The sequence below is a fragment of the Ursus arctos genome, unplaced genomic scaffold, assembly GCF_023065955.2.
Source record: "Ursus arctos isolate Adak ecotype North America unplaced genomic scaffold, UrsArc2.0 scaffold_16, whole genome shotgun sequence".
NCBI classification, from domain to species: domain Eukaryota; kingdom Metazoa; phylum Chordata; class Mammalia; order Carnivora; family Ursidae; genus Ursus; species Ursus arctos.
The window spans coordinates 59,118,594-59,239,358 of record NW_026622830.1 but is presented as its reverse complement, the minus strand read 5'-3'; the positions used below and the strand labels follow the sequence as shown (position 1 = coordinate 59,239,358).

At 46.2% G+C, this 120,765-nt stretch overlaps 2 protein-coding genes across 2 annotated transcripts; one reads left to right on the top strand and one right to left on the bottom strand.

Annotated features, from left to right (window-relative positions):
- Nucleotides 1–23,675: 23,675 nt before the first annotated feature.
- Nucleotides 23,676–96,470, bottom strand: LOC125282073 (focal adhesion kinase 1-like). Its single transcript, XM_057313018.1, has 5 exons — nt 80,936–96,470; nt 75,139–75,255; nt 71,691–71,788; nt 36,109–36,335; nt 23,676–26,063 (listed from the first exon to the last, which is right to left on the bottom strand). Exons 4-5 carry the CDS (start codon nt 36,301–36,303, stop codon nt 25,893–25,895), a joined length of 366 nt encoding a protein of 121 aa, XP_057169001.1. The 5' UTR covers nt 36,304–36,335; nt 71,691–71,788; nt 75,139–75,255; nt 80,936–96,470; the 3' UTR covers nt 23,676–25,892.
- Nucleotides 96,471–109,777: 13,307 nt separating this feature from the next.
- On the top strand, nt 109,778–111,792 carry LOC130543898 (ral guanine nucleotide dissociation stimulator-like). The gene is made up of 5 exons (XM_057313004.1): nt 109,778–109,851; nt 110,310–110,664; nt 110,997–111,029; nt 111,404–111,525; nt 111,718–111,792. The coding sequence occupies exons 2-5, from the start codon at nt 110,545–110,547 to the stop codon at nt 111,752–111,754; spliced, it is 312 nt and encodes a 103-aa protein (XP_057168987.1). The 5' UTR covers nt 109,778–109,851; nt 110,310–110,544; the 3' UTR covers nt 111,755–111,792.
- The last annotated feature ends 8,973 nt before the right edge of the window (nt 111,793–120,765 follow it).

Sequence of the window (120,765 nt, the reverse complement as noted above, 5' to 3'; positions counted from 1 at the left end):
GGGTGGCACAGCGGTTAGGCGTCTGCCTTCAGCTCAGGGCGTGATCCCAGCATTATGGGATCGAGCCCCGCATCGGGCTCCTCCATTGTGAGCCTGCTTCTTCCTCTCCCACTCCCCCTGCTTGTGTTCCCTCTCTCGCTGGCTGTCTCTATCTGTGTTAAATAAATATATAAAACTAAAACTAAAAAAAAAAAAAAAAGAAAAGAAAAAGCATCCAGAACACAGGTGTGGTAACGGGGCCCCACTGAGGACTTCCAGGAGGGAAGCGGCCACCAGAGCTGGTTTGCAGCAGCCCTGAGCACTGAGCACAGAGGCCAAAGCCCACTGACAGCAGGGCTGACCCAGCCAGGCCGCCCCAGGGCAGCGATGGGTGGGAGGAACACGTAAAGGACGGGCTGGAGAGGCATTTTACAACTAGAACTGAGGGGCATGAAGAAAGAGGGTTACAGAGTGGCTCTGAGGTCTCTGTTGCTGACAACGTCTGAAAGCACCTCCTAAGCTGGAGTGATGCGCTCATCATGGGACGGGGGCGTGGGAAAAACCCACAGCACTGTGTACTTTCGGGGTATTATAAATACAGAGACACCAAACAAAAACAAAGGAGAAAAACGAAAACATTTCGCATAAGCACATTTTCATGACGCCACTATATGTTTGACGGTACTATTATTCGGTCATTCTGACAGTCTGTCATTTCAGATAATTGGTTTACCAAAGTGAATTCAAAGCTTCAAATTGGAAGCAATAAAAATCAGTTAACAGCATTTCAGAGCAATTAACAACCGCTCCTGGGCTTATGAAGAAGGATAGAAAACACCAGTTGCATTGCTTTTCCACAAAGCAGTCTGATGACAATTTAAAATGGAAAAATCTACTATTAAGTAATATGACTACTTTTCATTCAGTAACATTTTTAAAGCCAATAATAAAAATAAACTATCAAAGTGCTGGATACTTACCTTCTTCATAATTCACAGAAACTGTTACAGAAGATTGATTATCATCTTACTGTTCACTTTGTAAAGCCATCAGTAAGTGGAGGCTTTGACGTTCTAATTATTATGTTGAAAAACAGAAACATGTTTTACAGAATTAATGAATTTGAAATAAACTTACCATGTCTTTTTATTCATTGTAAGCTCCATTATCATGCGCCTACGAATAATCAAAACAGCTTTACAGGCATCAGCTTGTTCTCTTAAGAGCATGGGAACTTCAGGACATGGTTCCAACAAAAAGACGTTTGCTGCATTGGTCAAAAATACCTTGAAATCAACAAATTTTACAGTAAACATATAAATGTAACTAAACACATAAATCTGAACAAATTTTTCTTAAAGATAATGATATTAATTTCCCTCTACTAAACAATCACCTTGGAGTCATTTCAACTAAGGCAAGTGGTACCAACACATACTCAAGATTCTTTAAAATGCTTCTCTTAGAATCACCTGACACACTTGAAAGACCTTTCCTAGAAAAAAATTATTAATACAAATTAATAGTGCAACTATAGAAAATTTATGAATCAGAAAACTTTCTGAAGACTTCTTTTTACATTACCTCAAAAGAAAAGGGGAAAACAGTAAGATAGGATCACTGCTTCTGGGTGAGAAATTTTGGGGTCGGGGATGGGGAGAGGAAGAGGAGCAGTGGTCAGACAGTGGCTGGGAAAAACCATCTGATTGCTGTGGAATCTCCCAGCACATGAACTTTGCAGGTAGGAAGCACGGCCAGCACCACCCAACACGGGCGCAGATCTCTAGTAGCTGTAGGGAGGCAGGAAACCGGCACGGCCACATGGTCAACAGTACAGAGCTTCCAGGTGCATATACCTTGACTAGGAGAACGATATTAGGCAGTAGGATATAAAACCTATGTGAATTCTTGAGATAAAAACAGATTTAAAAAAACTTAGATGACCAGCCAACAGCTCTACACTCTACCTCAGACCTTTGGGGTACAAGTTCACTGTCCATTCCTGTCAGGGATGTTTCAGTAGAAAATGGTGAGACGCACAGATGTGGCCTGTTACGTAGTCGTTAGTGACTGCTTAGGGGCACTACAGTAAAGTTACCACTGTGTTACTACTGACACAGACGACACCAGTGACCCTTCAGTTTAGGAGACTGAGTTGTCAGTCTGGTGATGAAGGTGGATGGGTACCATCTACCTAGATCCTATGCCTTCTTAAGTCTCCCTTGTGTTCAGCAGTACAAATTCAAAGGATCTGGGAACAAACAGAATTCTCTGGCTCACCTGGGAATGAAATCTATCAACACAACATCTTAAAATAGATGCACAAACGGACTGAAGAAATTAAAATAAACATGCTCAAAAGTCAAGTGGGTGAATTTAAATATTGACAGCCTCTAAGATTATCTTGTGCAAGATTAAAAAGGTGTCAGGGCCTACTTTTCTAGAAAGAATTACTAAATAAGCACTGTAATAATTGGTAACAGATGATAACAGCAATTGTGAAGACTTTCCTAGCTTTCAAGTGGGAAAAAGGAAAACAAAGAACTTTTTGACTAACCAACTCTAGCAGTGGTAGTATAATTTTAGTGGCCATTTTATTTTTTTACTACCCTGACTGAGATCAAGACCTGAGCTGAGAGATCAAGAGTCGGAGGCTTAACCGACTGAGCCACCCAGCTGCCCCTCGCGGCCATGTTTTTGGAAGACGTATGGCATAGACGATCTGCTGCAAGACAGATCTTTCACTCAAGGTATTTGGTTTCTTGATGTGAATTGGAAACTTTGCATACTCCCAAGTAAAAGTGAGGAGTCTTCATATATTATATTCTCCGCTCATTTTCTTTTTTAAAAAAGATCAAAATGCCAACTCCATGAATCTTTCTTACTACCATGTCAGTACTGGTTAAGGTAAAAATTAAAAAAAAATTAATACGTCCAAATTGTACCTCTCAACAGCAACTGGAGAAGAGTACTAGCTTATTCAACCTGTACTTGGCCACTTTTTCCTAATGAACCAAGGAAAGGACCAAAGATACTGGATACAAAGAGAACAAACACAGCTATTAGAATCCAAACTAAACATTTTTGAACACTGTTGTGCTACAATCAAGTGGAAAGTATTTTTTCTTGGTTTGGCCAAGTCGATGTAACTCATCCTTTCAGAAAGCAAATTAATACTCTCCTGAACCTAGGGAGATACTGGCAGTGGGATGGCTGAGGACGGCATATGGCAATCCACTTGGAGGACAAGGAATACCAAGGGACACAGGCTAGGGACTCCGGCATGCACTTCTCTGGTGAGGGCACAGATTTTCCTAACAACTGGCACCAGAGTTCTCTGAAGCTACTCAAGTAAAATCATCTTCATTTTGTTTCAAGTTGATTTCCAATTATTTGCTGATTTTCACTGAAAAATGAGAAGATTCAATAGTTACAGAGTATTAAACTGCTAATGAACCTGAAAGCAAAAAGGATACCATGACAAGGAATCCTACTGAGAGATGGATGACAAAAGCATGTCATTGAAAATTGGGCAACAGGCAAGCTATGCCTATGCTACCTCAGGTGGATATGGGGTAGAGGGTGGGCGCCAGGGAGCAGGGGAAAAAGAGGCATTCTGTGTTTTCACTTAGAGACCTAACAACCTTCCACGTAGATGGGGGCCAAGAGGTAATCAATCTCCCAATCCCCATTTTTGAGGTAAAATCCTGAGGTCTGGGAAGATTAAGTGATCAGCCAAAGTTGTTCTTTCCAATGTTCCCAAATGGCACTGGTTCTATTTAAATATTCATACAGATAAAGATTTAAAAAGTAGAGCATTTATCATCAAACAGGCAATTTTTAAGAAGAATATTCTTTATGGGATTATAGAATCACCATGCTTGTCTTGCAAATTAGAGTCCAGATGACGGACTAACTCCCCATATGTGTTCAGGACATGCTTTTTAAGATTTGGATCTCAGTCATTTCACATTCACTGCGTAATAATCCCTCTCAAAAACCTGCAACCGGCTCATAGGTCTCCTTCGACTAGAAAAGAATCTTTACAAACTGAAGATGAGCGGTCAGGAAGAAAACTCAGAATGAGAACTTAAGGGCTGTTTACTGACAGGTAGATACAAATATCCCCGTACTTTAATGATGCTATCACAATAAACAAAATGTTCAATGGACTCCAAGCGGAGGTCTTTATGTTTCCGGCCAGCCACGTACCTGCAGCATAGCCTGGGCCCCGGCTTTCCCGTTCTTATTTTCTTCTTGCGTCACACATCCTCTGCTCACTGCACTCGTGAAGGAGTATGTTCGTCCCCAACTGGAAGATCGCTTATGACGAGAACCGTCAGATGAGGTCTTTAGAAGATAAAAACCAGTTCACGGAGGGGGAAGAAGTACATGTTCACATATTTAATTCCTTACACTTACTAAAATTCATGAGAATAGAGGTTTTAGAAGGGCAAGTCTTTTTTCCATTTTGTTCACCACCTCCAGCACCTCAAACAGTGCCTAGTGTTTAGTATGTGCTGAAGAAATAAACAGAGGTCCAGTGACTGAATGAGTCTCTAAAACAGACCTTTAAAATGTGTGATAAATTCCATTTGCTTATCTATTCGTTTTGACCTCATGACCAGTTATTAAAATGATTTCACCAATATTAAAAAATCAAAAATTATGGAATTAATACAGATATTTAAAAGTGATATGCCTTTGATTACAAATAGTCTTAAATGTTTGTTGTTAATTGCTACAACACCCACTTTTAGAAATAATTTCTCAGGGGCGCCTGGGTAGCACAGTGCTTAAGCGTCTGCCTTCGGCTCAGGGCGTGATCCCGGTGTTCCGGGATCGAGTCCCACATCGGGCTCCTTCGCTGGGAGCCTGCTTCTTCCTCTCCCACTCCCCTGCTATGTTCCCTCTCTCGCTGGCTGTCTCTCTGTCACATAAATAAATAAAAATCTTAAAAAAAATAATTTCTCAGACTAGTTTCAAAACAGCATGCCAGAAATAGAAATATGACAGATATTTTGTTTCAGGAAGAGATCCCACTGTGTCGTTTTAGGTTTATCCAGCCTCTAGCTTTACCTAACCAGGACGAAAAGTTCCATTCCAGCAGCACTCACTCTAAGGACAGCACCCAGCCCTGAAGTGAGGCTTCTTAAGAGAGGAGATAGCACTCATTATTGGGTTAGTCCTTTCGGCTGCTCTGGGCAGGCCACTGCACAAGACAAGACTGCCAAAACATTCTAAATTTAGTTTCTCAAATGCTATTTGTTTAAACATGTCAATACCAATACGGCAGTGACATTTTTAGTCTCATACGCAGACGTGTGAACATACGATGGTTCATAAAACAACTCTGCCGCCACAGTGAATGACGAAGCTGCCATGCACAGCCGGACCTAGCCTGAGGGGAAGGAGGTGACCAATGATCCTGAAGACAGCCCAGAAGCAGCCTCACTGAAGCAGGTCCTCACGGAACCCAGCAACTGGATAGCAGCAACTACGATAAAAGAGCCCCGCTGGCCTGTGCCCCACTGACTGGCACCCTCGCCCGATCGGGTAGACTTTGCTAAAATACGGGTACTCCCAACTGAAACAAGCGACAACGTATTACCTCTTTGCTGTCAGTCTCTGAAAATCCTAATTTTTCAGCATCTTGTAGGGCAGCTTCTTTTTTATCTGGTTCTTCCATGAACACAGGTTTGTCCTGGAGGATCCACTTTCTGTACACTGGAACTACCTTCCTTGTTACAGCGATGTCACAGGAAGGCAACAAAAACGCCTAAAATAAAAAGAGAAGACTCTCTTTAACTCCACACCTGCTCAGATCACTGTAACAGACACATAACAGACATTTCTAATCACCACCACCAAGTTCAGACTTTCCTCTGAAACATACGGAGACAGATATTTTTGTGCACACCAAACTTGCTGAAGAAAAAAGGCATTTTCAATTGGGCCAGAAAATGTCATGCAATTTACAAATAACTTCTGTATTCTGAATATTTTTTTCACAAAAATAGCCAACATGCATGCCTACACAGATACTTTAAGTGGCTACATAAACCATAACAGTTATACAACCCAATGAATTAGAAATTGAGTATAAGACAACAGACAGACTACTGCAGCCAGCTGCAGCCAACTGTCACATCTCCGCTAACTCCATGTGCAGGGATGTCATGCTGATGACGGAAGGATTATTTACACCACAGAAGTTGGCTAATAACTGGAGCCGTTCTTTTTTCTTCCCCTTTGTCTTTCTCTTCCTTCCTTCTTTTTCGCCCCTCCCTTTCACCTTACCATCCCTTTCTGGGAGCCCACATTCACCAGCATACCAATGAGTCAAGACTGTACTCAGGTGTCTGTACTCACTGGTATGCTAGTGAATGCCGCTCGCAGAAAACACATGAAAGAGAGCCTCTGGCCAGCTGTAGCACTGTGCACATTGATGTGAACTTTCTTTTTTCCGATTTCTCACATTTATTTGAGGGAGAGAGAGAGAGAGCATGTGCCCAGCAGGGGAAGGGCAGAGGATGAGGGAGAGAGCAAGCAGACTCCAGCACTGAGCACAGAGCCTGACACGGGGCTCAATACCATGATGCTGAGATCACTGCCTGAGCCAAAACCAAGAGTCAGACTTTAGCCGACTGAGCCACACAGCACCCCATGAACTTTTGAACATTACAGACTCTCTTTACACATATGCATGTAAGACTTCTGATTTAATGTAAGATTCCAAACATATAAACAAAACGGTAAAGGAGAAATGTATTTGCCTTTTGAGTATTAGCTCTAAGGAATATTTCTGACTGAGGGGTAAACACAAAGGAGAGGAACTCAATACTACAGAAGTGTTTTCATTCCATAGATGAAAAATTAAGCTGAGGCTCAGAACACATGAGATATTTTCCCAAGGTTACAAAGTAAGTTAGCGATGATTCTAGGTCTTGAAATCTCAAGATTCAGAGATTTCATACTGTCCTTAATGTTTATGCTACAGGATCCAATGACAGGCAGACTTTAGTGTAACAAGGATTCATGCAATATATACATTTCCATCGATGTCACATCAAATTGCAGAATAGAGGAGTCTGTGTTATAACAAGAAGGTAACATATCAATGTAACAAATATTCTGACATGTATCTCAAGAAAGATCAATAAAGACAAAGAAGAGTATGACAAACTACAATGGTGTCCCACTCTAATGTTGTTCCAAATTGTATTACAAATATTTTCACACATATAATAAAGTAGAAATACTTTAAAGTGAATACCATGTACTGCCGCCTAGATTCTACCATTAGCATTTGCTAGATTTGCTTACCACATACCTATCAACCCACCCCTATTTATCCTTCTTTCAACCCATTTTATTTTTGATGCATTGCAAAGAAATCTGCAAACATCAGTACATTTCACCCCTAAACATTTCAACATGCATATCACTTCCTTAGAGTTCAAAATTTCTTTATGGTACTTTACATAAAATTTATAAATCAGGAAATGCACAAATGTTAAGTGGACCATGTGATGAGTTTGGACAAATGTAGACAATGAGGTAATCCAAATCCAAAATCAAAGGTATATCATGTTATCCTCCTCCTAAGAAGCAAAGAGAAATGTTCTCTGTAGGAAAATAAGGTCACAGTAAAACCCAAATGATTTGTACAAACTGTCTGGTTAATATGATATGTAGCATATTCATTAAAAATCAGAAATATGAGAAAAGAAGTCAACATTAACAACACCACAATAAAAACCAGACAATACTTTAAAGACATAGGAGATCAGGATAAAGAAAGTTTCAAAAAGAAATGGAAATGGAATTGAAAAATAAAATAACCAAAATGAAAAACTCAGTGGGTATGGATTGACAACAGAATGGACATGGCTGAAAACAGGATGAAAAAACCAAAGGAAACACCCAGAGTGAAGCACGGTGAGACGAAAGGACGGCCTACTCAGAAAGGAAGGCAAGAGAGAGAACACAATGAAGAGCTGCTCCTATACTTGGCTGCAGAGGCACAAGGAAAGAAGATTAGCAAAAGAGGGCAGAAATGATATTTGAGGAGAGAATGCCCGAGAATTTTGCCAAAATTGGTAAAAGATGTCAATCCACACACTCAAGAATCACAAACAAGCAGGGTAAATACAGAGTACCTTACAGTAAAAGTGCTGAAAACCAAGAACAATCAGAAAATCTTACAAGCTTCCAGAGGAAAAAAGAGACATTTCCTCCAAAGGAGCAACCACGTGACCTCACATGACTTCTCAAAGACAATGCAACAAATATTCAATGCGCAAAGAGAGAACAGATGCCTGGGTAGAATTCAATATCCAGAAAAACTGCACTTCCAAACCAAAAGCAAAATAGAGAAATTTTCAGATACAGAAATGAGAAAAACTTTTACCAGGAGATCTGACCTAAGGGAAATACTAAAAGTTATTCTTTAGGCAGAAGGAAAATAATTCTGGATCAGAGATTTAGGAAGAGATAAAAGTGCAATAAACAGGTAATTATTTGGATAACTCTAATTGGATAAAATATATATATGAATATATATATATATAAGAATAAAACTGGGTAAAATAATAAATATGAAAGAGATAATATATGTGTACACATATAAATAATATATTCATAATATGGAATTCAAATACAGATGGTCCTCAACTTAGGACAGTTCAACTCAGAAGTTTTCAACGTTATGACAGTGCGAAAGTCACGCATAGTCAGTAGAAACTGTACTTTGAATTTTGATCTTTTCCTGGGCTAGGGATATGTAGTATGACACTCTCTTGTGGCGCTGGGCGGTGGCAGTGGCTACAGCTCTCAGTCAGCCCTGGGATCGCAAGGATAAACACCTGATACACTTACTACCGTTTTGTACCCATATAACCATTCTCTTTTTCACTTCTAGTATGGTATCCAATAAATTCCATGAGATATTTAACACTTTATTATAAGCAAGGCTTTGTGTTAGATGAGTTAGTTTACGTCCATCAGCTCCTCTGTAAGCCTTCCTGTCTGTCTGCCAGGCTGCTCTCTGTTTATATCCTGCCTTACCCATCTCCTCTCTGCCAGGCTCTTATTTGCTTCTCTAGCTAGCCAGGCCAGCAGTCAAATAGACACACGTAGGAATACCTGGAATGATACTCTACAAACATCAACAGTGGTTGCTTAATGGCAGTATTTTGAGTGATTGGCTTGGGACTCTATTTGTCTAATGAACATTCACTTTTTAAAACATAAAGTTATTTTTTAAAACAAAACCAACACCAACAAAACAACACAATCGACAAATAACCTTTAGAGCAGTGCTTTGAACTTTTCAGACCCATAACCTAAGTAAGACATTTTACGGAAACATATATGCATTTGGATAATAAATGTTGTTTTAGAAGGTTTACAAAGAAATACTAATCCTTAGAATATGCAGTGTACTCTGAAATGTTTCAGTCCATCCTATTCTATTCTATTCCATTATTTTAAAACAATACTGGCCTTTTTTTTAAAGATTGTATTTATTCATCTGGGAGAGAGAGACAGAGCACAAGCAGGGGGAGAGAGAGAGGGAGAAGCAGACTCCTCGCTGAGCTGGGAGCCCAGTGTGGGGCTTGATCCCAGGACCTGGAGATCATGACCTGAGCCGAAGGCAGACGCTTAACCATCTGAGCCACCCAAGCGCCCCAAAAGACTGGCTTTTGATACGTTGACTTCATGACCTACAAATGGTCACAACAGGTAAGAAAAACACTGGTAAGAAGACAAGTTTCCAGCGGAGTGACCCCGAGACCAGAACTGCCCCACCTGAAGCTTCTACCACTCACTGCTAGCCTGCCTGCTGGGGGCAGCAGTAAACTGAGGCTGCCCTGAGCACCACTGAACCTCGTCTCCCCTCACTTACCATCTGTTTCCACTGCCTGCAACCTACCGAACCATCCAGGCCAAGGACACTTGCACAGTTAGCCCCTGCCACGAGCCTCTCTGCGCTCGGGGCCCCTTGTCAGCATTTATTTCGACACCACACCCATGGACATCTGACCTTCTTCCATCATGCACTGTTCTCTGGTGCATACACACACATCTTACCTCCCTCACTGAGAACATGAGCTTGCTGAATGCACATTTTAAACCTTAATGGCCTTTAGGCCTAAATATTAAATAGTCTCTGAACACTTTAAAATTGAAAACGAAATCACTAGGAAACAAGTCACATTTTGCCATCCTGAAAAGAACAATAAAGAGAAAGACAATTATCATATGGTTTCACTCATTTATGGAACATAAGAAGCAGGAAGATCGGTAGGAGAAGAAAGGGAAGAAGAAAGGGGGGGTAAACAGAAGGCGATATGAACCACAAGAGACTATGGACTCTGGGAAACAAACGGAGGGCTTCAGAGGGGAGGGGGGTGGGGGAATGGGATAGACTGGTGATGGGTATTAAGGAGGGCACGTATTGCATGGTGCACTGGGTGTTATACGCAAGTAATGAGTCATGGAACTTTACATCAAAAACTAGGGATGTACTGTATGGTGACTAACATAATAGAATAAAAAAATATTATTAATTAAAAAAAAAAAGAACAGACAAAAAAATCCCGCCCCCCCCCAAAAAAGAACAATACATCATTGACCACAAGAGGGCAATAGAATGCAAATGTTAAAACCCATGCCCCTTCAAGAATCTCTACTTCGTATTTTCACATGCACAACCCTTACAGTTTAAATTTCACATATATGCTTTCAAATTAGATTTGATGAAGAATAATGAGAAGGTGTAAATAAAATGTTTTTTGCCTTCACGGCACAAAGATGTCTCAGAAGTTCGGTCATGAATACAAATGGCTAACAGACACATGAAAAAATGTTCAAAATCATTAGCCATCAGGGAAATTCAAATCAAAACCACACTGAGATACCACCTTACGCCAGTTGGAATGGCAAAAATAGACAAGGCAAGAAACAACAATTGTTGGAGAGGATGTGGAGAAAGGGGATCCCTCCTACATTGTTGGTGGGAATGCAAGTTGGTACAGCCACTCTGGAAAACAGTGTGGAGGTCCCTTAAAAAGTTAAAAATTGAGCTACCCTATGATCCAGCCATTGCACTACTGGGTATTTACCCCAAAGATACAGACGTAGTGAAGAGAAGGGCCATATGCACCCCAATGTTCATAGCAGCAATGTCCACAATAGCTAAATCGTGGAAGGAGCCGAGATGCCCTTCAACAGATGACTGGATTAAGAAGTTGTGGTCCATATATACAATGGAATATTACTCAGCTATCAGAAAGAACGAGTTCTCAACATTTGCTACAACATGGACAGCACTGGAGGAGATAATGCTAAGTGAAATAAGTCCAGCAGAGAAAGACAACTATCATATGATTTCTCTCATCTATGGAACATAAGAACTAGGATGATCGGTAGGGGAAGAAAGGGATAAAGAAAGGGGGGGTAATCAGAAGGGGGAATGAAACATGAGAGACTATGGACTATGAGAAACAAACTGAGGACTTCAGAGGGGAGGGGGGTGGGGGAATGGGATAGACCGGTGATGGGTAGTAAGGAGGGCACGTATTGCATGGTGCACTGGGTGTTATACACAACTAATGAATCATCGAGCCTTACATCGGAAACCGGGGATGTACTGTATGGTGACTAACATAATATAATAAAAAATCATTAAAAAAAAAAAAAAAAAAAAAAAGAAGTTCGGTCATGAGAAGTCTGCAGTTACCTACTTGGCCCAAGCTACTTCAGAACTGAATTTAGATTGGAGTGAGGACTAAATGGAATGCAGAATTTAGAGCACCCTCTTGCCAGCGGTGCAATGTCAATAATGGATGCAGACAAAACTTTCCATATAATAAATTAACAGTTTACCCAATAAAGGTAAAACCACATCAGTTTAGCATTATCTCACGTGCAAAATTTACAAGCTTTGTCAACCATATCTAGTCTTACAGTAAGCACTGGCGTCCAAGAGCTTAAAACATTGCTACAGATCAGGGCCTGCAAAGTATGGCCTGTCATCCAAATCCAGCCTGCCAAGTGACTTTCCTAAATAAAGTTCCCCGGGAACGCAGCCACGCTTCTTCGTTATGTGCTGTCCATGTCTCCTTTCTCACTACAAAGACAGAGCTAAATAGCTGTAACAGAGTCCGTGTGATCAACAAAGCCTGAAATACTATGATCTAGTCCTTTACTCTATAAAGAATATGACCTCTATCCTCAATTATATGACCGTAATCACTTGAACTCAAATTAAATGGTTAGAAGTACCTTCCGTGGGTACAACAGGAACGCAACAGGGCAACGTTAACGGACAGACTCGGGTAGATTTTTAAGTCCTGGACTATTATGATAAAACAATGTTTTGTCAGCATGACATATACAGTATAGGCTAGAAAGGGATGACACAGCAGGTGCGGGGCTCCAGGGAGCATGCTGCTAACCACGGCCAAAGGAAAAGGAGGGAGCAGGAGTGCGAAAGCCCCCTGCATGGCTTGTCCAGGGATGGCTCACTGGAGGAGCTGGAGACGAGAAGCACGGGAGGGCTGAAATTAATACGCACACAAGGACACGAGCCCCGTTAAACAAGTGGTCAAGTCATGAGGAGAAGCTGATGTTAGGGAAGAAAATAAGCTCAGCTCTGGCCTCGTCATCATCAAGACACCACTAGAAAGTCAGACAAGGTCACCAGGGGGCATTTTAAAAGGCAAGTGTGCAAACAAGAAGCAAGGTCCAGACAAAAAGCTTGAGTGAGAGTCTCACGCCACATGGCTGCTGGCTCCGAGCCCGAAGGAAGCAAGTGTGGACTTACAACGAAGAGGCTCAAGCCCAGAACTTGGTCAATTCTTGGAATCTGGGGTCAAAGAAAACAGAGGCCAGGAAATGAGACAGAGAAGACACAGTCAGGGAGTGAGAATATTACACTAATATTTTCTTAAGTCCAACCTTTTTATTCACTAAAATACAAAATACGTGAACACCTCCAGATTGCTGTGGATTACACTGGGACTTTCATTGTTGGTTGATTTTTCCTTAATGACAGTCTCAGAAGTGAAAGGGTTCATCGCTATCTAGAAGTCTTGCCCCTCCTCGGAAAGCTCTTCATACTGCGCATGCACCGGTCACGTGTGTGCACAGGGCTCCTCCCCTTCTCCCCACGGACCACAGGTCTCTGCCATTCAGGGGCCTCACCTTCTGTGCGTGTGCCCAGACTCAACAGCTAGTCCCCATCACATGCACACACCCACAAAAGAGCCAGGCTCTGTCTCCCAGGGCACCGGTACCAAGATGCAGGTGGCCAGTGGCTCCAGCCCACACCACAGGTCGGCTGTCTTCTCCGCTGCACCGCGGGTTCTGTTTCCTCTGTCAGAGCTTCTCCACAGCAGCACAACTAACATTTGAGGCCTGATGTTCCCTGTCGTGGGCGAGTGCAGGCCCTGTCCTATGCCTGTAGGATAATCACTGGCTACTACCCACTAGAGGCCAGCAGCATTGCCCTCTCTCCAGTTGTGACGACCAAAAATGTCTCCGGACAATGCCCCTGGGGGGGCAGAGCCAGCCCCGGTTGTAGCTCAGGGCTGCTAATCGTTGCCCGGCCTCTGGTCTCTCTCTGCCATCTTCTTCCGCACTTGCACCTGCTTTCTTGTTTGTACTTCCCCTCCCTTTTCACTCACCACAGTGGCCACCACCAGGGCGCTGTACCAGCGTCATCCCTTGCTTTCCCCTTATTCCCCTCCCCACCCAACTTTTTCCTCTTACGTCATAAAAACCTCAATCACACGTTCATGCCATGTGTGTTTGCAGGGAAAGTACAACCATCTGCAGAGCCTCCACAGAGCTCCCTCTGGCCCTTGGGACAACACCAGCCTGGGGCTCCTCTTTGCCATGTTCATTGGTTGATGAGTATTCAGCAAGAGCTTTCTTCCCACCTACCTCTGGGTTTCAAGTTTCTTACCAACACGTGAGGATATTTTTGGAATGATTTGCTCAGATATAGAATTTCCCCTCCACATGTAGGAATTTTACAAAAACAAAATCTTAAAGAATCATACACAAAATCACAACACTCCGCATGAGAAATTAAAAGCAGGATTAGAGGGATCATTATTCAGTCCAGTAATGTAGCCCAACTCATCAGTAGTATTTCTTGCAGGACTATGCGCAAAAGAACAAGAACAAGTCTCTTCAATTTCATGAACTTATCACACACACACACACACACACACACACACACACACACACACACACACCTGCGTTAGCAGACGTCAACTATCCGGGAGCTGAAGAAGCCACACCAATTCAAAGTCCCATCAGCCTGGGGTGTTCTGGATCCTCTCCACCCCCACCTCCACCTGGCATTTCTCTTTCACCGTGGTCACTGATATTTACGGCAGTAAGTGTAGAGAGGACTGGGAACACCCTCATTTGATGACTGGCCATTTTGGAAATCTCCTTTTGTGAAACACCTGTTTTTTCTAAAGAGTTGTCATTCCCCCTCCCCAACCCCCATCTGACCTGTAGGCATGCCTTACATATTCAGGGCACGAGGCCATTGTTAGACTCCTATCTTCTGCCACTCCAAGACCTGTCTTTCACTCTCTTGGTGGTATCTTGCAAAACTTATTTTAAAAATCTTTTTATTTTAATGTTATCTTTTGAGGAAGAAAGTTCATAATTTTTATGCAGCCCTATTTATTCGTTTCCTTTTTAGGAAATTCTTTTAATGTTTTGTTTATAAAATATCTGCCTACCCAAACGTTATAAGAAGATCTATTTTTTCTAAAGTTTTATTACTGACGTTTAAAAAAATGTAATAGGGGCGCCTGGGTGGCACAGCGGTTAAGCGTCTGCCTTCGGCTCAGGGCGTGATCCCAGTGTTATGGGATCGAGCCCCACATCAGGCTCCTCCACTATGAGCCTGCTTCTTCCTCTCCCACTCCCCCTGCTTGTGTTCCCTCTCTCGCTGGCTGTCTCTATCTCTGTTGAATAAATAAATAAAAAAATCTTAAAAAAAAAAAATGTAATAGTCTCACAAGGAAAACATGCAAACAAAGTAGTAAATACAATTCTTTTGGTTCAGTTAAGGGTGGAAAAAATGCAAGGTACACACAAGTTCTGCTAAGAGTCTTAAGTGTCCATCTTCATTAAAATACACAACTGCCGAACAATGAGTTTCCCTTCTACATCTACTCAGAGCGAGGTCAACAATTTACTGCAGATATTCTGCATGGGGCGGTCATTTGTGGAAGCACACCAGAGTTCATTTTGAACCGAGGACTTACCAGGCACTTCACATGCACTCTCTCCTAAGCCACGCAGCTGTCAGAGAACAGAGTGCAGTGAGCCACGCTTGGCAGGCCAGGAATCGGTGCTCTGCAAGCAGCAGCGGTCGGTCCCGAGCCACGCCTGGCAGGCCAGGAGACGGTGCTCTGCAAGCAGCAGCAGTTGGTCCCGAGCCACGCCTGGCAGGCCAGGAGACGGTGCTCTGCAAGCAGCAGCGGTCGGTCCCGAGCCACGCTTGGCAGGCCAGGAGACGGTGCTCTGCAAGCAGTAGCGGTCGGTCCTGAGGCTGCACGCTCAGGGTCAGACAGGACACAGGAGGCTTTCACTAGGAATGTCATCTCATTTAATGATAAGGAAACAGACTCTGGATCAAACACTGGGCAGCCTGGCTGCACATCCCTGCTGTGACCAGCCAGCACCCTGACGATGCTGACGATGGCCTCAACGGACACATCATGACTACTCAGGGCCTGACAGTGATGGTTATGAGGACGTGACCCACAGCCTCCTTGTAGTCAGCCATGGGCCTGACAGAAGCAGGAAGGATGTGGGCTCTGCACCGGGACCGCCTGGGCTGGGACTCTGGCTCCGTGGCCCATCCACGGTCTGCCATCGCCTCTCTGCACCTTGGTGTCTTGGCAAGGTTGTCGGGAGCGCAGAACACCGAGCACACGCACCGGCACACAATAATCGCGGGCTCCACGGATTACTTATCACCCTAGTCATTACTCCACAAATACTGACTCCAGCACCAACCCCATCCTAGGTACAGCTCCCGGGGTTGGGAAGACACCAGTAAACAGAGCAGGCAAAGTGCCGGCTCTCTAAAAGTTTATATACAATTTGTGGTGAAAGTCAGACAGCAAATACACAAACAGCCGTGGGGTGGCAGTAAGCGTGACAAAGACAAATAAGCGAGTTAAGGGTGAATAACAAGTGATGAAGCATTATTCCACACAGGGTAGCTGGCAGAGGACACTCTGATTCAGTGACATCTGAATGAAGATCTGAGGGGAGGAAAGGAGTCGTTCAGTCATGTGCAGGGACAAGAGTTCTGACCTGTTGGAAGAGAATGGGTGACAGCCCTGAGGCTAGAGGATGTGTGGGAAGGCAAAGGCAGCTCGAGCCCAGAGCGCAAGCACTGAGTAGGAGGGCTGCAGGGAGAGGTAGGATCGGGAAGTGGCAGATCACAGAGGGCCCTGCACGTCCTGACTACGGAGCTCGGAGCACTGGGAGCACAGCAGGGTCGTCACAGGATGTACGTTTCTCAGACCAGGCAGGTGACAGTGTGTAGGACAGACAACAGGGCCCAGAGGAAGAAGCAGGAGGCCCGGAGGCGAGCACAGTACCCTGGCTGAGAAGTAATGAACCAGGTTAGTATCTCACCCTGTTTTCACTGATGGGAAAGACGCTTCAGGGCTTTAGGTAAGTGGCCCAAGGTCCCACAGGTAGGAAGAGGCAGACAGGGATTCCTCTGCAGCGAGTACATGCACAAATGCCGCGGAGCAGAATGAAACTAAGAGAAGGCCCCTGTGGCTCAAAAACAGAGGAAGAGAACTGACCTTACGCTTGTGCTGGCAGGCCAGCTCTTCAGATCGTGGGAAGGATTCTGGTCCCTGCTTCAATCGGTACAGTCTGGCTTGTCTGTCCCCCCACAGCCCTGCTGAACTGCCCAAGGTTGCCTGATCTAATCGCATTCCATCACCCTGGTTCAGTCCTTAAACCACAGCACCCAACCCCCACAGCCTACTCGCCCACGAGTGCTGACATCCCCACTCCCCTCTCGTCCATGAAACTTACCATTCTCCTTACCCTTCCGTTACTATTCTAAGAGCCTGGCTGCATCCTGAGACACATTTCCACTATTCTGCTGTCTGCCATTCCATGGATTTCTGCATAGCAGCTAAATATAACAGGCCCCAAATACATCGTCCTTTTGCTTCTTCTAAGAAATAACTTCCTATTAAGGCCACTGACACTAACCTCCTCAGTCTTACCACCAACAATGAGCACCAAGATATCCATAAGCTAATCAACTAATGGCGAGGTGGAGTAGGAAGTGTTTGGACAAAGAATCTGTTAACCTTGATACTGAGAAGGGTCAGCTAGCCAGTCTGTGTGTAGTGAAATAAACAAACCACCATTTCCAGAAACAACACAGATATTGTTGTTTCTTGATGGGTCCTGCAAATAATGTGGTATTGGACAACTCTTTCTTACAACAGACTTCCATTTAAAAATCCTCAAAGAAGGATAGAGATAGAAATTCATCATTAGGCAAAAATTACAGCAGTAATAGCTGTAAGAATCATCAATAGTACTGAGATTAATGGGTGAAAATCAATGAGAAACAGAATACCTGCATAGTCTCAATATATCCCCCAGCACGTACTTCTAATTACAAAAGAGAAAACAGTAACTTCACGGTGGAGAAACCTGGCCAGCACCTTAAACCAAGTGATCCAAGTGCAAATCACCTGTAAAAAGGAGTCGCCTCATCATCACAGACTTCCCGATAAGCTGTGCTGTGACGGCTTCAACAGCCTGGCTGTCGTACTCTTGCCAACAACACGCAACGTCAATATAACCATGAAAAAAACCCCAGACCAACCCCAATTGGCAGACACGGTACAAATAACCAGTCACGATTCTTCAGAAGTGTCAAGTTCATGAAGGACATAGACAGACTGAGAAACTGTCCCAGATTAGAGAAGACTTAAGGAGACCGTGAACAGCCACATGGTATCCTAGACCAGGAAAGGGATGGTAAGTGGGACACCTGTGGAAATCTGAGTAACATCTGTAGATCAGTTAATAGCACTGTATCCATGTTAAGTTCCTGGTTTCAATTACGTACTATGTTTATGAAAGTTTCAACATTTTAGGGGAGCGAGGTGAAGAGTATGCAAGGCTTCTGTCAACTATTCTTCCAACTTTTGATACATATTGAGAATCAAAAGAAATTCGCAGACTGATTGTTCCATAACCGTGGTAACAACACCCATAACACCCACCAGAACCGCTCTCCAACCAGCCTCTCTGGAGCCAATCTGTGGCCGCAGACCCACCGGACACGGACGGACACTGACCTATCTCCCTGGTGCTCGTATCTGGTGCAGAAGCATCCAGTACATGTTTAACACCAGCAAACTGAAAGTCCATCCTCGTTTTAAAGGTATCACTTCCAAACCCGTCAGAGCGCTCCTCTCTTTGTTGTCTTTCTGCTTTAAATCTCAGCAATGCAGGATTACAATGAAAGACTTACTTTTAAATGAAGGCATGAGCAGAGGCAGTGTCATTTCAAGGTAACACAGGAAACCATGAAGCATAAATGAAAGCTTCCTAAACTATCATTATTCATTTTCACTTGTCATCTTTGAAAAATGGCACCTTTCCTCTATAAAAGACTTTTTCTCCTGCCGAGGTCTGAAACCAGTGGTGTCCTTGCAGAGCGAGGGGCTGCTACACGGCAGGGACAGAGCAGCGCTAAGCAGGACCGTGTCTTGGTAACAATGAGGAGGGTACTCTGCACTTGCTCGGCAAAGCCCCACAACACTTTCTCAAAGGCCACACGAGCCATGTCTCAGACCTGGCCCTCGAAGCCCTGGATTCGACATCAAAAGGACTGGACCATTTCCCCCAAAGCTCAGACAGTCTATTTATACCTGACTAAGCCAAACAGACCACTCTACACAGGTGACTCCAGATACCCAAATTTAATTACCAAAATTTGGTTCATTAGAAAGATCTAAGTGCTAAACTTCGAAGTTGAAATCTGTCTGGTGGAAATCTCTCAAAACTGCAGGACACTGTTTGCTGCAGTATCGATTAGGACGGTATTGTGACGTCCTGGGGTGTCTCCCTTATGGAGACTTGGGGGGCAAGCTGCTCCTCCCAGAGAGGCTCTGGATGACTTCCCTCTGGTCCTTTACTTACATGAGCCACATTGTCTTACTTAACTGATGTGTTCCCAACAATATTCTTTTAGGGTTTTTTTCTTCACTTTATAAAAGCTTATCATGCTGTATGTCATCTTCTGGGACTTACTTTTTTTTAAATTAAGGTAAAATTCACATAACAAAAAATTAGCCTTTTTATAAAGTGTACAGTTCAGTGGTACTTAGTGTACTCACAACACTTTCCTGGAAGACTCAATTCTGCCACGAAGTTACGTAGCTAAGATTCGTCCATACTGCTGCACATCCCTACTGTTCGTCCATTTTCACTTGCATGACGTTCTTGCAACTCTAGCCCGGAACAGACACCTAAGAGTCTCTCAAGGACAAAATCTGCAGTGGAAGTGCATAGAGTGGGCAACGCCCGATTTTCAAGCTGTTCACCAGATGGCTGTACCCATTTACCTTCTCACCAGCAGTGCAGGCAAGAGCCTGCTGGAGCCACCGCCTCTCCACTGTCAACAACTTACTTTTGGCCACGCGGAGAGTGGCAGACGGATCGTGCGGCCCAGATGCCCATCTCCCTAATGGGCGAATGAAGCCGACAGTGGCTGCCTATGATTACTGGCCAGACTTGTGTTCTCTTTATGATGATACCGTCGTGTTTCTGGCCCATTTAGTGAATTGTCTGCAATTTTCATATCAACCGGAAGAACTCTTGACACCGTCTTTTGTTCATTACATATGTGGCAAATATCACCTCTCACTTGCAACTTGCTTTTTGCACTTTTAAAAATATACCTTTTGATATACAGAAGTTCTTTATCTTAATAAAGTCAAATCTGCTTTCTTTCCATTGATAGTGAACACTTTGGGGGTATTAAATCTTCCTACTGCAGGACCAGAGACACAGTCAACTCTACTTTCCATTAACCTTTTTTCTCACTTGATCCATCTCACATGGGTGTCTGTGTATTATTTGAGGTAGGATCTAACTTTGTTGTTCTTCCCACAAGGAGAGCCGTTCATCAAATCAGCCCTTTCGTTTCCCCAGTGGCGAGTCATGATGCCTCTGTGAGGTCACACTGCCTGCCTCAGTTACAACCCACTGTGTTCTGCAAGCTAGCTCACAGAGGTGTTTGAAGAGCTGAGGACTCAGGAGAGCACGCTTCTATCTCAGGATTACTGGACCATATCAACAGAGCCTATAGCAGAGAGTCCAAAAAAAAAAAAAAAAAAAAAAAATCTATGTTCAAAAACCTCCCGAGAATGGAGATTGACATCCAATTATTCTGGTGAGTCCTTTGACTAAGACCTTACTTCTCAAAACTAAAGCCAGGCGTGCGGCTGCCCTCACAAAGCCACCCATGAACTGAGAAGACGCCTGCTAGCGAGGAGAAAACACTATCAATCGTTCATTTCTTGTCCGTACCTGTTTTACACAGGAGTAGACAAGAAACAGCTGAGTACATGGACTCCACTCTCTACCCTCCACCAGTGGAAGCTGTAGGATGTCAAAGAAGCTGTTAATAAACCTCTCAGAACAGCAGGTTTCTCACAAGTAAAGTGGAAAAAGGTGAGTACCCACCCACTTGATAAAACTATCATAATAAGAATTAATTTTGGTCAAGTAAGCCAAGTGCTTCGCACAACGCCCTCCACATAGTAAGCAACATGTATTAGTGTGAAAACACTGCAACGGACACACACTAGTAAAGAATACACGTTACTATTCCACCATACTGTGTTTCCTCTTACTTGACACTCTCATCACCACTAATTCACTTCTCACTTAAAAAGTTTTTACTGGGTGCCTACTACTTACCAGGCACAACTAGCTAGAAATGAGGCACAGATCAGACAGTAAGACCAAGGCCCTGTGGGAGAAAAGTCATCCAGTGGATCGGCAGTGGGCCCTACAGACAGAACGGTTGGAGAAGACCACAGGAAGAGGGGAGAGCAGAGCACTCGCCCTAAATGATGGGAGGTCCAAGCCATGCTGGAAACAGCAGGGGAGCACATTCACCAGAGTCCCAGCAGGTACAAAGACTCCAAGGAGCAATACACACTTGGCTTGTTCAAGAACCAGTAAGAGAGCCATGTGGCTAGGGTGGAGCAGGTGGAAAGTTCTCCAAGACAAAAGTCTGTCCCATTCACCAGGCAAGAAAGCTGGCGGCAGAGAAGATCCTGACCCAGTACTTTTGAAAAGGGAACACTGAAATGTCAGAGTGCAAGCCGCCGGAGTGCAGGAAGGGGAGTGAGAGCAAAAGGAGATGGGGTTGAGAGATGATCAAGACTCTCGAGTTGGCTCCACGGATGATGAGGAACTACTGGAAGCCTCTGCAGAAATGATTTACATATTTCCCTGGATGTGTATACTTTTAAAGACTTTTCAGCAAGTCCTATGAGCTCTACCTTAAAAAATCCTTGTATAACTGCTTTTCACTCCTTCTATTACTGCTTCCGCAAGCTACCAGCTTTTAGGATTTTTGTCTGGTTAGGCAAAAACTGGTTTATTGGTTTCCTGTAGGTCTATTGAATGAAAGTGTGATTTCGATGCCAAACGCAGGTCTACAGAGAAAAGAACGAGGAAAAAAGGTCACTGGAGCAGCCCCCAAATTTAAATGCTAAGCAGAAGACAGTGAATGGTCAGTAAAGTAGGAGGGTTGGGCACACAAGAGGTAAAGCACAGAACACTGTTAGGTAAGAAATGACTGACAGCATCAGCTCCTACAGGAAGGTGGACTGGAGGGCGAAGGGGAGGAGCCCATGGGAGGAATAGAACAAGGCAGCAAGCCAGACCCTCAGCAAACTGGGAGTTTTACTTGGAACCATGAACTATTTAGGAATGTGTTTTCAAACTGATTAACACATTGCCATGTGCAGGCCTCTGTATTTCCATGTTAAAAAGGATAGTGAAAATCATAATTTAAAAATTGTTTACTATTGTTTGTTTTCTTTTTAATTATTAGGAGAGCTAAGTTTTAATCTTTTATTACTATTTTTGCTTTATGTATTTTGAGAAATGTCTTTAGAAACTTACAAGTTTAATAGTTCCATCTATTTCTACTCTTCATAAATTCTTGTGAAATGAGCCTTTTATTACTATGTGGTTGTTCTCCATATCCCTAAGAATGTTTTTCTGTCTTGAAACTTTTAAAACAGGATATTAATAAAGCAATACCAATCCCCTCATCCCCCTGGTGAGTAGGTAGGAAAATTCTTCTATTCATCCATCCATCCTTCTCCTATCTATCCATCCACCCATCTCTCCATCCATCCATCCATCCATCCATCCATCCATCCTTCTCTGTATCTATCCATCCACCCAACTTTCTATCCATCCATCTACCCAACACCCATCCATCCATCTCTCCAAACACCCATCCATCTATCTTTCTATCCATCCATCCTTCTATCCATCTATCTATCCATCCATCCCCTTCTCTAACTACCCATCCACCCACTACCCATCCATCTTTCTATCCATCTACCCATCCACCCACCATCCACCCACCCATCCATCCATCTTTCCATCCATCCATCCATCCATCCATCCATCCATCCATCCATCCTTCTATCCATGCATCCACCCACCCACCCATCCATCCATCCACCTGCCCACCATCCATCTATCTAAATAAAATTAAACAGAATAGAATGCCTCTGGATGAAAACCTTAGAATTCAGTGTTCTAGTGAGGCTGGGTATGGTTTTGTGAAGTACATATGTAGACCTATATGTACATAGTTCTGAGACACGCACATGTGTATGTGTACCGCATCTTAAGGTAAAATATTTCTTCCTGTAAGTCACATAAAAATGTCTTCAACATCACTGTTTTAGATACCTGTCATAAAGAGCAGATAGCTGGACTCTATTTTTTAATCACACACTAACAATCTCTGACCAGTTACTGTTAGTCTGCTTGAGCTTATTTCCAAAGTCTAGTCTGTGACTCCTCTTTGTCCTGCTTTCCAGTCCCTTCCTTCTCTCCTTGCTGTGGGTCCCTAACACCTACTCACCCACATATTATTTAGCTTATAAAATCTACTTCTAATGTTTCATGGCTGTCTTAATATACAATCTTTTTATTTTTTATTTTTTTAATACATAATTTTAAAACGTGGTTGAGAGCTACAATTCTGACTACCTCTCTTCTGACATGCATCCACTATTTGGGTTCTACTTTTTTAATATAAAAAAATCAGTTCTTATCATTATTTGTTTTTAGAGCCAATGCTTACTTTGAACCACCCAATTTTTTCCCTAGTACTCCTTCCTGTATCTGAAAACCACTTCGGAAATCACTTTTCTTTCTCCTGAAATATGTTTGTAGGGTGGCAAACTCTCTGAGGAAAGTACCTCTGTCACCCTGCTCTTGAATGGCAACTGAATCTGACGAACAAATACAGGTTGCCAGTTACTTTTTCTCACCACTTGGAGAGAAATGTGGAGAATTGTGAATTTTTCCCTGGTTGCTTTTCGCATCATCTCTTTTTCTTTTGTACACTATTTGACTATAATCCACCAAAGTGTAGATTTATTTCATTAACCCTGTTTGGGATCTTACGTTAGTCCTATACCTGAGGACTTCTGGTATTTGCCACTTCTAGAAAATTCTCAGCTATTGCCATTATCTCTTTGGAGTATTTCTTTTTCCTCATTCTTTCTATTCTCTTTGAGAGCCCTGCCCAGAAATGGGTTGACATTCTCATTCTTCATGCTACATAACGTGTTTTCATACCTACCACATGTTTATCTCTCTGGGCTATCTTTTGGGAAAATTTTCTCAGATCCACACTTCTGTTTACTAATTTTTCAGCTATATCTAATTTGCTGTTTTATCCATCCAGTGGTTTCTAGAACTTGTGTTTGGCCTTTTTTCAAATCTACTTGGTTCTTTTTAGAATAGTCTTCTGTTTCTTACTGACACTTTACGTTCCGCCTCCTTTGGCATGCACGGACAGGCAGTATAAAGCCTAACCCTCCCAGAAGCACCTACAGGGCCCACCTGTGCCTCCAGCCTCTTGTCCACACACCTTCACTGGTGCAGACAGTGCACTGTCAGACCACTTCTTGGAGCTAAAACCGCAGCAGTCCTCCTGAGATGGGCACGTTCATTGAAAAAGCCTGCACTGTGAAGTCAGCTACATTCAAGTCAAAGCTGTATCCCGAGCTCTGTCCGTAATTGGAACTTAAATCAAGTTTGTTGCTTGTTTCCTCCGTCTTCACCTTATAAGACTGGGGAGAGCTATGTGACATACATATTTTACAGGCTGCAAATGTACAAAGAGTGCACAGCTGGCCTGGCGCCTGGCTCCAGCCACGCCTCGGTGATGATACAGCAGTGGCGGCATCTTCACCACCTCCGTCAGCGTCAGGTTCAGCACTGCGTGTGGCAAAGTTCTACCTCGCCCAGTCTATGCTTGCCTTACTTTTGAGGGTTCAGGCTCCATGAAAACGAGTAGTGCCCACTCACCTTTACTTGATATCAAGCAAAATAAATTGGCTTAAAAGAACAGAAACAGAGCTTGTATATGCAGCGGTCTACACTCCGCATCTTACTGAGCACTAGGGCTACCGTCATAATGCAGTGTGCCTCTGACTTGTCCATATAAATTAAGAAGGTAATAGAATTGTATGGAATAAAAAAACCTGCAGGTATTTTTAACTAACTTCTAGGTATTCCTGGCTTTTAAACACTTATTTGATTGACTGGCAAAAGAGCTGGAGGTCAAATCTCTGCTAGCCATTGATGTAACCCAACCAAACTATATTATCACGGAATATCCTGTTAGCTTGTCAGTTCCAGCTGTTTGATAAAGCTGAAAATACAAGCATATTTCTCTGGTAAACTGTAACTAGGACAAGATCGCATTTGACTAGAGATTTATTAACCTTCACATGTTTGTTTTTCTTTTCAAATGTGTCTTCTAATCGATTTGGGTGCTGAACTGAAAGTGACCAACACTGAGTACCGTCCCCAATCCACAACCACCTTTGTCTCTGTGACTGTGTCTACAAAAACGAGGGTGCCTGCGCACGGGGCTCACCTCCTCTCACACTCTAGTGTGTTACACATATGGTTTCCGGCTAACGTGTTGCTCTGCTTAACAGTGGAAAAAATTATTATTTTTTGGAGAGAACCAGAGAAAGGACAATTGTAGAGAATCCTTTTAATTCACTTTCAGTCACAGCAGTCTCACTAAGGTCAGGACGAGTCACTACCTCATTTAATTCTAGCACGTGAACGTCAAGTACACACCCAGTCCTCTCAGGCGAGCCGGAGCGTACCGGGCTCGCGAGCCGTGCTGCCCGTTCATGAGATAATTAGATGTGGTCTCCTCAGGGCTCAGGAAGTCCTGCTGCACAAAAGAATGTTAACAGGACAGAAAGGAAAAGAATGAGGAATTGAGCTCTTCGAGCCGAGGCTGAAACAAAGGAGTCCTGACAAGAGAAGTGTGACTAGCCAAAGGCCATCACCACAGAACCCCTGAGAAGCTCAGGCAGTCCAGAGTCGGTGGTGCCACAAAGACAGACGGAACAGAAGTCTAGAAGAGATCACTGGTTAATCATTACCAGCCAATTGTATTTACACAGGAGTCGTAATTACGATCAGTAAGAAAATTAAGCAAAGACGTTCATCCTCTTGTGTGTGATTTAATATGCAAACAAATCAAGTGTGAGTCACGCCAAAGTAGGTATGTAATCTTACTTCCACTCCTCTGGTGGGTGTGCAAGTTCATACTTCTCCCTCACATTGGAGACACCCATATCCAAATGGAGCCAGTGAACCTCCTCTGACCGCAGGTGACTGAGGCGAAATCCATAGCAGGACACATGCTTTACTTTGTGACTGTCCACTATCTTCTGAATGATCCCCTAAAACATACCCCCCACAAAAATGACTGTTATAAACAAACAGAAAAAAAACAACTGTATGCTAAAAATTAATGCAATGTGCATTTCTTTTAGTTAGTTAGCAGAAATCTTTGGTAAAAAGAGTATCAAGTTAAATAAATTACTTCATTTTGCTCAGGAATCTTTTTTCTCAAATAGTATTTTTATGAACAAGGAAAAGTTCTGAATAAAACACAAGAGGCTCTTCCCTTTTCATTAGTGATAACCGAGGCACGGAAACGTAACATGCATTTCTGCAGCTCTACCTCTGCGGCACCCCCAAAACCTGACCAAGCATTCCGGCCACCCCTGGAGGTCACGTGCTGAGAACTAGACCTAAGGAGGGGGTCCCACTTTCTGAACCCAGGACAGCATACTGGTTTAGACCAGGCTACAACTTCATATCATTTCTTTAGAAACACAGTTAGAAACATACAATGAAGGCCACGCTTCTGATAGTATCGATGATGTAGGAGAAGTTACTGGAAGCTAGGCCTACCCAATCTACTATGAGCTCTCTGTCGCTTACAATGCAGCAATCTAAAATAGTCCCCAAACCTAATGCTCCTGACACACGTGCCCATGAGTTCAGAGTTGAAGGCGGCAGGGAAGGCTGCCTCGCAAAGATGAAGCTTACCCTGGGACGAGGGCAAGGAAGCCGTAACCCCGAGTCTTGACCTGTGCTCTCACGGTTGTGGAGGTCTCGTGCGTACAGGGATGTAAATGGGCAGCACATATGGAAGACTCACAGGGGAATACAGCAGAGACCATCCGCTCCCTTACGTGAAGGTGTGCTCATGATAACCACTGCACTCTTCTCAACACTTCAGGCCATTCATAATTTTTAATGAGGCTGCTATTAACATGCAAATGACTGCTAAAGAAAATCACTGTTTTTTTAAATTAGCAATTGACTGAAAGCATCATATTACTTGTAATATAAGGCACATCTTAAAAAGTTCCTACGTATACTAAATATGTCTATATTAGGGCATGATGCTGTTGATAATAAGAATGTTCCTATCCCTACTCATGAGAAAAGATAAGTAACGTGTCCTATATATACAAAACCTGTCAAGGACCCAGTGTGTCCACACTAAAGGCATCATCACCTGCCCATGCTCAGCCTCCCCTTCAGACTACTGGATCCCAGGAGAAGGTTGTGTACCAAGCACGGGAGAGTGACATCATCGGGGAGAAAGCACGGACAAAGGACAGGCTGGAGGCGTCAAAGGCAGATGAGCCCTCTGTGGGACAGGAAGGATGTGTGCAGCCTACAGATGTCTGGGTAAAACTGAAGTAAGCATAAATGTCCTTCCTGGCTTTTGATTCAAGGCCCAGAATCTCTGTCAGGCCACCACGAAAGACGCTGCAGGTTGTGTCTACCCAAGGGCACCCAGCCACGGGGCAGCGGGAGCAGAAACCCAGCCCGCCCCCTAGTCTTCACCTCTTGTGCTCTGGGGCAGGGGATCTGCCTAGGGGGAAGAGACAGCCATTTCGAGTAATTCTTTCAGCGGCAACTTCTACAGCTTCTCCTTGCCAACAACACAAATCCCTGAGCTGCACAGGACAGGCACTGGCACCGCTTTCGAATTCCCACGAAAGCGCTTTGTCTTCCTGTCCCAGCTCTGCCAATTCACTATCAAGAGCACACCGACACCGGTGGCCCTCACTAAAGCTCGGGTTTTAGCACATCTCTTTACTCCACAGCAGCTCCCTGCTAGCACAGACTCCAGAGCTGCCTCTCTGCTGTTAGGGCCGAAGTTGATGTTCACATCTGTCCCCAACCCTCTGTCTCAGCAGGTCTATCCTTCGGGGACAAACGGTTTCTTACTGTTGATGTACCATCCACAGTCTGAGAGAAATCCTACCCTTTCTGGATGCCCTCCCTGATGACCCCTAGCAAAGGTTATCTTCATGACCTCTCAAGGAATGGGCACACAGATGCCTACCTGCAGAGAGGCAAGTGTACGGACGCTTAGTCCAGAGCTGTGGAGCCCAGGGGAAAGGCATACTCCCAATCTGGAGTTTTATGGGATAGATACAGTTTTAGTCCATTCACTTGATCACGCGACCTGAAGACACCCAGTGTGACCTCAGGTTGGGTTCTGTTGAACAAAGAGTTCCCATCCTGCAGGACCTCCTCATTAAACAAGGTAGCAACTTTCACTTTCCACTAAAAAATTAAAAGCAATAAACACACAGACATTTCCCTTTATTTCATGTTTTGCTTTTTCTTTATGCTTCCATACTGTGTTCTGTCCTGTTTCTCTAGAACTCCTGAATATCTCACTGCTGACTCAGTTTGAATGGTGGCCAAGATTATGAATACACAAGGACTTCTATATTTGAAGCTCAGTACATACACTCAGTAACTTAAATAATTTTGAGAACCAAATATTTGGTTCTGCATAACTGAAACATAACTTTGAGGACTAGGTATTTAGTAAGGAATGCATACTCAAAAAAACAAAAAACAAAAAAAACCCAAACCCAACACTACTACCATATGGAAAAGTATGCATGTATTATTTCTGGAAGACGTACATTCAGAAAAAGATCTCTAGGGAGATAACAGGACAAGGCTTTATAATTTGCCACTAATGGCAGCTGAATTACATTTAAATTTCTCATCCTGGTTTGATGTCCCAGGACAATCCGACCCTACAGTATATAAACCTACACTTTGCTACTCTGAACTATCCCTTTACTCATCTGTATCATATCCCAGAATTTGGAAATATATAATTTTCCTGATTTTCACATGAGATATTCGCAGGAAAAGAATTCTTCTTGAGGATGAAAAGACACTAGCCAGTGTGTACACGAGGCTCCCATCTCATCAGGAACAGAGCACGTAGCCTCAGAGCCATTCTACTACGGGGGGACAGTTATTGTCTTGTCAGCTTCCTTGCTCCGGGGGAGAAAGGGAAGTGGAGGTGCACGCAATTCTGCTATGAACGAGCTTCTAGCTGGCATCGTACACATGCAGCAGCACTGCTTAGAAACAGACGCACTGGGTCAAAAGCTACTTTAAAATGTGACGTTTTGGAAGTATGGCCACCAGGGAAACTATACCAATTATACTTGGCACACAATGTTAGAGACTGTCCTTCACCTCATGCCAATGCTGGGTAAAATTAATCTTAAAGTGTTTATCGATGTGATGGACCATAGAAGGGGGGGCATTTCATTATTATAATTTACATTTCCCTCATTATATACTAGTGAGATGACACTGTACTTTCATTTCTAAAAGTTCTTTTTATGATTCTGCTTGGTTCCACTTGGTCACTTATCTTTCAGACTATGCTCTAGAAAGAAATAATGACCTTTCCACCGGTAGAAAGAAATCCTGCAAACCATTCCTTCATGTTCATCCACTCTTGAATGTTTACTCACTCTTTTGGTCATTTGCATCTAGCCTACATCTGGTGGTAAGACAGCACCCTTAGCCTCCAAAGCCTTAATCTAGAAGGAGAGAGGTGAGCATGAACAGTCTGTGGGGAAGGTGGCAACAAGATAACAAGAGATACTTGCTGTGTCTAGCTGTCTTCTCACAGTGATTTGCAAGATGTCTTTATTATGAGAGAGATCTAAAACCACACACTGTGTTGTGAACAGTGCTCGTGTCTCTACTTCCCCCCAGGAGTTACAAGTGCACTCATCACTACTGATCTGTTTGTTACAACATCCAGCCGTTATTTTTCTGCGTCTCTCTTTCAGATGCTCCTCACAGTAAGGAAACCGACAGCTGTTACTGTCCTCGGCTCCTCCTGTGCAGGTCTTTCTGTACCACAAAGAAGGCGTGGAGATCCACACCCTGCTCTCCAACATGAGCGCAGCCCTTCTGTCGGCTCAGCACTCACGCAGAAGTCGGCCCCAACTCGGCCAAGACAAAGCACGCCTGTGTCTATCTGCTCCCTACTGCTGCTGTAACCAATAACCACACACGGAGGGGCTTAAAAGAACACAAACGTATACTTCTCCGTTCTGGAAGATCCCAAATCTGAAATGGGTCTCACTGGGCTAAAATCCAGGTGTTGGAAGGGATGTGCTGCTTTCTGGAAGATCTCGGCTGGCCTTCTCCAGCTGCTAGAGGCCCCTCTGTGCATCTGCACTGCAGCCAACCCTTCATCCGCAGTCCCCTCCCTCGGACCACAGCCAGAAAAGGTCTGCGGCTCCTCATCTCCCCCATCTCACGGTCCTCTTCATCTCGGTAACATCTTCAAAGTCCCTTCTGCCATGGAAGGTCACATATACACAGGTTCTAGATTAGGATGTGGACGTCTTTAAGGGCCATTCTTCTCCCTACCACAATCGCCACCTCTAAGCATCTAGTGATAAGAGAATTCTTTCTCATGCTCTTACTGTCCCATATTCTTCTTAACACTGCTTTTGAGTCTGTTTTTTTCCTTAAGGATTTTCTTTCTAGTTTCTTCCTGGACGATACTCTCCCTCCATTAAAGGAATAATTTAACTAAAATCTCTGTAGTCCTTTCCTGCACCAAAGTTATCTGAAAAACCATAATCAGTGTTTGAGCTTTTAAATGCGCATTCACCCGATCCTCTATCAGACAGAAGAAGTTTACGTTTGAGACACACATAAGGCATCTGTGACACCACCTAGCAGTGAACACTGGAGACCACGGGACTACCACACACGGAGTTCCCCAGGCAGCCGTCTGGGCTGAACTCAGGGAAAACTGCCTGCTGGCTGCCTTCCCCTACAGCCACTAGCCATTCTTAGCACAGCACTGTTCACAGAGCTCCTAACTCCCACAAACTCAGAGAATCCCACACTGTTCACGTGTCTGCCCACTCTGGTCAGCAAGCCGATTTTAAATTGATCAGAATGCTTCTCTCTACTGTTATTCTTCCTACTACCAGCTTGGTTACAATAGTTAGTCCTAATCCAACCAACTCCATTCACCTTTTAGCAAACTACAGGACTGAATTTCTTGTGTTCACTTCCTCTTGCAGGTTCAGGTAATTACATCACCTTCCTCTAGAGGCTCACGATGAGCACTGAAACCTCGCAGTGTACTACGTAGTCAGGAAAGGGCACTGGGCCTGTTAATAAACTTGAAGATAACTTTGAAGGTGACAAGAATATTGTCCAACAACTCAACTGCAACTTAATCTTTAGCAGCATTATATGGTATTTGCCCAGATTTGGTGTCTGGGTAGAAAATGGATTATTCTAGACCCTGTGATTTAAGGAAAATAGTAACGAGGTAGGAATGAAGGTCTAACAGAAGTTATCAGTAAGGACAGGTATGGTTTTCAATAGGTGTAATCTCTGATTATCAATTCAATTTCTTTTACGGTCATCAGTCTACTACTTTCTACTTCTGCAACCAATGTTCCTAATTTACATTTCTGTCAGAAGTACTCCATTTCATCTAGGATTCGTGTAGTTACTCCAATGGGGCTCTGTCAAGCACCGGTCTGTGTGCCTGCTAGGCCCTGCTGAAGATGCCGGGGACAATACCAGGAGGCAGAAAGGCCCCTGCTGTCACAGAGCTTACGGTCTAGGGAAGAAAGCAGAGAATAAAAGAGCAAACCGATCAAGAAACAAGACAATCTCAGCAAGGACCAATCATCATCAAAATGGGGTGACGGGCAATAGAAAAGGTGGCAGAGAGGGAGCTCTCCGGGGCTGGGAGGCCGAGGGAACGAGGGCAGTCACTGGAAATAAGAACAGGCCACAAAGAGCCAGATCCTGTAGGTCCTCGTAGGCTGCTGAAGGAATCTGGCTTTCCTCTGAGAGAAATGGGGAGTTGCTGGAGGTTTTGAGCAAATGACTGATTACAAGACTGGCTTGTTAGAGAAACAGCGCAGGAAGCTGAAAGTCAAAGGGAGCGAGCTGGAGGAGAGAAGGTCATGGGGCGCGACAGGGAGAGGAGAGTCAGGGGCTTCTGAAGGACCTGAACGTTCACCCTACATGAGACAGGAAGCCACAGGAAGGTTCTGAGTTGAGGAGTGACACGCTCTGGCTTTTGTTTTCATAGGGTCACCTGGCTGCTGGGCTGTGAACAGACTCAGGGGTTCCAGGGGGACAGCGGGATGTCAGGAGACCATGTGGCTCAAAGAAGGTGTCGCAGTAGGGGTCAGATGAAGTGGGTGGATTCTAGGTGCATCTGGGGACCGTGTGGCAGGACCGGCTAACGTACTGGGTGTAGGGCGTAAGCAAAGGAGGAGCAACAGATGATTCTAAGTGTCTGAAAGAAGGGAAGCCCTCAGACTGACACACAGTCCTTTCAGAGTCAGAAGCGTAGAGACGGAGGAGAGGGGCAGATGCAGCTGGGCAGCACACAGGTCCCAAGTTCAGAGGGAGACCAGTCAGAATGAGGGCAGGTGTGGAAAAGGCAGAGCTGGATTAAATGGTGGTCACAGCTTGAAGAGACCAAGAAGATGGAGGAGAGGTGCACGGGGGCTGCACGGAGACCACAGCACGGTGGTGACCTGTGGCCGCCTGCATCCCTACAGCACTTCTTTCTGGGTTCACGGATCTGTTCTATTATGTCTCCTGTTTTCTTAAAGACAGCCTGTGGGATTAACGTTCTACACCCTTATTTCTCTAAAGACACCTTCATTCCCAGTCTTCATGATTGGTAGTCTGTCTGGAAGACTTCTGCGGTACAACTCACTTTCCTGAGCCCTGAGAAGATGCTGTTCCAGTGTTGTCCTGCATCCAGCATTGCTGATGAAAAGTTTGATGTAAATGTCATTCTGTTTCCCAAGTAGGGGATTCCTCTGGTAGAATCTGGAATTTTCTATACACCCTTATTATTCTGAAGTACCACTACAATGTTTCTAGATGACCATTCTTATTCAATATAGTCCGGCATGAGTTAACCCCAATCTGAGCTCTGGAGCTGCCTGGGCCTTGCTACTGACCCGGGGCCAACGCTATGGCCGAGGTAGATGATGTCTGCCTCCGTGGGCTGCTGCTTATTTAGGGGCAGGATGCGCCAGTCTGCCAGCACTTGGCAGGAATCATGACCGGCGTTATGACTCGCACCTGATTTTGGTCGCATCTGGGCAGCCACACCAGCCAGGTTGAGGCAGATGACGTAGACAGAACGTGCTTACGTGCCCATCTCACAGAACCCCCCCCCCCCGAAGAAGGTGCTGGGCCTCCTCCTACACAGGTGGCCACGTGGGCCAGGGATGGCCTCCGAGTGTCCGAGGCCATGAGGCCTGCACCTGAGACACTGCTTTGTACGCTTTGCCTATAAATGGTGGAGTCCTAGGAATCCTTTCAACAACCATTTAAATTAATTAAAATAAAGTAGCACATATCTGTAAAAGGAGTAAAATTACTAACTGCAGCATGAGAAATAAAACCTCTATAATGAATTACAACAATAATCCAGATATTTTCTCAATGCCTCCAAAGGTGCTGGTTCTTGAGTAAAGCAAATTACTTTCTACTGAGCACAACTGTCTAGCAGAAATGAAAATGCAAGCTGTACATGTTCCTTTAAAATTTCTAAAAATAAATAAATAAATAGAAATGGGTGAATTCCATTTTAATAACATATTTCATTTAACCTACTATATGTCAAGAACATGATCTTTTCAACAGGCAATCAAAACAGGTTATTAATAAGATATTTTACCTTCTTTTTTCACACTAAGTCTTCAAAACCTTGTATTTTTACACTTACAAGACATCGGCTGAGACTGGCTACGCCCGAGTGTCCACCTGCTGCACACGGCGCCCGGAGCAGGCAGTGCAGCAGGGTGGGGTCTGAATCGAATTATTCAGCTCCTTTGGGTTGTTTTCTAATATTCGGTTACTTTGGATAACAGTAAGCGATCTCTTTTCAGAAACTGGGCGGCCTGGCTTCCTCTTTGCTACCATTATTAAATGGTCTGTTGCTTTCTACCAAGTGCCTATGCTTCCACTCTGAACTCAGCCCCGCACCCCATTTCTGCCGGAGGTCACTGGGCCTCAAACGCTGCCACGTTCCTTCCACTGTACCCCTAACGATATATGCCGGTTCCTTTATCTGTAGTGTTCCTTGTGTGGTGCTTCTTGGGGAGAAAGACTGCATGGACATGTGCTTCAGTACTATTCTGTTCAGTTGTGCAAATCCATTACTTTAGAATTAAACTACTTCATTTTCAAATGTTATAGCATTAAATGAATGTGAGTGATGAATAACGCCCACCTTCCATCACAGGAAAAGCTGTGGTGAACCAATGCCAACTCAGAGTTCTTTGCCTCAAGGTGAAAATCATCAACTGATGGGAGCTATTTAATTTCAAACATTTATCAATTACTATGAAGTAAAACCACCTGGTTCTCAGGCACATGGATTTGCTCATATTGATCTTCATAAAAGTCCGACGAATATGTTCTCATAACTTAAGAATGTGAATCTGGTTTAAGTTCTTCTTCACAATATAAATGTTTTCATCTGGTAAGTTTGTAACATTGGCTAAAGGCTTGACATGTGCCCAGGGATCATTGGTTTTCTCCTTGATATGGATCCTCTTGTGTATAGTAAATTTGATACCAAAACACCTTTGTCGTGGAGCCTTTCCACGGTGCATTTTCAGTTATAATCAATCTTGAATGTTTGCTAAATGTCTTGTCAAATTCACATCTCTGAAAGGGCTCCCCTCCTGTACAAATACTTGGAAGTTTATTAAGGCTGATGCAGTGCTTTAAGAGACTTCCTCATTCACTGTAACTGAAATTCACAAAGACTAGAACATATACTAAGAGCCTTCCCATAAGCTCTACGTTTGCAAGGTTTCTCTCCAATATGAATCTTCCAATTAACATTAAGGTAGAACACTGGCTGCTGGCCTTTCTACCAAGTGACTCTGTTTATAAAATTAAATATAAAATAAAACTATGGGAAAGCTAGAAAAAGCCATCAAGCTTCATAAAAAGTTGAAGCTTTTTAAAACAAGAGACTACTATATTTCAATTATACCGCAAGTAGATGTTAGTACATATTTAAACCATGAATGAATTATTCACCTTTGAATAATTAATCCATCTGAACAGTGAGTACTGCAATATTATAGAGGTAATGGAAATTACATAGAACTTCAATGTAATACTGTGCCCTTCAATCTAAATTCTGTCAATCCCTTTAATTTGCTTAAAAGTACTTAAGGCATATAAGTTTAAGAGCAGCAGATTAATTAGCTTCATTAGTATAAAAAGAAAGGGGGGAAAAAGATGTATCTGTTCATCCTGGCATTGGACACTGTCCTCCTTAGAGATGAACACGGAGTAGGCAGAGGGAAGGAAGGAGCAGTTTCTCTGTAACACCTGGCCAAAGTAAACACCTGCTGAAAACTGGCGTCCTGAACTCAGTTGTCTGAAACCACACCGCTACCCTCTCACCCCCCACTCTCAGCAATCTTGGCCCACGAAGCGCCTCTCACCTCTCTTGGCCACGATGCTCACTGGCCGCCCACAGGCTACCACCCACACTCAACATTACTCACACAGGCAACCTCGCCACCAGGATTGCCTTGGGAAGCACACTCTGCACTGCACTGCAACTAAGGCCATGGGTGTCTCCTCCCCACCACAGTAGACAGTAAGCTGTATAAGCAGGGACCCTTTATATCCCCAGAACCTTGACAAATGCCTGGTGTGTGGAACCAATCAGTTTTTGAAGAACCTATCCTATCTGGAGTCATGCAGATACCTTCAAAATTCACTTTATAGAAAATAATTTATTTCCTAAGTATTAGAGGTTGTTTTAATTGCTTTGTTCTCTTATGTCCTAAAAAGTTTAAAAAAAAAAAAAAGGAGAGAAAAACATCAATAACATTATATGAATAACATGATTCAGTTATTATTTTCCTAAGATATTTTACAATTAAAATTCTGTCAGTCACATATTAAGTGAATAAATAATATAAAGAAAAAGTTAACATCACTGTAATATGGGAATAAAAATTTTTATCTTTTTTGGTGTGTGCCATTAACCTAGGCCCATGTAACTTTAATGTCCATGAAGGGTCTCTCCCAGGAAAATGCACTTACCCTGACATCGGTAGCATCTCCATGCCTGATCATACTGGCCCAAGTAGCTGGCTCACTGCTGTTTTCAAAATAATGAAAGACCTTCAACACTCGCTCCATTGCCCCAGGGGAACATTCCACTCCGGTACCCAGGTGAGTTTTGGTACTCGAATTTGGTGTGTGATTCAAGTTTGGGTCAAGGTAAGCAGCTGCCATTATTTTGCTAGATGCTATGTATCTGTCATACTCTAGAAGGGGGAAAAAAAGCTGTCAGTGTACCATATTTGAAATCTATAAAAATGTGGTTAAAATCTATTAAAACATGATATACTGATCCTTATATTAACAACACTGCTCTATGTTCTTCCCCTATGGTCATGTCATATGCAGAAGGTGAGCATCGGGAGAGCAGAGACCTGACTGACCAAGATAATCGCTGTACTCTCCTGCACCCGGAGCACTACCGAATTCACAATAGCATAACAAATATTTGTTAAATTTTCTTAACAAATTAAAAGACCAGGAGTCCTATTTTAGCTCTGTCAAACATTCACCATGTTATCTATGAACAATGTCACCTCACCGTCCACCCTTTTAAAATCATAGCCTTTAAATCTGTGGGAAAACCTCACAGGAAAGCCAAATATGTTAATTTTGCTGACTACTTCTGAAAACCTATACATGAGATGCAAGTTCTTTCTTCATACAATAAAAATGCAATGAGTGGTCATGACACATACTAGGCACTGGTGACAAAAACCCCAGAGTTAAAACCAAGTCCTCCCACTTATCCAGTCCCTCAGCAGGAGAGTCAGACAAGTCACAACTGAAAATAAAACGAAACCAGAAAGCACAAACCAACCACTGTCTGGTCTGTCGGTGTGATAGGAAGACTTCCATTTGAATGTGGGGCAATAGCTTGGCCAACATGAACACTCCCACTGAGAAAAGTCAGGTTAAAAACCAGACCAACGGGGCGCCTGGGTGGCACAGCGGCTAAGCGTCTGCCTTCGGCTCAGGGCGTGATCCCGGCGTTGTGGGATCGAGCCTGACATCAGGCTCTTCTGCTATGAGCCTGCTTCTTCCTCTCCCACTCCCCCTGCTTGTGTTCCCTCTCTCGCTGGCTGTCTCTGTCTCTGTCGAATAAATATATAATATCTTTAAAAAAAAAAACCAGACCAACGTTTGGAGTCCAAGATATTGTGAGGCAACCAGGACAGCAGGGGACATAGGTGGAGACATGAAGAGACACTGAACAACAGCTGCCTCTTCCCAAAGGGCATTTGCCAATTCTGGGCCTTCAAGAGCCTGAAGATCCAAGAAAAAGCCACCAATGAGAGAGAAACCAGCTGAGCTTTTGGCAGTGAGAGACCAAGTTATGAGCATGGGGACCCTAGGACTCTGGTGAGCAGGACAGGGTGGAGAACTGAGCCACACACTCCGCTAGTTGTCCCTTTAAGATAGTTACCAATCCTGAAACCAAGCCCAAAGGGAGCCATTAGAAGCTCAGTGAAGCTGAAGACAGGCAGAAGAGACTAGGAGTCCACCTGGGCCCAGCAGACAAAACGGGAACAGCATGACAGACAAACTCAACCTAACCAACAGAAAGCACTACACCCACGCGCAATTCACCTCTGCAAGAGAAGTACCCACTAACTACGCACAGGAGGCAGTCACTAAAACTGACCACGTGGCGGGTGAAAGAGCAAGATTCAATAAATATCAAAGGACTAAAATTATTAAAAGTATATTCTGTCTCTAGCATTAAAGCTGGACAACAACAAAATAATTAAAAAATCACCAACTGTCTGGAAAAAAATCACCGTTTGGAAATTAAGCAACATATTTCAAGTAACCCATTAGCCAAAAAGAAACTCAAAGTATTCTCAATTCAACAATACAATTAAAAAGAAAGATCAATACTACATGCAGACAGAGCTGTCATTAGAATAAAATCTACGCTTTTATTATTTTTTTTAAAGACTTCATTTTTAAGTCATCTCTACACCCAGCCTGGGGCTTGAACTTACAACCCTGAGATCAAGTGTTGCACGTTCCACCTACTGAGTCAGCCTGGCGTCCCTAAGATCAATACTCTTAAATGCATGTATTAGAAATGAAGATTGGAAATTAATCATCTAAATATCCATATTTCACAGTACAATTTGGAAGTTGAACAAAATCAAGGTTTGGTTTTTTTTTTTTTTAACAAGAATAATGCAACTGATAAACCTCTAGCAAGACTAATCAAGGGAAAAAAAGATAAGGCGAAAACTAATGACAGCAAGAATGAAGCAGAACAGATAACAGAATGTTAATAATAGGAAGTAATGATAGAATATCAGATATTATTAAGAATATCATGAACTATGTCAATGAACATAAAAGTTGAGATGCATACACAATTCTTTTTTAAAAGATTTTATTTATTTATTTAACAGAGAAAGAGAGAGCACAAAAGCTGGCGGAGGGGCAGAGGGAGAGGGAGAAGGAGGAGGAGGCTCCCCAGTGAGCAGGAAGCCTAGCTTGGGGCTTGATCTCAGGACCCTGGGATCAGGACCAAAGCCGAAGGCGGACACCTAACCGACGGAGCCACCCAGGTACCCTGAGATGGGGCATACACAATTCTTTACAAAGTACAACTTAAGCCCAAGCCATTAGAAACTGCTGCTGTACGAAACCAAAACCATAAATATAAAGCCTATTTAAATAGACCTATTCCGTTAAAAATGGTCAATCTGCAATTAAAATTCTTCCCACAAAGGAATATCTGAATTCTTCCAATAATTTAAGGAAGGATAATATTAATCTTACAGAAATTCTTCCACTGAACAAATAGGGAACATTTCCCAACTTATCTTATGAAACCAGCAAAACACTGACACAAAACCAGTCAAGGACAATATGAGAAAGGGTACGGATCAATCTTCCTTACAAACACAGGTGCAATAATCTTTAAAAAAAAAAAAAAAGATCAGCAAATGTCATCACGCAATATTTCATAATGTATCATGACCAAGAGGGACCCGTCAGAGGAAGGCAAGGGTGGATAAACACTCAGACAGAGGTCTCTGTTTGCGGCAGTCTTCGTCTCACTGTCAGAGCACGGGAGCCACCAAGACACCCTACAGCAGGTGAAAGGATAAAAAACACTGTGGTCTATCCAGGCAATGGAATATTTAGTGCTAAAAAGCAATGAGCTACCAAACCATGAAAAGACTTGGAGGAAACTTCAATGCGTATTACTAAGTGAGAGAAGCCGATCACACTATATGATTCCAAATATATGACATTCTAGGAATGGCAAACCCACAGAGACAGTAAAAATTTCAATGGATGCAGAGTTTGGGGGGGGCAAGGATGAAAAAGTGGAGCAAAAAGGACTTTTCAGGCAGCAAAAAGATTATGTAGGACAGTATAATGAGGATACATGTCATTATATATCTGTGCAAACCCGCAGAACGTACACCACAAGAGTGACCCCGACAGTAAACCGTGGACTTCGGCGATAACTGATGTGTCCATGTAGGTTCACCAGTTATAACAGATGTACCACTCTGCTGGGGGATGCTGATAATGGGGAAGTGTAGCAAAAAGCCTCGCTTGGGACTTCTCATTCCATAGTTGAGATCTGCTCAGGCATCAGAGCTCTGACACTCAGCACACTGCCCCAGGCAGCACTGCGGGGAGGGTGGGGGAGGGGGGTGCAGGGCAGGGCTTCCTAAAACGGAATGCTAGTCTCGCTGCTGACTATCGGAGCCTGGGCTCTCCCTTGAACACAGGAGATAGACACCTTTTCTGCTCTTGAAAGAAGTAGGGCAGTCCCAAGTCAGGGTATGAGGAAACAAGGTGCTGACAAACCTTGGAGTTCAAGCTGAGCCTCACCCCACAGTCTGATATAAATACTCCATAAAATAGCACAGATGCAAGAGAGGAAGCAAAATACTCCCAGAGTTCCCTAGATGATATTCACTATAACACCCCAAGATCCCACCAAGACAGCAAACTGATTCTCCTTGAAATATGCCAGCCCTTTAATAAAACTTGAGATGTCTGCCAGAACATGAGAGAAGGAGCAAAGAATGCAAACTGATACAGCTCAATTTTAAAAACTTCAGACATAAACAAGTTTGGAGAGTTTTTAAGAAGTTGGTGATGACCCTAGTTACAGTAAATCCTTAAACAAGCTAGACTGCTGTAAAAACCTTCCTCTCCCAAATGTTGTTCTTTCACACAAGATTCGGGTTTCTCTTCTCATCAAGAGTCTAATCTGAATACACTAAATTTCCTATATTGATTTTACTTAACAAAGAGCTAGCGTTACTTAAATATTTAATGTTATATCAATACGTGACGGCCTGTATTTTCCAAAAGTCGCTGTGAAAGTGCCTCCTGCTCCAGTGTGACTCTGCCTCTCTCTTCCACAGGTGGAGGCCACGTTCCTTCCCCTCACATCTGGGGGGGCTCCTGACGCACCTAAGAAACATCCCGCGCCAGGTATTAAGAGGCAAACTAGGTTCCCTTGGTTCTCTTGGGCTGCTCGCTCATGAAACCCAAACACATGCTACCCAGAAGCGCAAGAAGCCCGAGAACTGAGCTCCAAGAACCAAAGCCTGAGCTGAGCTGCCCGCTGACAGGCAGCATCGAGTTCCGAGGCCCGTGGCAGAGCCAGCCTCCGAGTGGGCCCTCTGGCTGCCCGCCGTGCCTCCTGAGCTCCCGCCACATGGAAACAGCTGTCCCTGTGGAGCCCTGTCCAGACAACAGATTGGAACAAAATAATTCTTGTCATTTTAAGCCACTAAGTGTTGGGATGACTTGTTATCAGCAAAGATAACTAATATCGCATGGATCCCAACTAAAGGAAGCATGGGTGGTTCTCGCTTTGCACAGGAGCGTGGGGCCTACGATGACTTGACAAAAGTGGTTTGAACAGCACTTGCCTTCTTCTTCCCCTCGCTCTATGACTAAAGACACGGAGTAAGTATCTTTCCAATGCCTTGGCAAACTGTCATGCTCCTTTCTAAGTTTTGGGTCAGCCTCCATCATCGTAGCCTCGTACATTCAGTGTCGTAAGCCACCTCCGAAACCGCCTCTGCTACGAACTTTCTTGCCACGTCTCCTCCTCCGGAACATCCTCTTTTTTGTCACAACTCTCTTCCTCACTTGTCAATAAGTTCACCTTTATTTGCAAAGCTCCTCTGACCACACAACTAGAAAGTCTGGCTCCACAGCAAAGTCAACATTCCTACAGTCAGCTATGTGCTTCTGTGACCGTCTCAGTCAGAACGCTGCATGGTGATCCGCACGGCGCAGGAAGCTTCTGCCGCACCGCACACCACACACTTACACTCTCCGTTACTTCCCGCCGCACTGCTGGGATTTCTGCGTCCGCATCACCTCCAGCTGTAGCACGCAGAGCCTGTCCAAACTCCACACACCGGCTTTAAGAGCTGAAATAACTGCTGGGTCCACTGGCCAGAGTAACGCAACTAAGTCCGCTGGTTCCTGGGGCGGCTTCATGCAAGCCGAGGGCTCGGCTGCTCCCGCTCCACGGTCACCAGCTTCACAGGACCTCGGCCCGTTCGATTTCACTTCCAGTGTTACCATTTCCTGCTTCAACACTGCAACTCATCTTTGTTGTCCAATTCCCTCCTGTGATGATCCATTTTTGTAAAATGTCACAGGGGTTTATCCCTGGCAAACAAGAAGGCACCACGACTACACATTTGCTGTCTGTGTATAAACTGAGTAACAGACACAGGGTGGCCAGTCAGCAGCAGACTGGGAAAGAGCTACCGTGACCGGCCGCTGGTCACACTTCACATCTGTTGCTTCTGTAGTGATCTGCAGACCAAGTCTGTACTTGATGCAATTGCCCACAGGTGATAACCTGTGTTAACTAAAACGGAACCATTCTGTTGAGGACGGGCATTATTTAAGCCACAGAAATTGATATTCGTACATACTGGAACCATGCAAAGCATGGACTGCCGGCATAACAATTCAACGAATATCTTCATTACACAGACTGTTTTTTGGATTTCGGATAATATGGCAACTATGTAAATCATTTACTTTACTTGAGATATCACTATAAAAATTTTAATGCTATATATCTGATGAAAATATTCAACATTAGTCTTTAATATCAACTATAAATTAATTTCTAAGACTGCTAACACCGAGACCTTGGAAGTAATTGGTGAATAATTTTTGGAGACTTAAAAAAATTCCTAAGGAAATGAGGAATGGCAAAATATAAAGAATACAACTGTGCTGAGTTACATACAGTCTTACTTAATTCAGCCAATTTAAACATATGTTATTTGTAAAACCCACATTAACAAAGTGTTGTTAAGATGAACATGTTTTAAATCTAAAGTTAATGTGACAAGTGTAGTTAAGTCATAGCAGTTAAGTCATCATAACCTACTTGTGTTTGTTTATGTATTTATGTTTTAAAGATTTTATTTATTTACGAATGTAGACTATGGGAGATTACTGACTCAATGAAATGATCCAATGTCAGAATCATCGGCATCCCCGAGGGGGTGGAGAAAAACAGAGGTCTAGAAGAGATATTTGAACAAATTGTAGCTGAAAACTCCCCTAATCTAGCAAGGGAAACAAACATTCGTGTCCAAGAGGCAGAGAGGACCCCTCTCAAGCTCAACCACGACAAACCTATGCCACGTCACGTCATAGTGCATTTCACAAATATTAGATCAAAGGATACAGTATTGAAAGCGTCCAGGACAAAGAAATTTCTCACGTACCAAGGCAAAGGCATCAGAATTACATCAGACCTGTCTACACAGACCTGGAATGAGAAAAAGGGTTGGGGGGGCATTTTTAAAGCTCTTTCAGAGAAAAACATGCAGCCAAGAATCCTTTATCCAGCAAGGCTGTCATTCAGAATTGATGGAGAAATAAAGACATTTCAGAATCGCCAGTCATTAACCAATTTCGTAACCACAAAACCAGCCCTACAGGAGATATTAAGGGGGGTTCTATAAAGGTAAAAAGGCCCCAAGAGTGATACAGAACAGAAAGTCACAGCCAATACAAACAAAGACTTTACTGGCAACATGGCATCATTAAAATCATATCGCTCAGTTCTTAGTGCCAATGTAAATGGTTTAAACACTCCCATAAAACACCACAGGGTTGCAGATTGGATAAAAAGAAATGACCCATCCATTTGCTGTCTACAAGAGACTCATTTCAAACCCAAAGATGCATTCAGACTGAGAGTAAGGGGATGGAGTTCACGCAAATGGACCTCAAAAGAAAGCTGGGGTAGCAATTCTCATATCAGATAGATTGGATTTTAAACGAGAGACTATAGTTAGAGATGCAGAAGGGCACTATATTATTCTTAAAGGAAGTATTCAACAAGTGGATATGACAATTATAAATATATATGACCCCAACAGGGGAGCAGCAACATACACAAGCCAACTCTTAACCACAATAAAGAGACATATAGATAAAAATACATTAATAGTAGGGGACCTCAACACTCCACTATCAGAAATAGACAGAACACCCTGGCAAAAACTAAGCAAAGAATCAAAGGCTTTGAATGCCATACTCGACGAGTTGGACCTCATAGATAGATATAGAACACTACACCCCAGAACCAAAGAATACTCATTCTATTCTAATGCCCATGGAACATTCTCAAGAATACACCATGTTCTGGGACACAAAACAGGTCTCAACCGATACCAAAAGATTGAAATTATCCCCTGCATATTCTCAGACCACAACGCTCTGAAATTGGAACTCAACCAGAGGAAAAATTTGGAAGAAACTCAAACACTTGGAGACTAAGAACCGTCCTGCTCAAGAATGACTCGATAAACCAGGAAATCAAAAATCAACTTAAACAATTTATGGAGACGAACGAGAATGAAAACACAACGGTCCAAAACCTATGGGATACTGCAAAGGCAGTCCTAAGGGGAAAATACATAGCCATCCAAGCCTCACTCAAAAGAATAGAAAAATCTAAAATGCAGCTTTTATATTCTCACCTCAAGAAGCTGGAACAGCAACAGAGGGACAGGCCTAATCCACTCACGAGGAAGCAGTTGACCAAAATTAGAGCAGAAATCAATGAATCAGAAACCAGAAGTACAGGAGAGCAGATCAACAGGACTAGAAGCTGGTTCTTTGACAGAATCAATAAAATTGACAGACCACTGGCAAGACTTATCCAAAAGAAAAGAGAAAGAACCCAAATTATTAAAATTATGAATGAAAAAAGGAGAGGTCACGACCAACACCATTGAAATTGGAAGGATTATTAGAAATTTTTATCAACAGCTATATGCCAATAAACTAAGTAATCTGGAAGAGATGGAATCCTTCCTGGAAACCTATTAACTACCAAGATTGAAACAGGAAGAAACTGATTTCTTAAACAGGCCAATTAATTATGAAGAAATTGAGTCAGTGATAAACAACCTTCCAAATAACAAAACTCCAAGCCCGGATGGTTTTCCTGGGGAATTCTACCAACCATTCAAAGAAGAAATAATACCTATTCTCCTAAAGCTATTTCAAAAAATAGAAACAGAAGGAAAGCTACCAAACTCATTCTATGAGGCCAATATTACCTTGATCCCCAAACCAGGCAAAGACCCCCTCAAAACGGAGAATGACAGACCGATTTCCCTAATGAATATGGACGCCAAAATCCTCAACAAGATACTTACTAATAGAATCCAACAGTACATTAAAAGGATTCTCCATCATGATCAAGTGGGATTCATACCTGGGATGCAAGCGTGGTTCAATATTCGCAAATCAATCAGCGTGATACATCATATCAACAAGAAAAGACTCAGGAACCATATGATCCTCTCAATTGATGCCGAAAAAGCATTTGACAAAATACAGCATCCTTTCCTGATTAAAACCCTTCCGAGTGTAGGAATAGAGGGTACATTTCTCAATCTCATAAAAGCCATCTATGAAAAGCCTACAGCAAATATCATTCTCAATAGGGAAGAGCTGGAAGCCTTTCCCTTAAGATCAGGAACACGACAAAGATGCCCACTCTCGCCACTATTATTCAACACAGTACTAGAAGTCCTTGCAACAGCAATCAGACAACAAAAAGGGATCAAAGGTATCCAAATCGGCAAAGAAGAAGTCAAAATGTCTCTCTTCGCAGATGACATGATACTCTATATGGAAAACCCACAAGAAGCCACTCCCAAACTATTAGAAGTTATAGAGCATTTCAGTAACGTGGCGGGATACAAAATCAATGCTCAGAAATCAGTTGCATTTCTATACACGAATAACGAGACCGAAGAAAGAGAAATGAGGGAATCCATCCCATTTACAATAGCACCAAAAACCATACGTTACCTTCGAATTAACTTAACCAGAGACGTAAAGGGCCTATATTCTAGAAACTATAAATTACTCTTGAAAGACATTGAGGAAGACAGAAAAAGATGGAAAAATATTCCATGCTCATGGATCGGAAGAATTAACATAGTTAAAATGTCCATGCTACCCAGAACAATCTACACTTTCACTGCTCTCCCGATCAAAATACCGAGGACATTTTTCAAAGAACTGGAACAAATAGTCCTTAAATTTGTATAGAAACAGAAAAGGCCCCGAATCTCCAAGGAACTGTTGAAAAGGAAAAACAAAGCTGGGGGCATCACAATGCTGGATTTCGAGCTGTACTACAAAGTTGTGATCACAAAGACAGCATGGTACTGGCACAAAAACAGACACATAGACCAATGGAACAGAACAGAGAACCCAGAAATGGACCCTCGGCTCTTTGGGCAACTAATCTTTGATAAAGCAAGAAAAAACATCCGGTGGGAAAAAGACAGTCTCTTCAATAAATGGTGCTGGGAAAATTGGACAGCTACATGCAAAAGAATGAAACTTGACCACTCTCTCACACCATACACAAAAATAAACTCCAAATGGATGAAAGACCTCGATGTGAGACAGGAATCCATCAAAATTCTAGAGGGGAACACAGGCAGCAACCTCTACGACATCGGCCAAAGCAACCTTTTTCATGACACATCCCCAAAGGCAAGAGAAACAAAAGATAAAATGAATTTATGGGACTTCATCAAGATTAAAAGTTTCTGCACATCCAAGGAAACAGTCAGAAAAACTAAGAGGCAGCCCACGGAACGGGAGAATACATTTGCAAATGACACTACAGATAAAGGACTGGTATCCAAGATCTACAAAGAACTTCTCAAACTCAATACACGAGAAACAAATAAACAAATCATAAAATGGGCAGAAGATATGAACAGACACTTTTCCAATGAAGACATACAAACGGCTAACAGACACATGAAAAAATGTTCAAAATCATTAGCCATCAGGGAAATTCAAATCAAAACCACACTGAGATACCACCTTATGCCAGTTAGAATGGCAAAAATAGACAAGGCAAGAAACAACAATTGTTGGAGAGGATGTGGAGAAAGGGGATCCCTCCTACATTGTTGGTGGGAATGCAAGTTGGTACAGCCACTCTGGAAAACAGTGTGGAGGTCCCTTAAAAAGGTAAAAATTGAGCTACCCTATGATCCAGCCATTGCACTACTGGGTATTTACCCCAAAGATACAGACGTAGTGAAGAGAAGGGCCATATGCACCCCAATGTTCATAGCAGCAATGTCCACAATAGCTAAATCGTGGAAGGAGCCGAGATGCCCTTCAACAGATGACTGGATTAAGAAGTTGTGGTCCATATATACAATGGAATATTACTCAGCTATCAGAAAGAACGAGTTCTCAACATTTGTTACAACATGGACGGCACTGGAGGAGATAATGCTAAGTGAAATAAGTCAAGCAGAGAAAGACAACTATCATATGATTTCTCTCATCTATGGAACATAAGAACTAGGATGATCAGTAGGGGAAGAAAGGGATAAAGAAAGGGGGGGTAATCAGGAGGGGGAATGAAACATGAGAGACTATGGACTATGAGAAACAAACTGAGGACTTCAGAGGGGAGGGAGGTGGGGGAATGGGATAGACCGGTGATGGGTAGTAAGGAGGGCACGTATTGCATGGTGTACTGGGTGTTATACACAACTAATGAATCATTGAGCCTTACATCGGAAACCGGGGATGTACTGTATGGTGACTAACATAATAAAAAATCATTAAAAAAAAAAAAGCTTCTGCACAGCCAAGGAAACAGTCAAAAAAACTAAGAGGCAGCCCACAGAATGGGAGAATATATTTACAAATGACACTACAGATAAAGGACTGGTATCCAAGATCTACAAAGAACTTCTCAAACTCAATACACGAGAAACAAATAAACAAATCAAAAAATGGGCAGAAGATATGAATAGACACATTTCCAATGAAGACATACAAATGGCTAACAGACACATGAAAAAATGTTCAAAATCATTAGCCATCAGGGAAATTCAAATCAAAACCACACTGAGATACCACCTTACGCCAGTTAGAATGGCAAAAATAGACAAGGCAAGAGACAACAATTGCTGGAGAGGATGTGGAGAAAGGGGATCCCTCCTACATTGTTGGTGGGAATGCAAGTTGGTACAGCCACTCTGGAAAACAGTGTGGAGGTCCCTTAAAAAGGTAAAAATTGAGCTACCCTATGATCCAGCCATTGCACTACTGGGTGTTTACCCCAAAGATACAGACGTAGTGAAGAGAAGGGCCATATGCACCCCAATGTTCATAGCAGCTTTGTCCACAATAGCTAAATCGTGGAAGGAGCCTAGATGCCCTTCAACAGAGGACTGGATTAAGAAGTTGTGGTCCATATATACAATGGAATATTACTCAGCTATCAGAAAGAACGAATTCTCAACATTTGCTGCAACATGGACGGCACTGGAAGAGATAATGCTAACTGAAATAAGTCAAGCAGCGAAAGACAACTATCATATGATTTCTCTCATCTATGGAACATAAGAACTAGGATGATCAGTAGGGGAAGAAAGGGATAAAGAAAGGGGGGGTAATCAGAAGGGGGAATGAAACATGAGAGACTATGGACTATGAGAAACAAACTGAGGGCCTCAGAGGGGAGGGGGGTGGGGGAATGGGATAGACCGGTGATGGGTAGTAAGGAGGGCACGTATTGCATGGTGCACTGGGTGTTATACGCAACTAATGAATCATTGAGCCTTACATCAGAAACCGGGGATGTACTGTATGGTGACTAACATAATATAATAAAAAATCATTAAAAAAAAATAAAGATTTTATTGATTTGACAGAAAGAAAGAGAGAGCACAGCAGGGGGAGGAGGAGGGGGTAGGGGCACAGGGGACAGACAGAAGCAGACCCTGATGTGAGGCTCTATCCCAAAACCCGGAGACCATGACCTGAGCCGAAGGCAGACCAACTGAGCCACCCAGGTGCCCCCACTTGTATATATTTAAACTCAGAAACAGAGAGGTGGCCACTGGCCAACACTGTCATCTATAAAAGGAGGAAAACTTAGAAACAATCAGAAATAACCTTTTCCATGGATCCAATTAGCTAAACACCTAAAACAAATATGAAAGAGATTCTATCTTGGGATCCAGATGGAAAACTGATCTTTTCCTTTCTGAATATTATAGTAACTTTCTACATTGGACATTTCTAACATTGCTAAGCCCTTCTCATTTTTTGTACTTGACAAAAACCAAAACTATACAACTGCTTTGTCAATTTAGAATATTAAAAATAATTAAGGCATACCCTGTGCTGGATTTCCTAATTTTTTTAAAAGATGTATTCATTTATTTGAGAGAGGGAGGGAAGGGGAGGGAGGGAAACATGTGAGCAGGGCGGGGAGAGGGCAGAGGGAGAGAGAGGATCTCACACAGACTCCCTGCTGAGCGCAGAGCCCAACATGAGGAGGGATGCAGGACTCATTACCGGGCTCAATCCCATGACCCATGAGACCATGAACTTAGCGGAAACCAAGGGCTGGACATTCAACCATCTGAGCCACCCAGGTGCCCCTGGATTTCTAAACTTCTGATTGCTATGTTACGGAAGCCACCTCTGTGTGCTCGGTGGCTGCACTGATGGCTCTAACAGGCATATGTCCTCCCATTTAAAGCCTGAAGCCTGTACTAACACCTGTGAAGGTAAAAGGAGAATCCTGGAGGCCCTACACACAACAAGCAGGTCTTATGTTTCTACTATTTCCAGTATCATGAAACAGTTGTCCAGTTCGATTTAATGAAGCCAGAAGGACTTCAATCAGATAACCCAACTGACCCTACCAAAACTCACAGATACTAGACATCTTTATCTTATGTTGGTTCAGTCTACTAACCTGTTCAGTGACCGTTCCAGTCCTCTCTGCCCTCCTACTATCTTTCCCTTTCCCTGTCTTTCCAAAACAAGCACATTAGCGGACAATCTGTCCAACTGTCTATTTGATTCTCTATCCCTACAACTTTCTAACAAGGACCTTAGAACTGAAGCTAGGAACACAAATGGTACTGTACTTCACCCCAAATCTAAGAATCACATTTCCTTTCACCTCCGATACCAGAATATTATTAACCCCAAGACACCTAAACTAGGCTCCAGGCGCCACTAACTAACCAACAATACTGGTATTTCCCTGAGCCCCAACGGAGCTCAGGGACTCTGAGGAATCGGGAGAACACGTGACCCCGAGGATCAACAGTCTGGGCCAGCAGCCTTCCTCAGAGAACTACACCGACACTAGTATGGCTCTATTTAAATTCTCTCAGGGTATCTGTATGCCCCACCGAGACCAATTTAATTACAGACTGACTGTTAAAAGCCAGGTATCACATGCAATAGATGTATATCCTCTCAAAACATAACCACCCAACTATTCTTTGTGGAATCAGGTGATCGCCCCCAGTGTACCTGATCAAATGAACTCTGCAGTTCCTTGTATTTAGTAACGGTCGGAGGGTCTGAAAACCTGTAGTTCCCCGGTCTGTAGGAGGGTCTCTACGCCGGCTAGGAGCTCCCAGCCGAGAGCACGGGACCATGTTACCGGTAGCTACGGCCCACGGAACACGACACCAGCCCAAGCTCTAAGGGCTCACCTCACCAGCAAAAGTTCATCGGCTCACAGGCTTAGATGTTATAGTCATTCTCGACCATTCACTGGATAGCCAAGGCGGAACTCTACAACAGGTATACTGGGTCAATAATTTAGAAAAGGGGAAATAACTGACGGATTCGAGGGGAAAAGAAAGTCCACTCTGTTATCCAAGACGGACCAACCTGATCCAAGAGACTTTTTCTCTCAGGCCTTAAGCGAACTAGAAAACCAGCCATAATGAAGGTTCCCCCAGTTTCTCGTGACTGTTGTGTTAGCATCTTCTTCTGTGTTAGGTAGTTAGATATTTAAACATTGTAACAAAGCTACTGTGCTGAGCTAAGATCCAATTAACGCTACAGTAACAAAAGGAACCGAAATGGATAAAAAGGTGGTCTGGAGAAACCATGATGAGGAAAATGGCCCAGAAGTGGCCTAACTAAAGAAGAAGGGCCTCCAAGAGGCCACTAGCCGAAGTCACCCAATAGAGGAACATGTCACGCACACTGCACTGTTCCTAGGAGCACCCGCAGGGAACTGAGGCTGCCTCCCAGACGCCATCCATGTGCTCCAAGCAAACTTCGATAAACTGCAGCCAATCAGCCAGAGGTCAGATCAAGACACAAATGTAAAGGTGCTGCTTAATAATTTCCATCTTCTCTATTCTAACAGAACAATAACATTTAGTGATATGAATGCTGAAACAAACTGGCCTATCCATACAACAGAGCAGAAGAGCATTCAGCCATAACAAGGACAAAGTCCTGGTACCACTACACCATGGATAAACCTTGACGTCATTGGGATAAGTCAAAGAAGCCAGACAAAAGGCCGTAGGTTGCAGGATCCATGTATATGACAATCCCAGAAGAGGCAAATCCAAGGGGACAGAAAGCAGGTACGAGCTTGCCAGAGGCTGGAGGGAGGGAGATGGGGAGTGCCTGGCTATGGGTATTGGGTCTCTTTTTGGGGTGACGGAGCCGGACAGCAGCGATGGTCGCACAACCCTGTGTGTACACTTAAAACCACATGGAGAATTTCATGTCACATGTGAAATTCTGTTATGTGAAATTTATCTCCATTTTTAAAATTTATTTTTTTAAGTATAGTTTTTCTATGGCTCCAAACTCTTAAACACCAACAATGCTAATAAGCGTGGCAAAGATGTGGAGCAAATACAGCTTTTCTATGCTGGTAGCTGGGCTATAATCTGATACAGGCCTGTCGGAAATGATCTCTGCTACAGCTGGAGAGCACCGGGACACACACTACAAGCAGCCACTTCACTCTTAGGTACATGCCGAAGAGAGACCCAGGTGCAGGGCCACCAGAAGACGCATGCAGGGGGCGCCTGGGTAGCGCAGCAGTTAAGCATCTGCCTTCGGCTCAGGGCATGATCCCAGCGTTCTGGGTTCGAGCCCCACATCGGGCTCCTTCGCTAAGAGCCTGCTTCTTCCTCTCCCACTCCCCCTGCTTGTGTTCCCTCTCTCGTTGTCTCTCTCTGTCAAAAATAAATAAAATCTTTAAAAAAAAAAAAAAAGACACATGCAGTATTCATAGCGGCGCCATTCACATAGCTCAAAACTGGAAACAACCCAACCATCCATCAATAATAAAACAAACTGTGGTATATTCTTAAATGGAATACTATACAGCAATGAAAAATGAGGAAGTGCTACATGCAACAACTTGGATGAATTTCACGGACATTATGATAAATAGGCAAAACAGAGTCATGGTGACAGAAATCAAAATGTTGGTCACCTTCCCAGGGATATTGATTGAAAGGAACCATGAGGGAGGCTGCTGGGGCTGGTGACGTTGTAAACACTGATATGGAAGGTAGTAGTTAAACCTACACCAGGATACACAAGACGTATGCATTTTACAGTACACACACACACACACACACACACACACATTTATTTACAAAATGAGAACAAAAATTTTTCCCAGAAGACAAATGACCAAAAGCAACATGCCATGCCAAATGCACTGGCTAAAATCAACTGCCTGAGCCACAATTATCAACCTAGCAAAGAAACGATTCACGTGGGCACATTTCATAAACGGCAACTGTTCTTGATTTTTACGTTTCTGCCTAGGCCTCTCTTCTAATTGTACATGAACATGTTATTGTGCAAAACAGGTAAAATGAATGATGCTTGCAAATACCAAATTACCATTCATTTACCATCTTCTATGAAAGGAGTTCTTTACACACATACTGACATACATATGACAGAGATCTTTGAGAATCTGTTGAAAAATATGAACATTTTCAAGAGAAAATGCATATACATTAAAACACACAAAATTTTGTATATGATTGAAAAGTTCATGGATCCCCTAAAACTCAAACTTGGACCCCAGCTCTAAGACCAACAGTCCAATCAACGGAGGCAAATGTCTGCCACAGCGAACACTCATTACAAACAAAATTACTACTTCCTGGGTGACTCTACATGCAAGGAGGACATAGGTCATCTCGGTTAATTTCATTTCCACCTCAACTGCTAGAGGTGGGTGGTGCTTGCCTGGTTACAGCGACATAAAAGTCTAAGATGAAAGACACTGCATGTTCCAAGGACATAAGTCTCCTCCATGGCCAGGTGGTGACAGTGTGACACTGGGGCTCTGAAGTCCTTTCAGTTAAGGTACACCATACATCTAAACACTAGGGAGCCCTTTCACCCCCACCTAACAATGTTCTCTGCCCCTGAAACCCTCGACCTGGGGGAAGCAGCCCACTTTCATCAGTATGCACACATGCGCGTGCACACACACAACTACTGTAGTCCCCACACTAGGAGTAAAAGAGTGTACCCTGATGGGTGCGGCACATCTTGTCACACCTATGGCAGGAAAGGCCAGAGAAATCTGGCACATCCTGGAACGGGGCTTCCTACTGCAGCTTCCCCGGGACTGACTGGCAATGGGAAGAAGAAGGCAGGAAGACATCTTTTTCCTTATCACTCAATCAATGGTAGCTAACGTGATGAAAAGAAATAGAGGAAGTATGGCCAGATGGAACGGGTGGACGGCCGGTGGGAGGCTGGATTGGTGTGTCTGTGTCACACGACAGGACCCCCAGGTTTCCTGGAAATCACAGCAGTAAGGGCTGTCCCCTTAAAGCCAGGCTGAGGAGGTCCATGCCTGGTTCCTAATTACTTCTACTGAGCACATCAATCAATGATACACATTCTCGAGTACATCTTTGTTACTAATTGCAAATCTCCCAGAGGAAAGAAACACAGCTAAAGTATTTTTCTATAATATTACTTGATAATTGAATTATATGTTTAAAAATGTAAAATAAAACAGAGTTATTGCAGGCATTCAAAATCCATGCAGAAAACGTACATAACTAATTCCTCCAGCACTGCAACATTTCTGAGCTTGTATCTATCATTGTGCATACTGCATCCAAACACTTTCCTTACAAAGAAACTATCTCAATACGAGGCCTTCCAAGAGCAGAAAAATCATGCTTGTAGCCGGGGGCAGGGTGCTCCTCCGGAACCTCTTCTCTACAGGCGTGAGCACTTGGCCTACACCGGCTTCAAGCACCCACGTTCTCCTCGCCATGTTCCACAGCCGTACTCCAGAGCAGTCTTCCCTAACAGGGCTCTCATGCTTCCCCCATTTCCTTGCTACCTCCTGTTCTTAGTAATGCTTCAAGCTTGGCTCCTGGATCCCCTGTGATGAGCCCTGCTAGGCAATGCGCCCTGTACTGGATCCCTGAGCCCTGGGAGGGTTACAGATGCTGAAGCGTCATGTCTGTTCCCCTGAAAGCACTTTCCAACTTGAAAGAGGTGTGACAACAGCGCCTAGCCCTCTGTGATGTTTAGAGACAGACAGGGAAAGCTCCTTGTTACCAGAGGAAACGAAGAAGCTGCACCCAGTGGGCTAAGAGGTAAACCGAGAGGCTGAGAGACCAAGTCAAGGAAGGAGGTGCCAAACGCACGACCTGGTCAAAGGAAGAACCTCTCTCTGCACCCCAGTGCAGTGATGGGGGGAGGAAATGCCTGCTGAGAGGGAGTTCCACAGAGCTTATAAAGAAAGGAGGTGCAGGCAGGACACGCAAGGAACTCATGGCATTTTGCTGAAAAGGGGAATGCAGACATGGGGACCCACCTGCAGAGAAGGCAGGGACTTCTGCTGGCCCTGTGCGTGGCACATGAAAGCCACACAACAGATATACCAACTGGAAACAGGTCAGGTCAGGTTTTGCAGATGTTCACTGAATACATGACTAAAATCTCACTGTACTCGAACACAGTATATACTCAGCCTCTACTAAATAAGAAAAAACCTGGGGCGCCTGGCTGGCTCAATCTGTAGAGCATGAGACTCGATCTCAGGGTTGTGAGTTCAAGGCCCACATCGGGGGTAGCGTTTACTTAAAAAAAAAAAAAAAAAAGGCAAAATTGAGTCTAGTATTATAAGGTAAAAAACAAAAAGCCTTTTACTGAATATTGCCAATGTGCTAGCCAGCTAAGCAGTTTTTTATATACATTACTCACTTAATGTAATCCCGATACAAATCCTAACAAGTACACATTAACCCTCCCAACACAGGAGAGAAAAATGAAGACATAAAAGTGAGGGAGGAGCAGGGTCTGGATGGACCACCCTCCTCAATAAGCAGCTAGAAAACTGCACAGAACATGGGAAGCAGCTGCTTTTACCCCGACACACGCAGCACCTCACATGACCTCTGAAGGAGGGGACAGATGGAGTGAGACCTGGCTCTCTGCCAGGGGGCAGTTTCTGGACAGCAGCGCAGGGAGGGTAACCCAAACAGAGCCTGATGAGCTCAAGAAGAACAGAGAGGCAGGACAACTAGAATTTGCCAGAACTCGTGCGGAGAAAAAGTTCCAAATTCTCCATGGAACTCCCCTTGAACATTTGGGTATTTGAATTCATTCGTTCATTAAAATAGTCCTGTCCAGTGGTTCACAAAGAAAAAATTAATGTTTTTAATGGGCTTGGATCATCATCTTAACATTTCAGTCTCTTAAAACTAACTCCAGAACTTAGTGTGAAAAATTAAGTTAGGAGGGGCTACGGTATCACAGTGCTGAGACAGAGGTCTGGGCTGGCTTCAAATCCAGCTCCACGAACATGCGGTTAACATGCCAACAGGACATTTAACCTAGTTGTGAACACCAGTGTGCTGACAGCAGGACAGCAGTGACTTCACAGGACTATCACACGGATTGAATATAAAAACATATACAAAGACAATGTGATCTAGAATGTGCTACATACACAACGAGGAAGCCAATGCCAATGATTCATTTGGTCATGAACACTTGTCCACCAGGCAGCAGGAACTGATGTGCTCAGTCTGAGGGTCTGATCCGCAATCCCACCCCACACGGCAGCTCCCAGGAGTAGCCTCATCTGGGGGCGCAGACAGTGAGCGGCTGCACGACTTGCCCCAGACCCTGCGACTCCCTGTGCTGGCTCACAGTCTGTCTTTCCTTCCGCACTAGACACCCGCCAATCCGAGGACGGTCCACGGACTAGCAGCACAGGCATCCTATCATCAAGAGGCTGTAAGAGCCCTACCACAAACCTACTTAAGAAGAGTCTGTGCTTTAGAGACGCCTGGGGGGGGGGGGGGGGCTCAGTTGGTGAAACATCTGCCTTTGGCTCAGGTCATGGTCCCGGGGTCCTGGGATCGAGCCTGGAGTCAGGTGCCCTGCTCGGCGGGCTGCTTCTGCCTCTCCCCTCTACTCGTGCTCTCGCTTGTGCACTTACTCTCTCCAATAAATAAAATCTTAAAAAAAAAAAAAAAAAAGAATCTGTACTTCAACACTACCATGAGATCCCTATGCAAGTTTTGTCTGGGAGCCACAACATTAGGTACCTGTATCAAAACAAAGAAACGTTCTAATTTTCTTTACTGTATTTATTTACTTCCCACCTACTCATTCATCCCCTCGCCCCAACCAAAACGTATTATAGTAGACTATAAGGTGCTTTCCTGGGCATCAGGGTATCAGGACAGACTGATACTAGGAAAGAGACAGACTGGTCATCAGGACAGAGCAGGACACAGGAAATAGCCCCTGCCCCTATGGCCCTTATAAGAAAGACCAGCACAGACAAGTACATGAAGAACATGGTGTTAGGGGTGATGCCGGGAAAACAGGTACCGCCCAGACATGGGGCATGGTCGAGTTCCTAGAATATGAGTTCCAAGCCGGGATCTTGAGAATGGGTACGTCTAAAGTTACACCCAACAGAAGACATGGCTGCAGGTGTACGTTAGTGATCCAGGGAGTCAGTGCAAAGGTCAACACGGCTTTAATTCAAACAGCAGAGAAGCTAGACAAGGCCCAGCTCCAGAGGCAGGTGGGGAGCCTGAACGGTCTTAGGATATGCACCTGGGCAGCAATTAAGCCCATACAGACCAATCTGAAAGCTTCTATTATAATCCTGACAGCACTAACTATGGCCCAAGAAGTGGAAAGATTTGAGAGCTATAAAAAAATCAAGAGGACAGGGAGTGACTAGATTGCCCACATACAATTAAAGGAAAGTCAGCAACCATTTTTCTTGCTCAGGTAACTGAGTGGAAAAGTGATACCATTCCATGGAGATATAGAACACAAGAGGGGCAGAAACTGTCAGAGGAATGAGGATGAGCAAGAAACAGAAGAGTTACTTCGGTTTGGTATTTGTTACTGGGAACAATACAGCCCCACATGCCTGAACTCATGCGAATGGAGATGCTTCCTGCCTGGAGTCAAGGAGTGGGGAGCAGGGAGCTGGACTTCTGGAAGCTTACTCTGGGAAAGGGAATAAGGCTTGGTGGACCCCATCTGCTCTCAGGCTGGGGGGTGAAGGGGGAGGCATCTGATATTCTGACTGGGGCTCTTTGAAGTCTTTCAAAAAAACCCTATAATTTCACAGCTATAACAGAGTCTTTGTACTCCTAAGAAAGAGACGTAAATTTACCTTTGGGAAAATATTTCCATAGGTTCTTTCTTTGGCGAGCATTTTGCAAAAGCAAAACAGCATAATGACAAAGACTCCCAATGTGGAGTTAAACTGCTGTGCCTAATAAAAGAGCAATTTCCCTACTATACAAACACTGACCTGGACCTCATCATGGTAAAAGCTGCTCCTGAGACAGGAAGGTTTGCATCTAGACTCAGGGCTTCCAGAGGTTTCTGTAGGTAATTGTTGATGCAACATTACCATGCCAGGACTGTTCTAAGAACTTAAAAATGAAATAATTTAATCCTCATAATAACCTTATTTTGGGGGGCGCCTGGGTGGCTCAGTAAGTTAAGTGTCTGCCTTCGGCTCAGGTCATGATCCAGGGTTCTGGGATCAAGTCCCACATCGGCAAGGAGCCTGCTTCTCCCTCTGCCTGTCCCTCCCCCTGCTTGTGTTCTCTCTCTGACAAAATAAATAAATAAAATCTTAAAAACAAAACAAAGCAAAAGACCTTCTTTTTCCCCCACTTTCCACATGTGGGAACAGAGAGAAGTGACCCGCCCAAGGCCACATGCCTCCTACATGAGCCTCACAGCCAGGCAGTCTACCTCAAGACTGGGCTCTTGCTTGCCAAGCCCTGCTGCTGCTGGATTCCCATCCTCTCTTGAAAACACTGTCACTGGCGGGTCTCACTCCTGCGTGGCAACACACAGTGGAGTGGCAACAGGTATTCGCCCATCATGTTGTTACCACACACCCCTGTCCTGGGCCAAGGGTCAGCTGGATATGGTATTGCTACTGCCCGCTTTTCCATGGCCACAATGCTTCATGTAGTCATCCAGCCATGCCTGTCCCCCAGGGGCAAATGAATGTGCCACACCACCCTTAGATTAGTTAAGTTGAAAATACTTACTTTACCAAATACTAGGCTAGGCACTGGAACAGATGTGTGGATATATATATATGACCCTACCCTGCAGAGCTCTCAGCCTAGTCAAGGGAGATACACACATGTGGCTAATTACAACTATAATAAATACTACTAAAAAATGGCAAGAGTAGGAAGAGTTGTAAAGGAAGAGACCTCACCCCTTCCACAGTTAGAACGTCATAGCTGCACAGGTGCCGCAAGGCCGCAAGGAGGCTGTCTTGCCACGGGAAGGGCGGAGGAGGAGAGGCCCAAGGGGTAGCCACGGGGCTTCAGTATCCAGGAACCTGCAATCTGGAAACCCTTACCCTTTGCTTCCAGAAAATGTCCTTGTATCAGATCTTTGATGATTTAATCCTTTTGTCTCTTTCTACAACTCTTATTATTTGGATGTTGGACCTTCTCAACTCATCATCCTACTTGCTTTCTTTTCTCCCTCATTTTTCTTTCCTACACATGTTCTGAGAGATATCTTCCACATTATTTCCCACTGCTCTTACTGAGTTTATGTCTACTTTGGTGCTTTCAATTTTCCTCTTCTTTGAATGCACTTTTTGAAAGAATTCTAGGGGTGCCTGGGTGACGCAGCTGGTTAAAGCATCTGACTCTTGGTTTTGGCTCAGGTCGTGATCTCAGGGCTGTCGGAGCGAGCCCTGCGTCAGGCTCTGCGCCCAGCAGCAGAGTCTGCTTGGGACTCTCTCCACCTCTCCCTTTGCCAACCCCCCAAAAATAAATAAATAAATCTTAAAAAGAAATAAAAGGATTCTGTTGGTCTTTCATGGATGCAGTTCTACTGACATTTAAATTTTTTATCTTCTTTTAGCTTCTTTCTGCTTGTGGTTTCCTCTTTGTTACTCAAAACTGTTTTCTCTCTCTGTTTTGGCCTCACATTTTGAAAGCAAAGGCTGTCTTTATTTTTTTTATCGAAATATAATTGGCATACAACATATTAGTATTAGGTGTACATGTAATGATTCGACATTTGTATACAATATGAAATGATCACCATAACAAGTCTAGTTACCACTTGTCACCATAAAAAGTCACCCAAAAAAAGAACTTTTTTCTTGTGATGAGAGTTTTTAAGATTTAGTCTCTCGGCATCTTTCAGGTATACACTACAATATTATCAACTACAGGGAGCATGCTGTACGTTATAGCCCCACAACTTATTGATAACTGGAATTCTGTACCTCTTGACCCCCTCACCCATTTCGCCCACCCCTCCAAGCCCCCCTTGAGCAACCACCGTTCTTTTCTCTGTATCTAGTTTTATTTGTTCGTTTGTTTTGGGTTTTTTGGTTCCACTCGTTACTGAGATCACAAGGTATTTGTCTTTCTCTGAAAGATTAGTCTTATTTCATGTAGCATAATGTCCTCACAATCCATCCCATGTTCTTGCAAATGGCAAGATTTCATTTTAATGGCGGAATAATATTCCACGGTATGTATTTATATGTGTGTGTACGAACGCACACACAATCTTCTCCACCTATTCACTCATTAATGGTCACTTGGGTTGCTTCCATGTCTTGGCTATTGGAAATAATCCTGTAGTACACATATATCTGTTCAAATTAGTATTTTCACTTTCTTTGGATAAATACCTCATAGTGAAACAGCTGGATCATATGGTTAATTCTACTTTTAATTTCTTGAGGAACTTCCATACTGTCTCCACAGTGGCTGCACCAGTTTGTATTCCCACCAGCAGTGCATGAGGGCTCCTTTCTCTCCACATCCTCAGCAACACTTGTTATTCTCGTCTTCGTGATCACAGCCATTCTGACAGGTGTGAGGTGATACCTCACGGTCGTTTTGATTCGCATTTCCCTGACGATGAATGATGCTGGGCATATTTTCACGTATCTGTTGGCCATCCGGATGTCCTCTTTGGAGAAATGTCTACTCAGATCCTCTGCCCATTTTTTTCAACACTTTTTTTTTTGGTATCGAGTTGTATGAGTTGCTTATATATTTTAAATATTAGTCCTTTATTAGATATATGATTTACAAATATTTTCTCCCATTCTTCAGGCTGCCCTTTTCTTGCCCTTTGGTTGATGGTTTCCTTTGCTGCACAGAAATTTTTAGTTTGGTGTTGTCCCACTTGTTTCTTCTTGCTGTGCTGCAGAGGCTGTCTTTAAACACCTGCTTGTCGAGGAGCCCTGTACATGCGGGTGACCTGATGATCTCTGCACTGAGCAGAGAATCAGCTGCTTGGCTAGAGACCCCAGAACGTTAGTCTGCCTTTTCTCTTGGACCAGTCTCCTTATAAAAGAACGTTTCCATCTCCTGCTAGGATCAGGTAAAGACTCCTCACAGGATTCTGGGAGCCAAAGAGAAAGAAAGCGTGGCTAACTTCACTTAATCCCCAATTTTGAGTGCAAGAATGCAATTTCCAGGGGCGCCTGCGTGGCACAGAGGTAAGTTAAGCGTCTGCCTTCGGCTCAGGGCGTGATCCCGGCATTATGGGATCGAGCCCCACATCAGGCTCCTCTGCTATGAGCCTGCTTCTTCCTCTCCCGCTCCCCCTGCTTGTGTTCCCTCTCTTGCTGGCTGTCTCTATCTCTGTCAAATAAATAAATAAAATCTTAAAAAAAAAAAGAATGCAATTTCCACAGTAAAACTGTTAACAACCTACGATGGGGAAAATAATGTACTACAATAGCATTTCAACTATTATGGCTTTGACGACTTTCAGTGGTTAGGCAGGCACATCCCTTGGATTATCAAGACTATTAAAGCATCTCTGCCTTGAGCCATCCATTTACTTTCTATGGGCAAGACACCCTAGAGATTATAGGACACCTAAAACTTCACCTAAATCACACAAGTAAACCTTTAAAAGAATGAGCCCAATCTAGTCCCTGAGCCTATAACTGAAGAAGGCTGTGAATTCTACCAAAGAGACAAGTCTCAGTGACGGTTCCAGAGGCCGTGACGTCCGAGCAAGATCCCGACTGAGAAGCAGTGCGTGTTACTAATGTTAAAGACTATACCTGCCTCCCCCGCTCCCAACAAGTGACTCTTAAATTATTAGAGGCTCCTTGTCTGCAGAGCACAAGCAGTAACACCCACCATCCTAGAGGAGATAATGAAGGTAGAGTGCTTATTACCAAGATATATTAGAGACAATGTCAGCAACCAATCCGTGGCAGCAGTGCTTAGGAGGGATAACCTGAATTCTCTAGGCCGATGAAAGGGAAATGCTAAGATTGTTTTCAAAATGGAAAGCCTAAAAGGCCCCCCCCATTTAATTAATACTTCAAAAGTCCCATCATAGCCCTAAAAAGCATCTTTCCTGCTACACTTCAAAGCTTTATGAATTCTTGTCAAAAAAAGAAAACAACAGACTATCATTCCCACTATAATACTATCTGGTATGTTTGAAATCTGTAATTAAACCCAATGACCAAATGAAGCACAAGTGTTCCAAGAATTTTCCGCTAAACCTTGCCCTATAAAAAGATAATATGCATTTTTCTAAACTGAAAATATACCAGCAGTACACCATTCCATCATGATCTTACATAAAAGTTAAAACAAACAGAATACCCGACAGTCTGATATTATCTTCTCAATGATTCTGTCAACTTTACAACAGGTAAGATTTTCACAGTAGAAAAGTAAAGTTAGTATATGATATTCTGGCAGTATTTTGTTTCTCTTAAAAAAATTTAAAACGGTTAACAAAACAGACCTTGGGGGAAATACAACATACGGCCTCATCCTGCTTAACAAGGTCCTAAGTTTTTTCCTTGGTTTTTGTTTGTTTGCTTTTAATATAAGACAGACTATGTATATCTTTCAATACAACATTTTTCTGGCCAACATAAATATAAGGAAAGTTTATATTCACGTCCCCTAAACTCATTACATAACATTAAACAAGACTGTGTGAAAAAGTCTCAAGCTGCAACCCAAATAAAATCTGCAGGTCACTGAAACCACCTACAGTCTGAAAAGCAAGGTGTCCGAAAATCAGGGGAACCCTCCCTGTGGAAGTGACTGCTGCAGAGCTCTTTCTTCCGTCAACATCCTGACACCTCTCACAGCACCGCACAGAGACATTACAGTATAAGCGATGGGGGTGTAAACACAGCTCCGGTCTGAAATGTTTCCACCTGCAGCATCAGCCACTGACGGAAGCTCATCAGATGTTCCCAGCAGCACAGCCACACAGAAGGAAGCACTGGGCCTCTCTGGCACCCGCTCCAGTCCGACTCTGCAGGAGCCGCCCTTCATCCCCTGAATCTCTGCCCAGCAGCTCTCGGACCCCTTCCTCAACATTCAAGCCTCAATTCTTCTCCTTGCTCCCTGGTTCTAGGAAACGGTTTCCTTTTCTGTTATAAGTTTTGGTCTGCATTTTTTTCTAACAAATTCCTTTAACGCTGTACCACTTTATTACACGTGTAATATTAGGGTATTTTTAAGCATTTAAAATCTCGTATCTCAGATTTTATATATACTCTTTTCCCTGGGCTTTAGGAACCTGGCTTAAGATACCGTGTTGATGCGTCTGATCTTCCCTTTCCAAACTGAGCACAATGCCAGACCTCCAGAGCTGCATCGCTGCGTGGGGGCTGCACACACGGTCCAATTCTGCTAGTCCGGACTGGAGCCTAACGTGTGAGATGCACAAATCCCGAGCTCAGAGCTCCACGGCTTCCTACATGAGCACACACATACATGCGTGTGTGCATCCCCATCCCTGGAATACAACTACACAAGACAACACATTCCTGTTGCTGCTTTACAGCCCTTTGTGACTAGTACCTCGCCACCAAATGGGACTAAGACTCCCAGTACTGCCACGAGAGATTAGTGTCCCTAACTTTACATACACTGGTCATGCAAACGGAAACGTAAGGGGACACCTCCCAGCTTGTTCTATGAGAATGGCGGTACTTGAAATGAGAGCACCACAAAAAGGTCACAAGAAAAAAAATGACAGATTGATACCCCCACGCAAATAGATACAGATTTCCTAAACAAAATATTGCCTATTGATCTAACAATATATAAAAGGATAATACAACATGATCAAGTGGGATTTACCTCAGAAATGCAAGGCTGATTCAACAATCGAAACGTAATTCACCCATTATTTTATAAAACAGAAAATTTCTACAAGCAATTCAATACACACCGAAAAAGCACTTGACAAAATGCAACACCCTCTCACGATTTAAAAACAAAAACAAAAACACAACACCTCTCAGAAAACCAGGAGTTAAAAGGAAAATTTTTACATTCAGCGGAGGACCTCTACCAAAACAAAGACAAAACGAGGACTAAACCCTACTCGACACTGAGAACTTGCTCCCTGAGGCCAGCACATGACAAGAACACTGTAATGAAGGTGCTGGTCAAGGCGAGAGGGCAAGACAGAGAAATAAAAGACATAAAGATTGGACAGAAAAGGTTATTTTCAGATTACACGAGCATAGATTTCTTTGGATTTTCTACTTGCTCCAGTAAACCACCAGAACCAATAAGTGAATTTATATTAAGGCCACGAGATAAACGAACAAGATGAACCACTGCCACACATAAGCCAAGCGCTGCCCCTTACAACAGCGTTGGAACAGCACGAAGCCCTCCAAACTGAGACGTACCGCACACAACTGAGGGAGCTCACAGACCTCGCTACCTGGACAGGTTGACCAGAAGTCACACTATTGTTCACAGGCCAGTTCGCCCAAATCGATGCACAGATGTGACAGGGCCCCAGGTGAAACAGAAGGGAACCCGAAGCCTGTCAGCTGCGGAAGCTGCTGTCACTGGCAAAGCACCGCCCCCTGACCAACGACTCTGCCGCAGACTGTGCGCAGAGGGCGACACGGACACACACTCCGGAGCGTCAGAGCACAGGAAAGAAGCCAACGGCACGCTGGTCTTCACGCTCAAAGGAAAAACTTACCACCACTGCTTGGTTTTCAACATCAAACTCCTATAAAACATTTAGAATAGGACTCATTTTCTACAACTTTTCAGGAAGAAAGGTACAGAAATGCAGACGTGTATCATCTGAAGAAGGTAAAGAAGATAATGTAGACGGGCATATAAACCTCCGCTCTGGGAGCTACAGTCAATCACACGACCATTTATACAAATATTACTCAAAGGCAAAACAAAACCACTCAGTGATAATTGTTTCAAAATGGATTTTTCTCTTTAACTGAAAACAGATAAAGTTATGAAATACAGAAAACTGTTAAATTTACAATAAATTCCTAATAGTTTGAACAATTACAGATGAATTTGAAAGGAAAGATTTGTGAAAACTGCTTTAAAAACTCAGTGTCACTAACCATTCAGGCACTACAAAGTAGTTTTTTAATTTTCACAAAAACCTCCATGACCCTTCTCATCTGCCTCTAGTGATCTGAACCTCTGTCTCTGCAAGCAGACAAGGTGACTAAATCCATCAATCTACTCATCGGCTCACTACAGGAGTCTAGCAGTGTGAGGCCCTGGGGGTGCAGCATTAATCTGGAATGAGCAGTTCCTTGCCTGGTGGGGGGCGGTGCATTTCACTGCAGGACAGCAAACAGTGCAAACAAGTAGACCCCAGAGTGTGCCGGCTGGTGAGAAGGGCGAGCAGGAGCGGGCGCCGGGACAGATGGGGACAGTGGTGCCGGGAGGAGGGTGACCGGGGGGACGACACACTCTACGGGTTCATATAATTACTGCTCAACCAGGAGACTGGGGGCGGGGGCCATGACAGACGGACGGAAGCCTGCGATAAAGCATCAGCTGGTGCACACATTTCCTGGCGCGCGCTACGTGAAACGAAAGGTCCTACGTGAAACGAAAAGCTCTAAAACTGCACATGAAAAGAACACGGGGAAACCAGCAGCTTCTTCTCCAAACACAATGAGGAAAGTGAAACAATCTGAGAGACAAATTATAATACCCACCATATTATTTCTGAGCATAAGGAAGTTGATGTTAATAATATCCAAACTAGGGCTGAAAGGGGGCTCACTGTACTCTCTCGGTTAAGACCTCAGAAGCAAAGGTGAGCCCTTCACGGAGAACACGCTGGCCAGGCTGTGCTCCCGTCTCTGTCCAAGCACTGCCCTACTGCGGTGCTCCACCCTGCACCATGTGTTCAGTCCCCTAGCCCAGCCCACCTCTTTGCAGCACCAGAAAGGCCTACTTAACACGAGCTCCCCTCTTCTGCACACCTACCACATGCTGGGGGCACAAGCACATTTCACTGACGCTTACCAACAATTCGGATTGACAAGGAAAGGAGCACACACTAGGAATCTAAGCTAGAATGGCTTGGTGGTTTCCAGGGTGTCCCCAGGTACAGGGGAAAGGCACTGGTGACCAGGCAGCGGGGGACAGAGGTAGACAAGGTGTGCAAAGCCAAATGGTGGGTGAGCCTCCCAGGAAAAGAGAGAACAGTGTCAAGTGGGTGGACAGGGATAAGACAAAAAGGCTGGAACCACACCTGGGGAGCACAGATCTTTAGGGGCAGGGTAAAGGCTTACAAGAGCCCCGCCCTCACCCCTTAGAGACAGTGGGCGGAGGAGCAAGCCTTCCCTACTCACCTCTCTCCACGAACCTTAACGCAGCCTCCAACTATAATCAGCAGGAAAGCCCATGTTTGCCTAAACACTCCACACACAAGTTCATTTCCCAGTGCCTTTGCCCCCAGAATTCCTACAGTATGGAAGACTCTCCCCACCGTCTCCACCGGCATGAAACAGCACCTCCTTTAGAAAAATGCCCCAGATTTCAACAATTCGGGATTTTTTTCACTCAACAATCACTGAGTGCTGATAACATGTCAGATCACATGGATTCAAAAAGCAGTAACGCTAGAACTTGGCCCACGAGAACTGACAACCAAGGAAGTGAGACAAGCAAATAAAGAAAGTTGAATGAGTTACCAGCTAAGCCTGTGTGTGCAGAGCTGATGCACAAAGATGCCAAAGCCCAGCCCTGTGGTCCAAATGAGAGAGAGGGAGACAGGCAGACACACACACACAGAGCCATGCCCTAGGGCAGAACCCTCAAAGTTTCCCCTTTAAAAAGAATGAATGTTCCAAGCAGAAAAGGAGAAACAAAAGCATAACGGGGGGGGGGGGGGTGTGTGGCATGAAGAGGCACCAGCCCGCAGTGCTGAGGCTGGAGCCCATCAGAGCCGAGCTGAGGGCGAGGCCCGTGCAGAGGAGGCAGTGTCTCACAACATCGCTGGCATCAGGGCAAGCGGGGGACAGACTGGAGCTCAGCATTCATTCTCACTGAGGGGCTACTGTGTGCCAGGCACCACGAGCTGTTCCCTCATGCTGGGCACTCCTAAAACTTCATCACTCTTCTGAAAAGCATTTAACACCTTTTACTGTAAACGTATAGATGTCCAGATTATTTACATAAATACAATTATAAAATAAATTCACAAGCTCACATATAAATGTATTTTTAATCTGTCTTCCCCACAAGTCAACTAGCAACTTAAGCTGTCAGACCCGATGGCCACGATCCCAGAGGAGTGGCAGAGGCCCACGGAGATTAATTCCCAGGGAAGCGATCAGGCCCTGGGAGCCCAACCGAGGCCCATCTGTTGAGAGAGCTAGAATGCGGTGTGTGCTGCTATAGGAAGAGACTCAACCACCAATCTACAACTCGCACCCCTGCACGATGAGGCTGGGCCGCCTCAGTGACGGGATATCCATAAAGATTTTTCCATGAACAAATACATGGAATCAACAGTTTAAGATGATCTCTTGGATTTAAGTGTCTTGATATATCCTATGCGCAGGTTTTAAGAAAATATTAAAATTTATGACGGGGGACCCTGGCTGGCTCAGTCAGTAGAGTGTACAACTCTTGACCTTGGGGTTGTAAGTTTGAGCCCCACACTGGGTATACAGATTACTTAAAAAATAAAATCTTTCAAAAAATAAAAAATTTATGACAGATGTTTAACGATCTGAATGTCACATTTTCCATGGAAATCTATTTAAAGGTCTTAAAGGAAGAGTCAGTAACTAAGTTAACATGTACCACCTAGCGAGACGCCACAATACAGGCTTTGTAGGTTAACAAAAAGTAACCGATCTCGTCCCGCTCTGCTTTTTCTCACTATCTCCACCCAGAATGCCCTTCCCCAACTACCGCCAGCCCCACTCACCATGCCCGGACCTGCTCCCTCAGGAGGACACCGTCCCCCTCCCTCTGAGCTCCCCATCACTGTCTTCCCCATCACAATGCTCTACCCGGTCTCGCCTGCTCCTGCAGGATCTGCCCTACGCACCTCAACCCTGCTACCATGGGAGAGTAACCTGTCCAGCATGCAAGAAAACAGATGTCCCTGGGGGTGAAGACAGAAGGAATACACATGAGCAGATGGCAAATTTTATTAAGAGGCCCTACTGTCAGGGAGAGTGAGAACTCTAAAGAATATCAAGCAAACAGAAAAAAAAAAAAAAAAAGTGGCAACTGTTAAGCTCAAGAAAACAGGAAAACAAAAAGTGGAACTAAAAGGGAATGTAATCATGCTACATTCACCAGCTCAAGAGTGAGCAACATTAACAAAGTCAAAACAATTCGCCAAATTATGGCTCTAAACAAAAATTGTGTTACAACTATGTGGGGGAAGATGGGAGTTCAAAATGTAACTTTGTCTAAAAGTGACACGTCGATGGCCCTGCCTCTACATAGATATTGCTGGGAACCGTGGACAGAAATGCTACAAGAAACAGATAAGCAGGATTCCAGGCAGCTCTGGGAGGCGGATGGTGGAGGCAGGACAGGAGCCCGCTGGGTTCTGCATGAACCATTCAACACTGTTTTACTTTTGAACACATGCACGTACCACCCTCTGATAGAAGTGAAATTTCTAAGTAAGAAAAAGAAAGAATCCTTAACAGAAGCACTTCCAGCAGGATATAAGCGTTTTCCTACAACTTTTCAACCACGCTACCCCCTTTCCCCCTTCAACAGTGTCTCTCCACCCTCAGGACGCAGGGCAGCTGAGGACAGCGTGCATGGCCTGAGACCTGGCGTCAGCCTGCCGGCTCCGTACTCTTGAGAAAGCTACTGTAAGCTCTGAACCTGACCTTTCCCCGCCCGTGACATGAAGACACCACCACGGACCTCAGGGACCCGGCTGCGTTGCTCTGCACCCAGACGGTGAGTAAGTGTGAGGATGACCGTACACCCTGGACCAAAGTCACCCAGATGCAATCTGTCTCACTACCCTCTCCCCCTTCACACCACCGTCCAGGCGGGCTTTCATTCTGACCACGCCCCCACACTGCGCCGAGCACTTGCCAGAGTGTCCTCCAAGTCGCCAAACCCGAAGGCCAAACCTCAGTCCTCATCATGACCTTTCCTGACACTTCAGAGAGTTGATCACATCCTCCTCCTGGACACTTCTTCCCTTCTTCCCATGGTGCCAGTGCTTGTGGTCTTCTTCACACCTGCTCTGTGCCAAACACTGCTCATGTTCGTCCTTGAGCACTCGATGGCAGAGTGACCCGAGGCTCAGGCTTGCTTGTCTTCTCTGTGCTCACTCCCTCGGTGACCACAGACCGTCACTGCGTTTTCATGGCCACTTCCAGCTCAGACTTCTCTTCCAAGCTCCAAATGCCTATTTACAACTGCCTACATGACATCTCTACTTGGATCCCTAACAGAATCACAAACTTAAAATGCCTACAGTGAGCTCCCCATCTGACCCTCTAAACCAAGTTCCACCCACAGCCTTCCCCCCATCTAGTTGCCCAGGCCAAGAGCCTTCTAGTCAACTCAACTCCTCCCTTTGTCCTCACACCCCTTATCCAATCTGTCAGCAAATCCTACTGCTTCTACCTTTGAAATACATCCAAGGCCCAACTGCTTCTCACCACCTCCAGTTTTCCTGCTCCAATCCCAGCCTCCGCTGCTGCTCACCTGGTTCCCTGAGCAGCGTGCCGACAATCTCCTGGTTGTCCTCTACTCTCCCCCACCCTCCAACCCCCACCACCAGTGTCTATTCCCAACACACTAGCCTTTCAAACCTCAGCCGAATCTCAGGGCTCAACACTGAGGGAGGGACAGCTGCCCTCCGGAGCCGACAGCCAGCACCGCCTTACCCTAGCGACTCTTTGTTTGGACAAACAGCCCCAGAACCTCACAGTTCAATCTATGTCGATTGTTCTCAGCTGCCCTGACGCTAAATAAGCTATCTTTATTCACCAAATGGGGGGTTTCAGATGGGTCTCCGGGCAACCTTCCTTTCTGTCTACTGCCTCCGCACACCCCATTAACCCTGAAAATAATCTCCATACATATTTCAGCAATTCAACTCCTCCAAAACTTTGCTTTGCTTTCCTAGAATTCTGATTGTAAAACACCTCCATCCCAAGTTCTGCCTTAAGAATGCAACACCCCAAAACAAATCAAGAACCAAGAACCTGATCCATCCTGCAGGGGCTCAAGTGGACCAGGGCACTCAGGTACATCAAGGAACCCAGATCTCAGAGGAACACCATTAAGTCGATGCTGTACAAAGCCAGGCTTACTCGTGTGGCCTCACCAGTTGTCCAGAATTGGGGGAAACAATTATAGAAACACTGGTTATAAGGTATTTTTCCTGGGTTTACATATTTTCAAACGGGGGGGGAGGGGAGGGGAGGGCCAAACTAGAAGCAGATTATATCCCGGTGCTCAAAGTTCCAGTGAGCCAAGAACGGGCTCTCAGTTCCCTGTCAGGCCTTCGTTCCGCTGCACATCACATTAAGAAGAAAAATGTTGTGTAACTTCTGCTAAATATGAAACTGTCTTGGGCTCTACCATGACGAACGATTTTTAATAGCTAATGCTGATGAAAAGTTATACTTGATATTCTCCCTCTTGTTTGGATCCACTAAGAAAAGAGAACTTATTTTGTGGCAAGCATTAAACACTACTTCATCCAGCCTTTAGTGAAAACTACCCATGGGTCAAGCAGAAAACATGCAGAAATGAAATAACAAAATCTTTGCCCTTAAAGATGCAGAAACAGACTTGTACCCAATAAATATAGCCCACTGTTACAGGAAGAAACATCGAAATGTGCAGGGAGGGTGGGGAGGAGACAAGGGATGTAAACAGCTGGGCATGGCCTTCTCCAAAAGACAGCAGAGTCACACCTGGCACAGCACACAGAACAGGTGCCTCTCATAGCCAAGAAAGGGTAGAAGGAATCAGAGAAAAGGAGCAAGACTTCCAGGCCTTACTTGGAAACTGAAACTTCGTGACACAATTTTCCTTCCCTTCCCTAATACCTAATCCTGGCAGAAACAAAAGTGGGTTTGGGGGAGAAAGGAGAACAAAGGAGGAAAGTGAACTGACCCCTAGAAGGAAATGGAAAAACAATCCAGGGTCCTGCCCCTTGGACATCTAAGACAAACACACTTGCCAAAGTCAAATTCAACGTAATTATAATGATTCTGAATTCTGAATCCATGAAGTCTAAGTTTATGGGGCTTTTACACCAAAGCAATGTATTGCTAAAATCTTACCAATGCTAATACCACAAGACAGATTGATGAATCTTCTATCAACGATCTGTCCTCGATTTACCACTAGGCCTACCAGAAAAAACAGTCTTTGGAAATAAGACAAACTGGAATAGAATCTCAATTCTATAACCTCCCAACTGTGGAGTGCAGCACAAGTGCCAAGGTTACAAATTAACAAATCACAAATAACCCAATCTCTGGGGCTTAGTTTTCCTCTCATTAAAGTGGGGGAACTGCCACCGAATAGCAATTGCTAACATTTGTGAATGCTGAGCACATTTCACATTTCTTATGGCATCTTCACCACAACCCTGGGAGAGCGGTCCCATCACCAGCACCCTTTGTCAGAGCAAAGAGCTAGGTTTAAGTAGTCAGTGAAGAGGGGCGCCTGGGTGGCACAGCAGTTAAGCGTCTGCCTTCGGCTCAGGGCGTGATCCCGGCGTTATGGGATGGAGCCCCACGTCAGGCTCCTCCGCTATCAGCCTGCTTCTTCCTCTCCCAGTCCCCCTGCTTGTGTTCCCTCTCTCCCTGGCTGTCTCTATCTCTGTCAAATAAATAAATAAGATCTTAAAAAAAAAAAAAAAGTAGTCAGTGAAGAGTTCGCATGGAGAGAAAGCTAGGTTTCGGTAGTTAGAGAAGAGTTAGTAAGTAAGCAGCCAAGCCAACATCTGAATCCAGAGCCCATAAGAATAAAACACGAGTAAAAAGCACAGGCTCCAAAGCCAGACTGAGTCTGAATCCCAGCTTTGCTTTTTACTAACTTAGTAACCTTTAACCTCTGTTTCATTTATGCAAATGTGAAACGGGCAAAGTGTAGCCTCATTCAGGGGATTACTGCCAGAGACTCCCTGAGGAGCTGGATGGCCCAGTGCTGACCCTGTTGGGGCACTCTTCTAGGGCACATGCTGCTACTGTCACAACTATCAGGGACAGGACTGTCATCCTGCCTGCTTCTCTCCACACATAAAAGGCACTAAACAACTAATATTTCTTCCCTCACCTACTCTGCAAAATCAACTAGCTTTTATTTGTTTCTAGTATACGTCAAGGAAACCTTAAGACAGATGAAAGAAAAATCAAAACCAAAGGAAAAACCAAAACACAAATGTAGCAAGAGAATTATACTCACAGTTCTGAAGGCCACGATAACTCTGTGAAGAAATCAAACGTGGGTTTAAAGGAAATGCTCCCGGTTTCTCTTTCCTCTTTCCATAGTCCTCAGAGAACCTGACAAGGAGAGACAACATGCGCATTAAAACCCCCTTCCTTTCACTTCTTGAAGCTCTACTGAACTCACCCCTCAGCCAGTTCCATCACCTCCCACGCAAGCCTACTGGGCAACGCCTGGGATGAGGGGTGAGAAGAGGGCACCACGTCCCTGTCTTCAAACCTATTTCTACTTAAGAAACACACAGGAAGGAGCGCCTGGGTGGCTCAGTCGTTAAGCGTGTGCCTTCGGCTCAGGGCGTGATCCCAGAGTCCTGGGATCGAGCCCCACATCAGGCTCCTACGCTGGGAGCCTGCTTCTTCCTCTCCCACTCCCCTGCCTGTGTCTCCTCTCTCACTGGTATCTCTCTCTGTCAAATAAATAAATAAAATCTTAAAAAAAAAGAAAAGAAAAGAAATACATGTGAAGCAACTGGAAACTATTCAAACATATCAAAAATCATAAATTAACAGGGTGTGGTTGGCTAATAAGTGCACGATACAATGACAGAGTATAGACATCTGTTCCACTGCCTTCCATCAAAACTATACTAAAGAGATATTTTTTTAAAATGCTCTAAACAGGGGCGCCTGGGTGGCACAGCGGTTAATCGTCTGCCTTCGGCTCAGGGCGTGATCCCGGCGTTACGGGATCGAGTCCCACATCAGGCTCTTCCGCTATGAGCCTGCTTCTTCCTCTCCCACTCCCCCTGCTTGTGTTCCCTCTCTCGCTGGCTGTCTCTCTCTGTCGAATAAATAAATAAAAATCTTTAAAAAAAATAAATAAATAAAATAAAATAAAAATAAAAATAAAATGATCTAAACAGGGGCGCCTGGGTGGCTCAGTCTGTTAAGCATCTGCCTTCAGCTCAGGTCATGATCCCAGGGTCCAGGGATGGAGCCCCAGGTCAGGCTCCCTGCTCAACAGGGCGTCTGCTTCTCCCTCTCCCTCTGCCCCTCCCCGTTTGTGCTCTCTGCTCTCTCTCCTGTGCATATACTCACTCCCTCAAATAAGTAAATAAAATCTTTTTAAAAAATGTTTGAAACAGCACAGGGAGAACTGAAAGGAGAAAAAAGCCAAGATTTTTGAAGTACTGAGGAAATCTTCTAACATGGAAGATTGAGACCCAAACAAAAAAGTAAAAAGAAGAAACCTGGAGGAGACAGAAACTATAAAAGACTGAAGTAGAGTAAATGAGGCAGCAGGCCCAAGAAAGCCAGGTCCCAATTCAGCACTGGAACACACGGGAACCACTTCCACTTGCACAGCAGTGTCCTAGAAGACCAGAAGTGGCAGCAGCAGTGTAGACAGAACGGGGGTAAAGAAGGCATAGCCCCAAATACAGAGGAGCCGGGGAAGGCCATGGAAGCTGAAACCAGAACCTCAACGCCAGGCACAACGTGATGCCCCCTCACTCTGAAAGAAGATGGGAGGGGGCATTCCCCGGAAAAGTAGAGGCGTCTATGGACTGAAGTCACCCTGCCCAGCTGCACTGAACAGAGCTGGACTTAATGACCGTATATACAGTGAACAGTGAATTCTCCAGCTCTCCTACAACAGACCACACACGCACACCGCTGCCTTCCAGATTCTGAAGTCAGAATTGTGCCGGAAAGAGACTGGAGAATATTTCTGGGGAATCTGATCAGCTCCAAAAGACAGATCTAAAGATACTAACCCTGGGGACCCCCAACACATGGCCCACCCAGAATACCCTGATGTAAAAGTCAAAGGGCCCCACCACGTCAGACAGGAGAAGGAAGGAAACAACCTAAAAGAAACAGAGACTACACAAACTATCAATAATATAGAGGTAAGACAACACTGCAATCAATAAAGAAAAACAGGATGTTCTTCTAGAAAAATAGAAAAAGAGCTCTTGGAAATCTAAAGAACCTTTCTGAAATCAGAAATAATAAACTAAAGAAAAGGTTAAGTCAAACTGAAGTCATCTCCCTGAACAGAGAATAAAAAGACCCCCCCCCCAAAAAAAAGGCAGAAAAGGAGGAGCAAAGGAAGGAAGAAGAAGAAGAAGAAAAAGGTATTAAGATAATTACAACCTTTGCCCAGGACAGCCAAGTTCCGGATAACAAGACTTCCAGAAAAACAAAATAAGGAAAAGCAAGAGAGAAAACCTCAGCACAGTAATGCCAAAGAGTATTCCCAGAACTGAAAACTCCAGTTGCCAGAATGAAGGGACCCGCTGAATATGCAGCACCGTGGATGAAAACCGACCACACAAGGTACACCATCACGACATTTCAAAAGACTTGGACAAATTGTAAAACTCCTACAAGCTTCTAAAGATGGGAGGGGGGAAAAGTTACATATGAAGGAAAAATGAGAATAGCTTCCTAATTCTAAAACAGTAACATGAAAACAAGAAGGCAATGGAGCAATCTTTGAATTTATGAACAAAAATGAATTCCAATACAGAACTCTATACCCAGCGAAACCATCAATCAAGTTTCAATCATGCATGGTCCCAAAAGGTTTGCCTCCTAAGCATCCTATGTCAGAAAGCCCCTGGAGAAAGTCTTCCACCAAAACACGAGCATCAACAAAAAAATGAGCAAGGCATGAGCTTCCATTAGAAGGGATAAGGGAATCCCCAGGACGACGATGAAGGGAGATTCCAGAATGGTGGCTGTGCACCAGGAGAGAGGGAAACAAGTCCAAGCCGGAGCAGTGTTGCTCAAGAGGAGGGAATGCTGAAGGCTGTCTTCAACTTGTCCAAAAACACTGTACTATCTTTTTAAAGTAATTAACGCCACCAAAAGGAAGAAGTGAGTGAAGAAAGACAAAGACAAGAGTTGCCACAAACATAAAATCCAACTCTGGACAAAAGCCAAACGATGAGAACAAAGGAACATCCAGGGACAACACAATAAAAGACCGAAGGAGCAAGCAGCTCAGAAAAGAACAGAACAGAGATCTCCAGGAAACTGTCTGCCAGAAATCAAATGTGAAGAAGAGATGAGTCTGTATGACCATGAAGAAAAATTACTAAGAGGCTACTGGAAGGTATGGGGAAAATAGGTCTGGGGTAGGGGGTAAATTACAATAGGTATAAAAAGGGTTAAGAATGTGGGGGACTGATGGGGCACCTGGGTGGCACAGTGGTTAAGTGTCTGCCTTCAACTCAGGGCGTGATCCCGGCGTTATGGGATCGAGCCCCACATCAGGCTCCTCCGCTGGGAGCCTGCTTCTTCCTCTCCCACTCCCCCTGCTTGTGTTCCCTCTCTCGCTGGCTGTCTCTATCTCTGTCGGATAAATAAATAAAATCTTTAAAAAAAAAAAAAAGTGGGGGACTGAAGAAAGATAAGTACCCGTCATAATGCCCTGGGCGCACCTCTATCACAGGACTTACCCACTGTACCATCATCACTGACTGACTTCTCCGTCTCCCTCCCTCGGCTGCAAAGACCTTTTGGAGAGGATCATTTCTCATCCAGTTATCACCCTGCAGAGTCCAGTACAACACCTGCTACAAGAGTATACACAAAAGCAAAGGGTTTTTGTATTTTTTTGCATTTATTCGGGTACTGAGTATCTACTACACATACCTGCTATCCTTCCGGAGAACTAGAATTCAAAGACATATGGACCTTGCTTGCCTTTAAAGAGTTTCAACTTTTTTTCACACCTGAGAAAACAAATATTTCTCCTATATCCTCACTCTCCCCAAAAGATGAAAAGTTCACCAGGGGCTTACAGAACTTTAATAGTCCGGCTATCACTAATGGATATGGAACCCAAGACCTGATGACACTTGCTTGACATTGTACGCATTGTGTAATATGAAAAGGGTGCCGGCTTGGGTATCAGGACACCTGGTTTCTAGTACTTTAGAATTACTCCTTTTGAAGAAGAGGAAATCCCAACTCCTTGATATGACCTTTCGGTCCCTGAATGATCAAGCGCAGTCTGACTGTCATGCTATCTCCCGTGAATCCTACAAAGCAGCAACATTAAGCCATTTTCGGTGTACAGAACAACCTGTGCCCTCCTCGACACCTCCTCCACCTGGACCTTCTTCCCCGGGATGACCTGGACGCATGTGCGGTGGGAGCCTTGCCCTTCCCCCAGGTGAGACACCTCTCTCCTGTCCCCCTCAGCACGCCTTCACATGACACCAGTATCTGTGGAGTGGCTGACAAATGCCATGCACGGCCCCAGGCCCCAGGACACAAGGCAATAGACGAGAGAGACGCAGGACTCTGCGGTGGTGGAGCTTCCTGTGCAACAAACTAGAGCGGATGTTAAATCTGGCCTGTCAGTGTCTTCCTCCACCCAAACAGCAAGATTCTGGGGACAACGACAGCCTAAGTTCCGCAGCCTCAGCACCGCCATCCCAGACAAATATTTAAAGCACTATTAAATAAAACCAAAGTGAAGGTCAAAAAGCCCCAGTGCCTGCAGCAGGTGAGTACCATTTGCTCTTTAAAAGCCCTCTTTTTCTACTGTCGTTGTTTGTTTGTTTGTTTATTGCCTCTTGTCTGTTAGGAGTATAAACCTGAAAATGTCATTCAGGGAAATCTCGCGAGTCCGCTGGAACTGGCTTTATTCTCCTTACTAACCGCAAACACAAGACAGCCCAGTTACTCCCCACGTCTGGTTTCTGTTCGCCACTCTATAACCAACAGCGCGCACTGGACCGAACACCTAAAACACACGATCAGAACACATGCACTTGATGCGTGAATGACCTAATGATGAATAAATGAGCGTATACACTGGCTTTGAGGGCCTTATAATTGCTCCTCACTCTAGTTTCTATTTTAAGGAGAATTCAAGCAGATAGCAACACCGCATTTATCAACACTGGACCTGCTGGATGTCTGCCATTTGAACAGCGGGCAGCTTAGGGCCACGTCCAGCATGGAACTACTAAAATACAAGCATAACAATTTGAACTAGTTCAACTAGGGCAGAAAACTAGGTATTTCCCCAATCCTATAATTAAAATGCTTAAATTCTTTTGCTCTAGACAAAGAAAAATTAAACTTGGTTCATTATACAATGAAATAAATTGCCAGCTCCTTGAAGGTATTTGTAAGATGGACACTCTCTACGTTTCTGGCATAAGTGGGGACATTTATACGTACACGGGGTCCTCAGGCTACTCTGAACTCTCTTCCCCCTAACATGCAAATGAGAATTTCCCACCAGTCACAACACACTCTGAATCTATGCTTCCTGAACAGGTAACATACTCCACACGATCACTTTGCTTCTAATCGTCTCGTTTCAGTGCACAGTCCAACCTGGACAGTCCCTGACACCCGCCTCTCACTCACCCGGACAACAGTGACAACCTGCCATCTGCGGAGGGTGTGGTGTCATAGCAGTCTCTCCCAAGTGCTTTACAAGCACCAGCTCTGGAATCCTCACAGCCCTAACTGATTACTACTCTTGTTCCATTTTGCATGTGAGAAAACAAAGTCCAAAAAAACTTAAGACATTTTCCAAGGTCACACAGCAGACAAGGGAGAGAGAGATCAGGCATTCAAACACCAGCTTACCTTAGAATCATGATGCTATTCTGGCTTCCCAAGTTACCCAGATATTATTACTGTTAAAACAACGGACATGATTTGGGCTTTCCAAAGCAAACATGACAGAAAGATTCTTTCTGAAGCTGAGTAACAGTCAACATGACACACTGCCATATTAGAAGATCTCTGGCTTGAATTAACCATGCAGGCTGAGCCCCTGGCAGGAAATGGTCCGCTTGATGCTAACTGCCAAATAAAGCCCAAAACCACTGTTTCTCAATGCACAACATTCTAACCATTTAAATTATCTGTGAAGGTCTCTAATGTCCAAAATATATAACCACTTCACACAGGTGTCCCTTCCTCTAAGCTCAGTGCACCAAAGGTTTCTGCACTCAGGCAAGCCGTAGTAACCTGTACTCTGAAGAACACAGGTCAGAAGAAACTTTCTGAAAAACCAAAAATGTATAAAGAATGCAAACATGATTATTAAAGTTATCTGGGCAAACAAAAGCTTCTTTACGCTTCAAAATAATTTTCTAGTCAAACACATTCTAATACTAGACAGTGGAGCAGCTCATAGGTCATAGGTCACTGCATCCCATTCATCTGTGTGCCAGCGCATGGTACAGGGTCTGCGGTCCAACCGGTAGTAAGCTACTGATGATGTGAATACATTAGGGAAATGAAGAGGCAATATTACTAATTGCTGAAAAACCGGTATTAGGAACAACAACAACAACAATAAATCGCCCGTTCTACATGCAGAGTACACGGTGAATACCAACTGCTTGCACTTCTTAGATACGCTGGTCAAACTCATCAGGGAATAAGATTAGCTTTTAAATCCCCACAACAGAAATAACTACATCACTGGGAACTGTATTTGCTGAACCTCAGGCTGATTCTTCTCTAACTAGCCATGTACTAAGAACTATGTTCTGTCACATTTGTCAAAGAGTTATGATAATCTCCACTTAACAGATAAGAAAACAGATTTAGAGCTTAAGGAACCTGGTCAACATGCAGGGAATAAGAATCGAATCTGAGGTTCAAAGCAAGACCTATCCAACACCCATCCTCTTAACCACCATTCTGTTCTACACTGTAAATAATATCCATAGAAAATTCCACTGCGCAAAGGCTCATTAAAAATACGAAAGAAACACTATTCTACTCAAATTAATTAATAGGCACAGTTAACATATTCAAGACAAGACAACGCTTCAATTGTACACAAATGAACGAATGGGCTACTAAGGTATACCTAAGGGTCATTCTGTCTACCTGAGAGAGGCACCAAAGGAAGGACCCATGAACCAAATGCGTGCAGTACTTAGCAGGAAATCTCCTGCAAGGCCTGGGAGTGGTAAGTGATCAAGAGACACAGTCGTGCGGGCATCACTGGCCTCGGTGGAACTGGAGATCACTACCTGGACAAATGGAAGCAGTTTGCAAAGCGAAGGGTCCCAGATCTAGGTAAGGAAGACGAAGCACATTCCCTCCTGCCTCTCCTAGAAAGAGCAACTAGGAAGGCTGGAAAGAGTAACTGCAGAAGCTCTCTGACCACTCTGAAAAGTAAACTGGAGCAGGGGGATTAGGAAGCAAGACTGGATTTAAACCACGACCAAAATCAGCAGATTTCAATACAATGGAAAGTCTCCTTGCATGATATCCTAAATGGGGAGGGCACACCCCAAACTTATTCAGCATAGGAAGAACCAGAAAAGCGTCAATTCCCGTGGGAGGAGAAAATCAACACAAGCCAATATCAAGAAGGGAACAAATATGACAATCAGCCCAGAGGGACTTTAAAACAACTACTGTACAAATAATTCCACAAACAAGCATATACACAACATACTCGATATCGCAAATTCTTCTTTTCCTTTTCTCTCTTAAACCCACTGGCTCTGGCCCCCACCACTCCACGAACTTCTCCCTCTAAGACTACCAACGACCTCTGCACTGCTCAATCCAATCATTAGAGCCCAGGGCTCGTCCTTTCGACAACTGACAAGAGCTGATCTCCCACTCATGTTCTCGTGATTTTCTTCTTACCCCACCGATGGCTCCCTCCTTCCAGAGTCGCCCAGGGCTCTGTCCTTTCTCCTCTCAGCTATGCTTACCTCCCAGGCAAGCTCATTCAAATGCTGCTTCTATGCTAACAAAGCTAAAACTTGTCCCTCCGGCTCAGCCCGACTGCCTGGCCTTGCGCTGGACTGACCGCTGTTCACTCTGCACCGCAGCCCCACCGCGGCCTGCTCCTGCGCATCACCGAGACGGCAGAGCTACTTCTCCCAAAACCCCTTCCTGCTACAGCTCAGGGCGGCGGGCAGTGAACGCTAATAAGAGGCAACGTGGGCAAAATGAAGAGAAACATCATTCTCTTCAACTCTGCCAGCCCTCCCAGAGGTAGGGATGGATTCTAATTCCCCGTACGACTAATTGTCGAGAATGGCCCGGGTTTTCCTGACCAAACCCTGGCAGGTGTACTCTCTGCCGGGCCTGCTTGTAGGCTCCTTGGGGAAGTGGAGCATCACCGAAGAGAACTCAGTGAAACGTCCGACACCTCCAAGCCCAGGTGCTGACTGGCCCGCCCCCTCCACAAACCTTCCTACACACAGCCTTCTCCGTTCACGACAACGTCCGCCTTCCAGCTGCTGAGGCGAGAAACAACGGACGTCATCCCTGCCGCCTGTCTTCCTCCCACATTCCCCATCCGGTCTTGTCAGCAAGTAATGTTGGTTCTTCCCACAAAAGAGGCCCAGACGCTGTCCCCTCGCCATCATGCTCACCAACACCATCGTGACCAGAGCCACCATCCCTCACCGAAATGACTACAGCACTCCGGAACAGGCCTCCCCGCTCCCAGCCCTGCCACCCTAGCATACACGCTCACCACCGCAGACCGATTCCAAGCCTAGATCAGACGGCATCGCTTCTCTGCTCCAAACCCTAAATGGTCCCTCATCTTACATGGATGACAACAGAGAGTCAGTGAAGGAACGAGGCGAAGGACTGAGCCAACAGGTGCTCCCCACACTGCTAGGCTGTTTGTTCAAGAGGTCAATGGGACTGAAGAAGGGGCCTCTGAGGGCAGTCAGTGTGGAACTGCTGGTGAGAACACTTTTAAAGATATTAAGAAAACCCTGATTTAATACAACCTGGAGTAGAATCTGCTAAGACACATTATAACTGATGACAGTAAAAATATCTGCAGAGCAGAAAAAGGGTTAGCTGGAAAATTTACAATGATGAAAATATAAGTTGCTTAAAGCATTTAAACTATGGTTATTCAGTCTATCATTCATGAGCAGGAGCTTTGTGGAAAGTATTCGAACCCATCATGTGTTACTGAGCCAGTAGCACCAACGGCAACCTCATGAAAATAGCCTGACTTGTCCTACCACACTGCAGTTCAATGGTTTGTGCAAGGCTCTGTTGTGACTTTTCAACCGCAGAGCCAAGACTGAAATCTATTTGAAAAAGACCCCCCCCTTTACTCATCACTATTACCAAACACTCAATTGCTTCGGAAATTAGCTTTTGCTCCTACATGTTAACATTTCTTCATGAGCTCAGCCTAAATTGACAAGGCACAGCAGCGCTCATATGAGGGACTTCGGGAAGTGACGGCATTTCAGTGGCTGCAAGCATCTTACTCACAAGCAACGTCCGACGCGGCCACACGGCTCCCCCGCCGCCACAAGTTAGAGCAGCGCCTGCTGACTCACTCGGAGGAGCGTGCAACTCCTGACCTCAGGGTGGAGTTCACGCCCCACGCTGGGCATAGCGGCTAATTAAAAATGAAAAAAATTAAAAGTTAAAGAGAGAAGTGGATTTATGTCCCCACACAAACGTGTAGCAGATGTGTTTTGAGCTCAAACTACAGTTCCAGCGGCATTTCTCAAACCTCAATGCAAGTACAATGAAAATTCACGTATCTCAAACCCACTTCACCGAGCAACTGAGGCACTTCCATCAGACCATCCATCGGAGAGAGGAATCTGCGCTGTAATGACGTGCGGAAAGGCAAACATCAAAAAGAATCTAGTGGAATTCTATCGATGTCTGCCAAACGATGAATACACTAAACTGAAATGATATGCTCCCGAACTGGTATCAGTGTGCAAGAGCACCTACGAGTATGCAGACACTGTCAGAGATGACATCTGTAACCTTCCGTGACGATCAGCCCCGAGACTGAACATTTGTCATTGGTTGTGATGATACGGAACACTACCTGTGAGCTCCAATTACAAAACATGTTATCCAACCCTCCCCCGAAAAAAAATTCCATTCTTATTAGACCTGTATTAAAATATATATACATACTCAACTATTATTTGAAATTCTGTCAATAAAAATTTTATAGATATTAGTGTTCTCTCCTGTTATGTAAGTACTTACATAATATCCTTCATTTTGCCTCTTAGTCTGCAAAACCTAAAATATCTACCATCTGCCCCTTCACAAAGAAGCCTGCCGATCCGTTTCAGTCATCTTCCCCAGATCTTCTGACCACAGGTACAGCTAAGGCACATACCACATATCTTTAACTTCTCAGCTGTTTTTTTCTTTTTAACTTAAGTCTGTCATTTTACCTTTATTCCTTATAAATTTTACCTTGTTGATTTTAGCACTTCATTACAACCTGTCGAAGTATTTTCAAATCCTGATTCTAAAAATGAACGGTCTCCCAGCATTAACTCCTGTTCTTTACTCAAATTCTTGATGAAAACATTACGACAGGTGTCAAGTATGACACACTTCTGGAGACATCTTCACTTGGGTGCAGAAATTCTGGTATTTTAGTTTTGTGGCAAATTACACTACATGTGGTTGCAATGTATCTTCTACCTACAAGCAGTAATTTCTTTTCTTTTTTTTTGGAAGATTTTATTTATTTATGTGACAGAGAGAACACAGCAGGCGAGTGGGAGAGGAAGAAGCAGGCTCCCAGCGGAGGAGCCCGATGTGGCACTCGATCCCGGAACGCCGGGATCACACCCTGAGCCGGAGGCAGACGCTTAAGGACTGCGCTACCCAGGCGCCCCAAAAGCAGTAATTTCTTGAACTCCCTAGTAATGACAGGAATAACAATTTACTTTCTAGGCTGTATGCAGGAAAGGATTAAGCTTGCCCCAGGGAAGATTTGGCCATTGCCCAGCTCCTGGGAAGTCACCTCTGAGCCTTTGGAATCCCCTGCCTGATAAGGCGGTCTTTGTTTAGCTGGGGGCCTTCGGCCACACCAGACAGTCCATGCTAACAATTTGATTTCTGGTGGAGCCTTGCGCCACACACGACACCAGTTTGATCTCCAGAGGGATTGGAGACTAAACTCAGCCATGTAGGCAGTGCCTATGGGACAACCCCCAATACATATCCTGGACACCAAGGCTCAGGTGAGCTTCCCTGGTTGGCAGCATCGGTGCTGGGAGAAGTCAGCACACCTGCACTGCGAGAGGACAACTAGAAGCTCATGCTTGGTCTTCCCTGGACTTCGCCCGGTGTGCCTTTCCTTCACTGTTCTGTCCACATCCTTGCCCTGTAATAAACCATAACCATGAGGATAATGGCTTCTCGCAGTTCTCTAAGTCCTTCTAGTGAACCACGGAACCTGCAGGTAGTCTTGGGGGCCTCCCAAACTCTAGGTCCTGATGATTTACAACGTCCTTACAGCAACACTACAGCAGTGTTCTTTCAGCACGAGGAGATGCTAGTTTAAAATGCAGGTGACAGGGGCGCCTGGGTGGCACAGCGGTTAAGCGTCTGCCTTCTGCTCAGGGCGTGATCCCGGCATTATGGGATCAAGCCCCACATCAGGCTCCTCTGCTGGGAGTCTGCTACTTCCTCTCCCACTCCCCCTGCTTGTGTTCCCTCTCTCGCTGGCTGTCTCTGTCTCTGTCGAATAAATAAATAAAATCTTTAAAAAACAAATAAACTAAAATAAAATACAAAATAAATAAAATGCAGGTGACAGGCGTCCACATCAGCAATGATCATCCAACATCTCTGTGGGATAACACCAGGCATTTGCATTAAAAAAAATTTTTTTTTTGAGAAAGAAAAAGCCAGATCACGAGGTGGTGGGGCAGGAAAGGAGACTCCACACTGAGCACAGAGCCTGACACAGGGCTGGATCTTATGACCCTGAGATCATGACCTAAGCCCAAAACAAGAGTAGGACGCTTAACTGACTAAGGCACCAGGCCCCCCTGCCTGCATCTCTCATATACTCTCCTTGGTGATTCTTACATACACTACTTTCAGGACCACTGACGTACCCAAAAGCTTCCTGAGGCAGTGACCGTCTTTTTTTTTTTTTTTAATTTACTTACTTACTTACTCACTTATATAATCTCTACACACAACGTGGGGCTCAAACTCACAACCCCAAGATTAAGAACCACATGCTCCACCCACTGGGCCAGCTAGGCACCCCAGGACTGTCTTCTTTTTAATGAATCCCCATCAGGACAAGATGCTCAAGAGTCAAGAGTGACTCAGGACAATGCTCTAAATCTGGCAGAGAAGTGAGAACAACTGGCATTATTAGTCTTCTAAAACTTAGACTATATACACGTGTGAGATTTGTTTTGTCATTCCTCAAATATCCAAGACAATGTAGAAATAAATGACTGAATGCAAACCACAAGTTACTTGGATACAGTGTGAACAACGGATTCAACGGTGTCCATTTCTCACCCATTTTTCAATTACATCCATTTTTTTCAATCTCCTGACAGTTAATAGGAAACCTGAGTTTTAGAAGCTGTCTTCATACCCTTCTCATCTACTAAAAAGATCACCCATGAGCTAAAGGTCAAGACAGCTGAGAGAATCTTGAGAGTTCTCCTCTGTCAGTATCAAGGAGCCATTTACCCAAGGAGCCTTACCCTGTTATTTCTTCCTCTCTACAGTGGGAGCCCCGGACCAGCTGATCCCTAAATTTAGATCAACCTCTAAAACCCTAGACTACCTAAAACAATAAAAATAAAGGAGGCAAACACCCAGTGGAAAAGTTTAGAATTTCCAATGAAATAGTTGAAAGGGCAGACTCAAAGACGAAAAACAAACATCAACTCTTCACCAACCAAATCATCAACCGTCACCCGACAAAAATTAATTCATATGTAGACAACTTGCATTTAAACTAAGTTACTCCTGCTACCTCTTTTATCAAGTCAATTCCTTAGGACACAACTAATGTATTTTTCCCAAAGCAGAAAGCAAAGCTTTTTTTTGCCATGACACAGCCAAGGAGACGCCAAACTTTTTACCTACACTGGAATCACAATTATCCCCAGCCTGAAATCTTAAGGGTGATATTTTAAACAGCCTAGGGGTTTTCACTTCTAACGTCTACACCATCACTGAATTCCATCATTTCTTAGATCTTTGCCATTCATGACACTTGGCCCTTAATGGAGGTCACAGTCCTGTCAACAGGAAAAGGGAAACTTTCTCAGACATAAACCCATTTCCAAACGCTCCCCTCTAAGCCTCAACTTCTATAGGGCAGCCATATATCACCAAAAACAGCAAATCTCTGCACGGACTGCTATAATCCAGAGTCTGTAATTCCTAAATTACATATAACGCTAATGTCAAACACGAACCAATCCAGTTTAGACTCCAGGACACCACATTCATCTGCCTGGTGCGAACATAAACCACCAGCTGCCCAGTTCCTCCTGCATCTGTTCACGGAAGAGCTAACTGTAACAGGACGAGTTAGGTACTGTCTTACAACTATTAACTATCAACGCACTTCTGAGCGGACAGAAAAACTACACTCCTTTTTGGAACTAACACAGCCAACTAAAAGTGACACTGGTCCATCTCTCATAGCCATGGGACTGTTAAGATATTCCTAATAGTTTATAAACTTTAGCTTCATCTCATGTACAACAGCATGTTGAAACATCCATGCCAACGAGAGTCCCAAACTCTCCTGGCTGGCCTTCTATGTACAAAAACCGGGCCTTGTTTTGTCTCTCGGAGGCCAGGGGAGACATCTGCACTGCTGGCTGGTAGACCTCGGTTGGTACAGTTGGGCTCAGGTGACAGCTTCATGTGCCTGTGTTTTATGTAGCGGTCTGGGATGTATGACACTTACAGTAACAGTCCTGTGATTTGGATGCTTAGCTTTCCCTTACAGCCTCACACCCGGGCAGAGTGTCAGACATCCACAGTCCAATAACAAGGAGTGCCCCCGCCTTGGGCTGGGCTCACTTTTGATAATGGGACGAAAGCCCAAGCATCCTACCCCAGGAAAACAGCTCATGTGCATACACACAATTCTGCGTACCGCTTCTGGGGTTCATGGACCTAGGAGACAGCATTTCCTCCTTAAGCAACAAACAGTCTGATCAGTAAGCACTTAAAAACAAAAAGATCTTCATGGACTTTTCACCAAGGGAGAAATCTGGGAGGCATCCTGGAATTGCTCTGGACACCCCCTCTCTCAGCCCTGGCTCTTCATTTCCCAGGTCAGAGCCTGGAGACTGGCTGAGAAACAGGCTTCAAATCACCCTCTCTCCAGTTCCTCAGTCACGCCCTTAATTAAGGCCTTCTTCACTTGTGTGTACAACGTAATTGTAGAATTAAAAGGACACAGGCTGTTAGATTGGACCATCTGAACTTTGCCCATCACTTTACTAGCTGGGCGACAGACACCGGGCAGCCATTCCCTTAATGACAAAGGCTTGGCTCCTCTCCCTTCTGAAGCGCATGACTGCAACAGCTCCTTGACCGACCCTTGTACTAGTTAACCACCCGCTTGCCATAGGAATCTGCTCCCGTCAGAATCAACCACACGCTGCTCTGATCTTGTCAATAGTATCAACCCTACCTCCTTCTCGACCCAACCCTTTCTGTACTCCTAAACACGAGTAAAAACATCCAGTCTCACAGACCCCAGCCTCTCCCGCCTCTGCACCGTTAGAGCGGGCATGTCCTCCACGAGGCCCTGCCTGCTTCCCACCTTCCACTCTCTTTCTACAGATCCCTGCAGACAGCCAGACCTGCAGAGGTCATGGCATCTGGTCCACAGCCAGTTTCTGTATGGTTCTGGGCTAATCAAGGTTTTTACCCTTTTAAAGGTTGTTTAAAAAAAAAAAAAGGCAGCTATGTGACAGGCCCTATGTGGCCTACAAAGCCTGAAATGTTTACTATCTGACCTTTAACAGAGAAAGTTTGCTGACCTCTGAGCGTGACCGTGACGGGGACATGCCCTCCAGGTCCTCAGAGCACTCTGCTCTGGCACTATCACTGTAGGCATCACACTGCACGCTGACTGCCTCACTCCCCTCCTGTCTGTTACCCCGGGGGCTGACACTACACCAGGCACAAGACAGGTATTTAATACTGTTGACGCCTCAACAACTGGGTCCACGTATACACAGATTTTTTTTGATACATGCCGCATAGTAAATGTAGTTTCTCATAATTTTCTCAACATCCTCTTTTCTCTAACTTACCTTTTTATAATACAGTATATGATACACATACAAAATATGTGCTAACTGCCGATTCTCAACTATGGGGAAGGGTCCGGCGGCCCGCAATGTTCAGGGGTCAACTATCCTGGCACTTTACATGTGTACACCATCCCACATAGTAACTGCACGCAGAGCTTCAAAGATCACAGATACTAGAGTTTATATAGACAGTATCAGAAGTCACGTGACTAAAGGCAACGCACCAGTATTTGTACCTCAACCTCCTGTTTCCTAGTTAAGATGCTCTTTCTACTAAAAAGACCTGCGTCTCTACACAAACTATGATACCTAGACATCTTTGATTACTAATACCTGAGACTTTAGCTAAGGGTAAAATTTAATTTTTGACTCGCTATTTAATTTCGATAATTTTTAAATTACTGCTACTTTTTGTAAATTAAAGAAAAAAGAAAGAAACAGACACCCTAAGGAAGCACTAGGCAGGTATTTGTAAATTAAATATCAGTACTTAGTGGTTTTCTACTCAGTGCACCACAGCCTCCCATGATCCCACCTATACCGGTCTGAGAACCCACACCACCTTAGAGACAGGCTCCATGATACGCCTGTCAAAGAGGCTCAATCCTCTGTCTAGCTGTTCCTGCTCTAGGCGGACTTTGGAAAAAGTCAAGAGTCCGGCCAGCACTGTGTAAGAGAACGCTCCATGACGATGAAAATGTCCCATCTCTGCACTATCCGAGGTGGTAGCCACTAGCCACACCTGCATACTGAGCACCCAAACTGGGGCTAGTGTGACTGTCAAACAGAACTTTTCATTTTATTTAATTTTAATTTAAATAGCCACACATGGCTAGCAACGACTACAGGAGACACAGATCCAAGTCTAGACTCCAAACACTGCAGTGAAATAAAACACACTTTTCCCTGTATCCTTAACTACAGGCTATGTTATCTGGCCCAATAATTCCCCTGAAAAAGACTAAAAAAGATGGACAGAATACTTTAAAATCTTAAAATCAACCAGAAACTGACAAGACAATAAGGAAAGAACAGGCCAAAATTAAAGTGAAATCAGGAACCCAAAGAGATGAACAAGCACAGAAACCACCTCTGCCCTGCAGTCATTTGCCAATTCTGAAAATTTTCAACTTTCATTTTTACAACCATTCAGGGAAAGAGGAGTAAGAATCAAAAGCTGGGTCCCTTAGGGTGTTTAACCAAAAACACTACCTCCAGAAGCAGGGCCCTAAAGGCTACATAGCTCAAGATAAAAGAAACCAGAGGTGAATCACCTCTCCAGTAAAATCACAGCACTGGGCGGTCCAAAATACCTCAAGCCTTAAACCTGCTTTAAACTGGTTGAAGCAAAAAAGAAAAAAAAAAAAAAAAAAAAGCTCTCAGAAGGAGCTATATCTTCATTCTATGCCTCAATAGACTCCTACAAATAATCAGAACTAAGTTAAGAATCCTACAAATAATATCCTACACCATAAATAAAAATGAATCACAGACCTAAATGTAAACCTGAAACTTTTCTAGAGGGGGATGGAGGGAAATAAAGGAGAAAACCTTTGTGACCTAGGATTAGGCAACAACTTCTTAACTACGACACTGAAAAAGCACAGTCCAGGGGTACCTGGGGGACTCAGTCAGTTAAGTGTCTGCCTTGGGCTCAGGTCATGATCTCAGGGTGCTGGGATTGAGTCCCAAAGGCAGCAGGCTCCCTGCTCAGCGGGGAGTCCGCTGCTCCCTCTCCCTCGGCCCCTGCCCCCATCCCGCTCTCTCTCCCTACCTCGAATAAATAAATAAAATCTTTAAAAGAGAGAGAGAATGCAAAAACAAACCATAGCATGAGAGAAAAGCACAGCACACATCTGACAAAGACTTGTATCCAGAATATATAAAGAACCCACCAATAAGAAAAAAAATTTAATAGGCAAAAGATTTGAACACCAAAAGATACACAGGTGGCAAAACCACAAAGAAAAACCATTACACACCTATCGGAATGGCTGAAAAGCTAAAAGACTAACCATACCAAATGTTGCCCCAACGATCCAGCGTGACTGGAACTCTCACACAAAGCTGGGAGGAATGTGAAATGGTTCAGCCATTCCAGGACAGAGTTTGACACTTTCTCAAAAAGCCAACATAGGCCTACCACAGGATCCAGCCATTACAGTGCTAGACCCAACCATTTCCAGGAAAAACAAAAGCCGATGGTCACATGAAGACTTGAGCAAAATTATTCAAAGGCTTTATTTGTAATAACTCAAAACAAGAAACGACTCTCCACACACTGATCACGTTCGACGTCATCCCAAGCAACAGCAGGAAGAAATTCCTTGCAAGTCAGCAAGGGATTCTAAAACAGATACAGATCTGCAAAGGGTCAAGGAGGGCCAAGGTATGCTTAAAAAGGAACCAAGTGGGAAGAGTTCCACAATAAGACCTGTTATAAAACTAAAATAATTGAAGCAACTTAAACTGGGCAGTACCAGTGGAATTCAAGAAAGTCCAAAACAGATGCACATACACACGGACCTTTCATTTCCAAGAAAAGGGGCACTGCAGAGCGCTGGGGGAAAGATGCCCTTTTCAATGAACGGTGTTCGGACAACTAGCATGTCCACAGGTTAATGAAGCTGGATTCCTTCTTCAGATTATGCACCAAAACCAATTCTGAGAGAATTACAAAGTTAAAGGTTAAAAGCAAAAGTATAAAAGCATTTAGAGAATAAATGAGGAACTAGTTCATGACCTCAGGGCAGGGAAAGACACAAAAAGCTTACAAAGGAAAAGACTGACAAATGGCACTAATTAAACTTAAGAACTTCTATTCTTAAAAAAAAAAAAAAACACACAAAAACCACTGAGTCAGTGAAACTGCATATGACAAAGTGGGAAGAGACAGCAGCAAAATACATAACCAACAAAGAATGTGTGTTCTGAATATATATAGTCTACAAATCAATTTAAAAATAACCTAACAGAAAAATATGGGCACTTCGAAAAACAGTGCATCCGAATGGCCAGTAAATGTATAAAAAGATGTGCAACCTCACTGTAACCAGGAAAAGGCTATTTAAAACCACAAGGCAGCAACACAGCAGAAACCACCAGAAGGGGCGGGGCGGGGCGACTGACACAAGACCAGAGCAGGGCTGAAGCAGTCATTAGAGAGAAGACTGGGGGGCGGCTGGAGCCTCCCAGCACAGCGGGGAGCAACAGGAGACTCCCTCACTGAGAGGTGCTCCAGGCCAAGCGCTCTGATGTACATTTAGTGGGGTCACAGTCTATAACTGACTATAAACTAGAACTTTAACTTCACTTGACCAATGTAAGGAGAAAGAAACTGTTTCAGATCACTTTTTCCCACCAGCTCATTCCTTTTATTTTCTCCATCACAGGGCTACACCACTGACTCAGTCTGATGGGGGCCAGAAGAGGTACGTGGAAACATCCTTTGTACTTCGCGTCCACATTATGGTAACCTAAGTCCACCCGTCTGTCCCTAATTCTCTTCTCTACCTTAGTAACAACTTCATGTACTTCAAGGTCACAAGGCCCCCTCAGCAGGAGCACAGACTCTTCTTCAATCATTAAACCAATGACTGAGGGCCAACCCACTATAGGAGGAGGAGGAAGCTGTGAAGGACCCACAGATACGTACAGGATAATACAGAGTCCCTGTCCCTGAGCTCACAATATTCTATTTGCCTTCAGGTGTGTCCAACTCTGCATAAGACATAGCAGAAAGTAAGCATATCACCAATTCCAACTTTGAACACTAACTTTTATCTAGCTCTGATCTTAGGGAAAAAATAAAGGACAAAGGCAAAACAATACATATTAAATTTAGATATGACTTTAATGCTAGGCATAGAATCAATTCACACAATACCGTTTTAGTAGTCACCCCAAGACTTGGAAATCATCCTGACTCTAGTATAAGCAAGCCAATCTCTCAACACCAAAACAAAACCACCAGGGAACACGTGCCTTGAGCACCCACATATACACACTTTCCTGCTATCTGCCAAAAACCACAAGTCCAGGGGCCATACAAATTGCTATTTCAATGCAAAACCATTTATTTAAAATCCAAACCAAGATTCAAAAGAATTTAATGACCTCAGCATAAAACATTCAAAATCCCTAAACAAAATTAGTTGTGAGGTCTTCCCAAGACTCTAGAAAACCTGAAAAACATACTGAAAAAGAGTCCTGAAGTGAAGGCAATCTCACTAGCAAATCTAAGTGGTCAGAAGCCAAACACATGCCTCTGCCATTTACGACTGATTTTTTGCCTGCTACGACTTGCATTTCTCTTAAAACACTCTCAAGTAGTGGTTGACAGACATTAGCATGCAACAAAAGCTCCTGGACAGCATGTTCAAACAGACTGCGGGCCCCACCCCCCGAGTCTGATTCAGGAGGTCAGAGGTGGGGCACGAGCACAGGCATTTCTAACCCGGCCAAGTGATGGTGATGCAGTTGTACTTTGAGAACCACTGCAAACAACCAGTTTACTGGTTTACTGTGGTGTGCGCACGCACGTGTTTCCCTTCGCAATAAGCAAGACCAAGGGGAACTTGCTGAGGAAGAACAAACTGTTTTTTTTACCCAAATACTGACTTTTCTTGCCTGAGTGAAGGTAAGTGACCTGTTGCTCAAAACGTTTACTCTGAACAACAACGTAAAAGACTCTCTAAGCAGATCATCGGAAGGCCGGTGTGTCATGGAACTGGCATTACAGTGTTAGGAAGATGGATTTTTTTTTAAGATTTTATTTATTTATTTGACAGAGAGAGACAGCCAGCGAGAGAGGTAACACAAGCAGGGGAAGTGGGAGAGGAAGAAGCAGGCTGCCAGCGGAGCAGGGAGCCCGATGTGGGGCTCGATCCCAGGACCTTGGGATCATGCCCTGAGCCGAAGGCAGATGCTTCACAACTGAGCCACCCAGGCGCCCCTGGGAAGATGCATTTTTAAAAATGGTTTCAGGGCATAATGTAAAACCCTTGTAAAGTACATGATGAATCCAACTGATTAGTAAAAGATACATTAGAGCTTCTAGACCAGTCATCAAGGATCTTTTATAAATCCCAACTTCCTAGGTCTTCAGAATATAGAATGAGTCCTAACGAACACATGACCAATTCCTACAAAATTAATTTCTAGAAAAAAACATTTGAAAACCATAAAGGGACAGAGAAATGCGTTTTTCCCGCAGCTCAAGTTTCATGATATTTATAATCTAAAATAAAGCAGACAAAGATAGAAACAGATAATCCAAGTTCTCCCTGGTATCAAGTCCTACCTGGTTTGTAAGTAAGGTTCTTTACCAAGGCAAACAAAAAACAGTGGACTGCTGACTGATGCAGGAACAGTTCTCCAACAACGAATGAGCCTGGGTTCTTTCATTCAATAAATATTGTGTCAGACACTGGGGATGCCATAGTGTGTAAAACAAAGTTTCTGCCCTCGTGTTGCTTAAATTCTATAAAAAGACACACAATGCACTACAAATATGGAATGTATAAAACCACGTCAGCTCTTTCTTCAGTCCATCAAAGACAAACACATGGTGCTTTGGTCACAAGTAGACCCAACAAGCACCTACCGTTCACAGCACAATCCAAAGCACCAGATGGCAGGACTTTTAAGATAGAAAATGGAGGCAGAAAGGAGATCCTAGGCACAGACAGCCCATAGATACAACTTTTTAGGTTCTTCTGAGCCTTGGTTTTGGTCCACTGGCCCTAAATAAAGGAGGACAGAGTACGTCAAGTCTTAAAAGCACGATGGAAAATTCTAAATCGGCGAGAACGAGCACATTCACTTCAGAAACATTTATAGAGCAGCAATGTGTTAGAGATTATAAATTCTAGGATTTACTACAAGGGGATGAAACCTGCATGAGAAATTTACAATTTACTTTTCCCTCACATTACACCTTGCTTCCCACAAAACTATATTCATAAACACTGACACCCCCCCCAAAAAAAGTCACCAATGAAAAAACTCTGTAACAATGTAGAGGTTACTAAAGCACAACCTTGAACAAATAAGCGTCAATCACTGCACTATGCATTATATATTTGTATTTAACTGATTTTAAATTAACTTAAAACAAACAATTTTGGTATGTTCATTAAAATGTTTACCTACACCATGTTGGCCAGATCACAGCTTCATGATATGAAAGCGTCAGATTCAAACAGAAAATATAATTATTTCAACTCTCCCAGACACGGTACTTACACCTGCATGCTACTCACTCCCCCTTCGGAAGGCTGGGTTCAGATCTGTGAGACTACTGCTGCTCTAGTCCTGTCTGGTCCTAGAAGCTGCACAGAGAGTTCAGCAGGCCCAGCCAACAAGGACCTACCCCTTGTGGGCCAAGAGGCCCACGGCAAGCTCCTCGAACTCCAAACTTCCAGTGTCTCCTCTGCAAAAATGAGGATAGCAATAGCACATTCAATGGTTCTCAGGAGGAATAAAGGAGAAAAAGCATGAAAGCAATCACCTCAGGTCTGGCACGTGTCATCTCCCAGATTTAATTCATCGGTAAAAAGGTAGTGACACCTACCAACAACACACAATACCCCACACGTAGCAGTAACATTACATCTCCTCCCCTATCAGTGGATAACATTCACATGTATGACTTTGGTCATTTTTCTTGTTCTGAAAAATGAGTTTACAGTAAATGCCAATGTATATCAATAAGATCTAGGCAGAATTTGTTTCGTTCAATACAAAGCTTGCAAGGAAAGACCTTCATGTCCTGACAAATAAGTAAACTCTGTGACGATGCTACTTGTTCCCTTTTCGGAGGCTTTCAACTGCTAAAAAGTGGCAATAGTGCCACCCAGCCAAAAACATCTATTTCATACTTTCCTCTAAAAACCACTTCATTAGTGTTTATGCAAATCAGACCATAATTAACGGCATTTGCTAAAAATCTCACCTATCCTGAAAGTTGAATTACATATGCCTATCTGAATTTTATTTCCATGATAGAGCCTAGCAAAAAAAAACAATACAACTGTTACAGACAGGAAGAGAGGGGGGTTCTTCTGGCACTTTATAATCAGAAACACATTTATGTAGTTCTGAATGGTAAGATTTGGCACCATTCCTAGAAATTAATGCCACAAAGTGGCATTTCATTTCTCCTACACTAGGTTGCCTTTTGGTAGTCATGAAATGGAAGAGAGAAAAAAAAAAAACCTTGCACAAATATTAGCAGAGAGAAAAAGCCATCAACGGTTTAAATAATCCACTACGAAACATGGTTTTCAGAAGAGACATAAAAAAACAACTACTTAAGGCAGCTGGCTGAGGCACTGAAACACAGGTACACCCAAACAGGAGCTGGAACCGCGCTCATCCTCTTCCACCGAGGATCCTTCTAAGGACAGAGATGCGACTTCAGATTTGAATGCTTACTGCACTCACAAACTTCCTGGAATTTACTACTATTCACTCAAATAAGGTCATTTACTTTGCCCAAGTTTTTAGAATTTGCATTTTAAATAATTTCTATAGGCATCAGTAAAAATTCCCAAAGACCCCCACAGCAATATTTTGCTAATTATTTAAGGGATTTTAGTAAGGACATACAGTAACGAAATAAGTTCTTAAGCTCGAGCTTTAAGACAAAATAAACTACTACAGAAACTAAACTTTACTGGTTTACAAGCCAAAAAAAACCCCTCATTTCACAAACGATAGAATTTTTAATTATATTGAAATTTAAAACAAGATTTTAGCCGAAAACTGTCTAAACTGAAAATGTTTACTTTCAAAAGTTAAAGACTTACATATTAAGACTTTGACTCTCATCTTTCCTGTGTTACCCTTGAGACAAGTATTTTCTCAAAATTAAGACACTTAAAAATACAGGAAAAAAGGTTTCCATAAAATCTTTAGAGATAGAGAAGTAGCAACTCAAAACTAACATCCAAAAAAGAAGAGTCATGTTCAAAATGACTCTTTACTACACGATAGAACATATACAGTACACAGAAGACACTATAATTTTTCCTGCGGGAACTAATCAGCATTTTTTTAAGGGGATAGCTTTAACAATACAATTGTTATTTAGACAATTTCTCAAACTTCCCAGCGAGAAAAGTTATGTGACTTGCTGAAGAACCCAATTTTAAGAATTGGGATGTCAAGTTCTCTAATTTCCAACAATGGGCATGGAGTGCTAGAGAAACGATGTTAGTGAGAAATGTTCTAATGATCTGCACTGTGGCTCCTAACTTCTGGTTTCACCGGACACTTCCACCCCATCGCACTCATGGAGCTTCACTCCTAATCACGACTCACCTTCAGCGGACCGCCGGCCTGAAAAGAGGCTGAAGTCCTCTCTCCTGTAGGGCTCTGCCCCAGGACTCTTGGCCCCAAACCTTAAACACTAAGTTCTGGATTCAATGTCTTTATTTATCCAAGGACTTGCTTCTTGATGCATCATAACCTCTGAACAATGCGTAGGTCCTTTTATTCAGTGTATATACTCAAGTCTTAGGTTGATTGTGGGATCCTTTAAAAGACAGCAATGGGTTTTAAACAATCTTTCCCCAGTTTTCATTATTAAATCAGAGTATATGATAATCACCGGAAAGATATTACTTAAAGAATGTGTAACATGGGATCTTGCTGCTTCGACAACATTTAGCACACAAATGTATTCAAGACACGAGTGGTAGGCTCATTCAGTGTTTCACCTCCAAGGACAGCCACAAAGAGAAAACAATGTACTCATAAAGACACCGGAACGCAAACTTTCTTCAGAAGTTTCATGTGTTTAAATATTGCAGGATGTTAAAAATTATCTCCAAAGCACAATGGCATGAAAAAATCACCTACATTGGATCTCAACAAAAATAAGGTGAATGCTAATTTGCAATGTATCTTTCCATCACTTCATCCACCTTTCAGGTTTTCAAGAGATGAGACAACTGACAAGAGTTCACACATTTCCAAGAGAAGACTGCTTCCATTATGAGTTTTACAAATAAAATATTAAGAGTGAGGCTCTGGTATTTCATTTCAAATAGTAATGGCCTATTTTTCCAACCACGAAAATGTTGACATTCTACCTAAGAATCCCAGCGTTGGTCGTCTTATGTACAGATCCCCAAATCCTTACACCGCCTTCAGCTTGAATGTATTTCAACCAGTTCCCATAATTACTACATTACTATTATCTTAGTCTCACTGCCAAAAACCCAGCTGCAGGCTAACCATGCAAGAATGAGACACTGTTGAAATGACTAAAAAAATTTTTTTACCCTTACTGCATTAAGCTAAATCCTGCAATTAAATAAAACCAAGTAACACACACACCCCTCCTCCTCCTCCTGAGAAAAGAAAGGAAAGGAGAGAGAAAGAAACAACAAGTCCTTCTTCCACCTAAGCCAGAAGCAGAGCTGGGGGCTGGGTTGGGAAGAGGTAAACTTGGAGGCACAATGAATCAACGAGGTCTCCAGGCCTTTCGCCCCAAAAACCACAGGGCCACAGCAAGTTGAGCGCCAGCTGCGGGGAAAGAGCTGGCCCGGATCCGGGTTCGAGGCTCGCCCTTCCCTGCCGCAGGGCCAGTGAGTCCCCATATCGGGTCAGGGCTCTTCTCCCCCCTCCAGGTCCCCAAGGATTTCCCTCTTCCTCCTCCTTTCTCTCTCCCCCCTTTTGTCTTTGAGGCAATTGGCCAGCTCCCAAGGAGGCCGGCTGGCCTCCCCAAGCCCCCGGCCTCCCTGTGCGCTCCGGCCTCCAGCCCCTCCGTCTCTCCGAGACCCCCGAATCCACCAACTTCCCCATCTTTCACGAACCCCCCCAGGCCTTCTCATGTCCCCCAAACCTCCCCGTTTACCCGAGCCCCCGGCCTCCCCTCGTCCCCTGGCCTGCCGGAGCACGCCGACCTCCCCACAAGTCCGTCCTCCACCCATAGCCGTTCTCCCAGAACACGCCCCCTCGTCCCCCTTCCCTGGCCTCTCCTGTCCCCCCGGCGGCCTCCCCACATCCCCGTCCTCCCGGAAACCCCCAGTCCGTCCCACATCTCCCGACCCGCCCGCGCCCCGATCCTCCCCAGAGTGCCGCCCTCCCCGGGCCCCTCCCTCGTCCTCCCCACTTCTCCGGCCTCCCCACATCCTCAGCCTCCCAAGCGGCGCGCGGGAGGGGTCCGTCTCCGCCTCATCCGCGGCGCGGACCGGCTGGTTAGCCCCGCTCGGCCCTCCGCCCGCGGGCCGCGGCCCTGCCAACCCCCAGCACCAGGAGCCGGCCCACCCGCCCGCTTCCCGGCCCCCGCCCCCTCCCCGCACTCACATGTACCGCGCGGGGCGCCGGGAGGCGAGGGCAGACCACTGCGAGGCGGCGCCGCGAACCGACGGGCGGCGCTCCCTCCAACGCCTCACGCCGCGGGCGCACAGCGCTCCCGGCGGCGGCGGCGGCGGTCCCGGCGGCGGCGGCGGTCGCGGCGGCGGCGGAGGCGGCGGCGGCGCCGGCTGCGGCGGCTGCAGTAGCAGCAGCAGCAGCGGCGGGCTTGCGCCCTCTGGCCGTGCTGCGTAGGCGAGGGCCGCGCATGCGCGGCGACCGGCTGAGGAGCGCTTCACCGCCCCGGCGCGCGCCCGGCCGCGTCCCCGCGCCGAGCTTCCGCCCCCCCCACCCCCCCTCCGGAGGACCGGGCATGCGCCCGGTGGCCCGCGCATGCCCTGCACAACACGGGGCTCCGGTCCCGAGACCGCGCCGGACAGTCGCGCGGGGCATTCAGGACGGCAATGGACTGAGCGAGCCTGTGGTGGCCGGGTCTGGGGAAGCCTCGGCGGAGGCCGGGAGGCGCGGCCCGCCGAGCTGAGGTCCCGGAGGTCCCACTGGCGGCACTCTGGGCCGGCGGGGCTGGACCGACCTCGGGGAAGCCCTCCCACCCGCTGCCCTGCCCCCCACAGCCCGGACGCGGCCCCTTTGCAGGGCCTCCCTAGCCCGCCGCCCTGCAGCCCAGCCCCAGGGCCGGAACCCGCAGGGTCGCGCCCCCCAGTGGGCCGGGGCCTGGCCCGAGTCCTCGCGCGTGTCTTCGCCAGGCTTCCTGCCCACCCCGAGGAGTTAGGTGTCCCGGGACCCTCTGCACACAGGAGAGTGAGGCTCACATCAGGGATGTGTTCCGTGGCATCACAGCTAATGCTGGGCTGTACTTAGATTGAATCCTGAAAGACGGCCTGAAAGAGGCTGTGGGAGGTGGCTGGAGGTAGACAGATGTGGGGCCTGCGTGCTGGTCCCTGGGCTGCAGAAAGAAGAGGAGGACCCCCGGGATCTGGGAGTCACCAGGCCTAGGGCAGCTGAGCAGACCCAGGACACCAAGTGGAAGGGGCAAAAATGCACTCGTCCAGGGGCTTCTTCAGGCATCCTTAGGAACCTGGCGTTTGTTCTTTAGGCCGCAGGCAGCCTGAGGAGGGTTTCAAGCAGGAAGTAATATCTGATTTGTGTTCTTAAAAAAAAAAAATGGATAGGAAGGGGCAGGGCTACTTTCATCTTTATGGCGTCACTTTGATCCTCACCACAAGCCAGGAGGGTCCTGGGATGGATCCATGCATTGGTCTCCCTACTCAGAGGGGAGTCTGCTTCTCCCTCTCCCTCTGCCCCTCCCCCTGCTCTCTCTCTCAAATGAATAAATAAAATCTTTAAAAGAACAAAGGTAATAAATATCCCAAACTCATCATTTCCTGATGGCTTTACTACATACTGCCATCATCTACGCTCTCGTCTGTTGTATCTTTACAGCAGAAATCCACGGAAATGACGTGACGAGCCGCTGACATCTCTTCCTGACTGTTCAGTAAGGGCAGGCTGGGAGCTTGAAATCAGCCACGGTGGGAATATGCACCCCATGGAGACTGGCACACGCCACAAATCAGCACCCCCCCCCCCCGCGGGAGCCTGTTATATTTACCAGCATTGCACGGTCTATGTGCTGCATGGTGAGATGACATACAGTCTGGAAACAATGAGACAGGGACATTTAAAACAAAGCTTCATTTTAGTCCAACGAAATGAAATGCGTTCTGAGCACCTGCGAATTCCGTGCCCACCTCTCGCTTCCTCCGCCGTTGACTCTCCGTGACGACAGCTGTGATTTGTGAGCACCTGGTAGATGCCAGGCGTATGAAGTTGTATTCTCTTATTATCACTTTCCGGTTCAGTGTGAATATTGTCCCATTTCATGAATGAGAAAACGGAGGCACAGAAGGGTTAAGACACTGCCCAGGATCAAACCTTTTGCACCCTGCCTCAGGGCCTCTTGTCTGGCTCCGTGTGTACCGTCCCCCTTTCTTGCCCGAAGCAATCCAGAATCTGCGACTATGTCATTGGACATGTCGTTACTTTAAGTTCCAATTGATCTTCATATCCACTTGTTCTGCGTTTTCTGAAATGTCATTTATTCTTTGGCTTGAGCGATTTTCCTTTCCATCTTCTCCACTCTCTGCGATTGCATTTAATGGCAACGTTGATAAAGCCCTTTTCTTTAGGGTGATCTTGCCAAAGCGAGGGGTACTTTATAACCTTCAGCAGATAATTAATGCGTGTGACAACCCACAGACATTGCACACACTTCAGCAGGACGATTGGGAGGAGTTCACAAGCACCTGAGCTGGAAATAAATTACAGGGGAAAGGCCTGCACCCCCTCCCCCGGGAACCCACACTCCGAGGCTGGCACCTCCTCCTTCCCGCAGCATCCTTGTTAACAGTGTCGGCAGCCAGCATGGTCACCGTAAGGGGGAAACCGAGGCAAGGAAGTGCCTCACCCAGGGCATCAGCAAATCAGCACCAGAGGTGTGTGGGACACAGGAGTTCTGGGCAGAACCCAGCCAAGAACGGGGATTACCTCATGCTAAATCCAGTGTTTGTTGAACGACTGAATGAAGGTCCCTATGTACTCCTTTCTCCCCGTGAATATGTACAGCGTGTTACCTTTGACCCTCTGACTGTGGTTAAAGTGAAGAGAAAGAAAAGAAAAGAGAAGAGAAGAGAAGAGAAGAGAAGAGAAGAGAAAAGAAAAGAGAAAAGAAAAGAAAGAGAGGTTTTTCTTTGTGATGAGAACTCTCAGAACTTGCTCTTCTCACACCTCTCAAATACACCATAGAGCAGTAATGAACTGTAGTCCTGGGGTGTACTGTAAATCCCTATTCCTTATTGATCTGAAACTGGAATTTGTACCTTTTCACCATTCACTCAATTCCCGCACCCCCTCCGCCCTCTGCTTCTGGTTACTTCAATCTGATCTCTTTTTCTGAGTTAGTCTTCCCCCTTTTCTCTTCTTTGTCTCAGATTCCACAGAGAAGGGAAAAATAGCTCTCTGTCTCTCTCTCTAGACAGGATCAATCCCTCTCTCTCTCTATGCTTCTCTACAGAAAGTCTTTGCCCTGTCTCCCTTATTTCACTTGGCATCATGCTTTCAAAGTCCGGTACTGTTAGCACACTTAGCGGGATATCCTTTTCTTCTGGCTGATTCCTATGCTATTCTCTAGGTACCACTTCTTTCCCTACTCAGCACTAAAGGGCACTGATGTTTTCCGTGTCCTGGCTATTGAAAATAATGCTTCTTGAACATGGAGGTGCAGGTAGTTCTCTTTTTAATTTTTGGAGGGACGTCCACAGTGTTCTGCATAGTGACAGTACCAATGTGCATTACCACCAGTGGTGCCCAAGGATTCCCTTTGCTCCACATCCTCACCAGCATTTGTTATCTCTCGACTTTTGGAGGGTCGCTCTTCCCGCCAATGTGATGTGATGTCTCATGATGCTCTTGGTTGCATTTTTCTGTGGGTTAGTCATGTTGAGGAGCGTTCACTGTGTCTGGGGCCCAGGGACACGTCTGCATTAGACCTTTAGTTCCTCGTTTAGACACACAGGGGTGGGTGCAGAAGCACTCTTCTGGCTGAGGTGCGGGTGCTGGAATCGTAAAGAGGACACCATGGGAGTGGACAGAAAAGGAGGAAAGGGAGGGTTCTGAGGTCCTTTACTCTGCCCAGGGAGCCAAGAGATCCTGCTCCTTTGCTCTGTGACTCTGCAAAGGCACTGCGTTGAGGACCCCCGAGAAAAGGCATGGCTTTTTTTGCTGGTGTGCCTGCGTGGGGCTGTGCCACCAGAGCTGGAGAGCTGGATGCAGGGCGCTTCCTTGTCCATGGTACCTGGTGAGTTCTGCTGGAGGAACTGGAGCAGGAAGAGTCAGGCAGAGGCCATTGTGGTTGTCGCCCCTGCCCAGAAACAGCTTGAAAGTTTTAGTAGCATTCTGCAGTCTAGGTGCTTAAGAGGGGAGGTGGGCTCCAAGATCTTCTCAATTATTCATTGAGTAACTACACACTGAGCACTGCCCTATGCCAGGTATCTTGCTGGGCCCGTGCGCAGAGCTGAAATTACCTAGGGCTCCTTTGCTTTAGGAGCTCCCAGTCTACACATGGACCAAAGCTCCAAAGAGAACGCACGTGAAAGAAAAGAGCAAGCGCTCTGTACTAGGAATGAAGTGTGCTACGGAGGAAGGCTGGGGAGTCACTGCATGGAAAGATATGAAAGGCCTCACTGAGGCTGAGGTTGCTGAGAACAGATTGACCAAAGGGAGCTAGACCTGCACACGTCAGGGAGCAGCGTTTCAGGAAGAAGTGACTTGTGCTGCAGACACTCAATAACAGAAGCCAGTTTGGCCAGAGGAGTGAAAAAGGCAGCCAGGGTGGCTGCAGGGACACTAGGAGGAGAGCAGAGGGGAGGGAGGAAGGCAGGGACAGATGCTGAGGCCTGGGAGACTGTTACTTATCTAGAGTTGCCCCGGGACTGCATTGCCCTGATACCCTGCACGTGCAGGTGCATCGCTTTAATTTCTAACAGTATTTGTGGGTGAAGAATGCGGGCCCAAATTAGCATGGTTCCCCAGGCTCAAGGTGTGTCAGTGGCTGCGGCTGTGACCAGGGCCATACTGGAAGAGGATTTTGTCATGAGTTGGCTCACGTGACTCGGGATGCCATCTGGACTCAGAACCTGAGTTCCTGTGTGTCTTTTGGCCTTGGCACTGCCTCCGTTCTCTGTCCTGTGAGCCTCTGTAGATGGCAGCTCAAAACATCGGTGCTTGGTTCTGCTTCAGAGAGAGAAGAAGAAGGGAAAGGGAAGGAGTGAGTAGTGGAACATGATGGAAAGTAACTAGGGAGTGAGAAACTCTTTGCATGACATGTAGAGAAGCTCTAGGCATGGTACTTCATCACGTTGAATATGTCCTGTGGGTCAAAAGCCAGTCACTGACCACTTAGCGGTTACAGTCTGATGCCTATACCACAGGTCAGGATCCCTGGGAGCCATGGTGAAAGCCGCTCCCCTCATAGACCCAAACGAGGTAAAGGGGTCTCGTTCTTCATATAACGGGAAACAATTGCATGGTTTTACTATAGAGGATGACAATGCCTGCATCTTCTTGCTTTTCCAGACCATCATGGTGCCCACCTTAAAATGAGGCCAAGAGGGAAAGTGACAGTTGCAGTATTACAGGGCTGGAACCCAGGCCTCTTCTGAGCAGCCCTCCATGCCAAGTCCCACCCCTTCTTGTAATTCTTCCATCTTGAAAGTTGTGCCTCAGATACACAGGGGACCACCCCACACATGTAATAAATACTCTTATCCACAGACACCAGAGGATGTCCCAAGGAAGTAGATTCTAGCCTGATCCCCACACTGCAGGCTGGGAAAGTGGGGACTACGTGAGAGACGCAATGACATAGGACACACAAGTGCGCAAAGAAACATAGAACGTAAGGTCTGAATTCAGCTCTGCCTCCTGAAGCTTCGGACCCTAGTTCCATTTCCAGAGAGTGGTGGCTATGGCCTTTTTGGCTCATTGTGTCCAGTTAAGGAGATGACATGGGGGAGAAAGCTAAGGAGTCAACTGCCAAGAAGGGGCTCTGGATAGGTCTGAGTGAACACATGGTCCCAGGGATTAGAATCTTGAAAGAGTGACCTCACTTCCTCTGTGATAGGCCCCAACTGAACTTAGAACTCTGGTAACCGGGCACCCAGATTCAAAAGACAACCTGCTCTCCAGCTCACTTGGGTGGAGACATTCGAGAGAGCAAGATGTTCTCTTGCTGCCTTCCTCCCTTCAGGGTCTCTGGGCCCAGGCAAGCCCAGAGAGAGAGACTTGCAAATAATTGTAGACGTCGGCTCAGCCCGCTTTTCCGAGCCCTCTGGACATGTGGCAGGAGACACCAACAGGTAACACGAGGCAGCTCAGGGCAGCCCACTGGAGAGCAGGCAACAACTGTGATGTCACCTCAGCAGGCCCACACCTCTTGCCCCTCATTATGTGTGTCCCTGTGTGTGTGTTGGGGTGGGGGGCTGGTTGTCTATGTGTAGAGAAGGGGACAGAGGATGTGGGACACACCCTTCCTGGGCAGAAGGAAGCTGCCAGGTGTTGGAAGCCTGGCCCATCTTTCATGTTCACGCCCCAGGTCATAGCAGGCAGGATGAGAAGCTGAGCACTGGGGACCAAGCTCAACTACCTCGATGTTAATCACGAGCTCTAGAGTTTCATCCGGCTACCTCCTTGCTCGATGTCTTTTCAGCTGCCCCTTTTTGCCTCAACTGGAGAACAGGATTTCTAATGCGGGTGGCCCCTTGTGGCAATGTCCCGGGAGGACACTAATGTCTCTTGACCCCATGTCTATGGGGCACTGCATTTTCAGAGCTGCACCCAGGAGGTCATCGAAGAGCTGGTCTGGGACTTCAACTACAACGCCCTAGACAAGTGGCAGGTGCACCAGGCCACCCAGGATCAGTGCCGCTCTGAGGTGAGAATGGGAAGAGGGTTCCACACGCCCAGGGCCCCCACACAAATATGGGGACAAACCTGGGGCCCTCCCATGGTGTTTCCACATGAGTGCCCCGCAGGCCCAACCACAAAGTCATCCCAGTATCCACACCTCCACCACCAGCTGTGGGAGAAGGTAGGAAGACACTCTTCCCATAGGTGGGAATGGTAGAGAATAGTGTTCGTGTTTTTTGCAGTTTGGGGCGTGGGTTATTCTGTTTCATTCTGTTTTGTGTGACTTTTCCCGCAGCCATGAGTGTCTTTGCATTTTGCTACTGTTTTGAGTATTTTCTTGACTCACCCCAGCCATCCTGTGTAGAACCCAGCTCCACTGTCCTTGGAGAACGTGTCCAAGGCCTTATGAATCCTCACCCCACACAGGGTGATTGAACATAAAAGGAACGGTGGGATGAAGCCATTCTATATGTTCCTCTGTAACGTATCACCTCTCAGAACACATCGACTCATTGTATGTCCCCCGGGTCACAAGCTGTGTCCTCATATGTCTTTTTGGACCTCCGTATGGGAGGTTGTCTGCCGCCGTGAATCAGCCTTTCAAGCACGGATTGGGTGCAAGGCCTCTGATGCCTCCTGGCCCAGGTAGTGGACTCTGTCTTTTCAGAGTTCAATCCAGGCCATCTTTGAGGAGCTGCTTGCTCCAAAGGCTCAGCTACTCCATCTCCCTTGACAAGCAGCAGGTGCCTCGGCCCACAACAACATCCAATGCTGGTCTGGGGTGAGAACAGGTCCAGATTGATGTCCAATCTCAGGACCCACAGATGATCACGGCAAGGCCAGAACCCACACTAGAAACAACCAGCTCCCCTGGGGCCTGCCGAGGAAGGTGGATTTCCCCTGAACCTTTCTCCCCACCTGAGGAACAGACCAGGCCGCAGCAGCCTAGGGAAATGCCATGCATTCCATGCTCTGGACAGTTCTCAGGCCCAACGTCTATGATCTCGAGCAGCGTTGGAGATGCTAAGCCTCTGCTTTCTCCTGTCTGCAGTAGGGATGTTGACTGATGACTCAAAGGCATACAGTTCTTAATAAAGCCTATTCAGAGAGAGAAAGGCTGTGGTGGCTCAGCTAACAAGATGTGTTGAAGTGACCAATGCTTTCTCATTTCACCCCTAAAGGCAATTGTACTTTCAAGCCTAGAGCCTTTTTCTGGGTGGGCCCTCAAGTCCCTTTTCTTGCACAAGTTCCCGAAGGGATGGGACTCTCTGGTCTGAGCACCAGACCCTGATCATCCTGGTGGTTCGTGGTGTTGAAGCTGACTCCATTGCCCCCCACACCCCCCTTCTCTACCTGGTGGGAAAAGGAATCATCCCTGTCCCTGGATGAGGCCCAGACGATGCTGAGGCTCCGAGAAGGCACAATGGAGCATTTCGTACAGTCCCTGGTGCCATCCTTCCCAGATGGGAGCATCTCAAACACCTCAACGATCTTCTGCATGTACGAGATGTTCACTTCAGCCACACAGGTCCTGGGCCAGCAGTTCAATCGGTGAGTGCCCACCCCATGCACAGCACAGGGTGAGCCTCCCATCTACTGGGTGTACATCTCGGGAATGGCACTACCCTCTCTGACCTTCCCTTTCCTCTTCTGAAAACTGGGGTGGTTAAGAGGATGAACCTCATACAGGTACTGTAGGAAATCATGGGAGGAAATATGGCACGGTCTACTCTGGTGCTTGGCTCTGTAGAAAGGGCTCCTGGACGTGCTGGGCATCTTCTTGCTTAATAGTTCTCTCTCTCCGGTCAAGAAGCTCTCAAGTGCAACCCTCACAGGCCGGTGGCCCTTCTGGGTTGACGAAAGGAAATGCAAAGCAGGCAGTTTCCCCATGTGCAAAGGACTTCTGAGATTCCATCTAGATGGTTCTGGTAGTTGTCCTTTGTGTGAGCAGCTCAGGGGCACACTGGGAGCAGGCAGACCAGCCCACGGGCCACTCAGGATTTGGAAAGTGCGGGCTGGGAAGTAGTCGTTCAAGAATGTATATTAAGCACTAGGAATGTGAATGGAGAGAGGAGATACAGTGTCTGGGTCTCAGTTCTATTCAGAGGGTCAGATAGGCACTCTGCACACCCTAAGCATGCATGTCCAATGGTTGTTAGATGTGACATCTTCGTAGCCTCCTCTAGCTTTGAAAGGATCCACCTAGAGCTGGATCATAGGACAGATGAAATGATCAAGTAAAACTGGGACAGGGGTTTGGGTCCAGAAGCAGGGCTGGCTGCCTCCACAGAGCAGGGTGGGGGACTACAGGGGTGCTGGCTGGGGAGGGATTTGCCAAACCAGGGATCTCACCGATCTCTTGATTTCCAGTGGGTGGGCTTCATCTGGGGGGCTTCATGTGAAGAAGCAAATGAGTCAAAGAAGGCTGTGGAGGGGGTCCCGGGCCCTCTGGGCGGCAGAGCACAGTCTGGGCTCAGTGGGTGCCTGAAACACCCATCCCTTTGACGGTCCCAACTTGCTCTGCCTGCCCCTCCCTGCTGACCACCCCAACCGGGGCCAAGAACCGAGGCTGTGCTGAGCCGACCACTCACAAATCTGCCTCCAACCTGAGCCTTGATACTGGTGTGCATGGAGGATAGAGTAGATCAGGCCCATGGCCAGGTAGAGGAGAGGAGAAGTGGAAAAACCAGACTCATTCAGGTTTTCTGGAGGACCAGGCCTCCCACTACGAGGGCAGCTAGAGAGGGGTTGGAAGGGGGCTGGGGCCATCCTCTGGGACCCATACAGAAAGAACGGTGCTGTGGGAGTAGCATGTGCAATGCAAGGCCAGGCCTCTGACTCTGCTCCACATATGACTCTCCCCAGCACCCTGTCTCCCTTCTTGGGTACCTGGCCTGACCAGAATTTGCAGGCTATCTATCAGTCCCTGGGCCGTGACCGTGTCGAGATCAAGGTGGCCTATGTGCATGGGGCCATGGTTCTGAAGTGGCATGCCTGGGACCTGACAAACCATGTCCCCCTTCTCCTGATGCAGCGGGAACTTCTGGCGCTCACTGAGGCAGAGGTGGAGGGTAAGGGGGATGGCAAGCTGGGAAGGCTAACTGGGATGCGGTTCATGGGCTGGGTATTCCTTTCAAGGCCATGGGGTCTGTCCTGGTTTTGCAAAGGCATCCGGAAAGTCAGTGATGTGGATGAACCTTTCTCTGTCTCCTGCCCCAGTGCCAGCTCCAGGGCTCCTTCCAGCGGCAGAGCCAGGAACAGGGCCTCCTATAGAGCTAGAGGCGACCCCAGCTCTGTGTCAACTGTCACCTGCGGTGTCAGAGCCAGCCTCCCCTCCGTCAGCTGTTCCAGAACTGCAACCCGTGCTCCCATCTTCTGCATGTGTGCCGGGTGCTGAGCGGCAGTCAGCTGGACCACCCTTTTTGCTGGAAAGTTTCACTCAGGCAACAGCCACAGAGCCCACCGCGGCCCCAGAGGCTTCCTGCCACCGCTGTGTCACCCCAAAGAACCAGCTGGGTGAGGAGAAGCCCGACCTCCTGGACTTCCCTCCCAGGCTGGTGGCAGAGCAGCTCACGTATATGGATGCGGTGAGCAGCTGGGCTCTCAGGGTGGGCCAGGGGCAGGCCTTCCTTCTGCTCTCACCTGCCCCACACCTGCCTTTCCCTGATGTGGACTCCTATGGTCTGGGACCAAATCTCAGCTCCACCACTTCCCAACCCTGTCAACCCATCAAGGCTCTTAGCCCCAAGCTTTCCCTATCCAGCTGCGGACTGTAGCGAGAGACCATGATAAGCACTGATACGGAGGTACTAGGGAGAAGAAATGAGCCAGAATGGAGAGACCAATGGGCAGGCCCTGGTCCCGTGGGTGGAGGAGGGCAGCTCCCTGTGTTCAGTCAAGTCCATGGGTCACCCACTCATGTGCCTTGGAGGATGAGTACCCTCAGCATTGATTAGGCATCTGATGTGTCCATGAGGACAGGGCAGACGGAAGAATGTGTGGTTGCAGCTCCCGTGTGAGAATGTGCATCTGAAAGGGGGGGAAGGACCAGGGGGATGACCAGTTGGAGGGGAGGGGAAGAAGCCCCCTTAGGTTGGACCACCTTGCAGTGCCACCTGGAGCTGGGAGTTCCTGAGCATGATCAGGGTGCCAATGCCCTCCTTCCTTCCCTTGCTCTGTTTGCTCCTGGGTCATTGTGTACTGGGTTCCCTCAGGGAAAACAATGGAATGAAATCCACAGTCTCGAACCAGGCTCAGGCCAGATTCTCAGCTCCCTGAGGTCCAGCTCTGACCTGTGACCCCCACGTAGGACATGAGTCTTGCATGGGAAATGGCTGGGTGAACCAAGGTCCGCCTGTTCTCTAGGAGCTGTTCAAGAAGCTGCTGCCCCATCAGTGCCTGGGCTCCGTCTGGTCCAAGCGCAACAAGCCTGGCAATGAGCACCTGGCACCCACAGTCCGGGCCACTGTCGCCCAGTTCAACGGTGTGGCCAAGTGTGTCATCACCACCTGCCTTGGCAACCCAAGCATGACAGCCCGGGACAGGGCCATGGTGGTGGAGCACTGGATCAAGGTGGCCAAGGTATGCAATGGGAAGCCCAGCCGAGGTGCTCTTGAGTCTCGGGCACTGCTCTTCCCTTGATCAGGTCTCAGGGTGGAAGGCCCTGGTCTTTGCCCTAGGGACTGTGCAGTCCCTAGGCTCTTTGGTCCAGGGGCATGCTGACCTCGCCTTGCATGGCCCCATGCTGGGATGCTCCGTTTCTGCCTGGCTCCTTCCTTGGAGTGAGGTAAAATCTTCCTCCTCCTCTGGGCCTCACGTGTGCCCTTCGGCAGGTCCCTGGACAGCGGCTTCCTCCAGCAGGAGCACTTTCCCCTGAGGGGGACTGAAGCTTGAGAGCCAATAAGGTGCTGGCTCCCCAAGTGACAGCCCATTCTCTTCTCTCCCCAGGCCTGTCAAACCCTGAGGAACTACTCGTCCTTACATGCCATCCTCTCGGCTCTGCAGAGTGTCTCCATTCACCGCCTCGAGAACACGTGGGGGAAGGTTTCCAGGTGAGTAGGCCTCTCTCCATGGAGGGACCAGGATGGACGAGGGAGCTCCCAGAGGCTTGTCCTCTTCACCGTCAGGCAGCTTGGACCTTCTGGGAGGCGGCAAACCCCGACCACAGGACCTGGGCTGGTGGGTGGGTCTCTCAGCCTCCCTGGTGAGGAGGCCACCATGCCTCCCACTTTAGAAATCAGTTTTGCCAAATGTCCCACACGTGGCTGAGCTGCATTAAATCTCTTCACGTGTTTCCTTGACAGCCACTAAGCTCTCTGCCCATTTGAACCCCAAATTGACCCAAACAGCGTTTCTCAATGAATATGGGAAGGGAGGCCCAGGACGAGCCACATGAGAGCTCCCTCCCATGTCCTACAAAGACCTTAGTGCTCAGAGGATCCCAGAAGAAACCCTCAACCAGGCAGGTTGACACTCTGGGGTTCTCAAAGAAAAGGCACTCGCACTCAACCCTGCCACATTATTCGTCCATTGATCCTGCCTCCCTTGCCTCTCTTCAGGAAGCCATTGAGGATCTTTCAAAAGCTGTGCAGCAAGGACACCGCACAGGGCAGGAACCTGCTCATCAAGGTAGCCTGGAAGGTGTAGGTCTGGAAAGAGAGGAGGGGTGGGAGGGAACAGGGTCCTGAGTGGATGTAGTCGGGAATGGTCTGAAGCATTCCTTGGGGAGGGGAAGCCTTTGTCATGAATGTGGCGACAGCCTAGGTGAGGATGCCGTTGGTGGCGAGGGGGCAAGCAGGTGGTGTCCAAGCAGACTCCCTAGCCTACACACCCTCTCACTCTCTGTCGACAGCTGGTCCAGGTGGGGGCCTCTACAAACCTGGAGAGCCCAGAGGACAGACCTGTGCTCAGTGATGGGGTTGGGCTGGGTTGAGGGCCACAACAATGATGAGAGTAATAGGACCCTGAGTCCTCAGGAGACCATGGGAGATAGGTGGAGTTGTCACGTTTCCCGATGAGAAAACAGGCTCGGGGAGGCCAGGCTGCAATGTCAAGTTCACACATGGAGTGAATGTTGGAATGAGATTGTTCTGGAATCACTCACGGCCTGCTTCTGGATAATGGGGCCTCAGGATCAGTATGAGTTAGGTCAGATGTCTAGGTTCTGACGTCCAAGATGGTGGGGGCAAGTGGCCTGAGGGTATGATGGTCTCAAGGAACTTGTTCTTGGTCCTGCAGGAACGACCGTCCAATAGATTTGCCACCCTGGTGATGGCCCTCCGGGGAGCCCAGAAGAGGATGCAGAAGAAGGTGAATGTGCCTGAGGCCCAGGGCCTCCAAAGTCAGAGGAGGAGGAGGGCTCCTCCCTGAGGGCTGGAAGCCTCCCAAAAAGGAAAGATCAGGAAGGGGGGGACATCCTTCCCACTCCAGCTGCGGCTCCTGGGGCCACAGCTTCTACAATTCTTATTTCAAAAGAACCAGGAGGAGGGTCCAGAAAGGTCCATAGAGAATGGGTTTTGCGGGTGGAGAGGGACTGGCCTAGTGCTCCATTCCCTGGCATTTTTGAAAAGCAGGCCCTGAAGGTGATGAGGAGTCTGATGTTCTGGGGGGGAAGGGAAAGGGAACCCGTGGGGGGAGGCTGCTAAGGGTCCTAGGCTGCTCCACGTGAGCCCATGGGGTGGGCTAGGAGGCTGGAGCGTTTTCAGTGGAGGGTCCCTGTGGACACCAGCGAGCAGGGACTCATCCCAACCCTCCCCCTCATGACACAGGGTGTCGTGCCTTTCCTTGGCACTTTCCTCACCGAGCTGGTGATGTTAGATACCGCCATGGAGGACTATCTGGAGGTGGGTGAGCCTGAGGATTGTGGGGGAGGGACCAGAATCCGGAGGTTTGGGAGCAGAACGCCCCTGTACTGAGCCCTGAGCTCTCAGGACTCGGCAAACCTCCCATCATGACAGCCTCACGGCTACCCTGTGAGCCTGGGGGCTGTTGCCCATCTCAGGGATGAGCGAGGTGAGGCTGCAGTTAGGCCACGGCTCCCGGTGCCGAAGACTGGTGAAGCAGCAGAGCTTCCTGAAGGCAAAGCTGCATGAGGTCTGTCTGAGTGGACCTCAGCCTCCCCCGGTGAGTTTGCCCGTGGGGGGAGAATGAAGTCAGGACCCTCCACGTCAGCAAGCACCTCAGTAGCCGCAACAGCCCCTTCCTGCCTGAGGCTTCGGCCTCCCCTACTGTCTTCCGAGAGGGTGGTGCTGCAGGGTCCCGACCTGTAGCCAGTCCATCTGCCCCATGTCCTCCTTTCTCTGGACCCCAGAGCCTGGCCTAGATCCCAGGCCCACTATCTGTGTATGCACGGCCCCCTCATGGGTCCTGGCCATGGTGCAGCATGAGAAGGGATGGGAATCAAGTGCTCCTAAGAACCAGGGGCCTCATTCTGATGGACTTTGTCTGCTTTCCAGGGGAATGAGATCAACCACCAGAAAAGAAATAAGGTGAGCATATGTGGCGCTTCCCGCAGGGAAGGGTAGGGAGTGGGCCTCAGAGATGTCCCTGGGAAGAACATTGCTTGGCTCCATGCCCTCCACCTCACATTTCCTGGGATCCCTTGAGAAGAAAGCAGTGCAAGTCCCATCCCGTTAGGAGATGGGGACAGAGCATGGCATCCAGGAGAACTTCCCGGAGGAGGGGCTACTGATATTCACCTCTGAGAACAGGTGGAGACCAGATGAATCTCTAGGCAGGAGGGTGGCCATGTGTGCCAGGACCTGGGATAGGTCCCCGGTCCCGCTCCTCAACCGTCACCAGGTCCTGCAGCTCCCCCCCCCCCCAGGCTCCCTATGCATCCTGTGCTTCTCTGTCTGCTCAGGAATACCAAGTCATGACGGACATCATGCTGCTCCAGGTGGCTGCCGAGAATTACACCCTAGAGCCCGAGGATCCTTTTTGGGCCTGGTTCCAGGCTATGGAGCCGCTCAGCGAGGCTGAGAGGTGAGGCCCATCAGGAGCTGGGTCGGTGAGGTTCGGGGTGGACTCTTTCTGCTGGCCACTCCTGGGATCCTCCTTCCCTGGGCAGCCTCAGGCCTTGTTGCCGGGGCGCCAGACTCCAGCTGTGGGCAAACACTGGCAGGGACTCTTGAATGGAAGCTCCTGGGCAACTCACAGGTGTCCCTCTGTCCTTAGCTACACCCTGTCCTGCCAGCTGGAGCCCCGGTCCTAGCTGGTCAGCAGCACTCAAGAAGGAGAAGAACTGGCCGCAGTCAACCTCAGGGCTGTGCAAGTGTCCAGTGGCCCTGCAGGGATTCCTCAGCAGCTGCATCCTTGCGCCCATTTTCTCCACACCCCTTCCCCCCATCTATTTCCTTATGTAGGGGGCACCATTTAGTTGTTTTAAATAGTACCGTGATAGATTTGCATGTTAGGAGATTAAAGCCCTTGTTTTGTTTTAGAGCCCATGTGTGTGGTTTGGGTCTTTTACTTCCTGCAGTAATGGAAAACTTGCACAGACTCTCGTATTCGTTCCTGACCTAGGAAATCTTCCAGAGTCATCAGCTACTGTATGTGGGAGGAAGGAGAAGTGGCAACCCTTCTCCCTAGCCACTGGAGGGCACCCCCAAATCCCCCTTACTCAGAGCACGGGTCCATTTCAGTCAATGAATTTGGGCAAACAGCAGAGACAGCCCCTCAGAACTCCTGAGATTTAGAGGTTGCAGGGACTTTCCCAGGAATAGCAACAACCACTGAAAGTGGGAGTCTTTAAGACTTGTACGCCCCAGAACTCCTTCCTGCCCCAGGACTGGGGTTGCCTTTCTCCACTCTAAGGCCAGGAAGACTGTGTCCTGCTTCTTCCATTGAGATGCTTTTTTAGTTTTGTGTTTGGTTTTGGAACTTGTCGTATTGTAGTTCAATCTCTGGAACTGCATCAGCACCTAGTGGGGAAAAACACGGGGGAGATCAAATCCTGCATGTGAAGGGGACAAAGGCAGAGGAAGATAATTTGCAGATGGACTCAGGGCAGGCAGGACTTTCCAGCCTCAGTCTCCCCGTTGGCCGTTTACCAAGTTTGGAATCTTTCTGGGATTCTTGTCAATGATCTCTGGATTCCCTTTCCTGCTTGTTTTGTGTGTTGGGAGAAGATGGGAGGGGTACCTTAAAGGGCACACCTGAGCCTGGTTCCATGAGCATCTATGCTGACCTAGGAGCCAGGATTTCCAGTCTTCGTGCATCTCCTTATGCAGTTCTTCTGAAGCAGCAGTTCCCTCCAGGCCCCAGGCTCTGCGTCCGATCCATGGTAGCCACTGTTCCCTGGCTGGCATCTGCTGGATCAGGGATGGGTTCTCTCTTGCCAGGATAATGGGAATTTTTTTTAAAATTTTTTTATTATGTTTTGTTATTCCCCATACAGTACATCATTAGTTTTTGATGTAGTGTTCCATGATTCATTGTTTGCCTATAACACCCAGTGCTCCATGCAATACGTGCCCTCCTTAATACCCAGCACCGGCCTAGCCCAATCCCCCACCCCCTCCCCTCTGAAACCCTCAGTTTGTTTCCCAGAGTCCATAGGGGAAGACTTTTTTAAACAAACCCAATTTGATGAGTTTTGACACGTGTATATACCCATGATAATGAACATAGTCATCATTCTCAAAAAATTCCCTGATGCCCTTACAATCCTTCCCTCCCCCAACCATCCCGTCACCAGGTAATCACTGTTCTACTTTCTGTCTGTCTGTGTTTGTTGGTTTATTTTTATGCAAGGGTGCTCTTTATTTTTTTATTTAAATCCAATTAATTAACATATAATGTATTATTTGTTTCAGAGGTAGAGGCCAGTGATTCATCAGTCTCATATAATACACAGTGCTCATTACATCACGTGCCCTCCTTAATGCCCAGCACCCGGTTACCCCATCCCCCACCACCTCCCCTCCAGCAACCCTCAGTTTGTTTCCTATGATTAAGAGCCTCTTATGGCCTGTCTCCCTCTCTCTCATCTTGTTGTATTTTTCCTCTCTTCCCCCATGATCCTGTTTTGTTTCTTTAATTCCACGTATGCATGAGATCATATAATTGTCTTTCTCTGATTAATTTATTTTGCTTAGCGTAATCCCTCCAGTTCCATCTACATCATTGCAAATGGCAAGATTTTATTGTTTTGATGGCTGAGTAGTATGCCATTATTCATACCACGTATATATATTCCATTCCATATATACCACATCTTTATCCATTCATCTGTCAATGGACATCTGGGCTCTTTCCATAGTTTGCTGGTGTGGACATTGCTGCTATAAACATTGGGATGCAGGTGCCCCTTCGGGTCACTATATTTGTATCTTTGGGATAAATACCTAGTAGTGCAATTGCTGGGTCATAGGGAAGTTCTGTTTTTAACTTTTTGAGGAACCTCCAAATTCTTCTCCAGAATTAGGTACCAGTTTCCATTCCCACCAACAGGGCAAGAGGGTTCCCCTTTCTCCTCATCCTTGCCAACATCTGTCATTTCCTGACTTGTTAATGAGGTGGTATCTCATTATGATTTTGATTTGTATTTCCCAAGTGATATGGAACATTTTTTCATGTGTCTTTTGTCCATTTGTATGTTTTCTTTGGAGAATGTCTATCCGCGTCTTCTGCCCGTTTCTTGCTTGGATTATTTATTCTTTGGGTGTTGAATTTGATAAGTTCTTTATAGATTTTGGATATTAGCCCTTTATCTGATTAAGACATTTGCAAATCTCTTCTCCCACTCCGTCGGTTGTCTCTTGGTTTTGTCGACTGTTTCCTTTGCTGTGCAAAAGCTTTTCATCTTGATGAAGTCCCAATAGTTCATTTTTGCCCTTGTTTCCCTTGCTTTCTGTCACTTTAGGTTAATGTTGCATCCCCTGGAATTTTATATACACGGAAACAGGATGGACAGTATGTCCAGTATGGTTTGTTTTACTCACCCTAATACTTTTCAGATTCACCTTTGTTGTGTGCACCAATAGTTTGTTACTTTCCATTGTTGAGGAATATTCCATTATATGGATATACTAAAATTTGTTTATCCATTCACCGGTTGATGAAAATTTCAGTTTTGTCCAGTTTGCTTTTCTACATTAAGCTGCTATGAGCATTCATGTTCACATCTTTGTATGGACATACGCTTTCATTTCTCTGGGAATGGAATACCTAGATCGAATGGGAAACACATAACTTTTTAAAAAACTGCCAAATTATTTTCCCAAGTGGTTTTACACTTCTATCAGCAGACAGGGCACGGGATGGGGCCACTTTGCCATCACAAGCGGGAAACTGTGAGACTGGACCCTAGAGCTTCAGGTGGGGAAGCAGCCTCGAGAGATGGGCCTTAGCCAGCCTGACCCGAAGTTCGATGAGTGAGTGAGTCTAGTCCTTTTTTTTTTTTTTAAGCTTTTATTTGTTTATTTGAGAGAGAAAGAGATAGAATGGGGAGAGGAAAGTGGAAGCTGGGAGAGAAAAAACAAAGCTGAGAAGATGGGAGAAGTGGGAAATCTCCAAGGGCAGTCTGCTCACCTTGCAGACACTGGAAAGCGGGCAGCCTTCTGTGCTGAGCACGACACAAAATCTGCAGAGAGAACACTGCTTTCGTGGGGATTTAATACTGATAATGACTTTTGTCCAGCCCACGATAGAAACAGGTCCAGGGGAGCCCCTGCAACTGCATTGTCTTTGCTAAACCAGGATGCACTGCCTGTTCACCCTGGAGAGAAGGTGAGGGAACCTCCTCTGGACTCAGAACTGGTCCTCCCCTCCCCCGCCCTGCCTTGGGAGGCTGAGGAGCTCAGTAACTGAGAGCACAACTTTGGAACCACACAAGCTGGGTATGAATCCTTTCTCTGCCATTTACTTGCTGGGTAGACTTGAGCTGGGTAGTCATCACCTTCTGGCCTCAGTTTACCCATCTGGAAAATGCATTTAATAGCACTTATCTGATGAGTTGTGACAATGAAATGAGAGAACCAATGGTTTGGGGCAGAATTTCCCAGAAAATGTACATCTTTTCTTCTCTAGAGGCTGGTGCAGGTATGTGGGTGCTCTGGATGGAGGCTAACTTGAGCCCTAGCTGCAAGTTTTCCAGGCCAAACGGGCATTTCCGGTTAGGAAGATGGGAGTTTGTCCCCGTCCGGGACCTGCTGAGTGCTGTACAGGGAAAGGGTTTCCCCTCTGTGTGTTGGGGGGGGGGGGGCGGGTTGTGAGTAATGGGAAGTGGGTGTGTGGCCCAGACCTGAGAGCAGTATCCCTGGAGAGCCCCACGGGTGAGGTCCTGGGGTCACTGCTATAGGCGGCTTAGCCCCTAGGGCTGAGCCTCTGGACAGGGCCTGGAAGAGGTCCAGCTAGTGTGCCCTGTATCCCAGACACCTGGAACGCCATGGCGGGGCAAGGAGTGGGGAGATCTGTGTGAGCAGGTGAGCAGGAGTGGCTGGGGCACCCCTAGCTCCAGCTGAGGATGAAACCACACCTGGGGCAAATCGTTCACATGTCCCCTCAAAAGAGCTGCATCCACTGCAGGCACTACTGGGGGGCATGACCCTTCCCCCCACCCAGAGGAGTTAATAGTCCCACATTCCAACATCCCTACATTAAATTCCTGTGGGAAGTGAAATTTCAAACATATTGTAAAACGTCCATCAGCAGCCTAGTTCTGAAAGTCCAGAATGTTCCCTCCTGGGCAAGGAGCACATGGTGGTTGTGGCCCATCTTGCTTTTACGCTGGCCAGAGTTGAAGGAGGGAATCTGGCTTCTGGTCCCTCAAATTGTCCCTCCTTTGTTATGCTTCCCCTTTGAGCATCTTCCCTAGGGGTGCCCCCTGGCCCCTTCCCTTCTGCTCTTGCAGCCTCCCCCCTCCCCATTTCACTGATGAGGAAGTTTAGACTCAGAGAGGTAGAGCAGTCCCCTTAGGGCCACTGGGCTGTCACATGGGGGAGCTGGGGTTTGAACCAGATTGGTCGGACTCCTCTCTCTGTTCTTCTGCAGGGTGTCCCTCTTCCCTGACAGTCTCCTGGTTCTGACCACCTGAGGGCCAGCATCCCCGGAGGGCAGGTGGCACACCCATACCTCCCAGTGGCCCATCTTACTGGATCTTCGAGTGCCCCGGGCACCAGTTTCCTGGATCCCACTTTTTCTCATTCCAGTGTCTCTGTGTGGATCTGCAGGCTGGTCAGCGCCTTGATGTGGGCAATAATGTGGGCTTCGGTGTGTCCTTGGTGACACCAGCTTCTTACCGCCCACCCTCTTTACTGTGCACCCACCCCCAGTCTTAAAGTGTGCTTCTGTTTCCACTATGAGCAAGTCCCTCCTAGGGACAAGCCCTCATCAGACTAGGGAGGTGGGAGGGTGCTTTTCAAGGAGGAAGTGCTCCCAGGATGCAGCTGCTTTGCCAATACACAGGAAGCCCTTCCTGAATGCTTCCCACAAAAGGTCAGAGCTCAGCCTGTGTGGCGCAGTGCAGGAAGGGGAGAAGCCGCATGGTCTTGTGTGTTTTGTTTTTTTATGTGGGGTCTGAGCATAGCAGAGGCTGCACAGGGAGAGGGAGGAGTGCATGCTTTGCAGTGGGACAGACTGCAGCTTTGAGCTCCAGCCCTGCCACCTGTTCCATCGCTTGCATTTTTCCTTTGTCACGGTTTTCACAACAATAGAATGAAGATGATGTTAACATGCCCGTGCTGCAGGGCTGCTATGAGGTTTGGAGACTGTGGACACAGCATCTGACCCACAGAGCTGAGGAAAATCAGCTTTTATTAACACTGCACTCTGGGCGGTCCTTTGAATGATCGCCCCTCCATGATCAAGATGAACAGTAACCTGTACAGGAATGCTATTGCTACCCCATGATACTTATGGAGGGTATATTGTGCCAAGCACTCTGCCGAGTGTTTGACAGGAACAGTTCATTTTCTCCCCACAACAACCTAAGGTTATGGAGCTTCTCTGTAACCTCTATTAACAGATGAGCAAGGACGTTATGCCACCTGCTTAGTGTCTGACCCTGGGGAACAGTTGAACTTGAGCCTGGGTCAGCTTCACTGTCCATGGACTCCTGAACCTGAGCTCTTGGGCACCACAAAGTATGCTCAGGGGATGAGGAGGGTCTCGGCTGCACAACCTGCTGCTCATCTCCTCCGTCTACCTTTCGTCCTCTTTGTATCTGTTTGCATCACTTTTTGTCTTGCCCTTTCCTGATTTTCTGCTTTTATTAGGCAGAGGAATAATCAAAGCCGGCCTCCAGAACATCAGTTTTGAATGCATCATGATAAGGTTGAGGTCATCAAATGTGTCAGTTATCCATGGCTGTGTCACCACGCTAACATCTAGGGCTTAAAACCACAAGTATTTGATTTGCTCGTGATTCTCTGGTTGGCTGGTTGGGGCTGAGTGCATCTCCACAGTTGTGCTGGTCTGCCTGGGTCTCTGGTGGCCGCAGCTGGCTGACTACTTGGCTAGGGCTGGGTGGTCAAGCACAGCCTCACCCACGTGTCTGGCAGGTGGCAGCTTGTCAGCCAGGGAGGATCTGCACTCTTCTACGCAGCCTCCTCACCAGACCTGCTTGGACTTGTTTAGAATCAGGTGACAAGAAAGCCAGACCATCTCCTGCAGCTTCGGCTCAAAAGTCACACCACATCCCCTGTGACACATTTTCCTGGTCAAAGCAAGTTACAAGAGCCACCCGCATTCAAGGGGTGAATGACTGGATTCAATCTCCTGTGGGGAGCAGCGTCAACAAGTTGGTGGCCATTTTTAGTCTACCAAAGCGCCCCCACCGCCCTGCAAAGATCCCCTCACTATAATCCCCTTTGTCCCTCCACTCCCTTCCCTGACTCCCACTCCCTTCTTACACTTTAAATAACAGTTTCTTACTTCCCATCACCCAAAGCTGTACTCAGTTACTCCACAATATCTCATTATGTGCCAGGGACCCAGAAGTGAACAAAGTCCCTGCTTGAATGAATCTAACGTTCTGGGAGAGGGACACACAACCAAGAAATAAACAAGCACACAGTGTAGGGCTGTGGAGGACAACAGCTGCTTTGCAGAACAACAGAGCAGAGTCAGGGGGTGGGGGGTGGGGGTTCCTATTATACACAGAGTGGTCAGTTGGCATCTGATGAGGTGACACATAAGCCTCAAAGACATGAGGGAGTGACACGCTCCAGAGGGAGGAGAGTTCCAGGTGGAGCAAACTCTGGGGACCAAGGCCCTGGGGCTCACATTCAGAGACACACTTCCTTGCAAACTTGGATGGAGTTAAAAAAATTCTACAAATAACCATAACACATTTCATTAAAGAACAACAAAAACATATATAGTAAAACTCTTGCTACGCAAAATTGTTTTATTTTACCTGCTTCTGTTACAACTAGAGTCAAATGATACCTTCTGAGGACAGAACGGTGGGTTACCTTTTTGGGCTTCAGGAGTTCACCTTTGAAAAGGAGTGTGGCCCTAACCTGCCTCCTGGCTTGTGGTGAGGATCAAAGTGACACCATAAAGATGAAAGTTGCCCTGCCTCTGGTTTCATTTCCTACCGCAAGGTTGTCATTTTTTTTTTTTTTAAAGAACACAAATCAGATATTCCTTCCTGCTTGAAACCCTCCCCAGGCTCCCTGCGGCCTAAAGAACAAAGGCCAGGCTCCTAAGGATGCCTGAAGAAGCCCCTGGACGAGTGCATTTTTGCCCCTTCCACTCTGCGTCCTGGGTCTGCTCAGCTGCCCTAGGCCTGGTGACTCCCAGATCCCCGGGGTCCTCCTCTTCTGTCTCCAGCCCTGAGACCAGCACGCAGGCCCCACATCTGTCTACCTCCAGCCACCTCCCACAGCCTCTTTCAGGCCCTCTTCCAGGGTTCAATCTAAGTACAGCCCAGCATTAGCTGTGATGCCACGGAACACACCCCTGAGCCTCACTCTCGTGTGTGCAGAGGGGCCCGGGACACCTAACTCCTCGGGGTGGGCAGGAAGCCTGGCGAAGACACGCGCGAGGACTCGGGCCAGGCCCCGGCCCACTGCGGGGCTCGACTGCGCGGGTTCCGGCCCTGGGGCTGGGCTGCAGGGCGGCGGGCTAGGGAGGCCCTGCAAAGGGGCCGCGTCCGGGCTGTGGGGGGCAGGGCAGCGGGTGGGAGGGCTTCCCCGAGGTCGGTCCAGCCCCGCCGGCCCAGAGTGCCGCCAGTGGGACCTCCGGGACCTCAGCTCGGCGGGCCGCGCCTCCCGGCCCCCGCCGAGGCTTCCCCGGACTCGGCCACCACACGCGCGCTCAGTCCCTTGCCGTCCTGAATTCCGGGCGCGACTGTCCGGCGCGGTCTCGGAAGCGGAGCCCCGTGGCGTGCAGGGCATGCGCGGGCCGCGGGGCGCATGCCCGGTCCTCCCAGCGGGGGGGCAAAGATCGGTGCAGGGACTCGGCCCGGCGCGCGCCTTGGCGGTGAAGCCCGGCTCAGCCGGTCGCCGCGCACGCGCGGCCCGCGCCGACGGACGCAGCACGGCCCCGAGGGTGCAAGCCCGCTGCCACCGCTGCCGCCGCCGGGCCGGGAGGGCTGTGCGCCCGCGGCGTGAGGCGTGGGAGGGAGGGCCGCCCGTCGGTTCGCGGCGCCGCCTCGCAGTGGTCTGCCCTCGCCTCCCGGCGCCCCGCGCGGTCCGAGTGAGTGCGGGGCTGGGGAGGGGGCCGGGACGCGGGCGGGCGGGCCGGCTCCTGGAGCTGGGGGTTGGCGGGGCCTAGCGGGGCCAACGAGCCGGTCCGCAGGGCGGATGTGGCGGAGACGGGCCCCTCCCGCGCGGGGCTCGGGAGGCCGAGGATGTGGGGAGGCCGGAGAAGTGGGGAGGACGAGGGAGGGGCCCGGGGAGGACGGCGCTGTGGGGAGGACCGGGGCGCGGGCCGGTCGGGAGATGTGGGGCGGACTGGCGGTCTCCGGGAGGACGGGGATGTGGGGAGGCCGGCGTGGGGACACGAGAGGCCAGGGAAGGGGGACGAGGGGGCGGGTTCTGGGAGAACGGGGATGGGTGGAGGACGGACTTGTGGGGAGGTCGGCGGGCTCCGGCAGGCCAGGGGACGAGGGGAGGCTGAGGGCTCGGGTAAACGGGGAGGTTTGGGGGACATGAGAAGGCCTGGGGGGCTTCGTGAAAGATGGGGAGGTTGGTGGATTCGGGGGTCTCGGAGAGACGGAGGGGCTGGAGGCCGGAGCGTACAGGGAGGTTGGGAGCTTGGGGAGGCCAGCTGGCT

Bases quoted from the DNA above. Each gene is read 5' to 3' on its own strand.
- LOC125282073 (XM_057313018.1), bottom strand. From the start codon at position 36,303: ATGGCAGCTGCTTACCTTGACCCAAACTTGAATCACACACCAAATTCG. The intron at 26,064-36,108 runs GTAAGTGCATTT...GGTATGTTTTAG, and splicing joins GAGATGCTACCGATGTCAGG to GGGATCATTCAGAAGATAGT.
- LOC130543898 (XM_057313004.1), top strand. From the start codon at position 110,545: ATGAGCGAGGTGAGGCTGCAGTTAGGCCACGGCTCCCGGTGCCGAAGA. The intron at 111,030-111,403 runs GTGAGCATATGT...CTGTCTGCTCAG, and splicing joins ACCACCAGAAAAGAAATAAG to GAATACCAAGTCATGACGGA. The intron at 111,526-111,717 runs GTGAGGCCCATC...CTCTGTCCTTAG, and splicing joins CCGCTCAGCGAGGCTGAGAG to CTACACCCTGTCCTGCCAGC.